The sequence below is a fragment of the Podarcis cretensis genome (assembly GCF_951804945.1).
Source record: "Podarcis cretensis genome assembly, chromosome: 13".
NCBI lineage: Eukaryota > Metazoa > Chordata > Lepidosauria > Squamata > Lacertidae > Podarcis > Podarcis cretensis.
The window spans coordinates 1,802,358-1,910,051 of NC_137182.1; the positions used below are offsets into that span (position 1 = coordinate 1,802,358).

A 107,694-nucleotide genomic window follows, 5' to 3' on the forward strand; every position below is an offset into this window, starting at 1 on the left:
ACACTGGGTCTGCTCTGTCCATTGTGTCTTGGAGCACCATCAAAAGACTGGTACCCAGAGTGTCCAAAAGGCAACTCGACTTTCAGCGCGTACACCTGAGAGACTACCAGGGAAACAACATTCCCGTGGTAGACGTTGGCTGGTTCCGGATCGCCTTCAAGGATTTTTCGGGCCTGCTCCAGTTGGTGGTGGTCGAAGGTCAGCGGCCAAGCCTCCTAGGGCTAGACTGGTTTGATGCCCTCAGCCTGGAAGTCACCGGCATCAACTGCATCTCTAACGCAGAGACTGAGGGTCTGGTCAAAGACATTGCCGATGGCACTTTTGACGGCACAGGTACGCCCATCTCCTTTAGCCTTGATCCACAAGTCGCCCCCATCAAGCTAAAGCCACGCTGGGTTCCCTTTGCTCTCAAGGCTAAGGTGGACGAACAACTGGACAAGCTGATAGCCCAAGGAGTTTTGGAGCCGGTTGACCACGCCAAGTGGGAAACCCCCATCGTCACGCCTGTCAAGCCAGACGGGTCGGTGAGAATCTGCGCTGACTACAAGTGCACGATCAACAAGGCACTTCAGCAGCACGCTTATCCGGTTCCTGTTGTCCAACACCTGCTGCATTTCCTGGGTGAGGGTAAGGTCTTCGCTAAGCTGGACCTTGCCCAAGCCTATCAACAACTGCCCGTCGATGATGCCACTGCTGAAGCCCAGATGATCGTCACCCACCGAGGGGCATTCCGTTGCCGCCGGTTGCAGTTTGGGGTGAGTGTGGCTCCTGGCATCTTCCAAAGCCTTATGGAGCGTCTCCTGCAAGGGCTTCTGGGCGTGGTACCATATTTTGATGACCGCAGACATATTTTGGTGTCCGCAGACTCACACCAGCAGCTGTTTGAGCACCTCCGTGCCGTGCTGACCAGGTTCCAAGAGGCCGGGCTCAAGGTAAAGAGGGAGAAGTGCCAGATCGCCGTTCCACAGGTGGAGTTCCTGGGCTATCTTATCAACACCTCCGGCCTTCACTCGACCACATCCAAGATCCGCGCTATCCAGCAGGCCCCATCCCAAAGAACAAGACGGAGTTGCAGGCGTTCCTGGGGCTGCTGAACTTTTATAACATGTTCCTGCCCCACAAAGCCACGGTGGCTGAGCCTCTTCACCGACTCCTCAGCACAAAGACACCTTGGTTCTGGGGTCATAGGGAGATGGCGGCCTTCAACGCAGTCAAGGCTCTCCTTTCATCGGACAGTGTGCTGGTACAGTACAGTGAAGCCAGGCCACTGGTCCTTGCCTGCGACGCCTCACCTTTTGGCATTGGCGCTCTCCTTAGTCACCATTTTCCAGACGGAAGAGAAGCACCGCTCACCTACTTTTCCAGGACGCTATCTCTGACTGAAAGGAATTACAGCCAGCTCGACAAGGAGGCACTGGCACTTGTGGCTGGAGTGAAGAGGTTCCATGAATACCTCCACGGCAGGACCTTTGACCTCATCACCGACCACAAACCACTCCTGGGCCTCCTCGCCGGTGTTCGTCCAACTCCACCGGTCCTCTCGTCGCGCATGCTGCGATGGACTGTTTTCCTGGCTGCCTACCACTACCGGCTCATCCATTGCCCGGGAAAATCAATAGGCCATGCCGACGCCCTCAGCCGTTGCCCTCTTCCAGCGTTTGCGGAAGACCCAGCTCCTGCTTCATCGCTCCTCCTGATTGAGGATCTTCTGGCAGCGCCTGTATCGGGTGCCACTGTGGCCTCTGCATCTGCCCAGGATCGTACCATCAGCCGTATGCTCAACTGGGTGTGGAGGGGGTGGCCACAAGGGCCTTTTGCATCAGAGTTCCAGGCCTTCGCAACCAGACAACATGAACTCTCGGCTCATCGCGGCTGTCTGCTGTGGGGAGACCGTGTCATGATTCCCCAAAGACTCTGTGAACGTGTCCTTGAGGCTCTGCACGTTGGCCACCCGGGAATCGTCAAAATGAAGGCGTTGGCTTGGTGTTACGTCTGGTGGCCTAACGTGGACGATGACATCACTGCCTGGGTTTCTGCCTGTCAAGCGTGCCAAGAATCGAGGCCTGCGCCACCGGCAGCTAAGGGACACACCTGGGAGACACCCAAGACACCCTGGTCGAGGGTGCACATCGATCTTGCCGGCCCCTTTCGCACCGGACCTTTATGGTAGTGGTGAACGCCTATTCCAAATGGCTGGAGGTGGCCCTGATGCCCTCCACCACTACCGAGGCCGTCATCCGGGTGCTGTGAGGCCTCTTTGCGACACATGGGTGTCCTGATGTCCTTGTCTCCGACAACGGACCACAGTTTCTCGTCAGGCACTTTTGAGCGGTATCTTTTGGGACTGAGCATCCGCCATGCCCTAACGGCACCATTTCATCCATCCAGCAACAGGCAAGCAGAAAGAATGGTGCACTCGGCAAAAGAGGCACTGGCACGCCTGGACCGGGAAGACTGGCATAAGCGGGTCACTGAATACTTGTTCGTACAACACATCACCCTTAATGAGGCCACAGGGCGGAGTCCTGCCGAACTGCTTATAGGCCGCCGCCTCAGGTCCCCGCTCAACCAGCTGCACCCAGACTTTGCCGTGGCTGAACCCCCAAGCTGTGTCAACGCGCCACGGTCATTTGTTCCAGGAAACCAGGTCTTTGCCCGGAACTTTGTGGGGGACCTTCCTTGGGTGCCAGCCACAGTAGTGGGAGTCACTGGACCTCGCTCGTACCAGGTGGCACTCAAAGACGGACGCTTGTGGCGCCGGCACATAGACCAGCTTAGGCGCAGGGTTGGGGACTTGGACACTACCGTGGTGCCCCCAACTGCGCTCGTGGCTCCGGAAGAGACACTTACAGATGGTGAGGCTCCACCTACACCTCTCTCGCAAACTGCCGGCGTGGACCCAAACCAATCCACTTCAGAGGGTCTGCCAGACTTACTACAGACTCAGACCACTGCCGTGCCTGACATTCTGCCAATTCCACTTGCGGAGGTTCCACCCACAGCAGTGGATCCAGGGGACTTGGTTTCAACGCCACCTAGGGTTGCACCACAGCCTCAGCAAGAATTGGGTGGCCCCCCGGACTTGGCTACCAGTCCCCGGCGGTCTGGCAGAGTTTCCAAGCACCCAACTTATTTAAAGGACTATGTTTTTGGACATGTATCACTGTTGGTCTAAGTATGTGAAATGTAACCGATATGCTTTTGTGCCTAACTGAACCATTACCTGTAGTGCTGTATATAAGGAAAATATTACGATTGTAACTGACGCCTTATCTCGATGGGGAGGGGTGTTATGTACTGAAGTTCTCACCCTGGGCCAGCAGGGGGATATTGTAGATAGTTATGCAAATGAGGGATCGAAAGTGACGTTCAGTGATTGGATAGTTTTAGAAAGTTGCTACAGTAACGTTGTACTGGAGCTCTATATAAGCAGGCTGACTGAGCTCTTCAGTTCAGTTATGTTCTGGCCTCTGAATAAACAAGAGCTGTTTGAAGAATCGCTGTGTCGTCTGATATGTTCACCCACAACTTAACAGTGCTTGTAAACTACAGCACTTTGAAGGGGAAAGAATAATTGCCACAAATCCTAGCCTGAGAGTTTCTGGCAGACTGTGCTTCCACTACAGGTGCTAAGGCCAGGGATGCAGGTATGCATAAGGGCAGAGAAGAATAACCATCGCAGTTGTCAACACTGGGGTGTTCTCTTTAGGGTGTGTGACACACCTGTGTTTATTAGTACCAAGCCAGGGTCCTTTTAACTAGTTTTATGCAGCAACAAGACCAGTTCACATAGACATGAACAGGTTTTCACTTATACCAACACAAAACTGTTTAAGCAAAAACAGCAGTCTACATTTGGCAGAAACAGGTTTATTCTGTACAAAAGTTTGGAGACTTCAAATCAAGACACAGAGGAGGGTTTTTCCTGGGATGGTGATAGAACCACCCAGAAACAGGAAAAGCTGTTCCATTCCTTGCCAAGCTGGACTCTCAAGAGAAAATGTGACATAATTATCAGCTCATTGCATCATCGTTTTGACAAAGTCATTAAAACATCACTGAAGGCAGAAAGAAGCTGGAGACTTTCTGCTTTTCTCCTGCACACACACACTTGAGGCTGCCCCGTGAAGCAGATTCCCAGCTACACAGCCAAGTCACGCCTTCTCACACCACCGCCTGCTCCCCCTTGGGAATTTTAGGTAAGCAGCCACGTGGTAAGTCCCCCGTCCCCCTGCTTGACACAGCCAGTTCTGTCTGGATTCAAAATACGATCAAGGCACTTGTAGGTTCTCTTCTTTGCAACTGCTCATCTGACTGATTAGCGCAAAGAAATTCCATCACAACACAGGAAGTGGGATGCTAGAAGGTCTTTAAGTCTGCTGAGAAGATTATTAACACTTAAAACACACTTTTCCAACGCTGCTGTGCATGGCCACAGGGGGTGAGGGGAGGGCACAATGTTTTGATACAAAGTGCTTGTTCCTGCCACGCAAACACAGACCACTGACCAGGAGTTTATAGGTAGGGGAAGACAGAGGGTGTGCCATTGTCCTCAGAAAAGCACACCAGCTGGATCTGCATTCATTTCACTCCTCAGCTCGATGCTCCTGGCTTTGGCGCTGCCGTCTAGAGTGGACACGTTCGTAAAAGAGTAAATAGGCGCTGGACGAAAGGACTTCCTGCAACGTGGTCTTGTGCACCACATCATCTGAGATCCACAACCACTGGTTGCTGGTGGCTAGCATGCTTTTGCAAGTCGGTGGAGATCGGCGATACGTGACAAAGTGTCCTGAGTGCATGTCCCCATGGTGGACCACAACGGCCATCAGGCGGTACAGATATGATGGAGAACTGCCAAATGAAGGAAAAACACAGGAAGGCTGGTTTAGTCCAAGGCAGCAATGGTGCCCTTTGTATTGCCATGAGCAAGAGCATTCTACGGAATGGACTACTAGGGGATCCAGCCTTGTTAAGCCATAACGGCTCCATTTGCAAATTGCTTTCCATGCTCCTGTAGCAGCATCCAGACTTGAGATAAACCATGCGGGCAAACGTGTGCCAGGCCTGAATAGGTCAGGATTTCATTGCACGTTTGATACAGGAGACCCAGACAGCCAACAGAAAATATCAGTGGCATGATGGAACATTAGAACGACTCTGGAGATTTACTGGTCACTCCGGGAAAAGTTAGAAGTAGTTTCAAATGTTCTTACTTACCTACAGTCAGGTGCTGTCATGTACGGGAAAGCTACTGGGGATGTAAGGAAGGATGGAGAGCAGGTACCATTCATAAAAGAGGATTTGTTGTTGCCCGCCTGTTCCACATCTACGAAAAGACCCCAAAATCATAGTGCATCGCTGTTATTATTAAAACTGGTTGCTTGCTTATTACAGAAGGGGGTGCTCCTGTGCCTGGTTTGTACGGTGTCCTTTATTTAAAACTCTGAAAGTTGGTTTGTAAACAGCTACATGGCTGCTTTCCTATGGCGACCAAGAATTGCCTCCAGGCAACTAGGCAGGGAAACTGATCCTTCTGTGGGGGTACAAACTGCTTTTCTGGACTGAGCTGCAAGGCGGCTTTAAACCAGGGGTGGCAACCCTTTAGCCAGAGGGCCACATTCCCTTCTGCTTGCTAGCAATGCGGAGAGCAGATGGCAGAGGGAGTGCAGCAACAGATGTTCCTTTACCTTTGCACAGCTGGCTCCATTCCAGCCATGGAAAAGTTAGGTTTCTACACATAGCCCTCTCTGTCCAGGCAAGATCACATTCCCTCCAGACACAGAGCAGGGCCAGAAATGGCCCCCCCACAAGCCCTCTTAGTTCTAGCTGGAAGAGAATCTTGTCCACACATCTTTCCCAGGCAAGCCACATGGAGGTGGACATTAATAATAATAATAATAATAATAATAATAATAATAATATTTTTTATTTATACCCCGCCCTCCCCAGCCAAGGCCGGGCTCAGAGCGGCTTACAAACAATAATAAAAACAAGAAGAATGATTACAACTTAAAAATAAAATACAACATTAATATAATGGAACATTAAAATATTAAAATGTAGCCTCATCGCAGGAGGAGAAGGAAAAGAAAGAAAAAGAGAGAGAGAGAGAGAGGGAATCAAATTGGCTCCAAGCCAAAGGCCAGGCAGAACAACTCTGTCTTACAGGCCCTGCGGAAAGAAATCAGATCCTGCAGGGCCCTGGTCTCATGAGGCAGAGCGTTCCACCAGGCTGGAGCCAGAGTTGAAAAGGCCCTGGCTCTGGTTGAAGCCAATCTAACTTCCTTAGGGCCCGGGACCACTAAGGTGTTGCTATTTATGGACCTTGAGGCTCTCCGTGGGGCATACCGGGAGAGGCGGTCCCGTAGGTATGAGGGTCCTAGGCTGTGAAGGGCTTGAAAGGTCAAAAGCAGCACCTTAAATCTGACCCTGTACTCCACTGGGAGCCAGTGCAGCTTGAAAAGCACTGGGTGAATATGCTCCCATGGCAGAGACCCCGTGAGGAGCCTCGCTGCAGCATTCTGTACCCGCTGGAGTTTCTGGGACAGCTTCAAGGGCAGCCCCGCATAGAGCGAATTACAGTAGTCAAGCCTGGAGATGACCGTCGCATGGATCACTGTGGCCAGGTCGGGGCGGGAAAGGTAAGGGACCAACTGCTTGATGCGGCGAAGGTGGAAAAATGTCGCCTTGGCTGTTGCTGTAACCTGCGCCTCCATGGAAAGGGAGGCGTCAAGGATTACACCCAAACTCTTAACGGAAGGCAATGGCACTAATTGGGCCCCCGCAAGAGACGGGAGTTGGTCCCTCATCCCCATGCCATCCCGACCCAGCCAGAGGACCTCTGTCTTCGAAGGATTTAGTTTCAATCGGCTCCCATGAAACCATCCAGCCACAGCTTCCAAGCATCTGGTCAGTGTGTTCGGGGTCGAGTCGGTGTGGCCATCCATCAGCAGATAGAGCTGAGTGTCATCAGCATATTGGTGACAGCCCAGCCCAAAGCTCCGGATAATCTGGACAAGGGGGCGCATAAAGATGTTAAAAAGCATCGGGGAGAGAATTGCGCCCTGCGGCACTCCACACACCAAGGAGTGGCGCGATGACATTTCCCTCCCTAGTGCCACCCTCTGTCCCCGACCAGAGATAAAAGAGCACAACCAGTTACGGGCTATGCCCTGTATCCCCACGTCTGCGAGGCGGTGGTCCAGAAGATCATGATCGACCATGTCAAAGGCTGCTGACAAATCTAAAAGGATCAGCAGTCCTGACCCACCTCGATCCAGGTGTCTACGGAGATCATCTGTTAGGACAACCAGAGCCGTCTCCGTCCCAAAACCAGGACGGAAACCGGACTGAAATGGATCTAATGCCGATGTTTCCTCCAGAAACCTACCAAGCTGTTCAGCAACCGCTCTCTCAATTACCTTACCCAGGTATGGAAGATTTGAAACTGGGCGGTAATTGGAAAGGTCTAAGGGATCTAATGAAGTTTTTTTTAAGAGTGGACACACCACTGCTTCCTTCAGTTCCCCTGGGAATGTCCCCGTGTCAAGGGACAAATTGATAATTTCAACCAGGGGGGTCCGCACAACATCTGGACACTCCCTAATCAGCCAAGACGGGCACGGATCGAGGAGGCAGGTGGTGGGCCTACCAACTTGGAGGAATCTATCCACATCAGTAGGGAGTATCCGATCGAAATGGTCCAACACTGGACCTGAAGTCAGTCGAGGGGCCTCCAGTTCAGTCACTGTATCTAAATTGGCAGGGAGGTCACGGCGGAGCAACAGGACTTTCTCCGCAAAAAAACTCGCGAATGCCTCACAGCTGTGGGTCGAATTTGTGCTTAAATTTGGTTGTCCTCCTAAGGACGTTATTGACCTAATTATTCTAAAAAGTTGTGCCGGGCGAGAGCTAGCGGATGCAATGGAAGCTGCAAAGTAAGATTTCTTAGCAGCTTTCATAGCCGTCTCATAGGCTTTCATAAGCGTCCTATAAGATGTTCTTGAGGCTCCGTCACGAGTCCGTCGCCATACTCGCTCTAGCCGTCTGAGATCCCGCTTCATTTTCCGGAGCTCCTCAGTAAACCAAGGGGCCTGGTTTCGACGGGGTCGCAGAGGGCGCTTAGGTGCGATCTCATCAATGGCTGCCAAGAGCCGGTTATTCCAGTCCTCAACAAGGTCATCTAATGAGTCGCCAGGAGGAGCAGGGTTCCGCAAGGCTTGTCGGAATCTATCAGGATCCATCAGTTTTTGTGGACGAGCCCAAATAGGTTCGCCACCCGAGCCAGGGAAGAGTGGGAAGTCAATCAGACCATGGCACTTCCACAGCAGGGAGCATGATCACATCTATGCCAGCCCCAAAGATCAGATCCAGCGTGTGGCCTGCTTGATGAGTGGGGCCCAAAACAACCTGGGAGAGCCCTAGTGTTGCCATGGAAGTCACTAGGTCCAGAGCCTGTGAGGAGGGAGCGGCATCGGCATGGACGTTGAAGTCTCCCAAAACCAGTAGGTTTGGGAACTCCAAGGCCCAGCCCGCCACCACCTCCAGCAGGTCTGACAGGGTGGCTGCAGGTGTGCTGGGTGGTCGGTACACCAGCCAGACAGCCAAGCTCTCCTTGGTGCCCCACACGAGACCAACACATTCAATGCCGGAGATCGCCGGGGATGGCAGAGCTCTGAAAGAGCAATCCTCCCGGAATAACAACGCTACTCCTCCCCCCCCGACCCACAGTCCGCGATTGATGAAGGACAGAGAAACCTGGGGGTGTTATCTCATGTAGGGAGACTACTTCGCCTTCCCATACCCAGGTCTCCGTCACGCAAGCCAGGTCAATCCCCTGCGAGACAAAAAAGTCAAGCATGGTGGCGGTTTTGTTGCCTATGGACCTGGCATTGCACAGCACCAATGACGGAGGTGGGTATTCCATGCTCACCCTACCCTCGTCCCTTGGGATGGGGCATAGATTGGAAGGGGTTCGAGGATCACTGCATCTCAAAACCCTTCGCCAATAGAGATACCTAGCCCCACCGCCATTCCTCCCTAGCCCTTCAATTATGGAAATCCCAGATCCCATACTAGCCTCCCCAATAGATGGGTAACATTCCCTCAATAACAAGTCATCCTTGGGCCAGGACTCATGGGTCAAAATGGTATGGGAAAGAGGTGGAGGTTTGGTAGGGTAAGTATCCCTAGAAGATAAAGCCCAACCAACCGCACCCCAAGCGGGGGGGACAGTCCCATGGTGTTTCATTAACTGTCAATCCCCCTCTCCCTCCTGGGTTGATTGGAGGATTGTTGGTTCTATCTGTGGCTGTGGGAGTATTAATGAGGTATGTGTTATAAAATGTGGATCACTGGCCAACAAAGAGCCAGATTCGAATTCGGAAGATCTGTCCATCCTGTCTCGCCAGGAGTACAGTAGAGAAGGCTGATCATTCTGGTAAGTTTTTGGAACATTAGGCAAAGGTCCAGATGTAGATTTGGTGCTGGATATCTCCAGATTGTCAGCAACATAGAGTTCTTTATGTGTTGTTGCCATAGAAATGTCGGAGGCGCCAAATTCCTCATCTAATTTGGTGTCGTTTGAAAAGGGAACAGGGAGTTGCACTGATGTCTTTCGATGGGATAAAGAGCTGTTGGACGTCTTTAAATATTCTGCTCTAGGCTCTACTGTCCTTATATTTTGGGTAGAAATCTCAGTCTTTATACTCATTAGCCTCTTCTTCAGGTCTTGTAATTCTAGGCTTACAGAGTTCTTTTCTTCCTTTGGGCAATTAGTATTTCTAGTGTTGAGCTTGGTTTCCTTTATCCGCATTAGCTTTGACTCTATGCAAGGGACCAATTGCCTCCTAGTTTCGTCCTTAAATACCCTCACTGGGCGGAGAGAATGGAACCACCATAGGGTATCCTTTATCTCCATGAGTCGAGATGGGAGGGTTGATGACCTAAAGGTCATAAATAGGCGCATGGTGTTTCTCAAGGTAGGCAGGAAGTGGAAATTTTCTAGATCTACATTTCGGTAATGGTAATTCAGGAGCTGAGACAAGGACATAGTAATTTGTCTGCGGTTCATCCACCTATGAGTGTATCGGTGAATCTCAAGCATTATCTGGTTCGTTTGCAAGACTTGACAGGACCTCACTTCATCCATAGTTTGAGTTGGTGAGTTGTTAACAGAGTCATTTCTTATCATCCTTTTAAGCCCTTGGGCATTTAAAGGGGAGGAACTAGTATCCAATTGTTTCTCAATGTTAACTATTCTGGTGAGGATTTCATCCAGTCTTTGGAGAACCAGAACCATCGTTTCTGCAGACAACATGCAAATCTCTTGGTAGGGGTGTGTATCCCGAATTGGTTGAAAGCAGGCTCCTCTGATATCTTGTTCTAGAGGCATGGGTGGGTTAGCATTCGGAGTGGGAGGAATCCCTCCTGCTCCTGCTCTTGCCCTCTTGGACGGATTAGCTTTTTCTGGGAGGAGGGGGGTCGGGTCATTGACATCCTCCTTAAGGGGGGGTGAGGTTCCCCCAACGTTGTTACTCACTGTTTGTTCTATTTGCTCCGTTTTCTCGGTTTCCTCAATCCGCTCTGTTTCTGAGCCAGGGCAGATGGTGTTGGCTCTCTGCCGATTCTTTGTTTTAGAGGAATTGTGAGTCTCAATAATGGTCTTCTGGCTCTTTGCACCTCGTTTTCTCCTTCCGGCAGGCATTCTCAATAAGGAAGTGACAGTTGGAGGAGTGTCACTCCAATGAGGAGTGACAGTTGGAGAACTAGGCCTCAAATATACTCGGAGTATATTTCAGCTCATAGTAAACAGTGAGTGAGTGAGTGAGTCTTAAACCTTTTCATGTCTGAGACTGGCATAAAGCTGGGTCTGGCTGGCCAGCCCAGTTGTCAATTCCAATATAAACACACACGTACGCCTTGACCTGCCCCATAGCTGAGGTTAGATGCCACATCTGGTGGAGGGCAGATGGGTGCAGCCTTGTTGACGTGGTCCTATGTATAGGAAGAGCCTGCTGGATCAGGCCAGTGGCCCATCTAGCCCAGCACCCTCTTCTCACAGTGGATGACCTCCCTCAGCAGAGGTTGGACTAGATGACCCTCAGGGTCTCTTCTAATTCTATGATAAGGAGCCCTGGGTGGGCCAGTCATATTGACCCACAGTCTTCCACCTCTTAGTTCTAGAATGAACTGGCTTAGCACAAGGACTAACTCCCCTGCTGGCTCTCTCCCTTCCAAGTCCTCATTCACTTTGCTTGCCTATCGGCTTTTGGGTCCGGTAATGCCTGTGGGCTGCCTGCAGGGTTGGGTTTCTGGGCAGGGAAGCGGTGCTTGTAGACATCCATGATGAGGAACTCGCCAAATTGCACATGCTCATTTCGTTTCAGGGGCATGCCATGGTTGGACCAGCTCAGCCTTTGTAGGTGGATACAGAGACACTGAGGTAGCTGTGGAGCAAAATGTAAGAAAGGGGTGGGAAGGTGGCTGTCCCAGTTCCAAGATGCAGAGGGCTTCCAGCACAGAAGCCACAGAAGGCTTGATTGTTGCCTTCGTCAACCTTGTGCTCTCTAGATGCTTTGGACTACAACTGCCAAATCTTTTGCCTCCTTAGTTTCCGGAATACATGAAGTACCCCATTTTCTCCACAACTATCTTGCATGGTAGGCCGCCATAGCTGCCTAGGGGTTTGTAGCAAGGTCTTCCCACCCAGTGAAACACCAACCATGCCAAACTGAATCGCTGTTTAAAAGCTTTATTCAAAATCCACCAGTATTTCTAATTTTCCAGACATGGAATGAATGGTGTGCAAGTCAACATATGTAATCAGAAATTAGGAGTCTAAGCACCACAAGCAGAAAGTTGGTTTTCGCACAAAGCCCAAAGGCAGGTTATGTTCCTTTGGCTATCCATTGCTTCTCACACAGGTGGGGAGGCCCACAGAAACCACTGTTACGCACTACAGATGTGTTTGAAAAACAAATAATTCTATAGGTTTCGAAAACCACCAAACTTAAGACTAGTTGTTTAGTTCTTCAACTAGTAGCCCATATTAATACATACAAATATAAGCATTGCCGAAGCATTTAAGATTACAGTGGTACCTCGGGTTACATACGCTTCAGGTTACAGACCCCACTAACCCAGAAATATTACCTCGGGTTCAGAACTTTCCTTCAGGATGAGAACACCCTTTTCTTCATACCCTTTTTACACCTAGTCTGCTGGGCGAACTTGGATCCTCCTAGGTTTTGATCTTGTATAGGAGTGGTCACAGCAAACGGTGCAAGCTGTCACCATGATGGAAAGTACCGTGACTGAAAGGCAGAGAGAGCGCGAGAAAATATTAGCTTTTGGAATTGCTAACCAGGAGTTAGAGCAACCCAACCTGCTAATACAATGAATAGACTCACCAGAAAGGGACAGATGTGGCTTTTAGATTTGTCTTCTGTCCTCTGGAATTACTAGAGGGCACAAGAGTTGCTAACAACAAGAGCTCTAGAACAAGCATGCCCAAACTATGCTCATTGTTTTTCATTGTTTTGCTTTTGGCACCTACAAAAAAAAAGTAACCTGCGCTTTCCTGCTCTTCCAGCTGCACCCAGGCGTGGAGTGGAGAGTAGGCAGTCACGATCACTGTCAAGGTAATGGGTTCCTAGAAAATACAGGCAGGGGGAGGGAGTGAAAGGAAGAAGCAGCTGGTTCTCTGAGGCCTGGGAAGTGGAATGGATAAAGGACATAAACAACACTAGGGCTATAACGGAGACTGGGAAAGGAAATTCTTGTAATGGGTTGGGGAAGGATTTTGCATGGCTTTCAAACTTGCGAACAGTAACCCACTTGGCTGTACAATGACTATTACTCCTAGCACATCAGCAAGACAGAAATAATACTGAAAGTTCTCAAAGGATGGTGTGAGCTGCACAATGATTATAAACCCCATTGCAAATCAGACAGAATATGAGTGGTAGTAGCTGTTCTTAAAGGTACAGCTGATTTCTAATGTAAAGAACTGGAGTACCAGCAGGTGAAGGGCAAAGGAAATAAAGCTTTAGTTCAGGCTAGCCCAGAGTTCTAGCTGAAAGAAGGCTAGGCTCACCTGGCTCTTTCCCAGTGCCAACAGGGGGAGGATTTGTTGCAGTACACAAGCAGGCTTTTCTTCTTTGGAATTCAACAGAGGAAACATTACACGGTTGCTTTTATATCTACCAGCTTTCTTCTGCATCTCTGGTTGTTAATTACCCCGTCACTTGTTTCAGGAACTGCTCCATGCCACCTGGTGTATCTTTGGACACATGCATGTTAATCACTTGATGACGGTTTCATATTTGAACATCTGTCACAGGCAGAGCTTTCATACTGCTTTGGATATGCTGCTTTGCAATGGATATGCACACTTCCTACATTCATCTCAGAATGCAAGTGATGAGAAGTTATGTGTGAATCGACCCTCGTTCTCTTTATGCTGGGAGATTCCGCTGTTAGCTCTAAACTGTACATGCATAATCTTGTAGTACGGTAGCCCAAAGCAACACTACCATTTGACCCAGAGTTAACCATTTCTGTCAATGTTGACTCCCATGCCATTCATATGATAAAGTTCAGTTTGAAACTTTAAGTGCTGTAGAACCTAGGGGCTGGCTCTGCCACACTATATATATATATATATATACACACACACACACACACACACACACACACACACACGTGTGTGTGTGTGTGTAGCATTTATATTGTATGGTGAAACTTAGCAGCGTAGATCTGCACTGAATTCTTATAAACCTTTACTTAAAGCCTGTCCTGAGCATCACAATTGCTGAGGAATCAGAAACCATGTAGATTAAAGAAAAGCTCAAAAAAAAGAGAATAGATTATTAATAGCTCCTGAATGATAAAATAGACCCATCTGACAAGCTCAGAAAGTTGCAAGCATGATTCATACATACCAATGAACAAGATGATGAAGAAAAAGAACACAATCTCCCAAGGTTCAGCCCTGGGTAGTCCCTCGAGCTTGAGCCATAGCTTGCTACCAAGAGCATAGAGTTCATTCTGAAATTCCTTGGTAGACATCCTGCTTGGGTTAACCCACGTTTTGTAACACTGGACAAGGGGGGAGGGAGTACAAAGGAGAGAAATTGTCAGTTTCTACTGTTAACTTTCATAAACTGAACACCAAGAAGGAACTGCCTGTTCTGTGGTGCTAACTAAATTGAGATCACCAGCAAAACAAGTTTAACAGGGCTCTGCCCTTGATTTTCTAGTCATGTGCACAGCAGTTCAGAAGGCTTATTAGACACATCCAAACAGAATGTACATTCAAGACAATCAGAAATTGATTTCCCTAATTCTGACTCTCATTATTTCAGAGGTTACAGCAATAATCTTGCTCTTCTTCCTGAAAAATTACTTCCTCCATCAAAATATTTGCCCATGTCAGGTATTTATTTAAAATATGTATAGCCCATCTTTCCACGGGGCAGACTACAAGTGTGTGTGTGTGTAAGTAAGTAAATAAGCCTTTTGCACAGACTTGTCCATAACTATTTTGTCCATAATAATTATCAAAGTTTATAGCAAAGTTTTTCTTGATCTTCCATCAAAGAAACGGCTTACGTCTCTACTCCTTTCACCTTCAGAAGAAAGTGTCTGGGTTCCACATGAAGTGCATAATGCTGCAGCATTCCATATTCCGTTTTGTCATGTCATGTCATGTGTTCTAAAAGGTCAGGGGTCAGAAAACTTTTTCATCAGAGGGCCGGCCCACTGTCCCTCAGACCTTGGGGGGGGGGGCGGACTATATGGGGGGGTAATGAACAAATTCCTATGCTCCACAAATAACCCAGAGATGCATTTTAAATAAAAGCACACATTCTACGCATGTAAAAACACGCTGATTCCCGGACCATCCGCGGGCCAGACTGATAAGGCAATTGGGCCGCATCCGGCCCCCGGGCCCTAGTTTGCCTACCCATGTACAGTGGTACCTCGGGTTAAGAACTTAATTCGTTCCGGAGGTCCGTTCTTAACCTGAAGCACCACTTTAGCTAATGGGGCCTCCTGCCGTGCGATTTCTGTTCTCATCCTGAAGCAAAGTTCTTAACCCGAGGTACTACTTCCGGGTTAGCGGAGTCTGTAACCTGTAACCTGAAGCGTATGTAACCCGAGGTACCACTGCATTCCTGCATCATCTGCGTAGAGCAGAACAGGGATGCGTCTTCCAGCAAAGAAGGTGCCCAGCTGGGCACCCTACAAATGTTGTGCTATTGGAGATTATTCATAATTTCCTCCCGCATCTTTTATAATACTCCAAGTCCTTTACCTCTGCCATTATGTCCAGAATTCAACCTTAAACTACGAGTGTTATTCCAATCCTACTAACGATTTTAACTATTTACAATCGTCTTTAAGATAATAAGGAATGGGGAAAATGTATAACTTAAAATTTTGGTCTTCCCGATTACTGATTCTTTCGGTCATTTTAGCCATTTCAGCATAGTTCAGTTTTCTCAGGAGTGTGGACAGTAGCATTAATGGAGAAACTCGCCAGGCAAATGCTCCACCCAAGATGCTGGCAACCTCTTAGAAATATGGTATCTTATCCTAACCTTTTCAGTAGATAATACTATCTGGACCCCACTACGCATGAACAACTCTGGTACAGTGCGTTTCGCTAACAGTCATTCTCATTTCAATAACTAATTGGAAACTTGCTGAGATTTATTGTAATTCAATAAGTCTGCAGAACTCGGCTGTGGTGCTTCTTTCCCAGAGGTGCATCTGGCTGCCTCACTATAAAGTTTTTGGCGAGTGCTTAAAGTGCATTGCGTTACCCTGGCCTTTGGCGCCTGAAATCTGTGTTTTCAGGATCCACCTTATTCTTGCATATGCAATACATTTTAACTGTTTTTAATTCCCAATTTTAAATTGTTGGAACCCACCCTGGGAACTGCTGGTGAAATGTGGGTAATAAATTTAATAACACATATGCAAAAGAAGCAGTGGGGGGAGCCAACAAACAGCAAATAACAAATATGTTTATTTTTATAACAAATATACAGTGACTGTAAAAAAAAATAGTTGCATTATTGTCACCTAGTGGTACAAAGAGTAAAAAAACCACCACAAGTACAAGTCATAATTTGGTATTTAAAACATACCAGAACAGAATATCTTATTATGCAATTTGCACATAAAAAGGGTATGCCAGACTTTCTTATAATTTACAGAAGTTGATAATGATGGCTCCTACAAGCCCAATACCTGCAACAGAAGTTTAGCTGCCAACTGTGGCTGAGTAAGATTTTCATGTGTGATGTTTTCCCTAACACAACCATCATTAGCACTGGGAACCCCACTTCTCCTATAGGTCAGGCAATGCTTTCCAACATCTGGCTCCATCCTTTCCCTATCCCAATGAGAAAAAAGCAACTGGAATCCTTTGACTTTGCCACAGCTGATCTAATTCCTGCAGACCTCAGAAAACTGTGTGAAAACAGGGTCACAGTTCACAGCAACTGATGCAACTTTTAATTGACAACTGATAAAAGGACAAGCTTAGAAGACTAAATAAGACATTGATTTGTACATCATAAACAGTTTGCTAAATGGATACTTCACTGAGTGGGCCAAAAATGAAAAATGAAATTCTTTGGTGTAAAAATATATATGAAAAGGTGCTTTCATTTCCCTCAACATGAGATGTACAAGATGGGGAGTAAAAATCAACAAGCCCATTTTACAATAGCTATTAACAGAATGGAATGCCTTCCTTGGCACTAGCCAGAGTGAACATAAAAAGGCTAACATCTCAGCCAATCTATTTTTGTCCCAAGATGCACCAAGAATGTGAAAAACACATTTTCAGGATTAATTCCATTAAATTCAAAGCTACTCCAAAATAAGAGATTTGGAGTAGACTCTTTGATCTGGCACATTCAATTAAAACAAATCCAAAGAATTATTCCCAAGTAGTGACTGTACTCTAAGAATCAAACACAGTTGGTTTCAAATTCTGTGTCACAGGGTGCTCCAATCAATGGGCTTCTTCCCAGACTTTTTCAGCAATTCATTTGTTTTAGAGAAATGCTTACAGCCAAAGAAACCCCTGTGCACTGACAGGGGTGAAGGGTGAGCTGTCTGTAGGACGTGGTGCCGTTTCTGCAAGAAATAGGAGATGTTAAGACCTTGTAGTCATCCCGCCCCACTGAACTGCCACCACATTTGCAGAATCTTAGGTTTTGTACTGCTGTCCCATGGACCAATATCATTTAACAGAAACACTGACCAAACCTGAGCCCATCCTCTAATAATCCCAGTTCTGCAGTCCCAGAATACCCTTTTAAAACAATGTACTCTAATGGGTGCTGCATGAGGCCATAATCCAAGCTCAGGATTAGATTCCATGCTGCATACCACACAGACCAGCTCCCAGCCTTTCCCCACTGTCCAGACTAGTGTCACTTCCAGAGGAATGGAAAAGCAACGGTGCACTTACCCTGTCAATAGAGCTGCCTTTCCTCTGAGCATAAGCCCCCCAAAGCATGAAGACCACACCATCCAAGTTGCTGTTTAGCCAGGAGACCACTGCGTCTGTGAACTGCTCCCAGCCCTTCTCTTTGTGGGAGTTGGCTTGGTGTGCTCGGACTGTAAGAACAGCATTGAGTAGCAGTACTCCTAGGTTGAAAATGAAACAGGAAAGGGTGAGCAAGCATGCAGAAAACATTAAATAAAAATATGCTGCTTTTGCTGCTAGGAAGGGCAAATGATCAATACTCTGCACACAAAATATGTTTATTCAGTATGTTTATCCCAGCCAAATTCTGCAACACCAGAAGAGGTCAACCCCCACCTCCCAGCGTATTTGAGGGCATTTTATTGTAGCTTGTGTGTTTAATTTAATGCTAATGGCTGTATAAACTTATAATAAGCAGCTGTTCTGTAAGGGAGCTGCATGTAGCAGCAAAACTATCCACTGTTCTGTAAAGTCTGTACTGTACAGTCATACCTCATGTTATGTTTGCTTCATGATACGTTTTTTCAGGTTGCGTCCTGCAGCGACCCGGGAATACCGGAAAGGGTTACTTCTGGGTTTTGCCGCTCGCGCATGCGCAGATGTGCAAAATGACGTCACGCGCATGCGCAGAAGCGGGTTGCGTTCTGCTCATGTTGCGAACAGATCCCATTTGCAACCAGAGTACCACTGTATTTGAGCTAAGCTTGCTCTTTTCAGCAAGATCTAGCCTCTCTGAAGCAGCAGGAGGCTGGGATTGTGTTGGATGTTCAGGGGCTGTTTCCTTGCTAAAATCTGGGGCGTGCTGAAAGGAATTCTCCATCCACTGCTGCAAGTACTACCATTGGCTGCTGGAAAGAAGCAATCTGTATCCAGAAGGTGAAACAAACACACATGATAGCAGCTGGGGGAAGCCCACCACAGGGGGAAAAGCGCCCAACAAACTTTGATCCTGCTTCACCTTGTTTAGCCCACCCGGTCAAGTCTCCATGGCCAGGATGAGAAAAGCCTTCTATGTCTTCAACCAGTTCTTTGTAGATGTTCTCTAGGCTATGATCAAAAATAAGAAAGGTTTTGACAGACTTCCTCTCATGCATTTGTATCATAGGGATTTCATTTATTACATAACAACATATTAGTCATAACTATGCAAATGTAAGACTAATGGAAAGGCAGCATTGCATATCTGGTCCTAATAGGACTACAAAGTTTAAAGCCTAATCTTACCTGGGTGGAGGTGGAACTGGTCTCTGGACGCTGAAACAGAGTCCGTGTGCTTGGTTGGGTCCATGATATGGGTCTTGGCCCAAGATGACAGCTTTTACCTGAACAAAGTTACAAAAGCGGAAATTTGTTCAATACAATCACTCCTGCTGTCATTCATCTCTGCCCAGTTTAATACGTCCCTTTGGTAGGACACAGTATGTGGCTGGTTATCCCTTGCTCTTTCTCTTGTGTGTTCCAGAGAAGACCAATGGGACAACTATATAAACACCACAGTTCATGGGCAACCCAGTCAGATGGGGTACAAATAATAAATGATTATAAATTATTATTATGTAGTGTGCTTGATTAAAAGCTCCATGTTCAAATCTCAGAACATGGGTAGTTTTAAGGAAGACCCACCATTCCATTCCATCCCTTTCAGCTTCACCTAGCATTTATCCAATTGGATTAACTAATAGTGGCCTCCCTTTACAGTCAGGACAACTTAGATACAGTAGTGTATGCAAAACATTCTGAGGCCAAAATGCAACTAGCAGCACCAAACATTATTGTTACTAGCCCATGGTTTTCAAAACAATGCAGACACAAAGTGCAACGCTTATCTAGAGGCGGAAAAAAGAGAAGATATCACTGACAACTTAGTGACTCTTGAAGGAAAAGGTAGAATAAATGTAGGGCTGATTGTACCAGGTTTACTCACATCACGGATACTGCACATCTGAGTCCAGGTGAAGACTTGATGCACAGCTGGATACACTGTGTAGCGTTTGCGCTCTGCAGCAACAAAGTCCATTAGCTGTTTTGGGAAACAGAAGCAGACAGTTTCAAATCCTGGTAGAGGAGGGCCAGCAGGTTAAGTAGGTAGCTGTTTGATTGCACACAAGCACCTAGGCGTCACACACAATATTGTGTTTCAAGCAGTCATTTTAAAATTTCAATTCAGTTAACGCATAAAGCTTTCTTCTGTCAATACATCCCAAGGCTTTAAAGAGAGGCCAGCCAGCCAATTGTTTTTAAAGATGTGAAGAGTTTGCTTCACGCAGACTTGAAATTGGATCCCATGATATAAGCCAGGCGGCTGAGTTTTCAGAAAAGTTGTGATGAACTTTCAAGAGATACAGAAACTTGAGAAACATGCTTGAAAGTGAGGGGAACATTGCAAGGTGGAGCCTCCCATTTCAGGACAAGTGATGACCCTGGAGCCCCTCTCCAATTTTTAGCCACCGCTTCTTGCCTAACATCTATGGACTCCAATGTCAGTTGCAGCAAGATACATGCTTAATAATTAACAAAATACTTCTAGCCACCAGGAGCTTCTTCAGACAGGGTAGATGAAATCTAATTTTTTTTCATCTCTCTCGTATATAAAGGCTGATCAATAATGGTTTTGGAGAAACTGTTAATGCCACTTTGGGCCCGCAAGGTAGACAGGAATAACCACTTAATTATTCTGTAAATACAGTATACACAAGGAGAGTAAGATCCATGAAATATAGAAGGAACCACTTCCATGCAAACATACAAAAGACCAGGTTGCAGGACTAGAACCCTACACACACAATTTCACCACCACCCCTCCTCTCCCAAACCTTATACTGTACTCAACAATGTAACTGATCTGTAGAAAAGACTGTACAGCACAACTTGAAAAAAGAGACAAGGTGTTTAAGCCAAGGAAAACTTTAATCATAAATATATAAATAACCCTACACACACTTACTAGGAAGCCCTATTGAACCCAGCGGCACACTTGCGTGAGTAACAAGCATAGAAGTCTGCTACCAAGTACTGTACTGAATAAGCTATCGACGTGGCATAAAACAGAAAGGGAAGAAATGCATGTCTGTAAAGAGGAAAGAGGAAAGGCACCAAGGCAGGCAAGTGTGCAGATTTTGGTACAGTCCATTTAACACAGCACAGCAACAGCAGGTCTGTTTTCGATATAATAAATTAAGGGTGGGGGGATCTATTAAAGTGGCCCGGACTGCAGCTCCGTGCGGGAGCATATCCTTTGCTCGCATCAGGTGCGTTGCAATCGCCCTTCTCTCCAGTTCAAAGGACGTCAGGTAGGGGAGATGGGCTGAGACCCATCCTGGGGCGCCGCCGCGGATCCCCCTTGCCCTGCCCACGGCAGCCCCCCGCCTTCCTCTCCGCCTCTGGCCCACCTGGGCGAAGTAGGGCTTGGCGAACTCCCCGGCGAGAGCGAGCCTCCAGTCCGGCGCGACCTCCGGAGGAGCGAGGCTGCGGAGGCGGGAAGCGAGTCTCTGCAAGGCCGCCTCTTTGTTCCGGCGGATCCGCTCCAGCTGCTCCGGGCTGAGAGGCGGGGACGGAGCGCCAGCCTTCGACCTCTTCGGAGAGCCTGCCTGCGGGCGGAAGAAGCGCGTGAGGGGCGGCCAAGCGGCAGCAGGAGCGAGGCAGCAGCGGAGCGACGCCAGACCAGGGCCCGCCCTCGCCACCGCCGCCATGAGAAAACAAAGCACGGGCGACCACTGCGCCGCCCCATTGGCCAGCGACACCAAAAGCGCCGTGTATCGGCCTATCACTTGCGAGATAGCGCCCCCTCCTTTCTCATTGGTTACGGGCCATCAAAACAGCTTCCTAATTGGCCGCCGGTCCCGAGCCCTGCAGCCCGCTCGCCCTATCGCAGTTCTGCTTGAAAGCCCCTGCCTTCAGTTGATCTCTGTTGCCAAGGTAGCCCTAGCTCTTCTTGGTTAAGAGCACCGAGTCGGACTTAGTCCCACCCCCGGACGCTTCCCATTGGCTTGAGGGCGGCTAAAGCGCTTCCCATTGGCCGGTACCTCAGGAAGGCGCCTTTTTCTCCCCCGCTGGAAGCGAGGCCCTCGAGCGAGCGAGCTCCCCGTCCCCTCTCGCCTGGCTCCCTTTGTACCTCAGCGGCCACGACTGGCTCCGGGGAGCGGCTCCGCTTCTTGGCTTGCGCTGCCGAGAAGAACGAGAGCAGCGTCTTCTGGCCGATCATGGTGGCTCCGCTCGCAGACGGGCTCCGGCGCTGCAGCTCGGGAGAGAAGGGCGCCGAGGGAAAGGCAGCAGGCGCAGCAGCCGCTGGCTCAGCTCTTCTGCCCCTCACGGCAAGACCCGCCGCCGCCGCCGCCGCTCGCTCCCGCTTCAGGTACGCTTGAAAATTGGCGCCCAAGCGAGCGCGCATGCGCAGCCGAGGAGCGTCTGGGGCCCGCCCGCTTGCTCCTTGTGCGCATGCGCAGCGCCTGTTCTCGGAAGGCGGGTCCGCGGCGGCAAACGGAGGCGGGAGGAAATAGCGGGAAGGAGCGTCCTCCTCGCAATAGGGGCGAGCAGGCCTTCCATTGCACGCTAGGTCCGCCGACTTGCGTGCTGAGCGTGCGCGTTCGGGGGAAAGTGCCGTGGGAAGAGAGAGCAGTGTCTCCGCCTCCGCAGAGCACCATCAAAGTACAATCAACCTTACAAACAAAGTGTGATCAAAAATAATATTGGAAACTGCGCCTGTGCTGCTCCGAGGTTATGTTTTGCAATTTTGATTTTACATTCATGAGAAGCTTTTACGATGCTTGGGAAGCCCTCGCGATGGAGCGAACAGACTTTGTCTTGTTCTGAAATAACAACACTACCATTTTTCTTTCTAGCAGGCAGGGCTCTCGGTTAGTACCTTTTGCAGGAAGGGAGGAGCTGCAAGGAGTGACTGGAAAGGAGACGAAGGTGGGACCTGAAACAGGATTCAGGCAGTGAGGCTCCCTGGCCTCGGTTCCAGGAGGAGCCTTGGAGAATATCCTGGGCATTGCAGGAGGTAAGACGTGCACTGGAGTGCAGCCATAGCATAGCATTTTAACCCAGCCTTCCCCTACAATGTATCCCCGGCACCTGGTATACAGGGCTACATTGCTTCTGAACTTGGAGGTTCCATTTTGGTCATGCAAGCTAGGATTGATGGGAATTGGAATACAGCACCATCCAGCAGGCCAAAGGCTCCCCATCCCTTGGGTAAAGAGATCCTTTGCAGACACCACAAATTATAGTTTCCAGCTGCTGCAAGTATATTAGTAAAAAGAGCACTCCACAGCCAGGAGCGCCCCACTCCAGGCATATCTAATCTGGTTTTGGTCAATCACAGGCTTGCCCTCCTACAGCCTCGATTGAGGTGCATAGCAACTGGCGATGGAGAAATTCATTGTCCGGGGGCCTCTTAAGACCACAGCAACAAAGAACAAGAGGAAGTCCCCAGGGCCAGAGTGGGAGGAGGCAGACTCTGGTGCGGAAGGCAGTGGAAGAAGCAAGAAGAGGCCCAAGCTGGATGCATCCCACCAAAGCAAGACTCCCTTGGTTGGTGCTTCATGGAAACACATCCGGGCAGAAGGGCTAAACTGCGATTATAGGATCCTTTTCAACAAAGCAGAGGCTGACAGGATCTTCCAGGAGCTTGAAAAGGAAGTGGAATATTTTGAAGGTAAACAGATCTGATCTTTGAATCTTTCATGAATTCTCTGTGCGCGGCAGGGCTATCTGGAGCATACTATAAATAGATTTCCTCATTTTTATGGCTATTATTATTTATTAAACTTATATACCACCCTTCACCTGAAGATCTCTGGGCAGTTCACAAGATAAAGATACAAGATAAAAGCACAAAATAAAAAGTCAAAAACGAAACAATAACCCCCCTCCAACAACACGTTCAAAAGGCTGTAGAATCTTAATTAGCCTGGCTGAAGAGGAATGTTTTTGCCTGGTGCCTAAAAATATATAATGAAGGCACCAAGCAAACCTTCCTGGGGAGAGCATTCCACAAACAGCCATTACGTAGCTATTGTGGTCCTGAGCTGTTTAAGGCTTTATAGGTCAAAACTAACTGGCAGCCAGTGCAATCAGGCCAGGATCCATGTGAACGCTCAAACCAGTGAGCAACCTGACTGTCAAATTCTGCACCCGCTGAAGCTTCCAAACCATCTTCAGGGGCAGTAATGATAATAATAGCCAGGCTGAGAAGCAGTTTCTCACTGAATGGCCATTGGGCAGGGGGCTGCAGTGAAGAGGGTTGTTTAATGGGGAAGGGCCATAGCTCAGTTGTAGAGCGCCTGCTTTGCATGCAGAACGTACCAGGTTAAATTTGCAGAGTTACATGTCTCTGTGTGAAACAGTCTTCTCTCCCCACACCCTTCTCTCCCTCTGGCCTCTCCTAACTCACGGCAAGAGGTTTTCTCCTCTACATCTGTCTCTCCTGCTCTCCCTTTCTCCTTTCCACACAAACACACACGGCATGGAAGGAAAAGCAGTTTCTAGAGGGGTGGTGATGCAGGAAGCAGAGATCAACCGCAGTGTCCAGAGGGCCCCATGAATTGAATCGGGGGGCCACCACAAGTTCCCCATCACTGCTCTCAGGGGAAATTTTTACTTGGTGGCATTTCTTCCCTGCATCTGGTTATGAAAGCCCATCTTGAGTTTGTCATCTTTTTTTCAAAGCAGGAGAGTTCACTAAACTCCACATATTTGGAAAGTGGCACAATATCCCAAGGAAGCAAGTGACCTACGGGGATGCTGGCTTGACGTACACATACTCAGGTGTCACTTTCTCACCCAAGCCATGGATTCCAGTTCTGGATCACATAAGAGACCAAATCCAGCTAACCACTGGGGACACCTTCAATTTTGTTCTCATTAACAGGTAACGTTGGGCAGGTGGTGGTGGTTAGTATGGCATTGAGCACCAGGGAACCAGTTCTCCATGCCCAGTCCCTTACACTGACTTGTGACTGCTGTTGTGACATACAGAGGGCAGTGCAGGAGGAGCTTGACATCCTACTGCATTTCTACAGGAGCTGCCCTTGACTACGTTTGCCAACTGCTGCTCTCCAGATGTTTTTGGACTACAATTCCCACCAGCCACTGCCAGCAGAGTTACACGATACTGAGTTTATGGGAACAAAAGGACATTCATTTTTGCATTTAACACTTACATTCAAATATCAGTCATAATCATAAAAAATAGGATTCTCTGAGTCCTTGGACTCCCTGCCACCCTTCCATGGGTTTCATTATTAATCTTTTCCCACCTGCATCCTATAAAGTTCTCTATTTATCTTTAATATTCAATTTATACCATTGTTCATGTTACATCGGAAAATAACAGCTGGGCAGAGCTGAGTGGGGAACAGCTAGGAGAAGTAGAGAGAGAGAGAACGGACTCCCCTTTGCTGCAGAGTGTCCAGCCTTTATCTCCAAGGGCAAGGAGAGCTGATAAGGTTGCTATGCAGAAGGCTCAATGGTTGTGAGATGCCGGGGAGGGAAGCTTAATTGGGAGCACCTTTATCTCGGGAATGGATACTTCAGTTATTTTCCTGTGATCATTAAAGACCCTTTAAATGGTAAGGGACTCTTGTCACTTTGTCCTGCTTATCTGCAGCCAAAGTAGGGGGCGGGGGGAGAAAGCCAAGCCCCCAGAGCCTGACAACAATCTTTTCTGCTCCCTTGGTATTTTTGTACCTAAAATTCCTTTAAAAAAACCTTCTAGTTTTTCCACAAATGTTATTTTAAACATTTTTTTCAACTCATTATAAATTATTTTCCAATGCTTTTGCTATCTTACACATCCACCACATATAGTAGAAGGTGCCTTCTTTCTCTTTGCGCTTCCAACAAATATTTGTAGTAGTTCTATACATTTTTGTTAATTTAGTAGGCGTTTAATACCAATGGTACATCATTTTCATAGTTTTCCTTCAACATACAGCATGCTGTACATTTTAAGTCTTCCCTCCTTAATTTTTCCCATGATGACAATTGTATATTATATCCAATATCCCTTGCCCATTGTATCAATGTAACAGTATACATTTTAGAAAGTATTTTCACTTTATTTTCCAACAAGTCTTTTTCAAACCTTAAAAATTCTTAATAAATTCTAAAACCATTTATTTTATCCATTCTAAATGCATCATTTAATTGGTGATACTGTAACCAGTCAGTTAATAAGTCTTATATCCTCAAATTTCTCATTTTCAATTGTTCTTCTTTTGTTAACAGCTCTTTATACGTTGCCCATTCATTTTTTGCATTTAATTTTTTCACAGATTTCACCTCTAGCAGGGAAAGCCACCAAGGTGTTTTTTGGTCTAATAAATATTTATATTTCTCCCATACTACATAAATTGATTTTCTTACCTTTATGCACTTTTTTAAGGAAACCTTTATGCACTTTTGTCTTATCATACCAGAGATATGCATGCCACCCAAATCTGTTGTCATGACCTTCTAAATCTAGAATGCCTGCATTTTTTAACATTATCCACTCCCGAAGCCAGCAGAGACAGGACGCTTCATAATATAACCTCAAGTCCGGAAAAACCGCCTCTATCCTTTGCATCAGTTAACAATTTATATATATATATATATATTTTAATTCTTTTTATTAATTTTCACATTAGATCACCAAAAAGAAAAACAAATCAACGGTTACAACAGTTGTAAAAAAACCCCAACACACACAAAAAAGAAAACTAAATAAATATCAAAACATGACGTATAAACAATGTCGATTTCCATTACGCTTCTTTGTCTTCTCATTTATATCTTTATATCTTTAAGTATTTTAATCATTCTTCTACACATCTATTGACTTCCATCCCTCCCGGTTTCAGGCTTCTTAATATGAATAGTTTATTTCTCCTGCAGTTGATAATTATAATGATTTGCACATCGTAAGATCTATATCAGTCCTGCTATAGTTTTTAGGTTCTTGTAATTCCCTTCAATATAAATCATAAATTTATTCCAGTCATTAATAAACTTTGTATTCTTTTGGTTTCTAATTTTTTGTGTCATTTTTGCAAGTTCTACAAATTCAAATAACTTTGTTTGCCAATCACTAATTGGTGGGATACTTTGGCTTTTCCAATTTTGGGCAATTAATAATCTAGCGGTAGCTGTAGCATACTGGAATAATGTCTTATCTTCTTTTTTAATTTCGTCCCCAATTATTCCCAGAAGAAAAGCCTCTGGTCTTTTGGGAAATGTATATTTAAATATTTTTTTTAACTCATTGTAAATATATTCCCAGTATTTCTTCATTTCGTCGCATGTCCACCACATGTGGAAAAAATTACCTTCTTTAGTTTTACACTTCCAGCAAAACTTATTCCCTGTCTTGTACATTTTCCCTAGCTTTACTGGGGTAATGTACCACCTGTACATCATCTTTTCTAAATTTTCCCTCAGTGTTACACATGCCGTGAATTTCATTCCGCTAGTCCATAAATTCAGCCACTTATCATACTCTATATTATATCCCAGATCCATTGCCCATCTTGTCATGACCTCCTTTATTTCCTCATCTTTGGTGTCCCATTCTAATAGTATATCATACATTTTAGATAATAATTTGGATTTACCCTCTATTATTTCTATCTGAAATTTGGATTTCTTCTCATTCATCCCTACTTTTTTATGTTCCGTCCATATTGCGTTTATTTGGTGGAATTGTAACCAGCTTGTTAATTTCTCTTTCAGCTCCTCATATGTTCTCATCCTCCATCCACTTTCTGATCTTATTAGTAGGTCCTCATAAGTAAACCTTTTTCCTTCCATATTGGTTTTTTTGATCACTGAAATATCGATTGGTGATAGCCACCAGGGTGTTTTCCATTCAAGGAGTTTTTTATTCTTCTCCCACACTTCATATAGAGGCCCCCTAATAATATGACTAGAAAACCCTTTATGTACTTTTTCTTTGTTTTGCCATAGGTAGGCATGCCAGCCAAACCTATTGTTGAACCCCTCGAGGTCTAATAAGTCAGTATTTTCCAAATTGATCCAATCTTTGATCCAGCAAAGGCAGGCTGCCTCGAAATATAATTTTAGGTTGGGTACCGAGAATCCCCCTCTTTCTTTCCGGTCTGTAAGAAGTTTGAATCTAATTCTTGGCCTTTTTCCTTGCCATATGAATTTCGAAAGAGTTTTTTGCCAATCTGTAAACATTTTAGAGCCTCTGATCACGGGGATGTTTTGAAACAAAAACAGCATTCTTGGAAGTAAGTTCATTTTTATTGCCGCCATCCTTCCCATCCACGAGAGTTTCACTCTGCTCCAGGTGTCCAGGTCTTTCTTAATCTGCTTCCATGTCGTAAGGTAGTTGTCTTGAATCAAGTTTATATTTTTAGTAGTTAACCAAATTCCCAGATACTTTATTTTTTTTGCCACTTTAATTCCATACTGTAATTCTAGCTTTTCATTTTCATCCTTTTGCAAATTCTTCGTTAAAATTTTGGTCTTTAATTTATTCAATTTAAAACCAGATACCTTACCAAATTCTTCTAACATCTCCAAGGCCTTACCAACACTTTCTTGTGGGTTTTCCAGGGATAGCATCAAGTCGTCGGCATACGCTTTTAACTTATACTCCTTTGTTCCTATTTTGATCCCACGGATCTCTGATGTTACTCTTATTTTATTTGTGATTACCTCTAGTGCCATAATAAATAGAAGCGGGGATAGAGGGCAACCCTGTCTTGTTCCTTTTTCAATTTTAAATGAGTTTGTTAAGTTATTATTTATAATCAGTTTTGCAGATTGTTTCGAGTATATGGCTCTTATTCCGTTCATGAACTCGCCCTCTAGCCCCGCTTTTTCCATGCTCTTCAATAGGAACTGCCAAGAAACGTTATCAAATGCCTTTTCAGCATCGATAAAAATCAGCGCCGCGGGTATCTCATTCTTACATTCCAAGTACTCAATAATGTTTATAGCGTGCCTTACGTTATCTCTAAGTTGCCTATTTGGAAGAAATCCTGCCTGATCTTTATGTATTAAATTTACTAGACATTTCTTAAGTCTGCTTGCCAACACCTCTGCGAAGATTTTATAATCATTATTTAATAGTGATATCGGTCTATAGTTCTTAATATTCAGTTTGTCCATATCTGGTTTAGGGATCATCGTTATATAAGCCTCTTTCCAGGACTCTGGAATCTTTCCTCCTTTCAATATCTTATTCATGGTGTCACATAGCACTGGTGTTAATTGGTGTTCTAATACTTTATAGTATTTGGCTGATAATCCGTTCGGTCCTGGGGCTTTTCCTGGTTTCATCTTTTTTATTGCCTCCTGGATCTCTTCTATTTTTATGGGATTATTTAATTGGTATCTTTCTTCATCTGTTATGGTCTTCCCACTATAGTCTTCTAAATATTTTTCTATTTGGGCTATTCCTTTCTCTTCTTTTTTATACAGCTTCTCATAGAATTTGAGGAAATTCTCTTTTATTTCTTTTGGGTCTTCAATCAAGTGCTCTTCTACTTTTATTTATTACACTTTGTTCTTGCCTTCTTCTCAACTGCCATGCTAATAATTTGCCCGTTTTGTTTGCTGATTCGAAATATTTTTGTTTCATTACTTTGATTTTCCATTCTATTTCTTGACTTGTTAACATTGAATATGGAGATTGTAACATTTTTGTTGTTTGCCTGTTTTGATCATCACTGGGGTTTGTTATTAATTTTTTCTCACACTCTCTTATCTGATTGAGAATTTCCTCCTTCTTTTGTTCTCTTACTTTCCTCCTGTAGCTGTTTTGCTGTATAAAAAACCCTCTTAAAACTGCTTTACTAGCGTCCCAGACTATGTCCAGACTTGTCCCAGTATTGAGATTCAGGGTAAAGTATTCTTTTAAGGTGGTTTTGGCTTTTTCCACAACCTCCTCGTTTTCTAATAGGTATTCATTTATTCTCCATCTGAAACCGCCCTGTGATTTACCTTTTATTTCCAATATAACCAAGTTATGGTCCGAGAGAGTTCTCGGTTGAGTTTCGCAATTTGTAGTTCTTAATGCAAACTCTCTAGAGACCCAGATTTGATCAATTCTACTCCAACTCTTATGCGGTTCTGAGAAGAAGGTGAATTGCTTCTCTATTGCATGTTTGTGTCTCCAAATGTCTATTAAATCTAAGTTTTCTTCCAAGTTCTTAAAGGATTTTGGCAGCTTCCCTTGTTTATTTTTCCCCTTTCCTAATTGTTTATCTAATTCCGGTTCCGGCACTCCATTAAAGTCTCTCATTAGGATCGTCTTATTAGATTCCAACTCCAATAGCATTTGTTCCAGTTTCTTAAAGAATTCTGGCTTGTTCGAATTTGGGGCGTATATGTTTATCACATTAAGCTTTTCACCTTGGAAGTTAATTTGTACTCCCAAGATCCTTCCTTCATTATCTCTACAGATCACTTTGGGGTCCCATTTTTCTTTCACATATATCGCCACCCCTCTTTTCTTTTCCGTTGTGCAATTTATAAACCCAACTCCCAACTTTTTATGTACCAGGATATGTTTATGTTTTTTACACACGTGTGTCTCCTGTAAACAGATTACGTCTAATTTCTTTCTTTTCAACACATTTACAATTTTATTCCTTTTGGTTTTTTCATTCAGACCATTCACATTCCACGACAGAAATTTTAAGTTCATTATAATGACTACTTTTCAGTCTACAAATAATTAGTGTTTTAAATTCGAGTGGTTTTGTTTTCTCTGTTCTCCTCCTCTTCTTCTACCTCTTCTACTACTACCTCTTCTTCTTCTTCTTCGTCTGCTTCCTCTCCTCCACCTCTCTCTTCTTGGTCCTTTCCTCTTTCTTTTTTCCTTCTTCTCTCCTCTGTATCCTCGTTTCTTCCTTCATATCTCTCTTCTATTCTTCCTAGCTCTTTCTCATATCTACGCAGAAATTTTTTCACTTCTTGCATCTCGGCGATCCTGAATCTTTTGTCTTTGTAAAAAAAGGAGATTCCTTCAGGGAACTCCCATCTATATTGTATATTCAGTTAACAATTTATATTTAATCCTTGGCTTCTTTCCCTGTCAGATAAATTTAGAAGTAACTTTTTGCCACTGCTTGAAGTGTCCTGCTCTACTGATAACGGGTACTGATTGAAATAAAAATAGCATTCTCGGCAATACATTCATTTTTATTACTGATATTCTTCCCCATAGTGATAAGCTCATCCTTCTCCATACCTTTAGGTTTTTCTTTTTTTCTTTCCAAGTGGCTATATAGTTGTCAACCATACCTCTAAATATTTCACCTTTTTTTCTATTGTCAATTCTGTTGTTCGATGTAAGTCTCTTTTTTATTGAACGGTCACATTTTTTACCAATACTTTCATTTTATTTTTATTCAACTTGAAAGCTGCTACCTGACCAAATTCAGCAATTATCTCTAAGACCCTTGATATACTTACCATCGGGTCTTCTACTGTTATCACAAGGTCATCCGCAAATGCTTTCAATTTATAAGCTCTGCACCCTACTGTTATACCTTTTATTCTATCACGCCAGGGTTTCTAGAATTGATATAAATAATAATGGTGACTGGAAACATCCCCTTCTTGTCCCTTTTGTTATATTTTTCTGTTATCACATTGTTCACTATCAACATAGCCTGTTGATCTGAATAAGTCGCGTCAATTCTCCAAAGGAATGACTCTCCAAAGTTCATCATTTCTATAGTTTTTTTCCATAAAAATCCATGACACATTATCAAAGGCCTTCTCTGCATCTACAGACATTAAAGCTGCTTGCTTTTCATTCATCTGGCGGCCAGGAAGAAAGCCAGCTTGATCTTGATGAATTAAATCTTTTAACACCATTTTCATATAATTTGCCATTATTGGCAAATAGTTTATAACCATTATTTAGCAGAGATACCTGCCTATAATTTGTTACTGATAGTAAATCTGTATCTTGTGTTGGAATTAATGTAATATATGCCTCTTTCCAAGAATCTGATACTTTCCCTGTATTCAAAATCTTATTCATTACATCTTTCAAAGGCTGTGCCAAAAGCTCTTATAGTTTTTATAGTACTTTGCTGATAGACCGTCTGACCCGGCGATTTACCTGTTTTTATCTGGTTAATTAACTGTTGTAATTCCATCACTGTTACTGGTGCATTTAAGTAATTAGTTTTCTCTTCCGAAATATTTGGCGGCCAATGGCCAGTCTAGTCCACCATCCTGTTCTTGCAGTGGCCAAAAAGATGCCTGTAGGAAATCCATATGGTATAGTACAGATTAAGTTGGAAAGGAGGAGAGATGTCGTGGATCTTCCCCTGTGGAACCATTGGGGCAGGACCTTCAGGGCAGAAGTCTAGTCGCTGCCCCTGAACAGAAGGAGCAGGAGACCAGCACCCCAAACACAGCAGCAGGGCTGGCTTACTGCATTCTGAAGCAAGTGAAATCATGCACATCACTATCTAAAGAGTATAGACCTCCACTCTGCAAGCGCATTTGAGTCCATAGTCTAAAACTACCTAACTGCATCACTCATCTCCCCTCCCTGCCAGGTATAAGGACGGTCACGATCACATGGGGGAGCACAGAGATGATGAGCGAGAGCTGGCCCCTCGCAGCCCCATTGCATCCGTGTCCTTTGGAGCCTGCAGGGACTTTGTCTTCCGGCACAAGGATTCCCGAGGCAAAAAACCCTCGCGCTACATTGAGGCTGTCAAGTTGCAGCTGGAGCATGGGAGCTTGTTGATGATGAACTTCCCCACCAACCGTTACTGGTACCACAGCCTGCCCAGTCGCAAGAAGCTCCTGGCTCCGAGAATCAACCTGACATTTCGAAATGTGATGGCGCTGACCCCAGGGCAATGAGAGAGATGGCTCACTGAATTCCTTCCACACAGTGTTCGTTTGTCTCAAGAGTTTGGCCATCTAGTTTCTTTGTAGGCATGAATAGAGAGTGTTTCCAAGAGTGTTTTTTTGTTCCTTTTAGTGCCTTTGTGGTAAAAATAAAAAGGCATTTGGGGTCAAATACTTGGCTGATCATTGGATTTCAGATGTTAGTATGACCATGGTTCATATGGTGAATGTCCAGGTGGAGTGGGGGGGGGGCTATGCTTGCTTTGTAAAATGCAGGGGGCCTGAGGATTTCCTAGGCGCTTTGGGCGTAAGTGGCTACAGAAAAGGGAGTGACCAGCAGTATGGCCAGTAGCCCATGATCATTAGGCAAAAGCTGCTTCTATAATCTTCTCTGAAGCAAAGCAGTTATGAAAGATAAACCTCCCCCGCCACCCTGATGTATATTTCCTTTGTAATTCAGGGCTGGGGAGCCTGACCATAGGCCCTTCTGGTTGGTGGATCCAGGTCCCACCACACCTGGAGGGCCACAGGTTCCCCCAGCCTTGAATCACCGGAGCAACTCTTTAAAAATATTAATTGGATTTTATAGCTTTACAAAAGTAAAAACTGAAGACAGTAAGACAAAAAAACCATCCTGTATTCCCCACCCTCCCACTTCCCTAATCCTCATCCAGAGCTATTCTTGAGTTTATAGAAACTGGCATGCAAATAACCAGTGAGTCTTGGTCCCTTGGAATCTACTCAGAGTTCCGTTTGCTTAGTAGTTGTGGATAGGTATTAACGGTAAAGGTAAAGGGACCCCTGACCATTAGGTCCAGTCATGGCTGACTCTAGGGTTGCGGCGCTCATCTCGCTTTATTGGCCGAGGGAGCCGGCGTACAGCTTCCGGGTCATGTGGCCAGCATGACTAAGCCGCTTCTGGCAAACCAGAGCAGCGCATGGAAACGCCGTTTACCTTCCCGCCGGAGCGGTACCTATTTATCTACTTGCACTTTGACATACTTTCAAACTGCTAGGTTGGGAGGAGCTGGGACCAAGCAACGGGAGCTCACCCCGTTGCGGGGATTCGAACCACCGCCCTTCTGATCGGCAAGTCCTAGGCTCTGTGGTTTAACCCACAGTGCCACCCGCGTCCCCTGTAGATGACAGTTAATCAATTTTCTTGCTCCTATTGGGCTAAAAGTCTTAAGTCTTTAACTGAAGGATTCTTTGGATCTTTCCTTCTGTAGGACCATCGATTTATTTAGTATTTTCCAGACCATAAGGGAGCCAGTCCCCGGCTTCCTAAAAAGCAACCCCGGAAAGAAGCAAGTGGGTTATCAAGGAAGGAGGAGAAGAGGGGTGTTGCAAGAGGCAGTACCAGGCAAGGAGGGCGAAATCTTGCAGATCAATGGCTTTGTTATAGAATATCTCAAGACAGGGAGTTCTGTTCATCATCCACCTGACCTAGGAACAAAGGCTACAAAGGTCAGGTCCTCTTCTAATATTATTTCTGGTATGACTCCAAAAGCATAAGGGTTGTAGCTGGTGCTATATCTACTTACAGTAGTCCCATTTAAGTTAAAGCTCAAGACTAATGGACATTGATTTCCATGGGTCTCCTCTGAGTACGACATAGTTGGCTGAGGGAGCCGACGTACAGCTTCCAGGTCATGGGGCCAGCATGACTAAGCTGTTTCTGGCGAACCAGAGCAGTGCATGGAAACGCCGTTCACCTTCCCGCCGTTTACCTATTTATCTACTTGCACTTTGATGTGCTTTCGAACTGCTAGGTTGGCAGGAGCAGGGACCGAGCAACAGGAGCTCACCCCGTCACAGGGATTTGAACTGCCGACCTTCTGATCGTAGCTGGTGCTATATCTACTTACAGTCCCATTTACGGTAAGTTAAAGCTCATGACTAATGGACATTGATTTCCATGGGTCTCCTCTGAGTAGGACATAGTTGGCTACAACCCATAGTGCTATACAGCAAGATAAAGGCAAAAGTGGCATCTTCACTTCAGGCTTACACTCCAGTGATACTGTCTAGAGCAGCCTTCCTGGTTCTTTTGGTTGTTAAGGACTCAGTTATGGAAACAGCCATGGCAGACGACCACAGGCGGGAAAGAAATAGCTCGTTTCCTGCCTGTTACAAAGGTTAATGGAAGCATGATACATGCCACTATAACCAACCCACCCTGGGGAGCCCTTGGGGCAATTTCTGAGCCTCAGAAAAGGGGAGAGGGGTGTGGGTGACTCCTGGATACCTAGTCCTATATTTACTGACTTTGCAAGTCATGAAATAGCCATAGGAAGCTAAGGCTGGGCCTATGACCTCTCAGGGCTGTGCAGCAGAAGTTCACTCTGGCAGCACAAAGGAAACTCCTCATAGCCAAAAGGCAAAAGTCAAAATATGCAGCTCCTTGAAAAGCAGATTGGTAGATTTTCTGCCACATGGTACTGAAATGAGTAGTAAATCCAAGATCCTATTGTGACTAATTGCTGCCCATGAGAGTCATTGTGCTTGTAAACTACAGCACTTTGAAGGAGAAAGAATAATTGCCACAAATCCTAGCCTGAGAGTTTCTGGCAGACTGTGCTTCCACTACAGGTGCTAAGGCCAGGGATGCAGGGTAGCATAAGGGCAGAGAAGAATAACCATCGCAGTTGTCAACACTGGGGTGTTCTCTTTAGGGTGTGTGACACACCTGTGTTTATTAGTACCAAGCCAGGGTCCTTTTAACTAGTTTTATGCAGCAACAAGACCAGTTCACATAGACATGAACAGGTTTTCACTTATACCAACACAAAACTGTTTAAGCAAAAACAGCAGTCTACATTTGGCAGAAACAGGTTTATTCTGTACAAAAGTTTGGAGACTTCAAATCAAGACACAGAGGAGGGTTTTTCCTGGGATGGTGATAGAACCACCCAGAAACAGGAAAAGCTGTTCCATTCCTTGCCAAGCTGGACTCTCAAGAGAAAATGTGACATAATTATCAGCTCATTGCATCATCGTTTTGACAAAGTCATTAAAACATCACTGAAGGCAGAAAGAAGCTGGAGACTTTCTGCTTTTCTCCTGCACACACACACTTGAGGCTGCCCCGTGAAGCAGATTCCCAGCTACACAGCCAAGTCACGCCTTCTCACACCACCGCCTGCTCCCCCTTGGGAATTTTAGGTAAGCAGCCACGTGGTAAGTCCCCCGTCCCCCTGCTTGACACAGCCAGTTCTGTCTGGATTCAAAATACGATCAAGGCACTTGTAGGTTCTCTTCTTTGCAACTGCTCATCTGACTGATTAGCGCAAAGAAATTCCATCACAACACAGGAAGTGGGATGCTAGAAGGTCTTTAAGTCTGCTGAGAAGATTATTAACACTTAAAACACACTTTTCCAACGCTGCTGTGCATGGCCACAGGGGGTGAGGGGAGGGCACAATGTTTTGATACAAAGTGCTTGTTCCTGCCACGCAAACACAGACCACTGACCAGGAGTTTATAGGTAGGGGAAGACAGAGGGTGTGCCATTGTCCTCAGAAAAGCACACCAGCTGGATCTGCATTCATTTCACTCCTCAGCTCGATGCTCCTGGCTTTGGCGCTGCCGTCTAGAGTGGACACGTTCGTAAAAGAGTAAATAGGCGCTGGACGAAAGGACTTCCTGCAACGTGGTCTTGTGCACCACATCATCTGAGATCCACAACCACTGGTTGCTGGTGGCTAGCATGCTTTTGCAAGTCGGTGGAGATCGGCGATACGTGACAAAGTGTCCTGAGTGCATGTCCCCATGGTGGACCACAACGGCCATCAGGCGGTACAGATATGATGGAGAACTGCCAAATGAAGGAAAAACACAGGAAGGCTGGTTTAGTCCAAGGCAGCAATGGTGCCCTTTGTATTGCCATGAGCAAGAGCATTCTACGGAATGGACTACTAGGGGATCCAGCCTTGTTAAGCCATAACGGCTCCATTTGCAAATTGCTTTCCATGCTCCTGTAGCAGCATCCAGACTTGAGATAAACCATGCGGGCAAACGTGTGCCAGGCCTGAATAGGTCAGGATTTCATTGCACGTTTGATACAGGAGACCCAGACAGCCAACAGAAAATATCAGTGGCATGATGGAACATTAGAACGACTCTGGAGATTTACTGGTCACTCCGGGAAAAGTTAGAAGTAGTTTCAAATGTTCTTACTTACCTACAGTCAGGTGCTGTCATGTACGGGAAAGCTACTGGGGATGTAAGGAAGGATGGAGAGCAGGTACCATTCATAAAAGAGGATTTGTTGTTGCCCGCCTGTTCCACATCTACGAAAAGACCCCAAAATCATAGTGCATCGCTGTTATTATTAAAACTGGTTGCTTGCTTATTACAGAAGGGGGTGCTCCTGTGCCTGGTTTGTACGGTGTCCTTTATTTAAAACTCTGAAAGTTGGTTTGTAAACAGCTACATGGCTGCTTTCCTATGGCGACCAAGAATTGCCTCCAGGCAACTAGGCAGGGAAACTGATCCTTCTGTGGGGGTACAAACTGCTTTTCTGGACTGAGCTGCAAGGCGGCTTTAAACCAGGGGTGGCAACCCTTTAGCCAGAGGGCCACATTCCCTTCTGCTTGCTAGCAATGCGGAGAGCAGATGGCAAAGGGAGTGCAGCAACAGATGTTCCTTTACCTTTGCACAGCTGGCTCCATTCCAGCCATGGAAAAGTTAGGTTTCTACACATAGCCCTCTCTGTCCAGGCAAGATCACATTCCCTCCAGACACAGAGCAGGGCCAGAAATGGCCCCCCCCCCACAAGCCCCCTTAGTTCTAGCTGGAAGAGAATCTTGTCCACACATCTTTCCCAGGCAAGCCACATGGAGGTGGACATTAAACCTTTTCATGTCTGAGACTGGCATAAAGCTAGGTCTGGCTGGCCAGCCCAGTTGTCAATTCCAATATAAACACACACGTACGCCTTGACCTGCCCCATAGCTGAGGTTAGATACCACATCTGGTGGAGGGCAGATGGGTGCAGCCTTGTTGACGTGGTCCTATGTATAGGAAGAGCCTGCTGGATCAGGCCAGTGGCCCATCTAGCCCAGCACCCTCTTCTCACAGTGGATGACCTCCCTCAGCAGAGGTTGGATGGCCATCTGCAGGGGGTTGGACTAGATGACCCTCAGAGTCTCTTCCAATTCTATGATAAGGAGCCCTGGGTGGGCCAGTCATATTGACCCACAGTCTTCCACCTCTTAGTTCTAGAATGAATTGGCTTAGCACAAGGACTAACTCCCCTGCTGGCTCTCTCCCTTCTAAGTCCTCATTCACTTTGCTTGCCTACCGGCTTTTGGGTCCGGTGATGCCTGTGGGCTGCCTGCAGGGTTGGGTTTCTGGGCAGGGAAGCGGTGCTTGTAGACATCCATGATGAGGAACTCGCCAAATTGCACATGCTCATTTCGTTTCAGGGGCATGCCATGGTTGGACCAGCTCAGCCTTTGTAGGTGGATACAGAGACACTGAGGTAGCTGTGGAGCAAAATGTAAGAAAGGAGTGGGAAGGTGGCTGTCCCAGTTCCAAGATGCGTGGTGGACGCCATAGAGGCAGATGGCTTCCAGCACAGAAGCCACAGAAGGCTTGATTGTTGCCTTCATCAACCTTGTGCTCTCTAGATGCTTTGGACTACAACTGCCAAATCTTCTGTCTCCTTAGTTTCCGGAATACATGAAGTACCCCATTTTCTCCACAACTATCTTGCATGGTAGGCCGCCATAGCTGCCTAGGGGTTTGTAGCAAGGTCTTCCCACCCAGTGAAACACCAACCATGCCAAACTGAATCGCTCTTTAAAAGCTTTATTCAAAATCCACCAGTATTTCTAATTTTCCAGACATGGAATGAATGGTGTGCAAGTCAACATATGTAATCAGAAATTAGGAGTCTAAGCACCACAAGCAGAAAGTTGGTTTTCACACAAAGCCCAAAGGCAGGTTATGTTCCTTTGGCTATCCATTGCTTCTCACACAGGTGGGGAGGCCCACAGAAACCACTGTTACGCACTACAGATGTGTTTGAAAAACAAATAATTCTATAGGTTTCGAAAACCACCAAACTTAAGACTAGTTGTTTAGTTCTTCAACTAGTAGCCCATATTAATACATACAAATATAAGCATTGCCGAAGCATTTAAGATTACAGTGGTACCTCGGGTTACATACGCTTCAGGTTACAGACTCCACTAACCCAGAAATATTACCTCGGGTTCAGAACTTTGCTTCAGGCTGAGAACAGAAATCATGCTCCGGCGGCGCAGCAGCAGCAGCGGGAGGCCCCATTAGCTAAAGTGGTACTTCAGGTTAAGAACAGTTTCAGGTTAAGAACGGACCTCCAGCATGAATTACGTACTTAACCCGAGGTACCACTGTACATTTATTTATTTATCTGCTGGATCTCTCAGTGGCCTTTGATACCATCGACCATAAGATCCTTCTGGACCGTCTAGAGGGGCTGGGAGCTGGGGGCACTGCCATACAGTGGTTCCACTCCTTTATGCTGGGCCGTGTTCAGAAAGTGGTGGTGGGGGATGAGTGTTCAGACCCCTGGGCTCTCACTTGTGGGGTGCCTCAGGGTTCCGCCCTATCCCCCATGCTTTTTAACATCTTCATGAAGCTGCTGGGAGAGATCACCAGGGGGTTTCGGCTGGGTGTTCATCAGTATGGAGATGATACCCAGCTCTACCTCTCTTTCAAATCGGAACTAGTGAAGGTGGTGAAGGTCCTGTGTGAGTGCCTGGAGGCGGTTGGAGGATGGATGGCGGCTAACAGATTGAGGCTGAATACTGACAAGACAGAAGTACTGTTTTTGGGGGACAGGGGCAGACAGGTGTGGGGGACTCCCTGGTCTTGAATGGGGTAACTGTGCCCCTGAAGGACAGCCTGGGAGTCATTGGAGGTGCAGGTCAATTCTGTGTCCATGGAGGTGCAGGTCAATTCTGTGTCCAGGGCAGCTGTCTACCAGCTCCATCTGGTATGCAGGCTGAGACCATCCCTGCCCACTAACTATCTTGCCAGAGTGGTGCATGCTCTAGTTATCTCCCGCTTGGACTACTGCAATGCGTTCTACATGGGGCTATGTTTGAAGGTGGCTCGGAAACTGCAATTAATCCAGAATGTGGCAGCTAGACTGGTGACTGGGAGTGGCCAAGACCATATAAAACCGGTCCTGAGAGACCTGCATTGGCTCCCAGTACATTTCCGAGCACAGTTCAAAGTGTTGGTGCTGACCTTTAAAGCCCTGAACAGCCTCGGTCCTGTATCCTGAAGGAGTGTCTCCACCCCTATCGTTCAGCCCGGACACTGAGGTCTAGCTCCGAGGGCCTTCTGGAAGTTCCTTCACTGCAAGATGTGAAGTTACAGGGAACCAGGCAGAGGGGCTTCTCGGTAGTGGCCCCTGCCCTGTGGAACGCCCTCCCATCAGATGTCAAGGAAATAAGCAACTATCCTACTTTTAAAAGACATTTGAAGGCAGTCCTGTTTAGGGATATTTTTAATGTTTAATGCTATATTGTGTTATTAATATTTGATTGGGAGCCGCCCAGAGTGGCTGGGGATACCCAGCCAGATGGGCGGGGTATAAATAAATAAATTATTATTATTATTATTATTATTATTATTATTATTATTATTTTATAATGATTTGAAATTCAAACTTGAACTGACTTAGTAAGTTGAGAATCTTATTTGGTAAACAAAGAAGGGGGAACATTTTATTTCTTTTCTTTTTCCCTCTTATATTTTAAAAGGCAAGCTGCATAAAGTGTGATATTGCAGCAGGCTGAATTTATTAACAGCATTTTGCTAATTTGGTGTAGTTTGCATACATTATTTTGATTCTTGGTAAAGAAAATAAGAAACTGCTCTTATGGTGATCTTGGAAACGCCATGCTAAGACGGTTTTCTTACCTTCCCCAGTTTTAGCTGTTTGACAAATGTTGTTCTCTGGTTCTCCATGATTTGCCCAGTCCCTTCTTCGGCCTGAATCTGGGAGTGGGTGGGTGGGTGGGTGGGTGGAGGAAGCCAAAATGAATTATAAACCAACCACGTATGGTACAGGCACAGACCACTCTGAGAAATCTATAGTATGATCACATTTTACCTGTAATTAACTTGCGCAATTTCAACCTTGTGCAGTTGAAAGCTGGCCAGCTGAAGTTGCGCAAATAAATTGCACACAAGGCGGAGAGCTTAAAAGGCCCTTTGTGCTGGGTTTTCCCAGCTCATCAAGAGCTTTGAAGCTCTCTGCCTTGCTTATCAGGCAAGTCCTGCTCAGTGTGCAGGCTCTGGGATGCTCTTGCAACATCTCATGGGGCTGCCCAAGTTTTTGCAAGCTCTCGCAAGAGCATCGCAGAGCCCAGGTTCTGTTTGGGGGTGGGTGGGAGTCCTGCCTGGTACACCAGCTCCATAAGATAAGGATGGTTGCACAGGGGAGGTTTGAGTATACATGTTTTGGCATACATGCACCATCCCTGTGCAAGATGCGATCATACTGTACTACTTACTAAATGTACTACATTTGATGGATCCAGGTATAGCAGTCCTGAAGCAGATGGCATAATTCACAAGCACTGCAAATTTTGCATTTTAAGCTTTACTCGGAGGTGGGGGAGAATCCTTTAAGCTGGTCTATCGAACCATGGGCAGCTTACCCACATCGAAAAACCAGGATGATGCCTAGAGTAAAACCATGGAAGGGTTGTCAGCCATTCTAAGAGCCGCAGGTGGGTCATAGTCCCTGCAACAGAAAAGGCTCCCCACAAAACCCATGAATGGGGCGCAGCATCTTCTGCAACTTCAAGATCCACAACATCAGCCAGAAACACAAAAAAACCCCAACCATCCTGTTTCTAAGCCCACAAGAGGACCAGGAAGAGAATGGAGTACCTAGGAAATAAAAGCATCTTTCAGATGTATCAAGGGGCAATTAATCTGCACCAAATGCACCAGGGGAGGGGGTCACTGCAATCAAGAGACTTACTTTTGTGCAATTGTCACACAAGACGTCCTTGACTGACTCGGTGGAGATGAAGTGGTGGAGGCACTGGTCCAGGGTCAGTGGGTGGCCCTGTGGAGGAGGGGTGGGGGAGTAAAAGAGGAAGCGTTGGCACACGTCCTTAAACCCCGTGAGTCAGAAAAGGGCTGTGCTTGGGCAGCTGCAAGGGATTCCCACAGGAGGGTGCCTTACCCACATGGTGGCAGGGATGCTCAGGGAAAGGCTGTCAAAAGTGTCGTATCTGAGGGGACTCTGAAAGAAAAAGAGCCCAAATGTCTCAACGAGGATTTATAACGTAAACACCTTACTTCTCGCTCCCCCCAACTTTCACGATGATGCTCTTTGCCTGCCTGGGCAGAGAATAAAGAGATGGGGGGAGGTCTATGAAACCCTTTTGAAATGAACCCTGCCGTACGAAAGAGCAGAGTCACATACAGAACTCCGCCAACCTTACCCTCTACCCCTTCCCACCACTGCAATGTGCCCCACCAACCCCACCCAAAGTTTAAAGAGGCTCCCCTCTCCTGCACTAAAGCACTACCAAGGACAACAACTCTTCAAAGCAGGCTGCCCATCCTGGAAGCAATAACACCCCCCAAGGAATAGTCTCAGTTGTGGGGAGCACAGGGTCACCCCCTTGGCAGCTCCTCTTCAGCCCATCTACATGGGAAGTGACTCGGTCCTCCCTGGTCTTAGCTCCACCTGCCCATTGATCTCCTGCAATCTGTATGCCTCTTTTTCTCACACAGACTTACGGACCTGGTGTTTGCAATGCTTGCAGACCATGTTGCTCGTTAACCTGCCATGAAAAGGATGCTGCAGCTTCCAGTGACTCAACACAGGAGGAGGAGGAGGCCCTACAAACCAAAATAAAGGTTGTTCCGTCTGACTCTTCTATTGTTTTGCCAGACACTGTGACTGGTGCCCTCCTGATAATCTTGTATCTGGAAACACCAGGATAGGGAAGACTGCAATAGCACCATAGGGAAACCATTAGGCTAGTTTAAAGACTTTAGGTGCCGGGCAAAAACGTTCCTCTTCAACAAGGCCTTTGGCCAATAGACATGCGATGCCCTTTTAAATGTGTTTGGGGGGCGTGTATTGGTTTGTTGTTCTTATTTTTACTAAGTATTTTGTGGTTTTTATATTGCAATTTTATGTTGTGAAGCACACTGAGATCTGCGAATGAAGGGTGCTACACAAATTTAATAATGTCATTAGACAAGGTTAAAGAGTGATTCCAATAGCCAGACACCCTTTCAGCTCCTGTCGCAGTCGCCCCATGCAGACAACAAAATCAGGCCATAGCCCAAAGGTGTTTGGGTTTTTATATCAGTAGTACAAATAGTATCTGCTACATTTCACCAAATCAGAAAAGTGTTTTTACCTCTTGTCCTGGAGCATATTTGCTTTTGTAGAATTTCTGGCTTCTATACGGACAAATACAAAATAAAGTTAGTTTTAAAAAAGAAAACACTTTCCACATGGTGATATCTTTACTATTGCACACTTAAGTGACAAGGGTGGTATCCAACGCAGTTATACTCTAGAGTAGATCCATTGACACTGATGGGCCTAATGTTAATTAACTTAAGTCCATTCGGAATCATACTTGGCTGAATACCACTCCAGGCAGTACAGGGAAGCACAACTTTGAAAAAACAGCTTAAAAGCAGAATCTTACGTAGGTCTCTTCAGCTGGGCAGTCCACCAAATTATAAGAACATAGTAGGAGCCTGCTGGATCAGGCCAATGGAGGCCCACCTAGTCCAACACCTTGTTCTCACAGCGGCCAACCAGATGCCTCTTTTGGAAAACCCAAAGGAGCACAAGAGCCCTCTCTTCTGTGGTTTCCAGCAACTGGGATTCAGAAGCCTTGCTGCCTCCAACTAATTTTATAAACTTCCATGTCACCTCTTACTCACCTTTTCTCTAGATGAAAAGTCCCAAATGCTGCAACCTTGCCTATAGGAAAGGTTGCTTTGCAGCCCCCGTGCCTCTTGAGTGCTCACCTCCAGAGAATGCACATCAAACAGATGCACGACCCGCAGCTGGCGGTCCCATTCATCTTCCAGCGAGGAGGTGAGGACATGGAACAGCTCGTGAGCATCCTACCGAAAGAGCACCAGAAAGCTCAGAATGCCAGGCCAAGCTCACCAGAAAAGTAGACAACAGGGGATAATGTATGTTGCCCTTGAGGTACATTTTTGCAGCTCCCAAGAAAAAAATTGAATCCTGAAAATTCGGCTTGCATTTTTAGATGGACCTTCAGCAAGGCAACATGGAAGATCAAGAGGCCAGGGTTCCTTCACAGCACTTTGGGGGGGAAATCTCATGAATTTTCAAACATATTTCATGTCTACTGAGCAGATTTGTGTGCAGAAGTTCCCAGATTCACATTTGCCATCCCCCATCAAAGGGATCTGAGGTGGCAGATCTGGGAAAGGCCTCCCTCTGACCTCAGAGAACCACTGATTGTCCAAGACAACAATGCAAAGCTGGGCGGTCTAATAGTCTGACTCACTATAAGGCGGCTTCCCACATATCTGCATGCAGGAGAAGAATTTTTAAAAAGTTAACACTAGAGTTGTGCCTCAGACAGAGATGCAGCGGGCAGGCAGTCTCCTTTGTGCACTGAGTGGGGATGGTTGGCTTTCACACAGCCTTCAGCAAGTTTCAAAAGTACTCAAGGGGTGTGTGGAGGAGGGCAGAAGTGGGGTGAGGTCTGGGGAGAGTCCTGAAGGCCAGACATGGGGGTCTTAAGGTCTGCATTCAGACCACAGACGACAGGTTCCCCACCCTTGCAGTGAGCATTCAGACCTTTTCCCACCCACTTAAAAAGGCAGCACAAAGCAGTTAAAATAAAACTGGGAATGCCATAAATCAAGGGTGAAGAACCAGTGGCCCTCCAGGGGCTGCTGATTCCAACTCCCATCAGTCCCAGCCAGGACAGCCAGCCATCATGGGTGATGTGAGTCATAATCCACTAAAATCTGGAGGGCAGCAGGTTCCCCACGTCTGCTGTAAACAAAGCCACAATTCTTTAACATAAAACAAGAGCCCATCTCGTCCAGCAACCTCCTTCCGACCAACCAAATGCCTCTGGGAAGTATCTGGAAAGGCTGCAAGTAAGAGATGAGAGAGCAATAGTCCTCTCCCGCTCGTGTCCCCCAGCGACTGGCTTTTGCTTGTTATGTGCCAGATGTCAAGGCTGTAGAAAACAACAGCAACAGAGAAGCACACTCTGGTGCCTCACACCACTTGGGTAGCTACCTGCTCTTCGAAAGAGGAGATCTGCCACCTGTACATCCTCAGGACCTCCAACAAGCAGCTTGCATCCAGGAAGTCATCTTCAGTCACCTCTTGGCAGGATAAAGCTGAATGCATCAAACACAAAATAGTCAATGCAGACCACGCACAGAAATGAATTCACTCATCCTAAACATACATTCCTCTTATTCTACAGAAAGTTCTCTCCACTTGTGTAAACGGAATTGAGTAAAACCATCTTGCCCAGCATTCTTCTTTCCACAGTGGCCTTTGGGAAGCCTCCAAGTGGGACCCCTCTCCCCACTCATGCTCCCCAGCAGCCAGTACTTGAGGCACACAGCCCCCACCCAAGACTGGAGGCAGAGCAGTCTTCCTGACTAACAGCCTTATCCTCCATCAATTGCCAAATCCTCCTTTAAAGCTGTGCAATTTGGTGGCCATCACTACAACCAGTGGGAGCAAATTCCAGAAGTTTAACTGTGTGGAGAATCACCTCCTTTTGTCTGTCCTGAATCTTCCAGCATTGAGCTTTATGGGATAACACCACTGGGTTCTAATATGATGAGATATGTTTTGGGCTTCATAGCACCTTTATAGGAAAGAACAGAGCCGTTCAGATAGATGCTGGTAATGTAATACTTATGTCTCTTGTGGGGATGTCCTGTGGTGTCTTCTGTTTGGACAGAAATTGTTGTTCATATTAACTGTTTTGGAAAAATTCTCGATACTTGTGAATGACCATACACAATTATATTCCTATGATGTGAGGACTATCAGATAGGCAACAAAAGTTAATCCTGTGAGCCCTTACAGTTGCAGAGACGTATGTTGGAAGGATAAACACTCACCATGCATTACTCAGTGGTCTGAAGATCTCATTGCCCTTTCTATGATTGAATGTGTATCTTATCTGGTCATTTGGATATCTTGTTGGGACATGTGGTCTACCTATGTTAATATATGTTTTGAAGAGGATTGATTGATTATTCTTATTGTTAATGAGACAGTTCAGGAAAGCGATTGCCACTATTCTTGGTACAGTGGAACCTCGGGTTAAGTACTTAATTCATTCCGCAGGTCCGTACTTAACCTGAAACTGTTCTTAACCTGAAGCACCACTTTAGCTAATGGGGCCTCCTGCTGCTGCCGCGCCACCGGAGCACAATTTCTGTTCTCATCCTGAAGCAAAGTTTTTAACCTGAAGCACTATTTCTGGGTTAGCGGAGTCTGTAACCTGAAGTGTATGTAACCTGAAGCGTATGTAACCCGAGGTACCACTGTATATCTCATATATTATTTGTACGTCATTTTACAATCTTAGCTTGGAGGTGCTTTTTCCCATAAGGTATGTGATGCTAAGTATTTGTAGGTCCCCTGTACTGTTTACCTTTAGTCTATTGTTCTTTTTTTAAACACTGTTTTCTTGTTTTAAGGTTTGCAACTGTTTTCTCTACTTATGTAACAAATTAAATTAAGACATATAGTGGAACCTCGGTTGTCAAACGTAATCCGTTCTGGGAGACCGTTCAACTTCCACAACATTTGACAACTGAGGCACAATGGGAGGTCAGCAAAATCCATAAAAAAATGGAGAAATGCACCTTGGAAGCCATTTGACCTCCAAGGTGCGTTCGAAAACAGCAGCATTCACTTCCGGGTTGTCGGCATTCAAAAGTCAAAACGTTCGACTTCCGAAGTGTTTGACAACTGAGGTTCCACTGTGCTTGATAAAAGGAAAAGAAGTGGCTTGCTTTATGCTTTGTGTTATGCACCCAAAATAACACAAAAGGACCTTTACCTTTCAGGAGGTGGAGCAAGGTCAGGGACAAATACTTCCCAGACGTCTCACTCTGTCTGACCTGGTACTGAACTGTGAATCCTTCCAGCCACTTGATGAAGGACGGACAAGCAGACAGCCCCTGGAGAAGTGAGTTCATGAAGCATGTGTTTCCCAGATTGAGAAGACCTGGCACTAGCCCTGGGGGGGAAATACATCACTGCAATTGCTGCAACCTTCCGAACACAGCCTTCCTGCTTTTACTGTCCAGTACCTCTGCTCTGCCCTGCCCTAAATGCTGCTCCTTGTCCTGTCATTTGCAGAATGCCTCGCCTGACACCAGCATCACACAGCTCTAGGCAGGAGACAGAAACACTCCTTTTCCACCAGCCCCTTGGCTCTTAATTATATGTGGTCTCCTGGAGTAGGTGGAATGTTTTAATCCTGCCTTTTAAAAATAGGATTGTCTTTTAGATTTTTCTTTGTTTTTCTTTTATGCTGGTTTTAATGTATATGTTTCCTTTATTACATTGCAAGTAGTGTTGAGTTATCTTGGTAAACAAGCTCCCAATGAATTTAATAAACGAACAATTTTTCTGCATGTTGTTTTGACCTTATTCCTCCATTTGCACTCCCCGCCCTCCCTCTCCCAATTAAACTTATTGGACTTACTTCCAAACATCTCTGTGGTCTTGCTCTTCTTTATTAATCTTCCCTTCTTTCTCTCTACCAGCAAAGGGAACCCGCAGCCCTCCAGATGTTGCTGGACTCCAACTCCCATCATCCGTGAGTGCTGGCCATGCTTGCTGGGGTTGATTGGAGTTGGGAGTTCAAAAACCTTTGGAGGGCTTCAAGTTCCCCATTCCTGCAGTTTACACTCCCATCATTCTGCACGTATCAGCTGCATCCTCCTATAGTTCAGGGATGGGGAACATCTGCAGCCCTCTAGGTGCTGTTGGTCTCCAACTGCAATCAGCATGGTCTGTGGCCAGGACGATGGGAGTTGGCAACAACACCTGAAGGTCCAGTTTTCCCCATGGCCGTTTTAGTTGGAAACCCTTCCACCTGACATCAGTCTTTCTTCCTGCTTTTGATTCTAGAGTGTCAAAAAGCATTTGTTCACTCTGTTTAGTCCCAACTGCTGTCTTCTTCCATTTTGCTTTCCTTCCTCAGGTTTTTAATTTTAAGACAATCATCCTGCAGACAGGGCCTCAGTTATGTTTTAGTTTTCTGTATGGCCACCACTGGCCATTTTAAGCATAATAACACACCTTCAAAAAAGACAAAAGGGCTCTCCTGTTGGGATTCAGTGGCCAAGGAAGACCCCAATATTTATATGAGACTCTTTTTGTTGGGATCAGGAGATGCAAGGTGCAAACTCACCTGCCCCACTCACTCCTCCCTAGTCTCTCTTTCATTTACCTTTCCTGCGTTTTTTTCTCTCTGTGATGGGGCCCCATAAGACATAGATGCTTGCAGCAAGAGCAGCTGCAATCCCACCAATCACTCCCCAATTCTTCATTACTTTATACCTAAGAAGAAAAGAGAGAGGGGTGATCCCAATATACATCTGTAAACAAACAGCCCAAAATATTACACTGGAACTCCAGAATACAGCCAGTACCTTGGTCGTCAAATGGAATCCATTCTGGAAGTCCGTTTGACTTCCAAAAATGTTCGAAGACCAAGGCACAGCTTCCGATTGGCTGCAGGAGCTTCTTGCACTCAGTCGGAAGCCGCAGAAGCCACATCAGATGTCTGGCTTCCAAAGAATGTTCACAAACCAGAACACTCACTTCCGAGTTTGCAGTGTTCGGGAGCCAAAACGGACGCGTACCAAGGCATTCAACAACCAAGGTATGACTGCAGAGCTATACTTGGGGGCGGGGGGGGATACACATTATTTGAGATTTTGGCAAGGACACTTTTTATATGATTTGACATTCCTTTATTGCATATGAAAGGGAACCATCATTTTCAATACAACCCTCATGACAATCCTGGCAAATCTGGAACTATACTTGATAATCAGATAATGCGGATATTCTTGACTTGGACTCCCCCACTCGGCCATCATGAAGATCCCCGGGTGACCTAGGGGGCCAGTCGCGGCCTTCTCTCAGGGGATTAAATGAGGAGGGAGAGACGGGGCCGGGGAAAGGTGGGGGATAAACGCAGAAAGCGACGACGACGACGACGACGAAGCAGAAGCGGGATGCTGCCCCTGAGCCCCGCGGGGCCTCCTGGATCCAGACCAGCATCTTGCTCCCAGTGCCCCCTCCCCAGAAGCCTGCAGGCGGGTGCTTCCCCCGGCGCCTGGCGCGCAGAGGTAGACTGCGGCCGCCCCTGCAGGCTCCATTCCGCCCCCGCCGACTGACCTGGCCGCCCCTCCGGCCCGGAAGAGCCGCCTGGCCGCCTTCCTGCCGAGCTCCTCCACCCCGCGGCGGCTCAGCAGCATCCCGCCCTCAAGCGCCCCGGCTGCCCCGGGCGGAACCAAAGGCGTCAGGCGCGCGGGGAAGGGAGACGGCGCGGGACGGAAGCGGGGCAGCCGGACCTCCCCAGCAACGGGCCCGCCCCCCCCCCCGCTCTCCGCGCGCCCTGGTTGCTAAGGCGTGCGCCGCTCTGAGGCTCCCGCCCGCTGCCCGCGCCCCGCGCAGAGGGTTCCGTTGCACAAAGACAAGCGAAAGGCTGTCGCCAGGATCAGTGCCGGATCTACGAATAAGCCAAACAAGCTGTAGCTTCGGGCCCCAAAAAAATTAAAGGGGGAAAAAACTTGGATGTACACTTCCAAAATATAAAATAAAAAACAAATAAAACCTACATAATAATTATTTCACTATTAATATACTTCTTAATTGTAAAGGTAAAGGTAAAGGTACCCCTGCCCGTACGGGCCAGTCTTGACAGACTCTGGGGTTGTGCGCCCATCTCACTTAAGAGGCCTGGGGCCAGCGCTGTCCGGAGACACTTCCGGGTCACGTGGCCAGCGTGACATCGCTGCTCTGGCGAGCCAGAGCCGCACACGGAAACGCCGTTTACCTTCCCGCTGGTAAGCGGTCCCTATTTATCTACTTGCACCCGGAGGTGCTTTCGAACTGCTAGGTTGGCAGGCGCTGGGACCGAGCAGCGGGAGCGCACCCCGCCGCAGGGATTCGAACCGCCGACCTTTCGATCGGCAAGCCCTAGGCGCTGAGGCTTTAACCCACAGCGCCACCTGTGCCCTTCTTAATTGTATTTCACTATTAATATACTACTTCTTAATTGTATTTCAGTTCAACAATTACTTTGATAAAATACATATTTTGTTACGTGCAAATGGCTTTAGATACCTATTACGTCCATAAGTTACCATATAGCATATATTTAACATAAAAAACAGCAACAATTTGTTGTTGACAAAGGACAGCTGGACATATAAAGGGCCCCATTACCGTCAGTAGCTTAGGGCCTCATCAAACCTAAATCCGGCCCTGTCCTTCACCCTTGATTTTAATTGTTCTCCATATATTCCCGAAGGGAAAAGAGGAAAGCAAAAAGCGTTCCTGATTTGCCTGTGTTAGTTTAAATGCACCCGAGGAGAAAGAGAGAGAATTCAAAACAGAAAATACATTTTACTTGGGAGTAAGGTCCTAGTGAATTCAAAAGGGGCTTGCTTTTGAGTAGAATCGGGCAGTAAATAGGCAATGCTCCTTATGAATAACAAGCCACATGCATAATATTTGTTAAGTGTTGTAGACTTTGAATGGCCTGTCGTCTTATTGGGCAAAGGCATAGTAAAATTCAATTTAAAACAAGAAGAATGCAACAAAGAGGGAACCATTGGGATGGCACAAGCGAGAAAGCTGTGGCCTGAAGTAAACTCAAGAATGTGCTGCACCATCTGCTTGAGTCAATTTTTTGAAATTGTAAACCACATTGGCAGGAGGAAGGCAATAAATAAAATCAAGCAACAAATACAATTAACTATATTAAACAGTAGAGTAGAGCTGATACTTAACATCAGAGCTGACAATAACCCTTAATTAAGAGCAGCTGCTGATTCCTAGACAATAGGGGGCTGGGGGCTTCCTACATAAACCGCTTCATGTGCCCTGGTAGAAAGGTGGTTGTTGTTGTTTACTAGTTTCCGACTCTTCGTGACCCCATGGACCAGAGCACGCCAGGCACTTCTGTCTTCCACTGCCTCCCGCAGTTTGGTCAAACTCATGCTGGTAGCTTCAAGAACACTATCCAACCATCTCGTCCTCTGTCACCCCCTTCTCCTTGTGCCCCCCATCTTTCCCAACATCAGGGTCTTTTCCAGGGAGTCTTCTCTTCTCATGAGGTGGCCAAAGTATTGGAGCCTCAGCTTCAGGATCTGTCCTTCCAGTGAGCACTCAGGGCTGATTTCCTTCAGAATGGATAGGTTTGATCTTCTTGCAGTCCATGGGACTCTCAAGTCTCCTCCAGCACCATAATTCAAAAGCATTCATTCTTCAGTGATCAGCTTTTTTTATGGTCCAGCTCTCACTTCCGTACAACACTACTGGGAAAACCATAGCTTTAACTATACGGACCTTTGTTGGCAAGGTGATGTCTCTGCTTTTTAAGATGCTGTCTAGGTTTGTCATTGCTTTTCTCCCAAGAAGCAGGCGTCTTTTAATTTTGTGACTGCTGTCACCATCTGCAGTGATCATGGAGCCCAAGAAAGTAAAATCTCTCACTGCCTCCATTTCTTCCCCTTCTATTTGCCAGGAGGTGATGGGACCTGTGGCCATGATCTTCGTTTTTTTGATGTTGAGCTTCAAACCATATTTTGCGCTCTCCTCTTTCACCCTCATTAAAAGGTTCTTTAATTTCTCCTCACTTTCTGCCATCAAGGTTGTGTCATCTGCATATCTGAGGTTGTTGATATTTCTTCCGGCAATCTTAATTCCGGCTTGGGATTCATCTAGCCCAGCCTTTCGCATGATGAATTCTGCATATAAGTTAAATAAGCAGGGAGACAATATACAGCCTTGTCATACTCCTTTCCCAATTTTGAACCAATCAGTTGTTCCATATCCAGTTCTAACTGTAGCTTCTTGTCCCACACAGAGATTTCTCAGGAGACAAATGAGGTGATCAGGCACTCCCATTTCTTTAAGAACTTGCCATAGTTTGCTGTGGTCGACACAGTCAAAGGCTTTTGCATAGTCAATGAAGGAGAAGTAGATGTCTTTCTGGAACTCTCTAGCTTTCTCCATAATCCAGCGCATGTTTGCAATTTGGTCTCTGGTTCCTCTGCCTCTTCTAAATCCAGCTTGCACTTCTGGGAGTTCTCGGTCCACATACTGCTTAAGCCTGCCTTGTAGAATGTTAAGCATAACCTTGCTAGCGTGTGAAATGAGTGCAATTGTGCGGTAGTTGGAGCATTCTTTGGCACTTCCCTTCTTTGGGATTGGACCACATCAGCAAGGCGCGCGGGGGGGGGGGGATCTGGTCATCTGGGCAGCCCAAGACCTCCATCCACACTGCTCAGGCTTGCGCCCTAGGGAGGTTACTTGAGTGCTGCTGACGCAGTGGTTTGACTTCACCCCTGGAGTGAAGTCCAAGACAGACAGGTGCCAACAACTATGTAACAGCCATAACAGACTCACTAACACAGACCTTTCTTGTGCACCTCCAATTCCTTCTGCTCATGCACACACACCACACGCTCAAACTACTTCCTTTTTTATCAGCATTTGAAAACTGTCTTTGTTTGCTCTAACATATCAGGAATGTAGAAGCAGCTGTGAAGTGTGGAGGGGGAGAAGACAAATGATAACTGTGTGCTTCACAACTGCAGCAATGTGCATGCCTTCTAAAAGGGCCCAGGATGTAAGATTCCCTGGCTGCACTCCCACTGCCTCGGTGGGTTCTCCCCCACACCCTGCCCCCCCATCCAGCTGCTCATAAGCTCTCAAACACCTGTTCAGCAGACACTCTTCCATAAAGCTAGTGAAGTTCAGCCACAACACCACAAATACCAGAAAGCTGTTTTGAAAGAGCCATCAAGGTCAATCCAGTAATTAGTTCTCAGAGGGCTGGAGAAAATGCATGTCATTCAAGGCCTTTAGTCACTAGCAGCTCTTGCCCTCTCAAAAAACCCCATAAAGTGCTATGTGTTGTGTATTTCTTTTATATACAAGGTTCCTGCTGCTTCCTTCTGTTGGCTTCTGTTTCACTCTCTGCTGGTTTTTACACCTATTTTCATCCCAGCAGTCAGGATTTTTAACCTAAGGTGGCTTTACCACCAGAAACAGGTGAACTCCCCACCACCCTGCAAATCATCTTTTGTTCCCCACAATTTCTGAGGGGATTTGGAATGGATAGGATCTGGCATGTTTGCATTATCCCAGCAATACTTATGTTATCTTAACATTTTAGCAGCTAAAAAGTTTCCTAGACACTGGCGGAGGAACGGGGGTGCGGAGGGAGCAGACCGCCCCCGGCACCACTATTCTGGTAGGGTGCCATCGTGATGCCCCCCCAGACACGTGCCGTGCACCCCTGCGCACCAGGTGACACGCCCCCAGAACGTGTGCCACGCTCCCAGGATGCGCGCCATCCCCTGCCTGCTCTCCGCCCCCCCCCCCATAGCGGAGCATGCGGCTTCGCCACTGCTCCTAGATTGGTTTGCTTATCAATATAAACAGGAGAAGACTGTCTCAGAGCAAAAGGAAAAAGGGATGGGGAGGGAGGAGATAAAAACAAAAGTAAACTCAGGGCCAAGTTACAGGTTGTTATAATAACCAGCTGGGATGGAAACTGTTCAGATAGTCTGATGGGATGTTTGCTGCTGTGTATTAATTGAGGCACAGCCAAAGGCAACTGGTATCTCAACAGAACATCCCTGTTTCCCTTCCCTCTCTCTACTCTGCAGCCTCATGGAAGGGCTCAACTAGCCACCTTGTAAGGTGCCTGGTATTCTGATCCTATTTTTTGTCAGTGGAAAGGGGTAACATAGGCAGCTGCCTCAGATACCCGGTCATGCTATATGTCCATCTCACCCAGTATTGTCTACTTTGACTGACAGCAGCTCTCCATGATCTTAGGCAGGGACCTTCCATGCCACTTCCTTCCTGACCCTTTTTAAAGATGCCCAAGTATTGGACTTTCATGCACCTTACAAAGTCTCCTTCCACAACCACTCTGCTCATCTCTGGACTGTCACAGCAAGCCTATCTCATGGGTGGGGCCCTTTTTATTTTTCCTTTTTATGGTACTTTTAGAAAGACTTGACACATTTATGGTGGCAGAAGCTTTCAAAGACAGAAGGGTATAACTTCACTGGATATAACTTCATGAAACGAAGTGGACCTGAGCCCCAAAGAGAAAACTCTGATTTCTTCTTCATCAGCATCCCCCCCCCCCCACTTCTCTGAGCCTTGCAGGCTGAGCACAGTGACAGAGCAGCCACTTTCCACATGAAAAAGTCCCAGTCCCAGATGGCACCTCCAGGTAGGGCTGGTAAGGAGTCCTGCCTCAAACCTTGGAGTGCTGCGACCAGTCAGTGTAGACAGTATTGAGCAAGGTGGACCACTGCTGAGGGTTCCCAGTTAAACCAGCCCTGGAGCAACAAGGACTGGACTCTTACCTTATTCTTAAGGGGAAGGACCATAGCTCAGAGGTAGAACACCTGCTTTGCATGCAGAAGTTCCACATTCAATTCCTGGCATCGTCAGGGCTGGGAAAGGCTTGTCCCTGAAGCCCTGGAGAGCTGGTGCTGGTCAGTAGACAGAGTCAGAGGGTCCAAGAGTCTTCCCATGATCTCCCTCTCTCATCACACGAGAACTCAGACATCCAGTGAAGCTGAACCTTGGAAGATAAAAGAAAGTCCTTCTTCACACAACACATAGTTAAACTATGGGACCCATGTCCCCAGGAGGCAGTGGTGGCCACCAGCCTGGGTGGCTTTAAGGCGACCAGACAAATTCGTGGAGGAGAAGGCCCTCCATAGCTACCAGGCACAAGGGCTCTGCTCTGCCACCACCTTCAAAGGCAGCAACGCGTCTGAATACCAATTGCTGGAAACCACAAGAGGGCGTTTGGTTGGCCAGTGTGAGAACAGGATGCGGGGCTAGATGGGCCATTGGCCTGATCCAGCAGCTGCCTCTTCTGATGTTCTTACCAGTCTCCTAGCAAAAATTGGTATCGCACCTTGGAGCTTAGGGATAAAGATAAATGGGAAGGGAATTGGCCGATTCCTGTGGTCAGACAGAGGGAGTTGGCTGCTCCTGCAGCTCTCTGATCTTTGTATTTCCTCCTCGTTTCCCTCCTCCTCCTCTTTTTCCTCTCCTCCCCTTTCTCCTCCTCCTCCTCCTCCCCTCCGCCCCTCTTCGGCCTTCTCCCGGGTCTCCCCAGCTCAGATCGGCTTGCAGAAGCGGGAGCTGTCCAGCACGGAGACCTCCTGAAATCCTCGCGCCTCTCCTTCCTCCCACCATGTAAGAGAAATGAGCGAGGGTTCTCCAGCCCTGCCTTCGCAATGGAGGAAGATTTATTCCAGCTAAGACAGCTGCCGTGAGTAACCCAGGGAGGGAGAAGGGCTAGAGCTCTGCTGGGAAGAGGGAGGGGCGGGAAGAATAACCCAGGACCTCCAGGAGAATCGCAAGCCCCAGCCCCCTCCCTGCAGCGAGGTTTCTCTTTCCAAAGGGGGCCATTGGCCTCAAGGTCTCAGGGAAGCCAGCAATTTTTCTTGCTTGCCTACGCAAGAGCCTCGCTTTATGAATGACTGTCACACCTTTTAAATCAAAACCAGGGGGGTATTTTTAAGATTTCAGACGGAACCATCCAACCCAACCGATGCTTTTGCAACTAGGGGTGATAAATATATTCATTCTAGACACCCCCACCGGCTTTTCCTTCTAACATGATGCCTCCTTCTGGAATGGGGAGGGGATCTTCCCTCCTCTTAAAAGAGAGCTTTGTACTGGGGTCCACCAGGTCTGGTGTTGGACATTCTGAGGCTTGGAAAAGAGGTGTTTTGCATTGCCGCACAGGGTGGGGGGGTGGGGGGAAGGGTGCTCACTCCGTGGATATGTGCAGCCAACAGTGACACCCACACAAATGCAGGGGTTAAGGTTTCACTGCCTTCTGCTTCTCTGTGACTGTCTGGCTCTGTTTTTGTTGGGGGAGGGAAGATTATTCTTTTTTGCAGTCCAGGCACAGCTTGTGAGAGCAAATAAGATTTCTTCCTTGGCAGTCAGTGAGGACTTCTTTTAAGTATCTTTCAGGCGTTGGTATAATTAGCTTCATTTCGTGGGCATGCGGTTCTGTAGTGCACACAGGAGCACAGCCGTGAAACATTTCAGGAATCAAGACCTCCCTCCCCCACTTCAAGGCAAAGATCAGTAACTGTGCAATCTGAACCATGTCTACTCATAAATAAGTCCTGTTCAATGAATTCAGTGGGGCTGAAGAGCAGATCCACACCTTACAGTTAAAGCAAATGACTACCCCTCCAAATCCTGGGAGCCATAGTTCCCCACTCAGCTGCATTGGCAGAAGCCACAAAGACATGCTGTTGCTAAAAACAAAGAGCAGTTAGCCAGCTTCTTGCATCATGGACCACAATGCTTATGAAGAACTTGTGGATAAAATATGAATGGGCAAAGGGTGACAACCAATAGTAGAAGGAATGCACTACCATCCTCTCCAGTTTCTGGATATGTTGACCAAGGACATTCACTCTTCCAAAGCAACACTACTAATTAGGAACACAGGAAGCTGCCTTCTACTGAGTCAGACCTTTGGTCCATCTAGGGCAGTACTGTCAACACTGACTGCCAGCTGCTCTCCAGGGTTTCAGAGCAGGAGATGTCAGGGATTGAACCTGGGATCTTCTGCATGCAGAACATGTGCCCTGCCATTGAGTCGTCGTCATCATCATCATCATCATATATTATTTATACTCCACCCATCTGGCTGGGTTTCCCCAGCCACTCTGCGTGGCTTCCAAGCGAATATTAAAAACAATACAGCATCAGACATTAAAAACGTCCCTAAACAGGGCCGCCTTCAGTTGTCTTTTAAAAGTAAAATAGTTGCTTATTGCCTTGACATCTGCTGGGAGGACGTTCCACAGGGCAGACGCCACTACCGAGAAGGCCTTCTGCCTGGTTCCCTGTAGCTTTGCTTCTCGCAATGAGGGAGCCGCCAGAAGGTCCTCAGTGCTGAACCTCAGCATCTGGGAAGAATGATGTGGGTGGAGACGCGCCTTCATGCCTCTCCCCCCATTGCACTCTGGATAATATTGATACAGTGTTGTATTTCTTTGCAGGGGTAATTCTCAATTTTAGTTGTGTGCTGGCAACCATGAGAGACAGCGAGATAGAGTCTTTTATGTGGTGGCTCCACACCTTTGGACCTGCCTTCCTCCTCGCAGTGCTGTGGGGGCAGCAGCACTTCAGGCATCTTTGGACGGACTTAAAGCCTCATCCCTTTTTATTTGCCTTCCCTGTGTAACCTTTTTGCTCAGCTTGCTGCATGGAGGCTGGAATATTATGATGTCCTGGGAATTCTGAGTCTGTTTTTATTTATTTGAATCAGTTTTTATTCTTGGTTCTAGCTTGTTTTATTAATTATTTATTTTTAAAGACTTGTAGTTTTCCTCCCCCCCCCATAATATTCTTTATTGATTTTCATTTACATACTCCACATACACATTTTGTATTACATTTTACATTTTTGCTCCTAAGGGCTGACTTCCTTCTTTCCTTCCTTCTTCTGGCTTTTTATATCACATCTAAATTTTTCGCATTGTCTTTTTTTTAAAAAAATAATATTTATTAAAGTTTCAAAAAAGTTACAAGAATAAAAAAAGAAAAGAAAAAGAAACAAAAAATACAAAATACAAAAAAGTAAAGACAATTAAAAACAAATCAACCTTTTCATATCTTGACTTTCATTTACTTGTTTCCCTGACCTCCTCACACCTCCCTTTTTTGTATTCTAGTTCAATTAGTTATTTCAGCAAATCCTTTCCATTTTTGCTTTTATCTTAATAATTTATATTAATATATTATAACTTTACATTCTCACCTGTTAATAATCCATCTTTAAATACTCCTTTATAACATTACTGCTAAAACCACATAGCTTCATTCCAACATCCTTCTAACATACCTTAAACTTAAAACTTAATGCTTATTTATACATAACTCCTTATATCATTTCTACTAAAGCCAGACAGTTTCATTCCAACATTTTCCCTAATATTCATTAATTTTACACTAGATCCCAAAATAAAAGTTTTTCTTTATAGACTCTTCCAGTTTTCACCCAACGTCCCTTCTTCCTGGTCTCGGGTTATGTCAGTCCTTACTGTCCATTCCATCTAGTCCATCAACCTGGTAGTCTTATGTCCGAGGCTCTTAAATCTCTTCCATGCTCCTTCTGCACATCTTCTTCTTGTTCATACTTGCACTTTTCCTTATCTTTTGTTGGTCTCTTTCTTGATTTCTTTCCTTTCTCATTGAGGAGTAGGTTTCTGGGGGATTTCAGCCCATAATTATCTCCATCTCCTCTCATCAGTCCAGCCCATTCCCCACAGTCCCACTCCCCACAGTCATCAATATAATTCAAAAAATATTTAACAGTATATTTCAAAGTCCCTCCAAAGTTAAGAGCCTCCTCAGCTCCAGACTCCCTCTGGCCCATTCCAAATTCAATCTTCCAAAACAACGGCTTATGCTCCTGCAGGGCCTCAGATCTCTCCATTTGTATTGCTTGAGGTACAACCGCAACCTCCTCCATTATCATCTGCCCTTGCATTTGCCCAGTCGAGCCAGTTTCCTGATTTGGTCCCTGTATGATTTCTGTGTCAGTATTCCCTGTTTGTCCACATTCACCGACTACAACAGTCATCAAATCCAACTTTTCATTCATCAAATCCATCTTCGCATGCAACTGCTCCAGCAAAGCACTCGTCTTGCAAAAAGCAAGCACCAAGACTTCTTCCAAACACATTTTTATTCAAGGTCGCAGTCTGTTTCCACGATCTTAATCTCGCAGCTGTGAAGTCCCCAAGTAAACTGCAGCAACAATTTAACAAGCTCCCTCTAGAGGAGACACTTTCTATTTATGTCCATCTTTTTAAAGCATGTCCAACAAAAGAAAGTTACTTTCAATTTTCAAATACTTTGTTTCTTTAGAATGCAAAAGGCAACATTGGAATCAGTTTGTTTCTCTTTCTTTTTTTTTAGCTATCTGTCAAAATGTTCCATTCACAGTCAATGGACGTCTCCAACAATTTCTGTCTCTGACCCCCGTTCCCAGGTTTGAGACGGTGGAAACTTATTTTTCTTTACTCCCTCTCGTGCAGGCTTAAACAGTCAATTCCCCCCCCCTTTTCTCCTGCTTCCCAGGGGGTTTTAGTGGTTATAAATTAAGGAAATTTCGCCCTTTACAAAACAACTTTCCAGGCTATTAGCTTTCAAGGTTTTTGCTTCAGTCTGTTTACAAAAAGCGGAAGGCGGACTTCCTGTTTTGAACCTTCCCGCTTCGGTGCCAAATTAGGATGTTTCTTGATCCAATTTTCCGTTTCTACTCACGGGTACTTGTTTAGAGTCCAATTGTTGACAGGAAAAAGTCAGCGCTCTCCGGCAATGGCTATGAGGCTTCCCTCCATGAAAATAGCAATCAGTTCGCAGCACCGCGCCGCTCACCCTACTTCGCTCCGGAGCCCCAAAATGGGGTTCCCCGCGAGTAGAGGAGGCGCTCCTGGTGCTCTGCCGAACCCCACATTCCCAGGCTTCCTCCACCTGGGATTTCTAGTGGGTCCCCACCCTCGCTGTGGCGGGAAGACCCAGTTTCCACCGAGCCAGCTTCTCCGGTCGGAGGAACTCCGCCATTCTCCGATGGCGCTAACCCGGAAGTCGTTAAATTTTTCGCATTGTCTTCATCCTTTTTGTATATTATTGATCTTCTTTCATATTTGTCCATAGAGTGTCTATAGCCAAATAAATCCTCCTGTATATACAATTCTTATTGTCTGTATTCATTTACAACTACCATTGGTTACATTAATCACATTAGCATTTTACTTTTTATTATTTTCTTTCTCCAGAAATTTTCTTTGTATTTCACATTATGAGGTTCTACTGGTTTCACTATTTCACTTTATCCTTCCTATGTATGACATAATTTTTCCCCATTCTTTTAAAAATGTTTCATCGCCCTGTTGTCAAATTTCCCCCGTTAATCTAGCTATTTCTACATATTCCATTACCTTCTGTCACCATTCTTCTACTGTTGGTCATTGCTGTTGTTTCCAGTCCTGGGCTAACAACAACTTCACCGCTGTTGTTGCATATAAGAACAATTTCTGGTCATTCTTAGTAATGTCTTCTCCTACCATTGCCAACAAGAATTGCGAATCTGGCTTTTTCAAGAACATATGTCTAAATATCTTCTTTAATTCATTATATATGTCTTCCCATTGTTGTAAGCAGCTTTGCGTTTTTTTTTTAAACCTTTATAATAAAATAGAATCATAAGTGGAGTCCCCTAATAACCATTTTCCACTGCATATCATATCGTCCTCTTTTTATCCTTAAAACTCTTTTTATATCCATGATTCTTTTCACATTGCAAGTGTAATTTCAGTCCTGCTAATGTTTTTAGCTGCTTACAGTGTTCTTTCAAGTAAAATTTTAAAAAATTCCCAGTCCTTGTTAAAAAAATTGACATCCTGGTTCCTGACTTTTCCAGTCATTTTAGCCATTTAGTCCATCAATTTTGTTGTCCACTCTTCTCTTGTAGGTGTTTTGTCTTTCTCCCATCTTTGGGCTAAGAGTATCCGGGCTGCTGTCATCGCATACATGAGCAGTCTTTTGAAGTCCCTTGGTATCTCTGCACCTAAAATTCCTAATAAAAAGGGTTTTGGTTTTTTAACAAAGGTTATTTAAAAACTCATTGTATATCATTTCCCAATATGCTTTTATACCTTACAGGTGCACCACATATGACAAAGGTGACCTCTTTTTCTTTACATTCCCAGCACATATTTGAACTAGTCTTATACATTTCTGTTAACTTACTGGGATTCAAATACCATCTATACATCATCTTCATATAATTTTCTTTCAGTGTTCTACATGCTGTAAATTTTAAGTCCTCTCTCCATAGCTTCTCCCAAGAGGAGAGTTGAATATTGTATCCAAAATCTCTTGCCCATTATATCATTACCAAGTTAACCTCTTCATCTTTAGTATACCATTCTAACAACATCTTTTACATTTTAGAGAGTGTTTTTACTTTATTTTCCAACAATTCCTTTTCAAACCTTGAGATTTCATTACTGAATCCATTTCTTTTATCCTTTTTAAATACATCATTTAATTGATGGTATTGTAACCAATCTGTTAAAAACTCTCTTATATCTTCAAAATTCTTTAGTTTCAATTGGTTCTCTACCTCTGTTAACAGCTCTTTATAAGTTCCCATTTATTTTTCGCATCCAACTTTTTCAGTGGTATCACTTTTAGTGGGGAAAGCCACCATGGTGTTTTCTGCACTAACAATTTTTTTATATTTCTCCCATACACCATAAATTGATTTTCTTACCAAATGTGTTAAAAATTATTTATGTACTTTTATCTTTTCATACCATAGATATGCATGCCAACCAAATCTGTTATCATGACCTTCCAAATCTAGAACAACTTGTAAGCAACTTTGGATGGGCTTTTCCTGGAAAAACAGCACCAGTCCATTATAAAATACTGTAATAAAAAACTGTAGCCTCTCATCAGAACCACCAGTGAAAATTTCAGAACCATCCTGATGTCTTTTATTTTTTGATAAAGTTTGCAAATGGAACTAAATTGGGGGGTGAGGAAGAGGGGTTTGATATTTTCATATTGTCAAGACATTAGTGCCTCAAATTGCTTGCATTTAATTTTAGCCCTAGGAAATAGTTGCAAGGGCCTCAGCACCCAGCTGTAGCTAGTGAACAATGATAATTTTTTCCAGGGCCAGTTTTATGATGAAGCAAAGCAAAGAAATCACTTTGGGTAGAAAAGATGCTGTTTTCTTGCTTCCTATCTCAAAATGTCAATTTAAAAAAATGAAGTATCATCCATTGTGTTTGCTGACGTGTGTTGTTGTTGTTGTTGTTGTTTAGTCGTTTAGTCGTGTCCGACTCTTCGTGACCCCATGGACCAGAGCACGCCAGGCACTCCTGTCTTCCACTGCCTCCCGCAGTTTGGTCAGACTCATGTTTGTAGCTTCGAGAACACTGTCCAACCATCTCGTCCTCTGTCGTCCCCTTCTCCTTGTGCCCTCAATTTTTCCCAACATCAGGGTCTTTTCCAGGGAGTCTTCTCTTCTCATGAGGTGGCCAAAGTAGTGGAGCCTCAGCTTCACAATCTGTCCGTGTGTACAGTACAGCTGACGTGTGTACAGTATATCTAATGTGATTTTGCCTCTTTTGCTTGTGGGTTGCATACTATACATGTCTACTCAAAAGTAAGTCCCACTGAGTTCCATGGGAACTCAGGTGGGCTGGGTAAAGGTAACCTATCATGGATAGGCCTGCAGGAGAAATTCAGTTCAGCCGAATCTATGCAATTCACTTTCTGAAACACCATGCAAATTGGGACCATCCTTTGAAATCCAAACTTACCCCAATTTTGCAATGCAGTTCTCTGACCAGACAAGGTTTACAGAAATGCGTGTACTGGGGAAAAGTGTACATAAAAAACAAATATATTTGTGCAAATACAAGAATGCATCATATTAGGAGAAAATGCTTGCAAAATGTATATGTTGGTCAAAACTGCCTACAAAAATGTGTTTATATGGAAAAATTGCACTAAAATGCTGAAGAATTTTCATGTGGATTACAACTATTATTTTTTGCAAATTTCTGCAGAAATGTGAAGAACTAGATTTAAGATTGGAAAAATGAGAAACTGAGAGAAGGAAAATTGACAGTTCCTTCCATCCCTAGCTATGGGTACTTATTGCAACCTATTAGGTGTCATTCTCTTTTGCAGAAACAAACAGAATTTGGATTCTGTCAGGTTGTTAGGCGTCCTTCACCTTCAAGGAAAATTGCTGTGCATGGTTGTTTGACTGAACCAGCTACAACTCACAAGGCTGAGCATGAGATCCCTTTTCGGATGGGAGATTAATATAAAATTAGGCACAGGTGGAAACATTCACTTCAAGCCTGAAATGCAAGCCCACAAGAAACATTGCTGTGATTTCCAAAGAGAATAAGATGATCTAGGTGTTGCATTATTGTGGAAGACACAAGCAGGGCCCCCAGAAGTTAGGCTCTGATTCCCAGCAGCCTCAGCAGCCAGCATGGCCAATGGTTAAGAGTGCTGGGAGCTCTAGTTTAACAACATCCAAAGGGCCACAGGTTCCCCACCCTTGAGGGAAAGCATTTACGTGATGCACACCTGTTTCTTCTGTACATCCATGCCATGTATTCATTATGGTTCCCACACCACTAGGGTTGTCAAGTTCCGTCGCACAGGGGAAAGTTCACGGTCAGATGAAGATGTAATTTCAGGAGAGCATGAAGTCCAAATTGAGGGTGTCCAGACGCAGTTAGAGGCTGTGGAGCTGGAAGATGGAGGGATGGTGCCAAAGGAGTTTGCAAACCCAACTGATGGTGAGTTGTGTGGACATCTGCTCTCACTCCTGAGGAAGGAGCAAAATGTTAATATGCATTGTGAAAAAAAATTAAATACCCCAAAACTTTTCATAGCCTTTCATAACTCCACTTTAACACTGTAAACATTTTTTGGTCTCTTTCAAATGGATTGTGGTTGCTGGCCCAAGGACCCCCCTTTTGTCTTTTAGTGGGTATTGCTATTTTTTTAGTTATTGTTACATTGCACTATTATATTGTTTTGTTGTTCTAGATACGTTTATGGTGGAAGATGCGGTGGAAGCCATCGGATTTGGCAGGTTCCAGTGGAAACTCTCCATCCTGACAGGCTTAGCATGGGCAAGTAGAGGTTGCTAGAAATAGCAAAGCCAAGGGGGGCCAGGGCCAGGGAATGGTTGGCCCACAAACTGCAACTATTTCCCACCTTAATTTTCCTCAGTTTCCCTGGCCTGGATGATAGGAGGCATTGAGCCAGAAGAGACTGGCTTTGGGATATATGCCTTGATTTTAGGCAACTGCTGAGGCACAAAGTTGCTCAAAGTGACCAGTACATGCAGTTGCCTGGCTCATTTAAGACTATACAGAACCTTTATTCTCAATAATGATGGAACTTACAGGTGGAGAATACTTTTATTTTTACATGTTTTTATTATTTGCAAAGGGGATCTTTTTATGAGTTAACACTTTATTATCACTTTGGGCTGTGCTGTGTCTTTGTACTGTTATCCAGGCTGTGAGGCTTTATGATGTACATGGTTGGTTCTTTATTTGCTTTCCTTGTGCTGTGTTTGCACTTTGTTTTTGTTGCTAGCAAATCAATTATATATATATACATATGAAGGCGAAGAGAAATCTGGTGAACTGTCAGGGCAGCTGGTGCTCTAACTACTGCCTTCTTCCTTCTTGCCCTTCTAGATGGCTGATGCCATGGAAATGATGATTCTGAGCATCCTTGCACCCCAGCTTCACTGTGAGTGGCGATTACCCACCTGGCAGGTTGCATTGCTAACCTCGGTAGGAAAATACCAGACAGCTCTTGCATTCTGTAAGGTTTTCCACTCATTAACTGTGGGTTGTTCAAAGAGTCAAAAACCCCTCTCTGTCCAACAAGCTCACCAGTTTGCAGAACGCCCAAGAGTGTTGAAGGAATCTATTTCTCCCACAAAGACACCTGCGTGTTACAGTCCCTCGCACTGTGGCTTGCTTCACGTTCACCGAATTTCAGCTCTAAACTCTAACATTGCTTATTGGTGGAGGTTATTCTTCCTTTGGGCAACCTTTTCACTACCCATTGAAATGCAGGAATATGGGGCTTGGTTAAAGGTGCCTGTTGAGGCTACACACTGTTTTTGCCACGGGGCAAACTCCCTTAGCTTTAATCTCTCTGGAGATAAATCTACAAGGAGTTGGACATGATTGGTAGATCTATTGTCCACCATATTCCAGTGCAGGGTTGTGCTGATGTTTCCTGAACGCAAGTCACATCCACACCATATATTTAAACCACATTTAAAGCACACTGCTTCCCACAAAGCATCATGGGAATTGTAGTTTGTCACCCTTTGACCATTGAGATATCTATATATTTTAGGACCTACTCTAGTTGTGATAGTAATTTGTTTTAATGCTTTATTTTATATTTCTGTAACCTGCCCTGAGACCTTCCAGTGACGGGTGGATGATGCATCTCCTCACAGGAACAATGGTAATGGTGCGCTGGGAGTGGCAGCTCCATGAAGGGCAAACTGCAGTCCCCGGGATTCTTTGGAGAAAGCCATGTGTCTTAAAAAGTGTTTTAAATATATGGTGTGGACATGACCACAATGGTGCCATTAAAAGAAAAATTCTTTTACTCACTTTTCATAGCAAATTTCATTACTTGGTTTGTTACAAATTAAAACAAAACTAGAAACCTCACCATTCAGATATGAAAAACAAGGCAGATGATGACAACCAGCCAACTAAAAGAAACCTCAAACATGACCCAAACCATTCACCCAAAGGCTGGCAAATAACAGGGCCTTCAGCTGGTGTCAAAAGGTTTTCAGGGCAGGCACCAGCTGTAATCTCAATGCACAGGGGGTTCCAAAGTTGGGGTGCCCCCAGTGGAAAGCCTCTCCCTCCTCCTGGCCTCAACTAAAGAAGACAGAGAGAGCCTCACAGGCAGATCTTCATAAACAGGCCAGTCTGCGCAGGAAAAGCCTCGCTGTGCCTTGTAAGTCCACAAAGTCGTAGGGTTGTAGAGCTGGAAGGGTCATCAAGTCCAAGCAGTGGTCGCAATGGGGTGGTTGGGGGGCGGTAAGCCCCGGGTTCCATGACTGCGGGGGTGACAAGAAGTCACCCTGCAGGGGCTTGCGGTGGCGTGTGTAGCCATCACGCTGCTGCAGCTGCATGTGGAGGATCCTCCGTGCACGGCTGCAGCCACGAGCAGAGGATCCCGGCACCGTCCGTACGGCGCTGGAGCGGCGCTGGCATGTGCAGTGCTATACAGTGCATGTGCAGTGTCACTATATACGGCGCATGCATCGTACGTAGCGACACTGCACATGTACCCTCCATAGTGACGCCCGCCCCGGGTACCACAGCGCCTTCCTTTGCCCCTGAGTCCAAGGCAGGAATCACAACTAAAGAATCCCCAGCAGGTGGTCATTCAACCTCAGTTTAAGTGCCTTGAAGCAGGTTCAGCAACCAGGACCATCCTTTAAAGGTTGGTGGTTCATCCCCCCCCCCCCCGAAGAGCCACCCAGGAGAGACACCAAGAGCCAGGTGCAGCTTCTGAACCAGCTCAATGGGCAGCCCCACACAGAGTGCATTGCTGTAGTCCAAGAGTGTGTGGATCACTCTGGGAAGGCTCTCTCTGTCCTGAAATGGCCACAGCTGGCAAACCAGATGTGACTGGTAAAAGACACTCATTGCCCTGTATGACTGATTCCACCATGCAGTTAGCAGATGATTATAACAAAAATCTGTACATAACCCTCCCCATCTAGCCCCAATGTTACCAGGCCAAATGTTAGCAGGCCAAAGCTCTGAGGTCAGATTTCCCACACCCCTCTCCCCTAAAAACGGAAAGATTGATATTAGGAATATAGGATGGATATATCTGTCTCTCACTCCTCACAATATTGCCATTTTACTGTCAGCCTCTAAGATGCTATCTGTCATCCATTATAACAGATCTCCCATACCCTGTGGGATCATCCAAAATTTGGACATTTTGTCAAGTTGTGGCTCAAAATTCAGATGTTTGTGTGCCAAATTCTAGTTCTGAGATCTTGCCAAACTTGGGCTAAGAATGTTTTCTTCTTCTTCTTCTTCTTCTTCTTCTTCTTCTTCTTCTTCTTCTTCGCTTTCTTTTCTAGATGGTTCTCTTAGAACACTCCCAGTTCAGCCTGTGAATAACAAATATCCTTTCCTTCACTTGATGCAGGTGGTGTTTATGGGAATGATGTTCAGTTCCACACTCTGGGGAAACATTTCAGACCAGTATGGCAGAAAAACAGTAAGTCTCCAGCCTTCCCCTGAAGTATTTGCCAGGCAGAAGTAGTTGCTGCCACCAAACTGAGTGCCACGAAGGCCCTCTGTGGTTAGGCAGTGGGGCTTCAAACCGGGTGGTGTACCTCTTTGCCACTACTCGGGACTAATCTTTCCAAGTCTGACTCAGTTTAAATTCAGTTCACTCCTCCCTTCCACATTCGTGGGCTGTAATTATCTTTCTGCTTTTCTTTTGAAAAGCAGGGAACCTGGGGCCACCAGATGATGATCATGGGACTACAACTCCCATCACCCCTCACTGTAGGTCATACTGTCAGGGGCTGCTGGGAATTGGTGTCCAACAATATCTGGAGGGCCACAGATTCATTTTCCTTGGTGTAAGATATAGTGGATATTTATTAATTTATTTATAAATATAGCTATATACGACTAATTGTTTTTTTGAAAAAAATAATAGAGCAATTTAGAACAGTTGTACATAAAACCATACAATAAAAACCATTAAAAAAATGTTTAAATCAGAAATCAGCTAACTATTGTGGCAAGATGCATTCTTAATCGCTGGTATAGGCCTGGAGGAATATATCCCCCCCCCAGCATGTTGAAACGGAAGGTGCCTGATGAATTTCTAGTGGCAGGGTGTTCCACAGGGCTGGGCCAATGACACTAAATGCTCAGTTTCTCATTGTTGTCAAATGAGTCTCACCAACTCGGGGAACAACCAACAATGCCCCAAAGTTGTTCAGGGTTTTATAGAGAAACACAAGGGCATGAACCTGGTTTAGTAGTAGATGGGCAGCCAGTGCAGACAGTTCAAGAATGGGGTCACATGTTATGTGCCATCTGATAGGCGTATTCTGCGCCAGCTGGAGCTTCTGAACCAGGCCCAAGGGCAGCCCCAGCTAGAGTGCGTTGCAGTAATCCAGTCTTGAGATTGACAACACAGAATTTATGGTTGGCCCTGTAAGAGAAGGAGAATTGCTTTTGAAGTCAGGAAGAAGCTTGTCAGAGAGTATGACAGTGGTCTTTTTTCAATTTCGTATTTCTTAATCCAATGCAGGGGTTAAAGATCAGTGTGCTCTGGACCTTATACTATGGTATTCTTAGCGGCTTTGCACCCGTTTACAGCTGGATCCTGGTGCTGAGGGGGCTGGTGGGCTTTGGCATCGGAGGAGTCCCTCAGTCGTAAGTCAATATTCCCATTCCTTGCCCCTCCCTTCCTGGTGGTTTTAGTGCTTTAGAGCCAGTGTGGTGTAGTGGTTAAGAGCGGTGGACTCGTAATCTGGTGAATCAGGTTCGTGTCTCCGCTCCTCCACCTGCAGCTGCTGGGTGACCCTGGGCTCGTCACACTTCTCTGAAGTCTCTCAGCCCCACTCACCTCACAGAGGGTTTGTTGTGGGGGAGGAAGGGAGAGGAGAATGTCAGCCACTTTGAAACTCCTTCGGGTAGTGATCAAGCGGGATATCAAATCCATCTTCAAATCATGGCCATCTTCAAATATCTAAAGGAGCTCAGCTAAACTGCAAAGCACTTCCGTTTGGGAAGCCCAACCTTTTCAGCTGCTTACATTTAGCAGTGTGGATCCAGGTGCCTCTGGGAAGTCAAACGTGGCCCAGACAAGGGCAGAATTCAGAGATGAAAACGGCAGAAATAAGTGGCGGGGCAGGAGAGATCAGTCCTGAATAAGGCATGAGCTCCTGAACTGGGAGGATGAGGCATCCCCAAGAGTTGTGCCCCTGGAGTGACTGCTTTGCTCTGGTCAGGAGAAGCACTTTGCCTCCCTCCCTTCTCCCCATTCATTGGACCTGTGAACATGGATCCTCTGCCCCACAGGTGGGCTGTTTCAATGCAACCTGAGCAGGTCTTTAATCAATGGCTAATGGGCTTCCTTCATAGGAACCAGCATCCACTTGGAAATAAAGCCAGCCCCCACCCCCACCCCTCAAGTTTTTTCAAGAGCCAGAACAAAATCAAACCAAAGCTTTCAGAACCATTACAGAGTGATGAATTTCCAAACCACAAATCCATGGGGAAACCACCAGTTTTGGACTCTCACTATATCAGCTGCCAAGCGATGCTTAGCAAGGGAATCTTATTAATGCCATTTGATTCAAACATGTTAGCCCTGCTCCTGGGATATGTTCCTTTTTCTGAGGATTTGTGTGATATATTTTTGCTTTGCATATTACATTTACTGAAGACATTTTTATATCACATTTAGAAGTCATCTGACTCCCCAAAATAGATAATTTATATTTATAATATTTTGTGTGGTTGTGGTGTGTAGGTATATCAGTTGTTTGGCCAGGGGAAATAAAGTTGTATTAAGTTCTTCCCGTGTCAGTTCCAGGAGGAAGGCCATCAGATTTCCAAACACACACACCCTCTGTGTGTTCCTTGTGACTTTGCCTCCTCTCTTTCCTTTCTCTCCAGGGTGACGCTGTATGCAGAATTCCTCCCAATGAAATCTAGAGCAAAATGCATTTTGTTAATTGAGGTAGGTGGAAAAACAAAGAGGCGGAGGCTGTTGGCAGGAAAGGGGTTACCATTCTGCTCCAAAAGGCAAGGCCATCCCAGGACAGAGAGCATCCCAAGCGAAGGTTCAGATGTGATCAGCAGATCAGTGGGGGCTCCTTCCTTCAAAGCCTTTCCTGGGGTGGGGGAAGGAGGCAGCTGGCCCTCAACCCGTTGCTGCTGTGGTTCATGCTTTCAGCCTTGCCACAACTGGGGATTTCCAGATGTTTTAGCTTCTAGCCCCATCAGTCGCAGTGAGCACAGTGAACTGTCAGGGATATTTTCAATATGATTTTTAAAAAATCTATTTATTTGTGTAAACAAGAAATACATTTAAATAGCACACAATAACAAGCCCCTCTTGAAATGCCACCTCCTCAGTCAAGTACAAAGACCCTTGGAATCTCTCACTGCTCAGTAGAGATTGGGGTGGGTGGTAAGAAAAGAAAAACTGCAAAACTGAATGAAAGTTAAAATTAAACATACCTGCAAATGTGGGTTATTTTGTTCACATTCCCTGGAAAAAATAAAAATTAATAATATTGGTGTTGGGGTAGTAACATTTTTTTAAAGGTTATGCTTTATTTATAAATATCATGATAATGTCTTTGAGGTCTTAGACAGTGCCACTTAAAGCTGAAAGCTTACTAAGTATTCCAAATGCCTGCTCTTCAGGCATCATAGAACATGTTGCAGCAAGGGCCAAGAACAGAGATGTATTGTTATTCACCTGTTGCGATGGGGCTGACATCTCCAAACCCCTTCCGTCCTTCCACACGGGCAGGTCTTCTGGGCCATTGGGACCGTCTTTGAGGTTCTCCTGGCAGTGTTCGTGATGCCCACCCTGGGTTGGCGCTGGCTGCTCATCCTTTCGGCGGCCCCCCTTCTGCTCTTTGCCATCTTGTGTTTTGTAGGTATCCCTTCTGGCTTCCCAAAGTCTTGGGGAGGGGGGGAGGGACACGGCTTTAGATTAGTCCTGTCCATTTGGTTGGTCTCCTGCCTTTGGACAGAAAGTGATTGTAAGAAATCAATATTTTAGTGTGGCAGCACACACACTTGACATCAGGCAGACACTTTCACTGTACTCTTTTCGGCACCTGCCAAAAACATTTTTTGGGCGGGGCAAGACTATCCAGATATATACACTATTGACAAGTGTTTTAATCAGGCTTTCAGCTTGTTGGTTTTTTTTTAATGTTTTAGATAGTTGTTTTTTTAAAAAAATAAACTGATAATTTCATGTTTTGTTCTTTTTTTGTAAACCATTTTGAGGTGTATTTTTTGCGATCAATCAGTATATAATTTTTATGAAATGAATAAAATAAATTTATCATACCTTTACAGTGGTTACCAGAAAGTGCGCGATACGATGTGCTATCTGGGAATCAGGAGAAAGCCTTTGCCACTTTGAAGCGGATAGCGACTGAGAATGGAGCTCCAATGCCTCTGGGGAAACTGATCATCTCCAGGCAGGTGAGTGCAGGCAGACCAGCACTCCTGGGGGTGGGACTAGATGACCTTTGGGAGCCTTCCAACTCTGCCATTCTAGGGTTCTATGAAACAACCACCCCAAAATCCAGCGAGCTTCAACAAAAGTGTGCATGGATCACTTGGCTCAGACCTGGGATTATTTATTTTCTTCATTTGTCTGCAAGACTTGTATCTCACTTCATTAAAATGTCTGAGATGTCTTACAATAAATAATAGGTACAACATCAGTAAAAAATATTAAAATAACATATGAAAACTAGCTAAAATAAAAGTGCATTTGCTGTAAGCAGGGGAGGGGAGGCAGGCATATTATGGGTGCCACCTCTGAAAAGGCCCCATCTCAGGTACTCAACTGGGCCATATCCACACCCTGCACATAAAGTGCTATGATACCAAACAGTTATGGCTCCCCGCAAAGAATTATGGGAACTGTAGTTTGTTACAGGTGCTGAGAGTTGTAGAAGCCCCCCTTCCCCTCCCAGAGCCACAATTGCCAGAGTTCCCTGAGAAGAGGGACTGGTTGTTAAACCACTCTGGGAATTGCAGCTCTGAGAGGGGAATCAAGGATTCCTTGGGCAAAGCAACATTGATTTAAAGTGGTATGATAGTGTTTTAAATGTATGGTGTGAATGTGGCGCTGCTAATTTCTGACAGCTGGGAAGCTGCCACAGGGACTCATCAGATGAATGAGGAATGCCAAGCAAACTCCTAAGAAATCCATGGTGCCACCCCCCTTGGCCGATGTTTTCAGACAGCACCCAGCTTCCCTATATCTATGTATATGTTTGTTTCCAAACAGGAAGACAGAGGGAAGATGAGGGACCTCTTCACCCCCCAGTTTAGATGGACAACCCTCCTGCTTTGGTTTATATGGTAAGAGGAAGATAGAGAGGATTCAGGGCCAGCCTGCCTCTCTGAGATTGATTTATTTTATTTATTAGACCTACTGTATATAACCCCCTTTCATCATGGGATCTGGTGGCCTGAGGGCAAGTTGGCACATCAGTCGGGTGGCCCTGTGGCTTGGTTTGCACCCTCGAGGCACAGATCTGGCAGCTTTATAGAGTCAGGCGGGATCTCAATTGGCTTCTCAAGCCCCACGATCCCCGCTGGATCTGACTAATGCAGTACCACCACCTGGCCACCTGACGTGGGGGTGCTGCAGTGCCTGGCTCCTTTTGCCAACATCCCTGATGCAATGAGAGGCTGGGGCAGCAAAGGTGGGGGGAAACCCTCATGCAAAAGGGGGAATGCACTCTTTAAAAGTGCAAGAGACGAGGCTGTGACCTGATTAAAGACATCCTAGTTCATCCATCACATATGCTCTAGTCAATTAATTGATTAATGCAAATGCTTAAATAGCCAGAGGTGTAAATTAGTGCACCCCACTTATCCTGCTGATTAAAACTTGTGCACTTAAATTCATATTTCTTTAACCGAGCAACAGCCCCACTGCAACAAAAGTGTTTCCCTCTAGTGCGAAAGAGAAAAAAAGGAGAGCCCTTGAAAGCTGTTTTTGTAAGTGCTTGTGTTAAAATTGATCAGGACCCCTCTCTATTTTTGGTCAAAAACATTAAAAGTGCTGCCCAAGGAAAAGGGAATTTAGCAGATGCTGTTTGCTAAATGCTGACCTGCATGTTCCCTCTTTGACACGGTCAATGCGTTAAACAAGAGGCAAAGGGAATGGGACAGATTCACGGAGGAGGCGATCAGTGGCTCTGAGCCACAATGGCTATGCTCTGCCTCCAAAGCCTCTGCAGGCAGCTCTGTTTCTGCCCAGCAGCTGCTGGAAGCCACGGGAGGGCGGAGGGCTCCTGCTTCTGTTCTGCTCCCTGCTTTCCCACAGGAAACTGGTTGACCACTGCAAGAACAGGATGCCGGACTAAAGGGGCCAGTGGCCTGATCCAGCAGGCTCTGCTTATGTTCTTATGTTCAGAGGACTAGTGACTGAATTTATGACACTGGACTTGTACTGTGGCAAGCTAACTGCGAATTATGATGCGGACCAAGGTTGCCCTGGCCACCCCAGCCGACTGTGAGCTTGAACCTAGCTGCACTGTGCACACACATGCGCAATGTCATTCCCCCCGTTGGATCCTGAGCCTGCAGCCCCTCCCCACCCCAGACTCAGGGCCATGCCATGTTCCTTTTCAATGCACCTGCCTGCCTGCAACACTCTCTCTGCTTCTCTTCACTCCAGGTTCTCCAATGCCTTTTCTTATTACGGCTTAGTTTTATTAACCACGGAGCTCTTTCAAGCAGGAGACCTCTGCAGCTGTGAGTACAACAGGCAGGGAGTTCCAGAGGGCGGCGGCTGCCAGACTAAAATACCATTTTCTTGCAAACGCTGTCACAGTTCCAGCTCCTTTGATCCAAGTGGTCAAGTGGGCATACATAGGGAGAGGGGATCTCGCAGGTGACACAACTTGGTGGTTCACCTCGCAACTTAAAATTGCAGCAGGGGCACACCAGGCCCAAAGTTGCAAGGATGCATGTGCGCGTGGGGGGGGGGGGAGGCTGGAACGATTTCTTAAAATATCACATATTCACCCTCCTCCTCCTCCTCCTCCTCTTCTTGCTTCATCTAAGTATCCAGCAAGAGAAAAGCAGTGAAGGCCAAGTGCAGCCTGGCATGTGAATACCTGACTGAAAAGGACTACATCGACCTCCTGTGGACCACTCTCTCCGAGTTCCCAGGTAGACTGCTGGGAAATTAAAGGCTCTGATTAGCCAAGTGGGAAAACTTGCACATTTGTTCAGAATCTAATTAAAACTATGTAGCTTAATTAATTCAACAAAACTGATGAATGTGATCCAGTGACACCAGCTATTCCAAGTCATTCCAGCACCCCTGCCTCCTTCTGCTCCCCTAGGAAATCCCACCCTCACCCCCAGGGGGTGGGCAGTATCACCCACTTAGGGAACTGCTGGTGTTGACCATGCTGAGCAAGTTGGACTCATGATCTGACTCAATATAAGACAAATTCCTTTGTTTCTGGATTTGTATATCATTCTTATGGTTAAAGTCTCAGCAATTCTCTTTCTCTCTCTGTTGCTGTAAACTGCCTTGAACATGTGCCAGAGAAACACCAGTTTTTTAAAGAAAGAAAGAAGCAATCGAGTGAGCGAGCGAGCAAGCGACCCACTAGATTTCATGCCTGTGCACTAGTCCTATGGATGTTCAGAGCACACCAACCTCAGAATTGCCTCCATGACCCATCTGAATTGGGTGCTGCACAGCAGCCAGAGAGGCAGGGAAGGCTTTGAAAATAAGTTCAGAAAAGTTGCTAGCCAGAACAAACAAATCCACAAGCCCATTACCCCAGAAGAGCTTATGTTAGTCATTTATGGCCTGAAAAAAGCAACAGCTTCCATAACTGCTGCTCTGCCTGCTTGACATGAAGGCTGTGGCCATGCACCATGGGCGAACAGAGAGCTACTCACAAGCCTGCTTCAGTCAATAACATCCTCTCCTCCTCCTCCTCCTCCTCCTCCTCCAGGTGTTCTAGTGACCTTATGGGTTATTGATCGGATTGGGCGTAAGAAGACAATGGCCCTCTGCTTCTTTGTCTTTGCATTTTGCAGCCTCCTACTCTTTCTCTGCGTTGGAAGGTGAGCAAAGTGATCCAGACCGGCTGGTGTGGGGAACCCACCCAACCCTGCAAATGCCCCACCCCCACAAGGAAGGCACTGCAAAGCACTTGGGGGGGGCTGGGACATGTTCAAAGTTGTGCTACAAATGCTTTTACCTAACTGTGTGGAGGTTCTCCATACTGGTGTGAGGAGCAGGTAGTCTGCACACCTGCAAATTCTGACAAACCCGGAGCAAAGTATTTCAGAGGTTCCACATGGGGGATACAGAAAGAGCATTATTCGTGGTAAAGGGAAGGTTGCAGACCAGTACAAAGAATTTAAATGGTAGCTTTTGTGATGCTTCTGCCCTCCACTTCCCATTTTTGGTCTTCCAAGAGACCACAGAAAAGACTAAGGATGGTCCTTAGCCTGGGTGACTATGCTCTGCCTCCACAGTCAGAGGCAGAAATGCTTCTGAATCCCAGTTGCTGGAGGGAAGAGTCCTCCTGTGCTTGGGTCCCGCTGGTGGGTTTCCCGTTGGGGCACCTGGCTGGCCACTGTGAGAACAGGGTGCTGGACTAGACGGGGCCCCTTAGGCCTGATCCAGCAGGAGGCTGTTGTTGTTACACACCACCCCCATCTGCACAAATGGTGCAAGATCTCAGGGTTGGAGGCATGCTTACCAGGGGCTGTGTTCCCTTTTGGGACAATGAGGCACAGCAGAGACTGCAGTGTCTTCGTGATATAGGGTTTTATTTACACTGACATACAACCTGCACCTAGATGCAGTGGCGTAGCTGGGGGGTGGGAACTGGAATTATGGGGAAGGGAATTTAGGGAATACTCCTATTGATGCAGCCCAGCCAATGCAATTCTGGGCTGCATCAATAGGAGTATAGCATCTAGATAAAGGGAAGTAATAGTGCCACTGTATTCTGCTCTGGTCAGACCTCACCTGGAGTACTGTGTCCAGTTCTGGGCACCACAGTTCAAGAAGGACACTGACAAACTGGAACGTGTCCAGAGGAGGGCAACCAAAATGGTCAAAGGCCTGGAAACGATGCCTTATGAGGAACGGCTAAGGGAGCTGGGCATGTTTAGCCTGGAGAAGAGGAGGTTAAGGGGTGATATGATAGCCATGTTCAAATATATAAAAGGATGTCACATAGAGGAGGGAGAAAGGTTGTTTTCTGCTGCTCCAGAGAAGCGGACACGGAGCAATGGATCCAAACTACAAGAAAGAAGATTCCACCTAAACATTATGAAGAACTTCCTGACAGTGAGAGCTGTTTGACAGTGGAATTTGCTGCCAAGGAGTGTGGTGGAGTCTCCATCTTTGGAGGTCTTTAAGCAGAGGCTTGACAACCATATGTCAGGAGTGCTCTGATGGTGTTTCCTGCTTGGCAGGGGGTTGGACTCGATGGCCCTTGTGGTCTCTTCCAACTCTATGATTCTATGATTCTAGGGGAATCTGAACCCCAACAAACCCATAACATCATGTTCTTATGATACAGCAATACAATGAGTGTGTCCTATCTTCTCAAAACAAAAACATTGTCCTTTTGTCCTTACAGGAAAGTTCTCACTGTGTTATTGTTCATTGCAAGGGCTTTTATTTCGGGAGGATTTCAAGCCGCCTACGTTTACACCCCTGAGGTAAGAAAACGAGAAGCCAAATATTCTGTGAGGAGGGGGCTTGCCCGGGACCAGGATTTGGGGCAGGCCTGAGCAAAGGAGCATCAGTAGCAAGGAGGTCTTGATGGGGTGGGGCAGGAGCATCGTGGTTGGCATGGAAGAGCAAGGCAGAGTCTGTGAAACCAAGCCCCCGTAGGGTCTCTGGGATTTCTCCGTTTCCATGGAGCACATGGGAAAGAGAGGCTTGTGCTGCTGCCTCCAGAGGGCTTGCTGTGTTCGCTGTGTTGTCTCTTTCACAACAATCCCTTGCAGTTCCATGTAATTTTAGGGTTGTGGGGGTCCCAGAATGCACTACAGATTCTGAGTAAACATTAGGAAAGACTTTCTGATAGAAAGAGCTGTTGGACATCTCAGGAGGTGGTGGACTCTCCTTCCGTGGAGGTTTTGAAGGAGAGGTTGGGAGACCATCTGTCAGGGATTCTTGAGCTGTGATTCCTGCATTGCGGGGGGTTGGACTAGATGACCCTTGGGGTCCCTTCCAACTCTACAATTCTACAATCCTATGATTCATGAGATCCAGTAAGTACCTCCTCAGTTGGCAGCCGCCTCCACCTTTCCCGCTTGCCCAGTGGAACATGGAATGTGTGTGTGTGTGGTGATCCCAGGATCTCATGTTGTGTTTTTATTAGCACATGGGACCTGCACACCCTTCTCAGCCATTAGCACCAGCCATGAACGTCTGCTTTTGACCTGGAGGAATCCCTGCCCCCAAATCTCAAATGCTTGAGGGCAGTATGTGTTGGCCCATTGGTTGGGGGCTGCTTTCTGCATATAACCAGAAGCATCCTTTCCCTCCACTGCCCCTTTTCACCTTTCTGGTGACTATTCAGAGATCCAGAGAAGTGAGGCATGTAGAATCATAGATTTATAAAGTTGGAAGAAACCCCACGGGTCATCTAGTCCAACCCCTTGCAGTGCAGGAATCTCAGCGCAAGATGTCCCCATGTGCCAATGCACGTATGAATTTCTCCTTAGGTTTACCCCACGGCCACTCGTGCCCTGGGTCTCGGGACCTGTAGCGGGGTAGCCAGAGTCGGCGCACTCATCACACCATTTATCGCTCAGGTAACAGTGTGTTAAATTCATTCCTTGATCAAGGTGGGTATTTCAGAATGTCCTGGGGTTGCTAGTTAGGGTCCTGGGATGAGGATTTTGGAGGGGAGAGAGAGCTAGGTTGTTGCTACACAGAGGCATAGAGTTTGGACATTAAATTCTACATTTGCTAGGCCTGTTTTTGCATCCTGAACCTTATTCCTAAGAATTCCAAGTCCCCTGTGTGCTAAAGGGGAGCCTGTGCTACTATGTGCAGCTGCCCCCCCATCAAGTAAATAAATAAGAATACTTAACTAACTGACCAATTGCATCACAGATAACTCAGTTCTGCCCCCCTAACATAAAGCCTGCCCCCCCAATTAATCCATGCCCACAGGCATTTGGGTGGCCCCTGCGAGAAGATGATGCTCGGCCAGATGGGCCCTTGGCCCGAACCAGAAGCATCTTATGCTCTTTAACATTCAGCTCATCTACTCCAACCCTTAATGGTGAACCCAGGCAACTCGTATGTGTAGAGCTCTCTGACCCTGAGAGTTGGCTCAGAGGCCCTTCTGTGTCTGCCTTTGCTGACTCCCCCCCCGCCCACTTCCAGGTGATGCTGGAGTCCTCTGTCTATTTGACGCTGATAGTCTACAGCGGCTGCTGCATCCTGGCTGCTCTCGCTTCTTGCTTGCTGCCCATCGAAACCAAAGGCCGCGGCCTGCAGGAGTCCACCCACAGGGAATGGGGGCAGGAGATGTTTGGGCGCGGAGTCCCACACTCAAACTCTGGGTCTCAGGGGTGATGACGCGACGCGCTGGCCCAGCCATAAGGTCGTCCAAGAAGTTTCCGCCCCTCCAGCGCTCTGGCACCCGAGAAGCAGAATGTCTTGTCACTGCCGTGTGTGTCCAAAAGCAAGAACGCTCCACCTGTGTCCTGGGCGCCTTTTTTTCACTCGCACCCATCACTGTCCACTTGTGCAAGGAGAGGTATTAAATCTGGAGAGTGAACGTGCAGGAGAGAGTTTCGGGGGAGGAATGTGATGCAGCCGGGGAGGAAGAGAAATGGGAGCCTTCGCCAAACTGTCTACCCCTTCGTGTGGTTGATGACAAACAAGCTTAGTTTCTTGACGCCAAGTGCTCCATGCCAAGCAGGCAGATCGATGGACAGGATTTGGCTCTGCACAAATGCCCTCAATGCCAGGAGGTGGGCTTGCAGATCTGTGCCCCAGATCCCAGTGCAGCCCTCCATCAGTCTCATGCACTTGTGAATTAATCACTTGCCTTGCACTCCCATCAACATCCACGAACGACCATCAGCCTTTGAGAGCTCCTTTGCCAGAGAGGTTCTGAGTCTTAAAGAGCAGCTGGGAACTTCAGCAAATGCTGCTCTGAGAGCTCTTCTTCTAACCACAAAGAAACAAAGAAACCCACCACTTTGCTTGCCCTAGAGGTGAAGTCTGCAAACAGGGCCATGCATTTGGGATGTTGTGCGCAAGCAGTCCTCATGGCAGCGCAGAAAGGGGCAGCTGAAGGACTGAAAGGATGTTCCTAAGAGGAACATTTAAGCATCTGAGGCTTTTTCGTTTAGAAACATGGCAGCTTGAGGGGAGGACAGGAGAGAGTTCTATGAGATTATGGGTGGCGTGGATAAATTCAATAGCGAAAAGCTTTTCTCATAATATTTAAACTCAGGATCATCCAGAGAAACTGGGGGGCAGCAGATTCAGCACAGACAAAGGAAATTCATTCCTTCATTTAAAGACTTTGTTGATTTATGGGTTATATGGCTTCCGGCAAATTCATGGAAGAGGCTATTTGTCCTGATGACCTCATAGAACCTCCAGTTTCAGGGACAGTCTATGCCACCCAAAACAATTAGCTGGGGTGAACAAGAGCAGTGGAGAGGCTGTTGGCTTCAAGGCAAGTTTGTGGGTTTCCCAGAGGCATCTGGCTGGCCCCTGTGGAACAAAGGAACGCTGGTCTACACAGATCTTTCTGTTCACCCATCAGAACAGGAAGCAGAATTTCATTTTCTTGGGGTTCATTTCCCTGTCAGTAAAGCCAGTGAGAACCTGCTATTGTGATTCCAGGTGTGTATGCATTCAGAAATACATGTTGTGGCTCTCTCCGTTGGGTCCCAGCCCCTGTAACACTTTGCTGGGGCTGCTTCTGCAGTTGTCTGGTCAGCCAGAGTGATCCAAGGGTTGACGTGGAAAGTCAAGAGCCCATGCATGATGGGGATGGCGTTTGGCCTCTATGCTTAATCCCTCATGTCTTGGAATTTTGAACAATGAAAAAAGTAGGAGTCCTTGCTCTCCAGGAAAAGGGTTCCTCGGCCCAATTCATTTCATACTCCAAGATTTAGAAAACTCCCAAAATGAATGAACACATTGAATAAAACTACCCTATAAGGAGAAGCAGGTACAAATAAGAGCCCTGCTGAATTGGGCAGATGTCCATTCAGCCCAGCACCCTGCTTCTGTCAGTGGGCAGCCCATAACTGCTAGGAAGCAGGACATGAAGGCAACTGCTCTCCCTGCTGTTTCCCCTCCCTGCCTGATGTTGCAGAGGTAAATTGCCTCCAGACAAGGTGGTGCCATTTAGTTGTCATCCATAGCCATTGATAAGTGTATCCCATGTGAATTTGTAGGTGCTTATTTGCATGTGAAAAGGGCTGTTAAGGATTGCAAGGAACATCCACTGACATCAGGGTCCCTTCCAACTCTACAATTCTATGATCAGATGGACTTCAAGAGGCAGAATCCATGAAGATGGTCTGCATTTGTGCAACTGTGCTGTGCCTGTTTCTGTGTGGGTGGTTCTAATCCTACCAATGGGGTTTTTTTTAAGTCCAAGAGGACTTGTCGGATGGAAATACATTGTACAGCTTTCCCTTTCCCTGCTGCAGCCAACCTGAAGCTCTTGACCCTCATCTGGTCCCAGAGGCCTTTTGATCTGGGGCTTCTCATTTGGGAGAGAGGTCCCCCCCCCAATACACATTAAAAGCTTCATAGGCTAGAGACAGGCAGGACATATGATACCATGGTGGCTGCTGAATTCAAAATATCTGTATGACAAAACCAACCTTCTTTGAATTAGGTATGCTTGTGCTTTATTCAGTCCTATGGAAAAGTATACTGTCACAAATTTTGTTTAACAGAGATGGCCATCAACGTGGGGGTTGTTCTGTTTGAATCCATAAGATTTCGCTTGGGTAACAGAAACCAAGATTTAATTTAGTAAAAGCTCTTGACTCTTATGGAAATCTGTGTTGTTGTCTTTTCTGGAAAACTGATTCTCTATATAAAATCTGGCATTGATGCCTTAGGCCTACAAACTCCTGGAAACCATTAAAAAATAAAAAATCACCAATGTAAAAATATCACTTGGAACTGAACTTAATTGTGTGTTCAGAGTTCTGTTGGTTGTCCAGTTTGTTGATGTGCAAAGCTATTGTGGAGGAAAAGTGATTCTTTCCATACTCTGTGATGAATGGTCTTTGTGTATTGCTCAATGCTTGCTGGAATTGGGGTGGGGGGAGAACACTTGAATGTCTCTACTGCGTTATGTACAGTTTCTAAACTAGGTGTGCATTCATGTTGAAAATAAGACTTCTGTAAAACTGAAGCTTGTTGTACTCAATTTTTGTTTCTCTGTTAATGATGCAAAATCAGATGATTTGATTCCGCACTGGATATTTTATGTTGAATAAATGAATAGTTTCTACAATAGTGAGCTTTATGGGAGCTTTTGTGGCTACTCTGTGCCCAAAATGTGGGCCACCTCTCCTTCCTAGGTTTTCAGGACACACCATTCTCAAAAAGCCTATTTATGTCACCCAGCATGGATGGACTTGGACCACAAACCACCCAAGAACTGGTGGAGTAGCCCTTCCTCTCATTTACTAGCTGTTTGTCTTTTTTCCATCCCACTCAACAATGACCAGACATTTCCTTCTCCTGTCCTATTAAGTGTGGGGTGTCCACAGGCCATGTGCTTTGTGGTTAACTCCCCAGGTTAATTCTCAGCATCTCTAGTTAAAATGACCTCAGGGAGCAGAGTTGGCCAAGAGCTGAGGTCTAGGGGAAGCCCTGTCAGGTTCCATTTTTAACTCCAAGGTTAAGCAGATAGCCCTGGCCTGATGTAGAGAGTAGCCTCATGAGATGGAGATGATGGAACAACCTGGCAGCACAACAAGGTGCTGCTTCAGGAGGACCACATTTAGGGGCTTATCCAGACATGGGCTTGTCCTGTGTCTAGAAAGCAGGGATCCAAGCAGTTTTCTTCATGTCCCGCACTTTCTAGGCACAGGTCCTCACTGTTTTGCCCTTGCCCTGCTGCTTCCCCCCAGAAAACCTGCTCTTTAGCGATAAATTGGACCAAACATCAATCCAGAGAAAGCCTAATTGATGTTTGCTCCAATTCAGTGGTAAATATCAGGTTTCCTTGGGGGAAAGTGCTGGGGCAAGGGTAAGTCTGGATGAGCCCTGAGTTATTCTGCAACTAAGGCAGGCAAAGCAGGTTGTCTCAGGAGTGCATTGAAGTTTTATAGTCTGGGCTAGGTGACCACAGCAACTAAGGCCCTGCTCTCTGGTTACTGTGTCTTCCAGTTATCAGGGTGGTGCCTTTTCCTGCAACCATTGGCTTTGTCTTGGCCACAGGACTTCAAGCTGCCAGAGTACAGTATCTTTGGAGAAAGTTCCTCAGGTCTTTCCTGAGCCTCTGAGGAGTCTAGAATCCAGTCATTAGAGTCCAATGGCAGAAGTGTCTCCTCAGGGTTCAAGGGATGAGATGTGGGGCTCTGGTGCCAGCAGACCCAAATGGTAACATCTGCATGTTTATTCAAAATCTAGTTGTAACTATTTAGTTCAATTAATTCAACAAAATCCAGTAACATGAACCAGTGACACCAGCTTTTCAAAGTCTGGTAGTCATTTGCACTGCCAGTGCCCAGCTACTGCCCCCTTGCCTCTTAATGCCTCTCTGGTAATCCCACTGACCCCCAGGGGGTGGTACTGCCCAGTTTGGGACCCACTGCCATACAACATCAAAATGGCCTTGTTTTGTAACCCTCTTAAAACCCTCTTAAAGGTAAAGGTAAAGGTACCCCTGCCCGTACGGGCCAGTCTTGACAGACTCTGGGGTTGTGCGCCCATCTCACTTAAGAGGCCAGGGGCCAGCACTGTCCGGAGACACTTCCGGGTCACGTGGCCAGCGTGACATCGCTGCTCTGGCGAGCCAGAGCCGCACACGGAAACGCCGTTTACCTTCCCGCTGGTAAGTGGTCCCTATTTATCTACTTGCACCCGGAGGTGCTTTCGAACTGCTAGGTTGGCAGGCGCTGGGACCGAGCAGCGGGAGCGCACCCCGCTGTAAAACCCTCTTATGGTGGGTTAAATGCTCAGACAAGGCAATGTCCTGTACCCTCTCAAAACACCCATCCCTAGAGAGACCTGCTGCACATTTCCAATATTTGGCAATGTTGAGTCTGGCTATTGCAAAGAACAGTCTTAGCAGCTCCTTGTGAACAAGGGTGGGATTTAAGTCACTGGCAATGGCCAGGAGAGCTAATACCAGGTCTGGGGTTAGAGACTGGTTTCTTATTGCACAAAGGTCCATGAATATAGACCACAAATAAGCTGTTAATATTTCACACTGCCACCACATATGAAGGAAGGTGCGCTTGTGACCATAGGCTCTCCAGCATAGCAGTAAAGTATCTTTCAGGATGTGTAACAGTCTAACAAGCATCCAATACCAGCATAGTAAAAGCTTGAGGGATGCTGCCTTTATTTTGGCAGAAATTGTCTTAATAGGTAGAGAGGATCATACCTTCCGCCTGCTTCCTTGAATAATCTTTAAGAGTATTATTTCTTTATTTCATATAATTTATATACCAATTGATTGTAAGAAGGTGGGGAGACTCCAAGAAGTTTACAAGAAGAACAAAGCAATACAAGAAAAATAAAGCAAAACAATCTATGAAAACAGTTAAAAACTAGGCTCCTTAATCCTGCAAAGGCAGATCCATCCTGCAAGTAAAGGTCAGCGAAGTGGCCTGAACTGTTGCCACGTGCTCAGAGGTTGGCATGGGGAGGCTTGGCCAACCTCTTGTCTTCTAGAATCTTCCCAAACAAATGGGCTACCTCCATGGCACAACCCCAGTGGATGGTGAGCCCAAAACCACCATGGCCATAGTTGTGGATCACCTGAGAGAGAAGGAAAAGGCAAGAAGAGAGCTACTTCACCAAGGAAAACAGCAGGAAGGAAAACATTACTTCCTATGGCAACTGAGTGTCAGAGTTGATTAATGCACCATCCACACATCAAACACACAGAGAACTGCATTTTGTTTCACTAAATTTCAGTAGGGCTAGCTTACTCGTACCCCCCCCCCCCACAAGGATATACGGAAAGTTACCCACCTCTGATTGTAACATCCCATGGCGAACAGCCTGGTGTTCTAATCGGACTCTTGGCCGTACGGGACGATGACCGCTCCAGTCATGGATGATTTTGGCTTTCTGGAAGCAGCAACATGCATGGTTATTCAGAGCAGGCAAGTGTAAGAAAACATGGGAAGTAGGGACAGCAATCCACTTTGCCAGAGCTTATACTGAATCTTCCTGTGGAAGAGCCATAACACAGTGGTAGAAGACTGGGGTGTTGCATCTCCAGCTCAAGGATAGGAAGCTGCAGCTCCCCTCCCCATCAGCGCCAGCCAGCCTGCCATCAAAGGCAGTGATGGCCAAACTTGGCCCTCCAGCTGTTTTGGGACTACAGTTCCCATCATCCCTGACCACTGGTCCTGTTAGCTAGGGATGATGGGACTTGTGGTCCAAAAACAGCTGGAGGGCCAGGTTCGGCCATCACTGGTCAAGGGTGATGGGAGTTGTAGTTCAGCAACATCTGGAGGGCCCCTGCGGGTCCCCCATTCCTGGGCCACAGGCTTGGGCACAGCCCTGTCTGAGATCTAGGGATGCCACCTTGGGTTGGGGAAAGTACAGGACGGGGCAGACAAAATAAAGGCAGGTGGGGGGAATGGGAGGAGCTAAAAATTACTTTACCTGGTGCAGAAATGACTTCAAAGCACTAGAATTATCAAATGGAAGCTATCAGTAACTGCAAACACTCCAACAGCAATATTGAAAGGAACTCTTCCCCACCTGCTGAATTTCTGCCTGCCAGAATCATGATGAATATAGAAACCCAGCCAAAAAAGAAAAAAAAGTGGGGGGGGGGGGGAGGAGAGAGAGATAGCAACAAATTCTGCTTCTCTTCCTCATAGAGCTTTGCTTCCAGCATCCTAACAGGGTTCACACAACCCCTCATCCCCCTGATGGCTCCAATATGATGCTTTAATGCCTAGGGATGGACAAATTATCATTATTATTTATTAAATTTATATACCACCCTTCATCCAGGCAATTTCAGTGACAGAACCCTAAATGTGAAAAGCCCTCCTCTGCAGACTCCATGCGATCTATTCTAGAGGTGGAAATAAGCCAAGAGACCCTTAAACACACAGTGAGAGGCACAGTGAGACTGAGCTATGAGAATGCTGACCTGTGCTTTAATTTACTTTTTAACTTATTGTTGGTTTTAATTTTTTTTAATAACAGTAATAACTTTTTACTAACAATTTCATTGTTTTATTCTTTGTGGTTGCTGTTTTTTAGCAACCAAGCTGTATACAAATGTTATGAAATAGGTCTGCCACCAGATAGGCATGCCCTGCCACTGGCCTCCATTTATACATTACTTGTCTGTGCAAACATGGTACAAACTCTTTAAGCCACCAGGAACTCTCTTAACCCAGAGCAAGAGATTTTGGGTATAATATACAGTTTGCAGCATGGGAAAACCAGTGCTTTCTTCTTTAAAATAATGTTTAGGGGTACTCTCATTTTGACTCAAGAAAATCACCATTTTATAGTTCAAATCAGGAAAAATAAATACAGTAAATGGACAAAAGTACAAAAATTCACAAAATGTTTAGGGGTATGCATACTCTTGCACCCCCCCACAAAAAAGCACTGGGAAAAACTATGGAGAGAGGATTTGAAATTTATGTGTTATACTTTAACAGAAAATTATATGAAAATGATGTATTGCTGATATTTAACCCCAAGTAAATTAGCAAAAATGTATAGGACAAGTTCAAATGTTTGTTGGAAATGTAAGGAAAAGGAAGGCACCTTTTATCATATGTGGTGGAATTGTAAAGGAATTCTGGGAAATGATATAAAATGAATTGAAAAAAAAAGTTTAAAACAACTTTTGTTAAAAAAAACAGAAACCTTTTTGTTAGGAATTGTAGGTGCAGAGATACTGAAGAAACTGAAAAGACTTTATGTATCCTACAACAGCAGCAAAGATGCTTCTTACCCAGAGTTTGAAAGATGACAAGATATCTACTAGGGCGGACTGGCAGATGAAATTATTGGACTACGCAGAGAGGGCAAGATTAACCAGGGAAAATCATAAATCAGGAGTGTCAGGGGCTGCTATCAAGGGAGGGGAGAGATGCAGGAACGTCCAGAGAGCCTCCCCCTTTGTTGAGCAGCTGCACCTCGTCAGGGTCTGGTGAAGGCGAGGCCTCAGGAGAAATGGATGAAGAAAGAAGGGGGGGGGTTGCAAAGGCTCACTCAGCCTGAGATGAGCCACAACGCGGCTCCCAAGGAGTTGTTTTCGCCAGGGGAATAAACGTAAGGAAAAGAGGCGGAGAGGGGTTTTTCTCTGGGCTTTTGTGCTGGAAGGCAAACCGGAAGAAACCACTTCTGGAATCTGCTAGTGATTGAGGCAGACATGGATTTTGGACTTCTGCACTCTACATAGTTTGCACTCAATAAAACCTGTAAAAGACAGGTCAGAGTCCTGGCTGTTTGTGAGCAACCACACACATTCCTCACAAGAAGGATCAAAACTTCAACAAAGAATGGGATAAATATATATTGTACTTGAAAGACCACTGTAAACACTTGAACTCTTTGGCAGGCTTTAAATAACTCTTGCAGTGATACAAGATTTTGGATACAATGGAGAATGGTAAATTAGATGGACTTATAATATGCAGTTTAAAAAGTTATTTAAAGAACCCATGGAGGTGAGGAGGGAAGACTTGAGATTCGGAAGAATCTTGTGTAAATTTTAATGTCTGTGATAATATTACTTGTGTGAATGAATTTGTAAAATCAAATAAAAATTATTTCAAAAAATAAATAAAGGAACTCCTTTAACCCAAGGGAAACTCAAAGCAGGTTGTGCTGTGCCCAGAACTCCCCCCTGTGTACAGGGAAGGCTTTGAGAGCAGGACGGCCTGCTCAGTCCCCGCAGCAGCACTGACCCACGCTGGTCACTGTACCTGGAGGCTAGGAAGCAGCTCACAGCACCCTTGCCAAATGCGCTGGTGGTCCTGGGGGCTGTTCTCTTGACTCCAGTTTCCCAGCTGAAATATTCCTCCCAATGTCACTGCGTTGCTCCTACAGCAGAAACAGAAAGGGAAGTGGCAGTGTGTGTGTGTGGAATCGGCCCTAAGCCAGGTTGGAAGAAATGGTGTCAAGCAAGGGTCACACAAGTGTGCCAGGCTGGCTACTGCCAAGCCACAATGGCAGTCTATTGCATTTGGTGTCAGCATCCTGCTCCTGCTCCTTTTGCCTGTGGGAGAAGTGACGCTCTGAGTCTCCCAAGCAATGCTTGTGTGCATCACACCACGAACGTCCCAGGGCTCCAGGATGGCCAGAGGACCCCAGGAGATGCTTTGGGGGCCTGTCATCATTTAGGCCAGATCCACACCATTTAAAGTACTGTATTTTTTGCACCATAACACTCACTTTTTTCCTCCTAGAAAGTAAGGGGAAATGTCTGTGCGTGTTATGGAGCGAATGCCTACGGATGGCGGGGGGATCTGCTGCAGTCGTGAGCAGAGGATCCATGGTTCCCCTTCCTTCCCTCCTCCGTGGCTCGCTTTGAAACAGCAAAGAGGGAGAAGAGCCGCTGAGTGGGGAGGAGAGAGGGACAGAGAGCCTGCTTCTTTAAAGGAGCAAAGCGGGAGAGGAGTCGCTTACACGAGTGTAAGCGGCTCCTGTCCAGTTGGTTCCTTTAAAGCAAGCAGGCTCTCTGTCCCTCTCTCCTCCCCACTCAGCTTGCTAAATAGCAGCAAAGTTTTTCAGCTCGCTAAGCTGGGGATGAGCGGGAAGGAGGGAGAAAAGCAGAGACTGCTTGCTTTAAAGGAGCAAAGTGGGAGAGGAGAGGAGCCTTCTCCCCTTATACCCCTCTTCTGCATTATTAGCAGCATCCTTCTCCACACACCCCACGCATGCTCCTTGTTCCTTGAGTGCTTTTCCTTCCCTCCCCACTTAAAACGTGGTTACAAAGCATGGATCCACATGGATCCTCAGGATTTTTGCACTGGGTCACCCCAAATTCACCATCAGATCACATAGCATGTCCATGGCTACATCTTGCACCAAAAAAATCACGCACCCACTGTTGCCTGGGGTCGCAGTGGTGCAAAAACGTGGTTACAAAGCATGGATCCACAGGGATCCTCAGGATTTTTGCTTTGGGCTACTCCAAACTCACTGTCAGATCACATGTCTGTGGCCACAGCATGAACCACAAAAATCATACATCCACTGTTTCGTTTAGAATATTTTTTTTCTTGTTTTCCCCCTCTAAAAACTACGTGCGTGTTATGGTCGGGTGCGTGTTATAGAGCAAAAAATACGGGTACATGGTTTCTTCCAAGGAATCCTGGGAACTGTCATTTGTATGGGGGTTGTAGCTTCGGGGGGGGGGCGGACAGACAACTACAGTTCATAATTCTTTAGGGGAAGCCATGCACTTTAAATTCATGGTTTGGATGTGACCCATGATTACTGTCCTATCTGTTACCTCTGTGTGTTGTGGGTTGGGATGGGCAACAGATCCTGAAATGGCCAAGTGAACAAGGGTTAAGAAATCACATAAAGCACAAGGGGTGGAAATGTTTCAGCCCAAAGGCCAATCACCCTCATCGGGGCCGCATTCCAGTAGTGATTGGAGGCTGGGGTTGAGGGAGAATTTCAATTCTGTTTGCATTTAAATTTGAATGTATCAAATCTGCACTTTCTGAAACAATATGAGAACCAAAGCACAGCCATCCTTCGAAATTTGCACTTAACCAAACCTTGCAATGCAGTTCTCCAGCAAATGTTTGCAGAAATGCGCTTATTCGGTGACAGTGTGCATAGAAATGAATATATTGTGAAAATAAGATGCAAAAATGCACCATATGAGGGGAAAGAGTTTGCAAAAACGTGTACATGAGTCAGACCTACAAATAAAAATGTGTTTGTTAGCAGAAATATACATGTAAAATGCTGAATAATTTTCATGAAGGGTTTTTTAAAATTGCAAAATGTGAACTGAACTTATGATTAGCAAAACCAGAAAGAGAGAGAACTGAAATGGACAGCTCCTTCTATCCCTAATGAAAAACGTGTTAATTAGGAGAAATTTGCACATAAAAAGCTGAAGATTTTTTGTGAGGATTAAAAAATAAATTAAAAATCAGACATTGCTGCAGAAATGTGGACAACTTAATCCAAGGCTGGAAAAATTAGAAACTGAGAAGGACAGATCTGTCCATCGCCACAAAGGCAAAAGTGGGCGAGATGCGACACTTATCTTTGTACATTAGGCTACATTCCAGTTGCACAAAAGTCAGAAATCTCTGCACCCGGCACCTCACACGCCCCTCCCTCCCTCCAGGCAAGCAAGCAAGCAAGCAAGCAGTGTTGCCCCAGTGGAAGGACACATCCAAGCAGGTTAAAGCGCTTGAGGTGGGTGCCAGCAGATGGTGTGAAGTGAGTGAGGGTGCAGACCAAGAAGGGTCCTAAGCACCAAAGAGGCCTGGAAGGCTGCAGCCAGACCCTGGGCCTGAGATTCCCCAACCCTGAGCAAGCATTTATTTGGGTCCACAACACAAATGTCATTGGGCTTCCCCAACGAGGAGTCCTCCAGATGTTTTGCAGTACAACTCAGCAGCACACTGGCAGGGCCTGATGGGAGCTGGAGGAGCAAACATCTGGAAGGCATCCAATTGGGGAGGACGACATTCTGTCATAGTCAGTTATGTTTTCCTTACCCAGGTATGATGTAAGGTGTGTTATAGATCTCAGTCTCAACATCATGGGTGATGATGAAATGCTTCACCCAGGGGGCCTCGACCTAGAGAGCCAAAACAAGCAGAGGCAACAGCAAGGGTGTATTGCTGCATTCACCCCAGCAGGAATCAGGTGACCTGAGGAACAAATCAAGCCCCACCTTGCCGTATAAAACTCCTGACTCTGGTCTGGATCCTCAGCTTGAGCAATGTCACAGAGTTGCAGACCCATCAACCCCATCATAGCCCCACCAGGACTGCAGGTGGATATGTGCTTCTTCAGATACAGGCAGCTTCTTCCCTTCTTGCAAGGCAGCCAAAAGAATCCTAGAAAGCCTGGCCTCACCTTGATGACTTGCCCCCGGCCCGGGCATAACTCAGGGTCAGGTTGTAGCTCCCCAGCACGAACCCCTGTGCAGTTGATTATGATGTCCACGCCTTCAGCCGTCAACTAAGCAAAAGACAGATTTGTGGTGTTACTGTCTCTGAAGGCAAATGGGAACTGGAATCCAAAAACATATAGAAGGCCAGAGGTTGGCCACCCTGGTTTTTTGTCCTGCTTAGCAAAAAATGGTTTGGAAAGTCCACCATATCTGCCTAAAGCAGGGCAGGAATTATTGGAGTCATACTCCAGAAATATCTAGAGAGAGGGCAGATGGTTGGGGGTTGTGACGTTAACATATGAGAGTGCTGGAGGTGAAACAGTTAAACAGGTTACCCAATCAGAACCCAGGGGGGTGGAGTCAGAGGAACTATAAAACCAGCTCTGGGAGGGGCGAAGGGGGAGTTTGTTGGGAGTTGGGTGGTTGGTTGGAGTGGGAGTGAATTGGGATAGAGTCTGGGGGTAGGTTGAGTTAGTGTAGTGAAATAAGCTGAGTCAGGAACAGTTAGGAGCTAGGAAGACAAGTAAATATCTTAGAGGTGGTTTAGTGAGTGAGAGCAGGTAGCGGAAGTTATAGGTCTGGATAGGCACCCCATGATTGTAACTGACCGATACCACTTATGAAACCACACACGCTTGTTAAACTGCAATAAATAAACAGAAGTTTATGTTCCAATGTAACCCTGACGGGACTCAGTATTGTACCAGGTAGGGCTGGGTGGTGGCAGCGAGAAATAAAGTGGTGGCACAGGGATCAATAGACGGTGAAGAGTCCAGGGACCCTGTGTGATCGCCACAGGGATGTCTGGGCTTACAGTCACACCAAGCATTTAAAGCACTAGGTTGTCACTTTAAATAATCAAGGCTTCCCCCAAGGAATTCTGGGAACTGTAGTGTGTTAAGGATGCTGAGAGTTGTTATGAAACCTCCAGAGCTATACGGTTCCCTGTGAAGAGGGATTGATTGTTAATTCACTCTGGGAGTCATAGAATCTTAGAATTGTAGAAATGGAAGCGACCCCAATGCTCATCTAGCCCAACCCCCTGCAATGCAAGAATCTCAGCTCAAGCATCCATGTAGTTCCGGGAGAGGAAGAGAGGCCTCTTCACACGTCTCAGTACCCTTAACAAACCACAGGTCCCATAGTTCTTTGGGGGAAGCCGTGTCTGTTTAAAGTGGCATCATAATGTGTGGTGTGTATTGTTGGACTACAATTCCCATCATCCCTGACCACTGGGCCATGCTGGTTAAGGCTGATGGGAGGAGTTGTAGTCCAACAATAGCTGGGACCCAAGGCTGGTCTAGTGTCTCAAAGTGGTTTCCCAACGCAGTTCCAAAGGACTCCAAGGAACCCTCAGATATAACCCTTGGCACCTGCCAATGCCCCCTACCCTTCCAATGTTTATAATTTAAAGGAGGTGTTGAGTGGGGAGCACAGGTGCTCCACCTGTCGGGGGGGCGGTCGCATCTGAACATTGCTGGTTTTTCTTTTGTAAAAAGGTTTTTGGTTGTGCTACCAACAGTTTCCAAAATTTCCAAATATGCCCCGAGGGCTAAAAAAAAGTTTGGGACTCCTAGTCTGGAATATCCTATCACCTTTGATTCTGTGTTGTAGACGACACATTGTCCCTTGGCAATATTGAAGAATTTCAACTTTGTCTTTTGTAAACCTTTGTCAAAGATGCCAAAGTTCCAGAATGGCGTTTTACCAGCAACTGACATATTTCTATCCAAGCGTATTTAAGAAAACTCCAGGAGAGGATTGGAATGACCACTGGAGATGCCAGGGGGGAACTATTCCAGACTGGTGGAAAGGTTTTAAGGCTGGTCCCACCTTCCAGGGTTATGGCTAATCTGAGTAAAGGGAAGCAACTGGGCCACATTAATTCAGAGAAGCATAGAACGGCAGAGCTGGGAGGGAACCAAAGGGTCATCTAATTCTAATCCAAACCTGTGCTGTGCAATGCAAGAATCATAACTAATTTGTTTTTATATTGTGTTATTCAAAAAATTAAATACAGTTCATGTAAACATATATATGGGTGGGTTATTATTATTATTTTTACAATCTTGCAGGAATTCAGAATTTATTTATTTATTGAAATTTTGTATACCACTGGACTGTGAAAAACTTCAGACCTCAAAGCTTTCTCCTTCCCCAAAATTCCTTGCTCCAGTTCTGCTCAGAATGCAGCCATATTTAAAGCCTAACGATAGACTCCCCCCCTCCCCTCCCCCTGTATCTAATCCTGTCCGCAGCTGGTGGAAAAGGGAAATAAATGCCTTTATCAATGCCCCTCCCAGAATACATTTAAATTCCCAACTAACCTCCTGGAAGGACTCAATTTTCCGATGAAAGAACTTGATGCTCTGCAGCTTTAACCTGTAAGACAAATGTTGCCTTGTAAACAACAGGGCGAGCCACTGTGACTGATGGCTAACATTCTGACACTTCTCCAATTCTGGTGACATCCCTAGAAAGAGCCCAGTGAGGTCTCAGCATGCTGGCTGACTGTTGGCACTGGGTGCTGGGTGACTATTAGGGCAAGAGGAACCCTGAAAAGCCAGCTGGAGTAGGAGAAATGGAATGGAATGGAGTATCTTGACAGGAACCATGGCTGGCTGGCAGCCTCTTCCAGACAAAGGGCACTTGCAGAGCACCTGCTATGCCTGTGGAAGGTTCCATGCTCCGTTCCCAAGGGCATCTCCCGGTAGGGCTGGGAGGGAACTGAAGAGCCAGTCAGTGTAGAGATAATACCGAGCTTGGCAGACCAATGGTCAAACTCTGACAAGGCACCTTCTCATGGTCGGTATGGATATTGTCAGAACAGAGAGAAGAAAGCAAATATCATACACACCTCTTTGTAAGCCAGGGTAAATATCGTTTGCCCTCCAGCATCAGAGCTGTGTTGAACCAACCATAGCTGAAACCAGGGAAATGAAAGATAAGGACATAGAAATGGGCTACCATCTGAAATACAGGGGTCCCTTCACTTATGGGGTGCTTTTGTTCCCGGGCTACATGCAGACATGTGAAATCACATAAAGTGGAGAGGGCGTTGCTGAGAGAGGCTGGAAAGCGACTCTCTCTTGGTGGACTCCATCCATCCATCCCATCCACCTTCCTCAAGTGGCAACGCAGCCTTTTGAGCGCATGTTCTGCTGGCCTCTGGTGACTGGAATGTTGAGCTGGGAGTCAGAGGGTCAGTGGTTCCCGGGGCCCGGGGCCACTGTGGGGCCTCTTGGCACTCTCCCTGTTAGTCTTGGAAGGTGCTGGAGGAGGTTTCTGCAAGTCTATGATTCTATAATAGCCGTCACATCCAGGGAGTGTCATTTATGCCGCTGGAATTTACCTCTCCCCCTCCTCATTTTAGTCCTGCTCTAGATGGCCTCCTAGCCCACCAGAGAGGTCGTGTCAGCCTTATCTCACAAAGCAAACACCCAAAACCTAAAGGGAAGAGAGAATTGATCAATACCTGTAGCCAGGGAAGAGCTCAAGCTCTTTCTGTGACAAGGTCCTAAATCCCAAAACAATATTCTTCCATGATGGGTCCTGCAGAGGAGAAAGTATTGTGCCAGTTATAAGGCAACTGAGGGAAGAGTCCACATGTCTAAGATGCTCTGGTCCAGTCACCTTGTTCTCTGTGAAAATTGATAATTTGTACCAAATGGCGTCATTTAACTGTGATTCATGCACCACTTCTTGAGCAAGTCATTCAAGAAATTAGAATAGATTCCACTAACGAAGAGAGATGCACCTGAGATGCATTTGGCCTCATGTTCCTACACCTATTGGTTGTGGGTTTCCCCCTTTGCTTTGCAGTGATGCAAAAATAGCCATATTGAGTGTCATGCAAATAGGCCATGGAAAGCAATCTCCCATTATCATCTGTCTATGCAATACTCCAGAACTCCTTCTACAAGGAAGACCAAACATCCTTTGAAATAATTGCTCTTATTTAACATCAGTTACTTACCGGAACTGGCTGTGTAAAGAGATTGTATCCAGAGAGCAGAAACAACCCCATCTCCTCAGCTTCTGGTGAATTAATGTGTTGAAGAAGATAATCAAAAGTCTCTTTATTCCAGAGTCTGTCATATTAAATAATACAGTCACACAATTACACACTCTAGGATTGTACTGTAAATTTTCCTGCAACTTGATGGTCTACCAGAAAACAGAATGGATGAGTCTCTCGATGCAATGCCTCTCCCAAGACAAATATGCCAATACAATGCCTTTCCCGTAATGGTGGATTGTTTATTGTGCCAGGAATTAGTCCAACCCACCCCCACCGAGGCTGGCATGCTTCCCCTCTCCTCCCCTTCTCCAGTATGTCTGCAAGGAGGAGTTGGGAAGTATTTGCTTTTGATTTCAACTACCCACAGTTTAGCATCACATTCAGACTCTAAACTGTGGTTAACCTTAGCTACAGTACCATGTGTTTCAACCAAATTCATAAAACAGTTTGATTAGCCACAGTTCTTTGTTTTTGGACAACGTTGACATAGCCATGGTTAATCCAAAATGGCTTCCAGTCTGCTTCTCACAGATGCACTGGAAAAGGAAGGGAAACACATGGATCTGGGAAGGGGCTGTCAGTATATGGAAACATCACCGCTGCAGACAGCCAGTTTGTTGACATCACATGTTTGTTGGCCTATCTGTGGGAAAGAAGAATTTTCCAGGACATTCACAGGCTGGATAAGTCTTTGTGAAGAGTGTAACTTGAAACTTTCTGTGTGCGCATGTACAGGAAGTTTGTCAGACTTGCTGGAAGAACTGAACTGAAAGGACGTGTTTTTCTCTAGTGCTGTAATGTCAGAAATAAACATCATGTAAATAGATTTCTGACTTATTTTCTTTCCCCTGCGGAAGCAGGAGGGAGGGGTTGTGCATTTTACCCACGCTTGGGAAAATGTCGCCTATCAAAATCTCCCTGGTCTGTCTGAGATATCAGCCAGAGGAGGTTACTGGTAAGCAAGCTCCGAGGACAGTGAGAGGGGCCAGCCTCTATGGAGGGGGCTTGCAAACCAACAGGGGCCAGGCTCCTTCCCTTCATTTTCTTCCCTTTTTCTCCTGCCTTTCTTCCATCTGGGATCCCAAAGGGGTGTATGTGTGGGTTCCAGGCCTCCATCTATCCAGGCACTGACCCAACCCAGCTCTGCTTATGTGTCAACCATGGGAAATAATGACCCACTGAAAACGCTTCCAACTCCCTTCAGAATGGCTGACTGCCTTCAGCTTGAAGCATACTTCTGCTGCCTGCCTGTCTAGGCCTTCACAGAAAGAAGGCCTCACCAACCTCTCCACTGCTCTTATCCTTGGGAAGTTTTTTCTGAATATTTAGTTCAGATTTGCCTCTCTGCAGTTTAGTCCTCACTGAAGAGCCACACAGGCAGAGCAGGGAGACTGAACCAACAGGGCTTAGTGTAAGGATGAGCTACACAGATGAGAACATATAGGGATGCAATTCCTCAATTATCAGGGAATCCAAGGCTTTTAGTCTTATGTTTGTTTGTTTTTATAAATAAATTGATTTTTATGGAATTTTTCTCAGACAAATAAAAAATATGTAATGGCAAACACAACCTGCTTAACAAAACTTGGCTTAACAAAACTTGTACACCTGTCACTGATGGTTTACAGAAAAAAATGTAAAGCAATCAGAGAGCACTATATTAAGTAAGGTGTAGAAACAGCAGTCTGAAAGGCCAAAGGAAGTAATTTATACATTTTTAAGCTAAAGGCCAAATATGTTTAGATATAATAATAATAATAATAATAATAATAATAATAATAATAATAATAATATTTATACCCTGCCTATCTGGCTGGGTTTCCCCAGCCACTCTGCGCGGCTTCCAACCAAATATTAAAAACAATATAGCATCATACATTAAAAAGGTCCCTAAACAGGGCCGCCTTCAGTTGTCTTTTAAAAGTAAAATAGTTGCTTATTGCCTTGACATCTGCTGGGAGGATGTTCCACAGGGCAGGCGCCACTACCGAGAAGGCCCTCTGCCTGGTTCCCTGTAAGCTCACTTCTCGCAGGTTGTCACAGAACAAATTCAACTAACCAAAACCAACCAACTGAGAATGATGTTTTGTCAAATGCCCCTCTAAGTTGTCTGTTATGTCCCGTGACATTTTCTACCACCGCCAAGTGCCAACCCTGACTCCACCGTCCTGTAGAGTGAAAGGGGTCTTACGTTTCTTGAGTGTTTCCCTTGTCGTAGAGATATGGCTGCCAAAGACCCGCTGCCCCGTCGCTGGTGGTGTGAGGCGTAAACTGGTCGGCATAGATCTCTATTTCCAGGGGCTGATCTGCTGAGTGGTATCGGTCACGAATGCAGAGGGCTGTGGACAGTCCAATGATGCCGGCTCCAATCACAGCAACACGCATGGTGGGGGGCTTAAATTCTCTCCCCTGGGGGAAGAAAATGGCTACAGCTTTGTGCACCTGGCATTAAATCCCAACAAACATAGCAAAACTCATTCCTGGGTGGCCATACCTAGGCTTGGTAACTCTATTTGCATCCCCTCCAACATTCCTCAGATTAAAATAAGGACTTTTCTCACTTCCTTGCCCCTCCTTGACCTCCCCATTTTTTGTCCCCTACTATAGAGCATTTCCTATCAGAAGAAGGGCAAGTGCTGCCACTACTACACCAACAAGACAAAGCACACACACCATCCTCCATCCCAGGAAAACTCCTTAATCCCAATTTTATTTTATTCTTTGGTAGATTTACCAAAAAGCTCAACAACTTTTGGGGTGTCCTGGTTCTTCCTTTTTGAAATATGGCAGCCCTAGGATTGGAAGGCACAAAATCCATCTCTTAGATTTGGGGGAGCTAGTCTCAAACGTTTGTTGGGGGAGACCTAGGGTTTTTTGGGGGGAGTTATTTGTCCTGTCTGCACGCTTCTTATGATGGAGGACCGCTGTAGCCACCCCCAATGACACATTCTCAAGATGGAGAGTGAGGGAACAGCTGCAGTCGCCTGTGGTTCCTGCGCAATATTTGCCATCTTGCCAAAGGTTGCAGGCAGCTTTACCTGCAGCAATTGCATGTTGATTGCCCTCTTAGAAGACAAAGTCCAGCAACTGGAGGAACGTGTAGCTACACTCCAAAGAATTAGAGAGCTGGAGCTCTTTTTGGAAGCAACAGAGCACACCGTCTCCACCAAAGAGGAGACAGGGGACTCCCCTGAGAAGGAGGCTAGTTCACCAGCACAGGAGCCAGATATATGGAGAAACGTGACTCAAAGAAGTAGGAGGCCCAGGGTTCGCTCTGATTGTTTAGAAATACACAATCGCTTTGAGGTCCTCTCCCCTAGCATGGAAGACGAAGAGCAGACTCCATTTGAGGATCTCTCCCTCATTACAGTCGATCAGGTATATGAAGACAAGCAGCAAAGTCAGTCCTCAGGGAATGTGCAGGCGACCTTGGAACGGACAGCTCACGGAAGAACCCCGACCAAACCTAAGAAGAAGCGTGTAGTGGTGATAGGGGATTCCCTACTGAGGGGAACAGAAGCAGTGATCTGTGGGCCTGACAAGATGTCTCGGGAAGTGTGCTGTCTCCCCGGGGCTAAGATCCAAGATGTAACTGAACGTCTGCAAGGAATCATAAAACCCACTGACAAATACCCCTTCCTCTTGGTTCATGTGGGAACCAATGACACTGCAAGCAATAGCCTCCAGAAGATCAAAAGAGACTATGAGGCTCTGGGCAGGAAATTGAAGCAATTAAATGCACAAATTGTCATCTCATCTGTCCTCCCAGTTGAACGACGTGGCCCAGGGAGAGAGGGAAAAATAGTGGAAGTGAACAGCTGGCTTCGCAAATGGTGTAAACAGGAACGGTTTGGATTCTTAGATCACGGACTGCAGTTTCTTGAAAATGGACTTCTGGCAAGCGATGGGCTGCACCTCGGTTGGGAGGAATGTTTTTGCCAAAAATCTCAGAAACCTCATCAGGAGGGCTTTAAACTGACTAATGTGGGGGAGGGAGACAGTGCTCCTGAAGGCAGGAGTCTATCAATTGATGAAGATGATCATCCAAATGTCATAGACCAAATGGAGCAAACAGCACGCAGACCTAGTGGTGGGAGGAAAAAATCCTTAAATAAGAGACACGGGGGAATGATTAATGGACTTCAATGTCTGTACACTAATGCGCAAAACATGGGAAATAAACAAGATGAGCTTGAGCTCTTGGTACAGCAAACTAAATATGACATAATAGGCATCACTGAAACCTGGTGGGATAACTCCCACGACTGGAATGTAATAATGGAGGGATACAATCTATTTCAGAGAAACAGACCAGACAAGAAAGGAGGAGGAGTGGCGTTATATGTCAGGGATGTGTATACCTGTGAAGAGATCCAAGATTTAGAACCTCAAAGCCAAAGTGAGAGCATTTGGGTCAAAATTAAGGGAGAGAAGAATAACAGGGATCTCATTGTGGGAGTTTACTATAGATCCCCAAGCCAAACGGAGGACATAGATGATGCCTTCCTGGAACAGATGGCCAAGCATGCAAAAGGAAGGGAGATAGTAGTAATAGGGGACTTCAATTACCCGGATATTTGCTGGATGTCAAACTCAGCCAAGAGCATAAGGTCAAACAGATTCCTCACTGGCCTTGCAGACAACTTCATTGTCCAGAAAGTGGGAGAAGCAACAAGAGGAACAGCCATTTTAGATCTGGTCCTAACCAATGTTGATGACCTAGTTAGTGGGGTAGAAGTGGAAGGATCATTAGGCGCGAGTGATCTTGCTCTTCTGAAGTTTACTATACAGCGGAAAGGAGCAGCCAAGCATACTAGGACTCAATTTCTTGACTTTAAGAAAGCCGACTTCATAAAACTTAGGGAAGTGCTGGGTGAGATCCCATGGACAGTAATACTAAAAGGAAAGGGAGTTCATGATGGCTGGGAGTTTGTTAAGAGGGAGATAGTAAAAGCACAACTTCAGGCAATACCAATGAGACGGAAACATGGAAGGTGCCTAAAGAAGCCAGGGTGGCTATCTAAAGAACTTTTAACTGAGTTAAGATTAAAAAAGGATGTGTACAAAAAATGGAAAAGGGGGGAAAGCACCAAAGAGGAATTCAAACAAATAGCCAGCACGTGTAGACACAAAGTCAGAAAAGCTAAAGCACAGAATGAACTCAGGCTTGCTAGAGAGGTTAAAAGCAACAAAAAAGGCTTTTATGGGTATGTTCGTAGCAAAAGGAAGAACAAAGAAACCGTGGGGTCACTCAGAGGAGAAGATGGTGAAATGCAAACAGGGGACACAGAAAGGGCTGAACTCCTCAATGCCTTCTTTGCCTCAGTCTTCTCCGATAAAGAAAACAATGCCCGACCTGAAGAATTTGGAGCAAATGATTCAGCAGAGGAAACACAGCCCAGAATAACTAAGGAAATAGTACAAGAATACTTGGCTAGTTTAGATGTATTCAAGTCTCCAGGGCCAGATGAACAGTCTGTGAGCACCTAGAAAGGAATACTGTGATCACCAATAGTCAGCATGGATTTCTGAAAAATAAGTCATGTCAGACTAACCTGATCTCGTTTTTTGACAGAATTACAAGCCTGGTAGATGAAGGGAACGCAGTGGATGTAGCCTACCTTGATTTCAGCAATGCATTTGACAAGGTGCCCCATGATATTCTTGTAAAGAAGCTGGTAAAATGCGTTCTTGACTATGCTACCACTCAGTGGATTTGTAACTGGCTGACTGACCGAAGCCAAAGGGTGCTCATCAATGGTTCCTCTTCATCCTGGAGAAGAGTGACTGGTGGGGTGCCACAGGGTTCTGTCTTGGGCCCGGTCTTATTCAACATCTTTATCAACGACTTGGATGATGGACTCAAGGGCATCCTGATCAAATTTGCAGATGACACCAAACTGGGAGGGGTGGCTAACACCCCAGAGGACAGGATCACACTTCAAAACGACCTTGACAGATTAGAGAACTGGGCCAAAACAAACAAGATGAATTTTAACAGGGAGAAATGTAAAGTATTGCACTTGGGCAAAAAAAATGAGAGGCACAAATACAAGATGGGTGACACCTGGCTTGAGAGCAGTACATGTGAAAAGGATCTAGGAGTCTTGGTTGACCACAAACTTGACATGAGCCAACAGTGTGACGCGGCAGCTAAAAAAGCCAATGCAATTCTCGGCTGCATCAATAGGAGTATAGCATCTAGATCACTGTATTCTGCTCTGGTCAGACCTCACCTGGAGTACTGTGTCCAGTTCTGGGCACCACAGTTCAAGAAGGACACTGACAAACTGGAACGTGTCCAGAGGAGGGCAACCAAAATGGTCAAAGGCCTGGAAACGATGCCTTATGAGGAACGACTAAGGGAGCTGGGCATGTTTAGCCTGGAGAAGAGGAGGTTAAGGGGTGATATGATAGCCATGTTCAAATATATAAAAGGATGTCACATAGAGGAGGGAGAAAGGTTGTTTTCTGCTGCTCCAGAGAAGCGGACAGGGAGCAATGGATCCAAACTACAAGAAAGAAGATTCCACCTAAACATTAGGAAGAACTTCCTGACAGTAAGAGCTGTTTGACAGTGGAATTTGCTGCCAAGGAGTGTGGTGGAGTCTCCTTCTTTGGAGGTCTTTAAGCAGAGGCTTGACAACCATATGTCAGGAGTGCTCTGATGGTGTTTCCTGCTTGGCAGGGGGTTGGACTCGATGGCCCTTGCGGTCTCTTCCAACTCTATGACTCTATGATTCTATGATTCTATGAAAAGCATGCAGGCTGGTGAGTTTCTAGGTCAGTGTGCCACACTCCAGCCGGGAGAGCCTGGCACACCCTCCAGATGCCGCTCCTTCTGCTTAGGGGCTAACAATAGATCCCTCTGTGCACAGGAATGCCAGCATGAAAGTGCTGCTTCCCAGTTCTCAAAACTCTGCACCCACTGGCCAGAGAACTTGGCTTCCCTTGTGGCAGAGTCTTGAATGGCTATTCTGTCAGCACAGCCGTTTCTTTCAGAGAAAGACAGCAGAAAGAAACCCTGCAAGTGGCAGAAAAGCTTATTGCCGGAATAACAACATCTGAGGGTTTTTTTGGGGGTGGGGGGGGGACTGTGCTAGCTTAAAAAAAAAAAGAATTTGCTTTCTTCCATAAGCACAGGAGAAGAGGCTGCTGCATCAGGCCATTGGCCCATCTAGTCCAGCCTCCTGTTCTCACAGTGGCCAAGGAGATGCCCCCAGAGGAAGCCAGCAGGCAGGAGCCAAACCCAGGACCCCTCTCCCATCCTGCACTTCCCAGCAAGTGGGATTCAGGAAAATTGCTGCCTCCCTCCAACCACGGTGGCAGAGCATAGCAGCCTTATCCTCCACAAACCATCAAACGTGAATATTCTTGGTAATGCTGGAGTTTGATACAAACAGAAAATGTCTTGCTCTCTTTTGAAAGATAGACTGGACGGTAGTTTATAACGGACTTCTGCAAAGAAACAAACCAGCCAGGGACTGTCCCAGGGAATGGTCAAATGAAGCCTTTTTCCCTATGAGGAAAGGTGCAGCTTTGGGGACTGTAAGGATGAGTAAGAGGAAAGATGATAAATAGTGTTTGAAATCATGTAGATGGAGGCGACCCCCCATAACACTAGAACATGTGGACATCCAGTGAAGCTGACTTCAGGAGGTGTCTAACACCTCCTTTCTTCGTGCAGCCCAGAGCTACACTGTGGAGCACCTTCTCACAGGGATGGCCACCAACTGAGATGGCTTTAGAAGAGGCCTGGGAATTTGTGGAGGAGGAGAGGGCTGCTCTACTTCCTCACCTGAAGGATCTTGCTGGTGGGCTTCCAGTAGGCAACTGCTTCAGCACTGTGGGAACAGGATGCTGGGCTCAATGGGTCACTGGCCTGATCCAGGCTGGGCAGGAAGGCCCACATGTAAATTAAGGCACATGAACTGCAAGGCATCCGCCCAGAACACAGCCTGCCCATCCCCCACCCCCACAGCTGCCAAGGTGTATTTTGAACTGCTGACAACACACTGAGAAACAAGTATGGATTTTCTAGTAGATCTTTAACTCAAAGAGCACACACAGTGGAATGTGCACCCGTGGGAAGCTGCTGCCAGTCAGTGTAGACAATACTGAGTTAGGTGAACTAATGGTCTGACTTGTGATAAGGCAGCTTCCTGCATTTCCCTTTGTGGGTTTGTTTGTTTTTTAAAGTTAACAGAGAACCTCTTTAGTGCAGAGTACATGAGCACAGCATGCAACAGATAACAGCCTTCTTTAATGTGTGATGTAGGGGATGGGTGTCCAGGCAGTTTTGTTTGGAATGAAGCAATATGGGGAGACAGCCTAGGGTGGCAGGATCCACAGGGGCAGCAGTTCCTGCCTCCAGGGTATGCACTGCCTGCCGCTGCTGCTACCACAGTTGCAGCAGTGGCGGTAGCTGCATGCTCCTTGGAGGTCAGATCCACCCTGCTTTACAACTCCCAGGGTGAATAGGAGGTCTGCTGGCCTCCCACCACTAAGGAGGAAATGGTGGAGGGCTGCCCTCTGGCATCTCCTGGGCTCTGCATCCACCCTGCATGATTCATAGCTCCCCCCTCCCCCAGACCCTGATTCCCAGTTCAACCATTGGGTGAGGTTGATTTGAATGCCCCCCCGTTTCCAGTGCAGATCTTCACGTACCCTTTTCCCTGGCAGTGGGGAGGTGCCATTTTGTGGTTCAACTCAGGTGCCAAAATGTATTGGACTGACCTTGGGCGAAACTATGGGTATTTCAAGCGTTTCCTCATTTTAATCACTGAAATGCTGAGGTTATGCTGGCATTATCAACCAGATTTCCTCTATCTTCCAAGGGTTTAGGGGAAACTAGCTTGCCATACACCATCATGTCTTGCTTGACAACTGCAAAGACTCAGAAGCAGGGACTTCTAAAATTATTCACAATGGAAGCTGCAATTCTGAAAACTTAACATGTCAGAAGCCACATTTCACCAATTTGCAAAACAGCAGCAGCCCAGGAGATAACTGAATACATAAACCCAAGCCTGTTTTCAGTTCCTTTCAAGTCAGTTCTTTGCCAGTTTCTACTGCTTTCAAGCCAATCCCCTCGAAGGGCAGAATTCAGAAACAATGAAAGAAAGCAATGTTTTCTGCAGGCACACACAACCACCAGGCAGGCACATTTCTTTTTAGCAAGTCAAAAGAAAGAAAATAAATGTTACCCTCTTGCTGACAAAATACACTTTCCAGAAATGCTTTTTCACCCAACCACGGCCCCAACTTGTAGGCAGGCAGGCAGTCTCCAGACTGGATCCTGAGAACGACTTGCAAGGTGACTAGTCACAAACCTTATGTATTTCAGGAGCTTGGAAAGAGGGGTCAAAGTTCCCTGTAGAATGAACATGGGGGAGAATGAGGTGGAGTTTAACCTTCTGTGCTGCCAAACTTGAAGAGTTGGCATTTCCCTGAGAGAACTCCCTGTTTCAAACTGGAACTCTGTGTCAGGCCTTGACAAGGTTCCATGACCTGCATTCAGGAAGTGGGAAGAGCTGGCTGTCAGCTGAAGGGGAAGCAGATGCCATGGTCTAAAGTGACAGGAGCAAGTTCCAAAGCAGTAGTAACAGACATGATAGCAGCTCGAGAATAGATTCTGTATGGATTTCCAAAGAATTGGAAAAAAGAGTCAAAAAAATTGAAATCAATCCCAGAACCTTTTCAGACCATAGTTCCCTGACTATGGAACTACAAAAAGAAAGCAAAATCTCTTTTAGATGGAGATTAAATGATGATTTATTAGATGATCAAAAAAATGTTGAAAAAGCCAAAAAGACCTTGATGGATTATTTTGAAATAAACAGTCATGGGCAAACAAAGTTACAGACGGTCTGGGACGCAAGCAAGGCTGTAATGAGAGGACTCTTTATATAACAAAACCCATTTAAAAGGAAATTGAGAGAGAAAAAGAAAAAAGAAGTATTAGAGGAAATTATGAAAAAGGAGAAACAGCTGCCAAACAAGGCAAATAAAGAGGCGGTAAAACAGGCAATCAAAACATTACAAACCCAATATTCAATGATTATAAATGAGGAAATTAGCTGGAAAATAAAAAGAGCAAAACAAAAATAATTTGAGCACGCAAATAAACCGGGGAATCTGTTAGCCTGGCAGTTGAAAAAAAATGAACAAAGGAACTCCATAAATAATATTAACATAAATGGCAGAATTACAGACAAGCTGAAGGAAAAAAGAGAAGGATTTGTTAAATATTTTCTGAGTTGTATAGACAAGGGAAACAAAAAACATTTAAGATAGAAGAGTACATCAGAAATAGCAATATGCCATATTTAAAAGAAGAACAAAAGAACATTCTTAACTCCCAGATAACAATGAAAGAATTACCGGTATTTGAGGCAATAAAAAGCTCTAAAAATGGCAAGTCTCCGGGTCCGGATGGCTTTACGGCAAAATATTACAAGAAATTAAACGAACAATTAGCGAACCCATTGAAAGATGTTATGAATGAAATATTGAACATAGGAGAAATCCCAGAAACATGGAAACAGGCCTATATAAGAGTAATTCCAAAACAAGACGCAGATTTGCTGCAAATTAAAAACTATAGGCCTATCTCCTTGTTAAAAAATGATTACAAATTGTTTGCAAATATCCTAGGTAATAGATTAAAAAAAACCTAAATGAATATATACATCAAGATCAAGCCGGGTTTTTACCAGGAAGACAAATGAAGAAGAATATAAGGAATATTTTGAATATAATAGAATATTTGGAGGTTAAAAATGAAAAGAAAGCGGCAATGATGTTTATAGATACTGAAAAGCCTTTGATAATGTTTCTTGGAAGTTCATGATAAAACTTGCACTTCGTGCTTTCGAACTACTAAGTTGGCAGGAACAGGAACCGAGCAACGGGAGCTCACCCCATCGTGGGGATTCAAACCGCCGACCTTCTGATCGGCACGTCCTAGGCTCTGTGGTTTAACCCACAGCGCCACCCATGTCCATAGATACCATAAAGGTAAAGGTAAAGGTACCCCTGCCCGTACGGGCCAGTCTTGACAGACTCTGGGGTTGTGCGCCCATCTCACTTAAGAGGCCAGGGGCCAGCGCTGTCCGGAGACACTTCCGGGTCACGTGGCCAGCGTGACATCGCTGCTCTGGCCAGAGCCAGAGCCAGAGCCGCACACGGAAACGCCGTTTACCTTCCCGCTTGTAAGCGGTCCCTATTTATCTACTTGCACCCGGAGGTGCTTTCGAACTGCTAGGTTGGCAGGCGCTGGGACCGAGCAGCGGGAGCGCACCCCGCCGCAGGGATTCGAACCGCCGACCTTTCGATCGGCAAGCCCTAGGCGCTGAGGCTTTAACCCACAGCGCCACCTGCGTCCCATATATACCATAGAGTATCTTAAATCCACACATACAAAGAAAAAATAACCTTACATAAATTTGCAGTTAAATATTAAATATTAAATTACTCTTTCCTCTTATCCACTAAACTAAGATAAAATAAGATAAAATAAAATAAAGTAAAATTCCCATCATTTCCCAATGTAATTAACGTTTATAATATTGAATGTACTAATTATTAGCTTCCTCTTAATATATTTTCTAATACTTTCTTACAACATGTTGTAACATTTTTCCTTACTGTATTTCTTAATATTTACTTTACACAAGGGTCACAAGGGTCGAACGCTGCCATAGATGTTATATCACTGTTAGATTTTTGTAAATATCTCTTGAACATATCCCATGACTTTATTTCCAGAGCTGCGTTTTCACCTGATCCACCGGCTTCCACCGCTCCACCATTCCCCCACTCCTGGCGCCCTTCGGCACTGGGGCAAGGATCGGAGTTTTGGCGCCGCTGTTCACGGATTGCACGACCTCTCAACACCTCAGACAACCCTCTGAGGGGTGCTACATCTTAGCACTGCCCCCTGACGTTCTGTGAAGTCGGGTCTGACAGAGCTGTCCGCCATAGTGCGGCTACCCGGAAGTCAATTTCTCAGTACCCTTTGATGCCATTGACCATGGTGTCCTCCTGGACTGATTTAGGGGATACGTATTATAAATAAGGTACTGTATTACAGTGATTCAGTTTGTATCTCCAGGGACATGTCCAGAAAGTAGCAGTGGGTGAGTGTTCCTGAGCCCCCTGGCAGTTGTACTGTTCTCTCCCCAGTGCTCTGTAACATCTACAATGGTACCTCGGGTTACATACGCCTCAGGTTACATACGCTTCAGGTTACAGACTCAGCTAACCCAGAAATAGTACCTCGGGTTAAGAACTTTGCTTCAGGATAAGAACAGAAATCGTGTGGCGGCAGTGGGAGGCCCCATTAGCTAAAGTGGTGCTTCAGGTTAAGAACAGTTTCAGGTTAAGAATGGACCTCTGGAACGAATTAAATACTTAACCTGAGGTACCACTGTATATGAAGCCTTTGAGAGCAGTCATCAGGAGTTTTGGAGCAATGTGTCACCAGGATGCTGATGACACACAGCTTTATTTGTTTGTAACATCTGAATCAGGAGAGGCTGCCAAAGCTCTGGACCGTTGTCTACCTGCAGTGAGGGCCAATCAACTGTGCTTGAATCCTGGGAAGACAGAGGCTCTTTGAGTGGACGGTTCCCATGTTTGGGAAAATGGGAAGCTGCCTGTTCTGGATGGGGCTGCACTCCTTCTGAGGGAGCAAGGGCATAGCTGGACCCCAGGATACATCTTGGTCACTAGGGGCCCAAGTGTCATCTGTGGCTAGCAGTGCTTTTCATCAGCTTTGTCTGGTTCGCAAGCTATGGCCGTTCCTGGACAGGGATAGCCTGACCCCTATATGTGGTCCGTGTGTTGATAACCTCTAGGCTAGATTACTGTAATGTGTGCTATGTGAGGCTGCTGTATCTGACCACAGCACGTCATCAAAATCGCTATACCTATACCTTCAGGATTCATGCTCCAGTTGGTGTTCTGTATCAATTATCCACCACTGAATAAGGCTTATTCATTGAAATGTCTGGCTGTACAAGCTGGCTTTGGGAAATACAATTGCATGCTATTTTATTTTCATTGATTTGTACAACTACCGTATTGGCCTAAATATAAGCCGCACCTTTAAAATTGGAGGGGGGGAGGAGAAAGAAAAAATATCTGAATATAAGCCGCTCCATTCCTCGCTGCTCCTGGCTTCATACTGGGGGGGGGGAGCCATGCTGTGTTGCCAGTGGCCTTTCCCCTTCCTCGCTCTCCCCCTTCCCGGCCTTGGGGAGAGGACGGGGGACTACGTGCGAGGTGGGCGACGCTTTGCCAAGCTCCTGGCACTGTTTGCCCTGTGTTCCTTGTTGTGTACCATAAGGTCACAAATATAAGCCACACTTTAACTTTTCATGGTCAGAATTTGGGGGGAAAGTGCGGCTTATGTTCAGGCCAATATGGTACATGTATTCAGCTTGTTTGCATCATTGCATATGGGGATGACTCAACTGGCAACTGAGCTATGATAGCTTTTATAACATTATCATTTTAAAGTTGTTTTGTTTATGCAATAGATTTATATTCAGCTCATAGGTTACCTTAACTTTTCTTGTATCCAAGAATGAACCAAACAACTATGTATTTTTAAAAGTCTGTTCCCAGCATTCTGTCACTGTTCTTTGACCAGGAAACAGAACCGTGAGACCAGATGAGGTCTGTGTGCATGGACAGGGCGGGTGCATAAAGAGCTGTATGTGTTTTAATGTATGTGTTATTTATTTATTGTTGTAAGTTGCTTTGAGTTACACTGGTAAAAAAGGTGGCTAACAAGTTTAATAAATGCTAGGCATTTGGGCTTGTTTTGGGGAAACTCCTCAACCGAACTAGCTGCAATTGCTACAGCCCTTAGAGGTGAATCCCGCAGGTGAGTCTCTGCCATCAGTTATCTCCTTTGGGATGAGGGAGGAAAGTCGGTCACCTGAGGACCTCAGTGGCTAAGGACTTTATGGAGACTCAGCAAAGCCGATTACATTAATTACTCTATTACTTGCCTGTCTCTTGCTTTTAGCATTGCAGGCCCCTCACACTTTCACAGCCCAGCAGCTCCTTTGTATCTGCCTTTGGTGTGGTGTGCATGCAGCTGCAGATGCCCAGCCCTCTTGGCACGGACGGTGTTGCTGTGGCATTCTGTACAATGTGCACAATCTGTGCAACTACAAACTCATTGGGGGCAGGTTCTTGAGACCAATTACTGTACTGCACTTTAACCTTCTCTGGGTAATCAAGCGGGTTAAAGGGAGCTAACAGTAGTATTCGACTGAGCTTTCAGTGCATTTTTATGTAGA

At 45.9% G+C, this 107,694-nt stretch overlaps 5 protein-coding genes and 1 long non-coding RNA gene across 16 annotated transcripts; 2 read left to right on the forward strand and 4 right to left on the reverse strand.

Annotated features, from left to right (window-relative positions):
- Positions 1-3,854: 3,854 nt before the first annotated feature.
- Positions 3,855-5,880, reverse strand: LOC307201079. Its single transcript, XR_013832503.1, has 2 exons — positions 5,218-5,880; positions 3,855-4,851 (listed from the first exon to the last, which is right to left on the reverse strand). It is a non-coding gene; the product is annotated as an uncharacterized lncRNA (long non-coding RNA).
- A 10,134-nt stretch (positions 5,881-16,014) lies between these two features.
- Positions 16,015-21,756, reverse strand: UNG (uracil DNA glycosylase). Of its 2 annotated transcripts, XM_079949979.1 has the most exons (7): positions 21,624-21,756; positions 20,902-21,099; positions 19,437-19,532; positions 18,737-18,834; positions 18,471-18,559; positions 17,495-17,673; positions 16,015-17,157 (listed from the first exon to the last, which is right to left on the reverse strand). In XM_079949979.1, the coding sequence occupies exons 1-7, from the start codon at positions 21,711-21,713 to the stop codon at positions 17,017-17,019; spliced, it is 891 nt and encodes a 296-aa protein (XP_079806105.1). In that variant the 5' UTR covers positions 21,714-21,756; the 3' UTR covers positions 16,015-17,016. The 2 variants fall into 2 exon arrangements, with proteins under 2 accessions (XP_079806105.1, XP_079806104.1); XM_079949978.1 differs by lacking the exon at positions 21,624-21,756 and having other exon boundaries at positions 20,902-21,216.
- Positions 21,735-32,516, forward strand: ALKBH2 (alkB homolog 2, alpha-ketoglutarate dependent dioxygenase). 4 transcript variants are annotated; one of them, XM_079950050.1, is made up of 5 exons: positions 21,735-21,863; positions 22,351-22,511; positions 22,836-23,168; positions 24,182-24,383; positions 32,044-32,516. In XM_079950050.1, the coding sequence occupies exons 3-5, from the start codon at positions 22,880-22,882 to the stop codon at positions 32,354-32,356; spliced, it is 804 nt and encodes a 267-aa protein (XP_079806176.1). In that variant the 5' UTR covers positions 21,735-21,863; positions 22,351-22,511; positions 22,836-22,879; the 3' UTR covers positions 32,357-32,516. The 4 variants fall into 4 exon arrangements, with proteins under 4 accessions (XP_079806176.1, XP_079806177.1, XP_079806175.1 ...); XM_079950051.1 differs by lacking the exon at positions 21,735-21,863 and adding an exon at positions 21,961-22,225; XM_079950049.1 differs by lacking the exon at positions 21,735-21,863 and adding an exon at positions 21,961-22,225 and having other exon boundaries at positions 22,354-22,511.
- Positions 32,517-35,164: 2,648 nt separating this feature from the next.
- Positions 35,165-54,194, reverse strand: USP30 (ubiquitin specific peptidase 30). 5 transcript variants are annotated; one of them, XM_079949691.1, is made up of 14 exons: positions 48,777-48,865; positions 48,023-48,269; positions 47,821-47,930; positions 46,420-46,599; positions 44,625-44,728; positions 43,277-43,462; positions 42,739-42,781; positions 42,111-42,208; positions 41,544-41,603; positions 41,337-41,423; positions 40,265-40,342; positions 37,650-37,833; positions 36,528-36,636; positions 35,165-36,161 (listed from the first exon to the last, which is right to left on the reverse strand). In XM_079949691.1, exons 3-14 carry the CDS (start codon positions 47,918-47,920, stop codon positions 35,897-35,899), a joined length of 1,494 nt encoding a protein of 497 aa, XP_079805817.1. In that variant the 5' UTR covers positions 47,921-47,930; positions 48,023-48,269; positions 48,777-48,865; the 3' UTR covers positions 35,165-35,896. The 5 variants fall into 5 exon arrangements, with proteins under 5 accessions (XP_079805817.1, XP_079805815.1, XP_079805816.1 ...); XM_079949689.1 differs by lacking the exons at positions 48,023-48,269; positions 48,777-48,865 and adding an exon at positions 53,999-54,194; XM_079949690.1 differs by lacking the exon at positions 48,023-48,269 and having other exon boundaries at positions 43,364-43,462; positions 48,777-48,937.
- A 286-nt stretch (positions 54,195-54,480) lies between these two features.
- SVOP (SV2 related protein) lies at positions 54,481-80,556 on the forward strand. Of its 2 annotated transcripts, XM_079949668.1 has the most exons (16): positions 54,481-54,921; positions 62,865-63,025; positions 63,279-63,364; positions 63,941-64,039; positions 66,456-66,527; positions 67,581-67,705; positions 68,954-69,017; positions 69,819-69,944; positions 70,379-70,507; positions 71,325-71,398; positions 72,726-72,802; positions 73,115-73,222; positions 74,026-74,137; positions 75,673-75,754; positions 76,769-76,858; positions 77,439-80,556. In XM_079949668.1, exons 1-16 carry the CDS (start codon positions 54,887-54,889, stop codon positions 77,628-77,630), a joined length of 1,632 nt encoding a protein of 543 aa, XP_079805794.1. In that variant the 5' UTR covers positions 54,481-54,886; the 3' UTR covers positions 77,631-80,556. The 2 variants fall into 2 exon arrangements, with proteins under 2 accessions (XP_079805794.1, XP_079805793.1); XM_079949667.1 differs by lacking the exon at positions 54,481-54,921 and having other exon boundaries at positions 62,468-63,025.
- Positions 80,557-82,679: 2,123 nt separating this feature from the next.
- Positions 82,680-101,270, reverse strand: DAO (D-amino acid oxidase). 2 transcript variants are annotated; one of them, XM_079949934.1, is made up of 11 exons: positions 101,177-101,270; positions 95,571-95,785; positions 93,335-93,449; positions 92,834-92,910; positions 92,216-92,281; positions 91,686-91,740; positions 89,322-89,426; positions 88,958-89,040; positions 86,192-86,309; positions 83,253-83,351; positions 82,680-83,036 (listed from the first exon to the last, which is right to left on the reverse strand). In XM_079949934.1, the coding sequence occupies exons 2-11, from the start codon at positions 95,762-95,764 to the stop codon at positions 82,905-82,907; spliced, it is 1,044 nt and encodes a 347-aa protein (XP_079806060.1). In that variant the 5' UTR covers positions 95,765-95,785; positions 101,177-101,270; the 3' UTR covers positions 82,680-82,904. The 2 variants fall into 2 exon arrangements, with proteins under 2 accessions (XP_079806060.1, XP_079806061.1); XM_079949935.1 differs by lacking the exon at positions 101,177-101,270 and having other exon boundaries at positions 93,335-93,396; positions 95,571-95,782.
- Positions 101,271-107,694: the final 6,424 nt, after the last annotated feature.

What these genes read in the sequence shown, in the direction of transcription:
- UNG (XM_079949978.1), bottom strand. Translation starts at nt 21,201, where the DNA reads ATGGCGGCGGTGGCGAGGGCGGGCCCTGGTCTGGCGTCGCTCCGCTGC. An exon ending in CCAAGCCCTACTTCGCCCAG is followed by an intron (nt 19,533 to 20,901) that starts GTGGGCCAGAGG and finishes TTCCCAAAACAG; the next exon opens with CTAATGGACTTTGTTGCTGC. An exon ending in CCAGTTCCACCTCCACCCAG is followed by an intron (nt 18,560 to 18,736) that starts GTAAGATTAGGC and finishes TTTTGATCATAG; the next exon opens with CCTAGAGAACATCTACAAAG.
- ALKBH2 (XM_079950050.1), top strand. Translation starts at nt 22,880, where the DNA reads ATGGAGAAATTCATTGTCCGGGGGCCTCTTAAGACCACAGCAACAAAG. An exon ending in GGAAGTGGAATATTTTGAAG is followed by an intron (nt 23,169 to 24,181) that starts GTAAACAGATCT and finishes TTTTTTTCAAAG; the next exon opens with CAGGAGAGTTCACTAAACTC. An exon ending in AATTTTGTTCTCATTAACAG is followed by an intron (nt 24,384 to 32,043) that starts GTAACGTTGGGC and finishes CCTCCCTGCCAG; the next exon opens with GTATAAGGACGGTCACGATC.
- USP30 (XM_079949688.1), bottom strand. Translation starts at nt 48,856, where the DNA reads ATGCTGCTGAGCCGCCGCGGGGTGGAGGAGCTCGGCAGGAAGGCGGCC. An exon ending in GAGAAAAAAACGCAGGAAAG is followed by an intron (nt 46,600 to 47,820) that starts GTAAATGAAAGA and finishes TTTCCCCCCCAG; the next exon opens with GGCTAGTGCCAGGTCTTCTC. An exon ending in AACAGCTAAAACTGGGGAAG is followed by an intron (nt 37,834 to 40,264) that starts GTAAGAAAACCG and finishes TTTGCTCCACAG; the next exon opens with CTACCTCAGTGTCTCTGTAT.
- SVOP (XM_079949667.1), top strand. Translation starts at nt 62,803, where the DNA reads ATGCACACCTGTTTCTTCTGTACATCCATGCCATGTATTCATTATGGT. An exon ending in ATCGGAGGAGTCCCTCAGTC is followed by an intron (nt 67,706 to 68,953) that starts GTAAGTCAATAT and finishes CTTTCTCTCCAG; the next exon opens with GGTGACGCTGTATGCAGAAT. An exon ending in AACTGATCATCTCCAGGCAG is followed by an intron (nt 70,508 to 71,324) that starts GTGAGTGCAGGC and finishes GTTTCCAAACAG; the next exon opens with GAAGACAGAGGGAAGATGAG.
- DAO (XM_079949934.1), bottom strand. Translation starts at nt 95,764, where the DNA reads ATGCGTGTTGCTGTGATTGGAGCCGGCATCATTGGACTGTCCACAGCC. An exon ending in TTACCCTGGCTTACAAAGAG is followed by an intron (nt 91,741 to 92,215) that starts GTGTGTATGATA and finishes TTTGTCTTACAG; the next exon opens with GTTAAAGCTGCAGAGCATCA. An exon ending in AGCTGCTTCCTAGCCTCCAG is followed by an intron (nt 83,352 to 86,191) that starts GTACAGTGACCA and finishes TGCTGCTTCCAG; the next exon opens with AAAGCCAAAATCATCCATGA.